Consider the following 143,340-nt stretch of genomic DNA (forward strand, 5'->3'; position numbering starts at 1 on the left):
TGTCCCATGTTTGATGTTTTGAGGATGTAAATAACTAATTCGATGACCTAACTTCTTTCCTATTTTTTTTTAGTGGAGAAGGTTGTGTAAGGGAGGTTAGTAGAAGGATACTTTTGTATGTTTTTCTTCCCGTAGAAACAAAAGTCTTTTAATGGAAGAGATCACATCTGTGCAAGAGTCCGCTAAAATAAGTATGTAAGCTGGACATTTTTAGTTTACACGCTGATTGACTCCAGACACTGAAATAATTTTAGCTTAAATTAGTCAGATCCCACATCAATTTCACAACATGTATTTAGTAACCAGGAATGATAAAATAAGGCCTCCTACAGGGTGCTGTGCAGGAAGTAATTGATAACAGGAATGATTAACTTCTCCAACATCCTCGGTAGAAATTGTCACTACTGGGGAATGACCACCAGAGGGCAACAGAGATCCCGGCATGGACTCACGTAGAGGCCTTCAGGAAGGTCCACCCAGGCATCAATCAGGAACACAGTAGCTTTCCTTTGAGCTTTTATAACAAGCCCTGTTCCAGACACTGGCTGACTTCTACATCATTCTCATATTAAAATTTGCAATGCCATAACATGAGAATTATAGTCCTTTTATGAATGACTAACTCCTGTTTTCAATTGGTTGGAGTTTTTCTCTTGAGGTGAAACGTGTTTTACTGTCTCAAAATTGCCATGGAAATCAATTCAGCCTATTAGAAGGAATTTTGAAAACTACTTATAAAAAATTAAGAACAACACCATCTCTTTGATGAACAATGTTTAATTTATATCTATCTTATACACATGCAGACTAGGTATGATGACACAAGCTTATAATCTGAGTACTTGGGAGGCAGAGTTAGTAGGATTTTTGTGAGTTCAAGGCCAACATGGTCTACATACATAATGAAACCCTGTCTCAAAACAAAGCAAACAAACCAACAAATAGAACACACACACATATGTATACATAATGCATGTATATATTTGTATACACACACACACACACACACACACACACACACACACTCCAACACACACAGGAAAGTAGGAGGACTATTTGGGAAGTGGAAAGGGATCATTACACTTAGTTCCGCTTTGCAGAACAAGTAGTAGGTGGCACTCAGAGAACTTTAAGACCAAAAAGAACTGTGGAAAGCAGTGGGGGTGTCCCAGACTGGGAGATGACCAAGAAAACACTATGGATAGTGCCCAGAAATGGTGACATCTGCATGGAATTGCAGGTACTCAGGAAGCTGAGGCAGGAGGATGACTTGAGCTCAGGGAAATGATGAAAAGTTTTAGATAAGTATGTCTACCTTGTGTCACATGGCATTCCATAAACAGACAATTGTATGAATCAATAAAATAAGGAAAACAGAATATGTAGATGGATTGGCATAAGTTACATGAGATATTATGTCATTTTATAGAAGGGATCTGAGCACCTGCATTTTGGTATTCTCGAAGGTAGAGTGTCAGAGGTGTGATGTGGTGTGTGGGTCCTGGAATCAATTCTCCAAAGACTAGTATATACAAATGCCAGGACTACCAATTCCATTCACATTCTAGGGAACTTGGTAACTTTTGTTGTTGTTGAGGATTTGGGCTCACTAAACTGGGGATGTAGCTTTACTGTGCAGCACTTGCCTAGCTGCTGACCTGGGTTCAGTCCTTAGCACTGTGAAATGAAACAACTGTCTCCTCCAAATCCCCACTCCAATCCACCAAACCATCTTACATGACCAGGAACAAGACATCGTGCAAGGACCAACGTAGCTCAGCTGTAGAGTACTTGCTTGGCATATACAAGGCCCCAAGTTCAGTTCCTAACATCACACAAGACACTAAATAAAGATTTACCTATAGAAAAAAAGATACAGGGAAAAGTGGCACATGCCTTTAATCCCAATACTCAGAGGCAGAGGCAGGTGGATCTCTGAGTTCAAGGCCAGCTTGGTTTACAAGGTGAGTTCCAAGACAGCCAGGACTACATAGAGAAACCCTATCTCAAAACACCAAAAAAAAAAAAAAAAAAAAAAAAAGAGAGAGAGAGAGAGAGAGAGAGAGAGAGAGAGAGAGAGAGAGAAAGGAAGATACCATACAGACTGATTTCTGAAGTCCTTTTCTTCCTCGTCCCCCTTGTTTTGGACAGGGTTTCTCTGTTTAGTCCTGGTTGTCCTGGAACTCGCTCTGTAGACCAGGCTGTCCTGTAACTCAGAGATCCACCTGCCTCTGCTGGAATTAGAGGCGTGTGCCACTATGCCTAGGCCTTCCCATTTTCATGCCATATCCTGAGATTTTCATTTTAGGGTACCCGCAGAGTGGGTGGCTAGTCTTTTCCTCCATCCTGTAGACTCCATGTGTTCCACCCCCTCAACCCCTCCAACTCCTCCCCCCCCCGCCCCTACAAAACAACTCATATCTATTCATTCCATTCATCGGATATTATCTATGGGCTGGCTGTTGTTTTGGAGGTCCTTGGGGATACATCAGAGGAGCTGATCTTCCAGGAGGGTTGACAGACCCTACCAATTAACACAAAAGCAAAGTATATATACTTTAAACAAATTTGTATAGTAACGATAATATAGAGATGCCCGCTGTTATCAGGTGCCTTCCACGACTAACTCATGACACCAGAGATGGAAGTATTATCATCCCCTTCTACAGAACAGCAGACTGGAGTGCACCTTGGGTGGACATCAGGTTTCTTTCCAGAAACGTAACGTAGATGTAGGCTGGAATTGGTTATCTAGGGATCAAAGCCAGATCGCCAAGGCCTCTCTCTAGCACTTCCTAGTCCAGTCTGACCACCTCTCTGCAGAGCTGCGGAGGCAGAGGGCTGCTCTGAGTGCCACCCTGCGGAGGGCGGCGGAGGCACAGGCCGCGGCTCAGAGGGCGGGCGGGACCGGAGGCGGGAGGAGGGCTGGGCCGGGGCGGGGTCTGAGAGGTGATGGGCGTGGCCTTCCCCGGCGCGAGTCGTCCCTAGTTAGTTTGTTCCAAGTCGCAGCCCGTACGGACTCCTGTGGCCGCCTCCCTTCCCCAAATGGTGGAGAATCTGTCACGTGACAGCCAGGAGGCCGGAACTAGGCGGCTTGCGTGAATTGCAGGAGTTTGACAGAAACAGACGGCGACGTCTCGGAGGCAGAGTGTATGGCCGAGGCCGTGAAGCCCCGCCGGGCCAAGGCCAAGGCCAGCCGGACCAAAGGCAAGGTGAGGATGCTGTCGCCCGCACGCGAGCCCTCTGCTCCCCGCGCGGAGCCACGGGGCCGGGCGGCTGTCAGGGCCACTTGGCCGCCTCCCCGTCCTGACCTCACTGGGCTTTTATCTTCTGCTCATTTTCTTGACTTCCCACACCAAAGCCGTTTCCTCCTAAGCCCCGTCTTTGACTTCCTACCGTATCCTTTGTGACATGGGAGCATTCCCAGCCCCTGGAAATGCATGGAGAAGGGACTTACTTCGCTTGGGAGGAATGGTTTGTGGATAGCAGTGATGGGTCAGTCCTTCGTTTTCAGAATTCAGGGCGACGGTGTTATTTCCTGATGAACCTGGTTGTTTACAGCGTGGCACAAATATCCAGGAATTATCTCAGGGCAGAGCCTACCCAGTAGGGATGAGTTTGAGTTTTCTGTTTTGTGGATTGTTGCATGTCATTAGTGTGGTTTTAATTTGACTTGTTTTTAGGTACATTTTGGATTTTTAACTTTGCTCCTATATACTTGTTGCAGTGAGCAAATTAAATTTTATAGATAGGTGGTCAGACCTGTTTATATCTATATATTTAAACAGTGTTTTTTAACCTGCTTCTGCCTTTGGATTGCTGGGGTTAAAGACATGCCACCACCCCTGGCCACTAAATCTAGATAACTTTGCCTTATACTAAGCCCAAAGTATAACTATTTGTGTGTGCGCCAACAAGTTTTAATAGTGATTTATGGGAACTTTATTTAATAGAGTGTAAGTGAAGTGTGTGGATCCCTTTCTGTAAGGTAGTATGGAATTAGGCACATCAGTCAGAAATTTCTTTTATCTTTAGAGACAAGAATTTGTGTATGTACATATATACATATCTCCCAAGCTGACCTCACTATGTAGCCCCAAGCTGGGCTTGAACCTGTGCCTCTTACCTCAGCCTAGAAACATAACTTTCTGACACACCTTTTATGGGTACTATGACCATTTCAAAAATAGAGAAACTCTGTGTGTATGGCGAGGGAGCATGAGTGCAGATTTGGGTGGACATTGTAACGGTGCATGTGTGTGGCCCTGAGGTCGGTCATTCTTGGGCAGTGCTCTTCAGGAGGAGCTGGTCTCTTGCTTTTTGAGACAGAGTCTCTGGCTGGGACCTGGGGACTGCTGTTTAGCTTAGGCTTGTTGCGCATCATGTCCTAGGCTCTGCTTGTGGGCTGTGGGGATGGAACCCAGTCCTCATGTTTCCATGGCAAACACTTTACTGAGTGTACCACCTTCCTACTCCCTGTCAGAAACATTTTAAGAAAAATAAGTTTGCAGTATCTTGGTTTGATAAAGAACTATCATAAACAAACAAACAAACAAACAAACAAACAAACAAACAGTTAACCAGCCATACATAACCCTTTGAGCCTGGAATATAGTAGTTTATAACATGAGTTATCTATAGAGAACAGAATCTTAAATCCTAATAATCTACTGGTTTTTTTTTTTCTCTAGTAAGTGATGAAACTAAAGCCTTGACAGGTTAAATGATTGTCTTAATCATGCAGTTAGCATGGTTTATCTCAGGGGAAGCCAGAAATCATGGCTTTCAGTCCAGTAGCTTAACCATTATTTTACATATGTGTCTGTCTGTCAAAGATAGCATATTACAGACACCTAAAACACAGTCAGTCAAGAGGAGTCTCTCTTTATTTTGTTTCATAATTTCTAAATTAAAAATTAAATCTTAAGCTTTTAAGTCTTATGAAAAATGAATTGTCTATTTTATCAACGTATTTCAGGCAGTTTTCCTACATACACATACAGTACTCTGTTTTCTCAACTGTTAAAGCTCATTTCCAAGACATTTGCTTCAGTTAGATATCTCATGCACACTTTGCCCTGTCCTCCAAATTTAATTGTTCACTGAGAGTTGAATTTTCTGCATGATCTGGTTCTTCCCATTACTCTCCCTCATCAATGTCACAACTCCTGAGAGGAAGGTTTTTGAACTGCCCTCAAATTCACATTGCTTTCTACTGCTGTTCTCTGAACTGAAGCTAGGTTGACATATGTATGTACACACGTACATATATATGTATATATATGTATATATATATATATATATATACACACACACACACACACACACACACACATATATATTGACTAGAGAGAGTGCGCTGGCCTCACAGAGATCCACTGCTTTTGTTTGAGTACTGGTATCAAAGTTATAAACCACCATGCCTGTTGAATTATCATTATTATTATTTTTGGTTTTTTGAGACAGGGTTTCTCTGTGTAGTTTTGGTGCCTGTCTTGGCTCACTCTCTGTAGACCAGGCTGGCCTTGAACTCACAGAGATCCACCTGGCTCTGCCTCCTGAGTGTAGGATTAAAGGCGTGCACCAACACCCCTGGTGAATTGCTAATTTTTAAAAACCTTCCAAAAGCCGGGCATGGGAGGCAGAGATAAGCAGATCTCTGTGAGATCAAGGCCAGCCTGGTCTACATAGTTCCAGGATAGCTAGGGATACATAGCAAGACCCTGTCTCAAAACACAGAACAAAGAAAAAAAAAGTTGCAGAGCTTTCCCATTTCGCAGAGGCTAGATTGGAAGCACTAATTTAAGGACTCTAACCTGGGCTTCCTCTTCAGCGTCTGTCACACCCGTATTAATCTGTGTACTTTCCTGCCTTAGAGCCTCTGCCTTCCACCCTTCCAGGCTCTTTCCTCTGCCTGTTACTGCTTGTTGTCAGTGTCTGAGTTTAAGCTGCGCTTACCCAGCACTTTCCCTATCACCCTTGTGTAGCTCCCTCTGGCAGGAACGCTGTGCACCCATTTTAAGTCCCTCTTCTCGATTGTAACAACTTTATCAGCCACTGTCTTCTCTCTGAGACAGTGAACTCACAGAGTGAGGGATCACTCTTGTTCCCAGTGCATTTCACAACGCCTGTAGTCACCTGATAAAGTTGATTGAATTAAAAAAAACAAGAGCCAGCATTGAAGCACATTCCCAAGCTTTGCCACTGAGGAATTTAATAATTTTTTTTTTTCACAACTAGTACAAGAAAACAAATAGAAAATGTCCATGATACCAGTAGGACCCTAATGCTTGCCAGTCTAAGGAAATTAATTTGCTTTAGGGTAAGCAGAGGCATTTGTTAATGCTGACTATTGTTTGGCCATGGTTATGAAGTCCTATATCATTGACACTTTACAGTGATGTGTTTTAGCATCTATTTATGGAGCCGTGAACAGATTCCAAGGCTTAGTTGGAAGTTCAGGAAGTGGAGTGTCATGTGCTGTTGTGTTTAGATTGCTGTGGCTTCTGGATTTGTCGCAGTACCTGGCCTACATTCCTCAGGGGTAAATATCTGGTAGGTGACTTCAGGATGACAGGTTGTGGTTAGGTATCTGGTATTTACTATTGGATACTTTAGATATAGCCCTAATAATGTTTTTATTCTATTAGTGTGATTCTTTGTAAAAACTTTCCCCCAACTCTGAGGATCTGGACTTCATACATCTTAGAAAACTTAGGTTAAGAAGGACAGAATCTTAGATCTGGATTTACTCTGCAGACTTAATAGATTTTATAGTAAGGCAGAGTGATGATACATGCCTGTGATCCCAGCACCTAGCAGACCGAAGGAGGAGGATTGTGAGTTTCAGGCCAGCTAGGCTACATAGTGACTTCTAGGTTAGTTTGGTGTTATGTAACAAGACCCTGTCTCAAAAAACTGTATTAAGTTCTAAATTCCAACAACCAATAAGAGCATCTCGTAATTGATAGGCTGGATTAAGATGTTTCCTGCGTAACCCTTCCTGCCCATCCTTGTGGTCCTCCCTCTTGCTCTATTGCTTAGGTAATTCCTTTGTTGCTTCTAGGCATGAATTGTTACTGGAATAAAGTTGGGCAATGCTATATACTATTATTTAGCCTCTGTTTGCCTCTTAAGATCCAGTCATTATTGAATACATAATGCCCACTTATTGTTTCCCCCCAAAACGATTCTAGGCATTTGGGATATAAAGAAAATCCTCAGGCCTCAATGGTGCTTATAGTCTGGAGTAGAAACTTCCCAGGTGTGTTTCAGAACAAATATAACTACACGATTATCTTCAGATTGCTAAAAGAAGTATGTATGTGTTCGTGTGCACATGCATAGACAGAAATGGACATCCCAGAGCCGTCTCCAGGAGAGAACTGTTGGTGACAGCTTGTGGTGTGTCCTTCTAACTTAGCTTTGCCCTCCTCTGCCTTACTACAGCACTTCAGAGCATTTGACTGTGACAAGCCCAAGGTTCAGGAGTAAGTAAAAGTATTTCTAAGACCAGAAATGATGTCAAAGTTTTAAGAAACAATATAAATTGTAGACAGAAACATAGGCAAGTTCTCAGAAAGAGACAGTTGTCCCCCTCAGAGAGCACAGGGTGCAGCAGTTGAGAGAATCTACCTGGGGGCTGGAGAGATGGCTCAGTGGCAGAAGCCATGCTGTAGCCTCTGGGAACAGTGCATAAATGGAGCTCCTTGTGGCAAGGTCCTTTGGAGAATCCTGCCCACCTGGCAAAGACCTGTGAAGGTGATGCTGCAGACCATAGGGAGCTGACCACAGGGAGCTCATGAGCTTCATCAGGCCTTTCTGACTCTCAATATGCTTATTCCTATGGTAATTCTTAGTTCACTCAGTTGTGATTGTGGCTGAGTTTACTGGGACAAAAGCTGATAATTTTAATAAAGTTTCTACAAGGAAATTAAACATCTTTGCAGTTGATCACACAAACTGGTCCCTTCGGTTGCCCCGACTGCCTTTGCATCCATCCTAAGTAAGCAGGAGGAACTCACTAAGGTTAATGATTCTTGCTTACTTAACTGTTCTAAAAAAGAGATAACTATATTCTAAGAACTTAAGAACTTGGGAGGCAGTTTCCTAAAAGATGACATTAAAAACTTATAGAGGCCGGGCGATGGTGGTGCACGCCTTTATCCCAGTACTTGGGAGGCAAAGGCAGGCAGATCTCTGTGAGTTCGAGGCTACTAGCCTGGTCTACAAAGCGAGTTCCAGGAAAGGCTCAAAGCTACACAGAGAAACCCTGTCTCAAAAAACCAAAACAAAACAAAAACAAACAAAAACTTATAGAGACATGTAAGAAAAAGATAAAGGACATGAAAAGTCTGACATCTTTCTGGTGCCAGGGAATGAATGGTTAGACATTTTTTTTTTCAATGCCAAAATATCAATAAAGGAATCTAAAACTCCTAGTTCCCTTGGAAGTAAAAGTACAAGTAGAAACTGCTAGAAAGAATAAAAGCTTGGTCCCAACAGGTCAGAGTTGGGTATTAATCATTACCATTTTGAGAATGTGTGAAGAATAGGATTGCAGCTATTGTTCACATAAAAGTGATATGCAGATCATTAGAAATTGACTTACACCTGAAAAATAATATTCTAAGTATGGTATCATACTCAGAGCTGACTACAGAAATATAAGAGCATCATATTGCTAAGGACTAATCACAGGGCTTGAATGTCTCTCATTATTGTAACCACATGTTTGCTGCCAGCCTGGGCACAGTATGAATAAGATGTGCCTAGCCAGATACAATCAATCGGCTTGCAATATAAAATTAATGCTTAGATACAGAGTAAAAGTCAGTTAGTGGCAACAAGGAAGTGGGGAAGAGGGAAAGAAACTGAAATGGGTAAATGGTAATGATTCTGGGAAAATGATTGAAAAAATGAGTTGAAACTGCTCATGCTTGAACATACTGGAACGTGTATAAATAAAGACAGCTCGAGCTATTTGGGACCATCTGTTTGAAAGACTCTTCATTTTTCGCCAATCTCACACCTCCATCTTGTGGCTCAGAACTCTGCTGGAGCTGGACTCTGGCAGCTCAGCAGCTAATAGCACTAGCTGTTCTTGCAGAGGACCCAAGTTTGATTCCCAGCACCCACATGGCAGCTCACAACAGTCTGTAACTCCAGCCCCAGGGGATCAGACACCCTCTGCAGCATCAGGCACATACATAGTACATAGACAAAACACCCATACACATAAAAGTAAATCAGTCTTATTAAAATTAAAATAATAAAAGAACTTACCTGTACTTGTCTCGTGGGTACTTGTGTGGTTCTGTGTTTGAGTAGGTAATAGGTGAGCTGCCCACTATCTTGTTGCTTGCCCTTCCTGAGAATGGTCACGGGTCATAGGCACTGGGCTCTCATTGTGTGCCCTGAGGATGGTCACGGGTCATAGGCGCTAGGCTCTCATCATTTGTGTGCCCTTCCTGAGCATGGTCACGGGTCATAGGCACTAGGCTGTCATCATTTGTGTGCCCTGAGGATGGTCATGGATCATAGGCACTGGGCTCTCATCGTTTGTGTGCCCTTCCTGAGGATGGTCATGTGTCATAGGCGCTAGGCTCTCATTGTTTGTGTGCCCTTCCTGAGGATGGTCACGGGTCATAGGCTCTGGGCTCTCATCGTTGGTAAGTCATCACAGACCCCCTGGGTCAGCCCCAAGTAGTTTGGGTTTGACTACTGAGAATAGAGTGGAGTTTGCTGTTCATTTGCACATTCATTTTTGGCCTTTTTGTTTCTAGTTAAGTGTGTTCTTCTATATTCATTATTGACTTACATTTCTGTAACACTTCCAGATTTTTTTTTTGGAATGATTTTATTTTAGTTTTTATCTTTTGATTGTTCTGGGGATTGAACCCAAGTCTTTTCTTGAATATGGGTACTTTGCCACTGAGCTATATTCCCAGCCCTGGATGATTTAAAAAAATTTTTTATGTGTATGCAACTTGTGTGGAGGTAAAAAAATGAATAAATACAGATTTTTTTTTTTAAATCTGCTTGGCTGTTTTTATATATAAGACACGTTTTCTGGAGAGCTGACCCAGTGGTTAAGAGCCCTTGCTGCTCTTGCAGAGGACATGGGTCTTGTTCACAGCACCCATATTGGGGGGCTCACAATCTCTTGTAACTCTAGTTCCAGGAATCTGGTACCCCCTTCAGGCCTCCATTGGGCACTGCATGCATGTGGTGCACATCCAGTCAGATACACATACATATACATAAATTAAAAAGAAACAAGAAAATTTCTTAAAATTACCAGAGACATGAATTTTTATGCAAGTAGCTTGATAACACTTTTAGTTGTTTAAATTTTATTTCCCTATCTGTGATGATAGTTGTATTCACAATATGTCTTCTAGTACTTTTTTTTCTACCCCTCTAAAGTAGGCAAAGTAATTGGAAGCTGACTGTCTTTAACCAAAATGGAGTTGCAGTAGATTCCCTCCTTGGCATGAAAGTTCACTTCTGAATTTATTAGGAAGCTTACACAGAGTCATATGGGGAGGAGGAGGAGGAGGCACCTTTGGGAGGATACATTCCTGAAAATGCATTTCATTTTAAAATTTCTGAGTATGTTCTGTTAGGGTCATAGTTCAAGAAGAAAGTATGGCAGAAAGGGACTCCCCCATCTATATTGGGTGATGCTGTAAAGGTGGTGGGGAGGTTGGTTCCCTGGGTGCATGTGAGCCCACATCACAAATGCTCAGCAGACTTGGGAACTTGCTGGCCGTTTTTGGTTCACATTATCAGTTGCTGACAGCGGTGGTGCCTGGGATTAGCACTTGAGTCTTCAGAGGAGCTTCCTGGGGCCCATCAGGGTTGTCACACGCTACTGAGGAAACTGAGGTTCCCTTATTAATAGAAGAATTTAGAACTGGACTCAAGGACGCTCAAGGACAGTTTATTAGAGTTTAAGAGAAACTGAAGGACAGGTTAGGTGACAGTCCTGCCAGGAGAGACAGAGAACAGGTGATGCCTGTTAAGTTGGGCCTGAATGGAATCAGAGAGCTTATTAAGAAGGGAAAAAGTACTCCTTAGAATGGAAGTGGGTTAGCGAGCCGAGGAAAGAGCCCCCTGTGTCAAAATGTAGGTATTTATGTATAGTTTAAACATTCTTCATCCGAAACAATCAACTATTGTTATATTTCATACCGTGCTTTTAGGAAAAGAAGAAACATGAAGCACCTCAGACTTCTGATGAAGTTTCCCTTCTAGAGACTTCTAGAGAGCAGGAAATCCTGTCTGTAGCTTGTGAACTCAAAGGAGATGATCTGAAGGTGTCAGCTGATTCCCAGCTCCACAAAGATGTCAGTGGATGGAATGAAAGTGAAATGTTTGATATACCACTCACCTCCTTGACTATAGGTGATGAAGGGTCCCTGATACGTGACACAGAGGACCTGAAAGAAAGGGGAGAGATCAGAGCCCTTGATGGAGATGATGAAGTCAAGATGAAGGTCAACCCTGGAGACAACGTTAGAACTACAGTTGAACCTTCCAAGAACTTTACAGAGGGAGAGGAAAGCACACTAATACGGCAGGGATCTTCAGAAAGTACACCACAGTTTGATTTTCCCTGTACTCAGCAGGAAATGGGAAGTTTACAAGTCAGAGAAACTCAGACTAGGAAAGATGAAGAAGCCCTTGGTTGTTCAAAGGTGCTTCAGAATGCTAGCTTGCACAGTTCTTATGAAGCCAAAGAAGTTTCTCAGCCACCTAGAGTGAAGAAATTGTATCCTGAGTTGCCAGCTGAAATTGTGGAAGTACCATCTTTGGTGGTGGTGAAGCCCTTGCTCTGTAGTGAGCGACTCTACCCAGAACTCCCTTCTCAACCAGAGCTAGTACCATTTACTAAAGAACAACTAAAACTCTTGGAGCCTGGTTCATGGCTGGAAAATGTTGAGTCATATGTAGAAGAATTTGACAGCATTGCTCATCAGGATAGGCATGAGTTTTATGAGTTACTCTTGAACTACTCACGATGCAGGAAGCAATTGCTGTTGGCTGAAGCTGAGCTCCTTACTCTGATGTCAGATTGCCAAAATGCCAAAAGTCGACTGTGGAACTTTAAGGATGAACAAATGGCTGTACAGGTATTTTGACTGTGCGTGTGTCAAGCTTCAGGGCTTGGGAATTGGTAGTTGAGCTGCCTGTCCTGTAGTGCTGTCTGGAATTCAGTCTGTGTGTTAAACCTACACTGGTACTGGCTCCATCAATCCAGGAATCACAAGATCAGATGGCCACAGGGGCAGGCATATAATGTATAGGCAAGGGGTGAGTAGGATAGTGGTCAGCAGAGAAACACATGCCAAGTCTAGAGGGGACAGCAGCTCTTGACATCTAGCTGACAGTTGTATGATTGTGATGTGCTGCATCTTAGGATTTTTCAAGAGAGACAGGAATCTGGATTTTTGCATGAAGAATCCTAACAGGCAGTGTTAACAGCTAACTAAATACAAATATATGCAGACATATATTCTACACCGAGTCTAAGCTAGCAAACCATGTCTTAATGTAAAATTCAACCCATAGACTATTAGGGTTAGATTTTGGTGTAATGCCACAAATGTGCAGTGAGGAAAGAGTGTCCCGATTGAGAAATGATAAGAAAATAGGAAAGTCCACTAGCTGTGACGCCCTCCTGGAGGCCAGGACCATCATTACTAAGGGCCTGGAGGGATGGCAAGGAGGAGAAGGCCGTTTTGGACAGTTTGGCACTGAAGGGAAGCTGGAAGAGTAGTGGTGACACGTGTGATTTGCTGCCCTACCGTTTATTTGTGCAGAGCCTTGTATATCTTTTCGTAGATTCTGTGGAAAGAGACACATCTGGAAATACTGAAAAGAAAGGGAGGGTGGAGAAAAAGCTCAGCGGAGAAATAAGAGCACTTGTTGCTCTTGCAGAGGTCCCTGGTTTGATTCCCAGCATGCATATAGAATCTCGTAACCTAGTAACTCCAGTTCCAGAGGATCCATAGCCCTCTTCTGACCTCCATGGGCAACCAGACATGCATTTGGTACACATCCATGCATTATGCATACACATAAAATAAAATGTAAAACAAGAAAAGGAAATGAAAGGATAGACTCAAGAGTATGGTGGGAGGAATTACTATAATGGAGGATTCCTTTTGAACAGAGCCGTTAAGAGTGAGGTAGATCTAGAGGTGTTTTGGGCTACTGTGAAGTTGAGGCATAGCAGCACATTGGCCTTGGTATTCTTAGTATAGGAAGTAAATACCAGTTGTGAGAGTTTGAGGGACACACGTTACTGTTTCCCTGCTGACCTCATAGGGTTACCCTTTACAGAACTTTTGCTAGTGTGGTTTTGTATGTGTAGTGTTGGCCCCTCATGCGATTGTAAGTTTTTGAAAATGGTGCTGAAGCCTGTGTCTTACACCTGCTGCCTGACTGCATCAAATTCGACTGGTTTCATATTTTATCCTGTATCTACTGGTAGGGTATCTGTGCAGATCAAGTGAAAGTTTATGGCCATCACCACTACCAGAGAGTAGAGATGAATGAAAGTGTCCTGGGAGAACTGAAGAAGCTATTTGATGCCAAATCTGAGCACCTCCACCAGACCCTGGCCCTGCATTCTTACACTTCTGTGCTCTCGAGGTTGCAAGTGGAGTCGTACATCTACACGTTGCTCAATAGCTCAGCTGTTCTGAGATCTTTAGCAGTTTATCAGCAAGACCAAGGTAGGTAAATAGTGAAAGCTTTCCTCTTATACTTAAATGTGGAACAGAATGGAGGGTACAACTGATGTGAGTTGACTGGATACTAATTCACAAGGCATCATTGTGTATTTTCTTTCCTTGCCCCCTCAACACAATATTTACTGATGTTTCTTGAGTAGTGCGAGGCCTCCCTTCCCCATGGCTGTTGTTTCTCCTCCTTTAGGAAGGCAAAAATTGGCCTCTCTGTGCCTTTGCTAAGTAGTGTCCCAGTGGCGTTTGATCCCAAAACTAACCATCTGGATACCTTTTCTTTTTTTAAAATGTATTATCATTATTTTATTATTAGACTTATCTATTTTATTATATGTGTTTGAGTGTTCTGTCTACATATATGTCTGTACACCACATGCCTGGTACCTGCAGAGGTAAGGAGATGGAGTTGGATCCTTGGGGACTGGAGTTATGGATGGTTTTAAGCTGCCTTGCGGGTGCTGGGAATCAAAACCCGGTGGGTCCTCTGCAAGAACAAGTGCTTTACACACTGAGCAAGCTCTCCAGCCCCCAGAATACCTTTGTGTTTTCCTGTTTCTCTCTTGCATTTTATTATTTTTGTTTTCTCACTTCCTTGCTTCTTGAATTTGTAACTGATGTTCTATAATGTTCTGAAGTAGAAAGTCTAATTCCTTTCTTTTTTCATGGTAGTTGTCTGCCCTGCTCTTCCCCTGCACCATATCCTCAGACCTCTCATTCATGCTATGTAAAACACTCTTCTTGTAGAGTTCGTTTTCAGGATGTAGAACCTTAAGGCCAGCCCCCAGTGGCCCACTTCTTCTAATGAGGATCCACTTCCTACAGGTTCCACAACCTTCCAAAAGTCACCATCAGATGGGCACCAAGTATTGAAGTAAATTAGGGAACATTTCACATTCAAACCACGATGTTTTGCTCTTAACCTTGGCCTTCACAATTCAATTTGCACTCAGTTAACTTCAGAAGTCCCCACAGTCTTTAACAGTCTCAGCATTGTTCATATGCCCCAAATCAGAGCCTTGAAACCTATTAAATATAACAAAAGAATAGCAGTGGTTGGTCTGGAAGAAAGCTGACATGTAATTCCCTTTGTAAGAATTCAGTTCATAAGGAGAAAGGGCCTGGAGGCCATTGTTGGCCTCTATATGGGAGGAAGAGTGTTAGACAAACAACATAATGTATGGAGATCTAAACAAGATCAGGCCTTAATGGAAAGGAGAGGCATCCCTGTAAAGCTTAGAGAGGAGCGTCATTAAGAGAATAAAGCCAAGCATGCTTTTAATCCCAGCACCCAGAAGGCAGAGGCAGAGGCAGAGGCAGGTGCAGATGGATCTTTGTGAGTTCTAGTCCAGCCTGGTCTACATAGTGAGTTCTAGGACAGCCAGAGCTACATAGTGAAACCCTGTCTAAAAAACAAAAAAAAACCCCAAAAAAAACCAACCCCCAAAAAACCAAACCAAACAAACAAACAAAAACCCCCCAAACCAAACCACAACAGAAGAGTGAGAGTAAGAGAGAGATGGGAGAAATGTGTGTGTGTGTGTGTGTGTGTGTGTGCATGCGCGCGTGCGCGCGCCCACGTACACATGTGAGTGAGAGTAAGAGAGAGATAGGAGAAATGAGAGAGAGAGAGAGAGAGAGAGAGAGAGAGAGAGAGAGAGAGAGAGAGAGAGTATGTATGTGTGAGCCAGGAGAGAGAGAGAGAGAGAGAGAGAGAGAGAGAGAGAGAGAGAGAGAGAGAGAGAACGCACAAGAGCGTCGCCATGCCACAGTGAAAGGGATGATAGAACCTTCAGATCATTTCTCTGTGCAAAATCTCCAAAAGTCTTTAGAACAATCCCAAGAACAAAAGAAAAATGTGATGTTTTGTAACACTTTAGACTGGTGGGAAGTTTCACATCATGTGATTTAGTTCAGTATAGTATGACAAAGAGTAGGGAGGAGCCAGGTATCATAAATTGAAAGCTGTCAGATGGCTTCTTAAATCTCTGTCTCAGACAGAGCTGCAGGGAGGCATGGCCTAATTCAGGCTGTAGAATCTAGCCTGAGGGTACAGGCCCTTGTTTTAACAAAACCAGCAGTATAAGCATCAATCCTGTTGCTCCATGCCTGGGCATCTGGGGCTTGAGAGAGCCATCTGCACCCCAGAAACCCTGGGTAGCCCTCCTTATCTAACTCTACTACCTACAGCACTCGTAGTCTCTGGTTTGGGCTGGCTCCATCTACTCTATGCCTGGCGCTGTCCTTGGTGGATGTCCCTTGGTCCTGGCATCTTCAGTATCCTGAGGTCTTCCTTGTAACTTAGACTTTATGTTTGTAGCTTTATTTGATGGCCTTGAAGTACCTCCCTGCAGGCAGGAAATTTGACTTTGCCCCATATTGTTTAGCCTTACTCTGTAGCTTTCAGAACCTTGGAGCAAGACACCAACCCCGCCCCCCCCAATACTGTTCCACATTTCATTCTTGCAGAACCAGGACTGTGTAGATGTGGTGATATACTATATACCCCAGTAAAACTTATCTGGGGATCAGAGGACAAAGCCAGACACTAAATTAGACATAGAAGTCAGGCAGTGGTGGCACACACCCTTAATCCTATCATTTGGGAGACAGAGATTGATCTCTGTGAATTTAAGGCCACCCTGGGCTACATGACATTGATCCAGTCTAGGAGAGAAATAGAGCCAGGCAGTGGTGGCACACACCTTTAACCTCAGTATTTGGGAAGCACACACACCATTAATCTAGGAAGACTGAGATAGGAAGTGAAATGGCTGGGTAGAGAAGGGCATATAAGGCGGGAGGACTCAGGAACATTCAGTCTGAGGATTCTTAGAGACAGGATCTCGCCTCCCTTTCGGCCTGATGATTCGGTAGAGGTGAGAAGTGGCTGTGGCTTGTTTCCTCTGATCTTTTAGCATTTACCCAATATCTGGCTCCAGGTTTTTATTATAAGACCATTTAGGATTCGTGTAATGTTTTAGTTTCTTTGCTTTAAGTAGAGAAGCTAAAAGTCCCCAGTACCATCAGGAGGACTCATCTAATCCTCTCTTTTTATAGTTTCTAAACTGACAGAAAGCATCCCCTCTGACGTGTGTCAGCTGAAGGAGTGTATCAGTGTCTTGTTCATGTTCACCAGGAGAGTGAGTGAAGATGCCCAGTTCCATGAGGACATCCTTCTCTGGCTGCAGAAACTAGTAAGGGAACCGATACAGACATAGAAGTCTTTCTTTGCTTGGGTAATTGAAGAAGAATTTCTTATTTTGTATTTCATAGTTGTTTCTTCTATAGCTTCTCCAGCCAATTCATTTAATGAGTTAGTGACTTTTCTTTGATGATGACACATGGTTACAAGTTATTTGTCTTCTTATTCTTTGTCTCTAATGAACTCTGGCTTTCAGGTCAGAGTTGAACTCAGGAGGAAATGCAGAGGGAAGTGAAGACCAACTGCTGACTCACCACGTGTCTGATCATGTTTGATGATAAACTTAGTTGTACTTACCATGAGAGGAGAGATGTCAGGATTTGGAAAATTTAGGTGTATTACAGAGGGGATTTATGTCTGGGCACTGTAGAAAGGTTGCATGCACCCCAGCTTACTGTGTCCGTGAGTTTATGAAATCAGGGAAACCACGAGTCCTTTGTTGTTTAGGTGTCGGTGTTACAAAGAGTTGGCTGTCCTGGAGATCACTTCTTCCTTCTCAACCACATTCTTCGCTGCCCAGCTGGCGTCAGTAAGTGGGCCGTTCCTTTCATACAGGTATGATGGTGATCTGACTCTGGGGGTGGGCAGGGGTTTATTAGTTTTCCTTAAGAAATGTCTAAAACAACCATCCCCCAAAGACCTAATTGAGTACTATTTAAATAAAAATGTTACTTGTATGCTTTATGTGTCTGCATGGACTCATGTGCACCGTGTGCATGTAGGTGTCTGCAGGGGCTAGAAGGCGTTGATCTCCTGGAACTGGAGTTAAAGGTGGTTGTGAGCTTCCTGTCTGGGTGCAGGGAACCAGACCCTCCCCTCGATCTCTTGGGGAGCAGTGAGTGCTCTTAAGCACTGAGCCCTCTGTCTGGCTCCCTAAGTGAAACCTTTAAAGCAGGAGTACATGTATATAGGAGTTAGTGCCAGCGCTTTCTGGGTCATCATAGGTGAAGAAATTAGGACAGCTGCGGAAGTTCAGAAGTAACCCAGCTTGGTAGGCTCACGAGTTTTTGATTTGGTAAGAGGACGGCTTACCAGGACTGTTTTTCCTTTCTGTAGTAATTGCCACAACTCTCTAAATTAACCTCACAGTGCAGTTGGTACTGTGAGATAGAATCTGCCAGCATAGCAGGGAGGTCTTAGGCCTGCTAGCAGCTTGCATATACTTACCATAGTTTCTCCTTTGCCGAGCACCTTTTGGCTGTTTTTATTATTCATAGCAGCCACTCAGCTAGTAGGAACCAAAATGTATGTCAAGTTCAACTCAGCTCCTTCATATTTTCCTTAGTATTTCTCGTGACATGGAGCCGAAATCATTTCGAAGAGAAGAGGATGTTTTGTTTTGCTTGTTTAAAGCAGCAGTGCTGTGTTCCATCACAGCTGCTGCAGATGTTTGCCTTCAGCCGCTCATCTTCGGCTCTTAGGTAGTGTGTAGGTCGCTACTCCAGCTGTGCCTTGTGCTTCGGAGTCAGCTTGGGTAAATCAGCTTAGCTCTGTCCTCTGACTAGCATCTTGTTTGTTAGATACGTGTAAACCAGCTTGAGCTGGTTTTCTACAGTATGCTTTTTTCATTTTCTGATTTCAGATCAAAGTGTTGAATAACCCTTCAGGGGTCTTTCATTTTATGCAGTCCCTTGCCCTGCTGATGTCTCCTGTCAAGTAAGTGTGGAAGAGCTTTGTGAAACAGAAATTGAAATACTTCTACCAAAGGGTTGGTTTTCTTAACTGCCCACATCCAAAGAGAACTGCTAAGGGAATGTTGGCATTCTAGAATGTAACATTGCAGATTTTCTTTGGGTTTGATACCCCTATCCCAAAGTGATATGTCTAGCTGCTTAGTAACCTTTTGTGTGGCCCTTTTTTAGTGGGTTTGTCTCTCATTGTGAATGTCATTGTGAAAGGTGCCATAGTCTAAGAGATAGTGTGTTCCTTAGACCAGAGGGGGACCTGATGTCATTGTTAACTGTGGAGCTGCGTACTACAGTAGGAGTGTGGCCAGTCAAGGGCTGAGTGGTCAGAGACGGTTCCACAGTGGGTGAGTCAGCTTTGGAGAGGGGAGGATTTCATTAGGCGAGGGGCTGAGGAGACTAGTGTGAGCAAAGGTCCTAATCCAGGGTGTGCAGAGGACTGGGGTGTAGGTAGCTGAAAGCATTGGTAATCAGGTGAGTAACTGCGGTGGGGGCTGGAGGGTAGAGGCCTTGAAATTAAAGCTGAAGAATCTACACTTGATAGGGCTTGGCTTGTGAACAAGGGAAAGCTTTTAGAACAGGGAGCAAAAATTGTCCTTCAGGAAGATTAGGCCAGGTGTGATGGGACACACCTGTTATCACAGCACTCAGGGCTTGTAAGACTGTGTTTGGAGGATCTTCAGTTCAAGGTCAACTTAGGTTACATCAAGACCTTATTAAAAAAAAAGTGGGGGTTTGTTTTGGGCAGACGGTGGACTGGAGGCAGAAGAGTATGCACTTTTTCATTGCTTCCTTGATGGCTACAGACATATATGCCTCTCCTGGCTCAGGATCCCAACCAACTGCACAGCAAAAGAGCAGGCATGTTTTTGACCCAGGGAGAATGCAGGGCCTGTTTGTTGATGACCCTGAACACAGTTATTAGCAGCTAACCGGCCTCTGGGCCTGTTGACTAGGGTCATGATAGTAGATGGAGTGTGGGAATCTAGACACCTTCTTCCTGGGAAATGATTTAGTAGCTGATTAAAGAATGCAGAGAAGGAATGTGTCACTCCTAACTCTACCTGTGTGAGCCTGAGAGACTAGGAGGGCATCGATAGCACTAGCAGAAGTACAGAAAGAGGGCTGTTTTCTACAGAAGAACAGCATACAAATGACATATACCGATGGACACCTGGAGCTCAGGACTGGGGTTTTCCCTGTTGAAAGGGAGATATTTGAACTCCAGAGCTGGAGTGTGTAGGTGGATTCTGGATAAGAGAGGAGTGGGTAGGTAATTTTTCAGAGAGGATTGCAAGCTAGGTCATGGTCCAAGAGGAAACTGTTCTGGTTACATTGCTCATCAGATGGAACAACTGCTTGGAAAATCCTGTTGCTGTTCTTTTTCTGTCCTCCATCCTATACTGCCTGCATGCAGAGGCTGCTCCTGAACAGGGATGTGTTTTGACTGGATGTGTTTACCTTTATGTATACCTTTTGGCCCCAAACAAGCCTCTCTACCAACTGCATACCTTTTTGTTTGTTTGTTTTTGTTAAGATACATTTTTTAAAAAAGATTTATTTTTATTTTTAATCATGGATACATGTATATGTCTCTGTGGGGATGTGTATATGTGAGAGTGGGTGCCCACCAAGGCCAAGAGGGCTCTGGATCCATGGAGCTGGAGTCACAGGTAGTTGTGAGCTGTCTGACCTGAGTGCTGGGAACTGAACTTGGGTCATGTGCAAGAACAGCAAGTGCTCTTAACCACTAAGCCATTCCTTGAGCCTTTACTTAAATTTTTTTTTTTTTTTGAAACAAGGTCTCATTATGTAGACCAGACCTAGAACTTGTTATCTTCTATCCCAGGCTGGCATGCAACCAGTTATCTAGTTATCTAGCCTAGGCTGACCTTGAGCTGAGAGAGATCTGCCTGCCTCTGCCTTCTGAGTGTTGGGATTTGAAGCTAAGCACTATTGTTCCTGGCCTTAGTTCTTACTTCTTTTTTGATAGTTCAAACCATTTGACAGCTGGGCTGATTCCTGACTCTTCTTTAGGATAGATGATACACACATGTGCTCATGTCAGGCTTTCTATGTTCATATGATCAGATTCATGTCTGTTGTCTTTTAGAAATCGAGCAGAGTTTATGTGCCACATGAAGCCCAGTGAGCGGAAGCCATCGTCTTCAGGGCCTGCATCTGGGAACTGGACACTCGTAGATGAGGGAGGAGAAGAGGTAACCTGGGTCTGCATTGTCCCCTTTAACCAATTCTGAGCTCTCTTTACATGCAAAGCATTGTTCTGAGCACTTGCTCATAAATCTCGATCCAGTAACCCTCTGAGGTAAGTATTGTTGGGACCCTCGTTTTACAGACAGGGACAACTGATGTGTACAGGGGAGGTGACTTGTCTCAGGTCATGTGGTCATTAAATGCAGAACCTCTGGAGCAGGTTCCCGAGCCAGGCGCCCATCCTGCCATCCTTGGTAGATGTGTTCAGACGGCAATGCTTTGTGGAGTTTATATACTAAGGTTTCATTGTGCACAGTAACAGGCTCCTGGGACTCGGGTCTCATACACAACCTGTTCTGAATAATTTTGATGAAAATTTAATGAATAAAATCCAGCTTCTCAAGACAGTTTTTAAAAAGTTTTAAGATAATTCTTGTTAACTTTTCTTTCCTCCACAAGTAGTAAGTAGTGTGTTTGTAGGGAATTTTTCTTTTGCTCATTAGCAGTTCCTGAGCCTGTTTCTGGCTGAGCTCCTTCCTCATGTGGCCAGCACAGTGGCTCAGCAGGTCAAGGCCTTTGCCACCAGGGGTGTGTGTGTGTGTGTGTGTGTGTGTGTGTGTGTGTGTGTGTGTGTATACATATAGCTTGAACTCTGCCTCAACCCCCGATTTGATGTTCTGAGATGCTCCTTGACCTGATTCACTAAAGCCCCTGTGTCAGAAGTCTCAGTGACGCCCACGCTGCTGTGGGGTCATGTTGATACATTGCACCAGGGCCCGTTCGGGACCAGTGCTCCCATTCACTGTCGCTTTGTTCTTTATCACGTCTAGTGGCTTGCAGCAGGAGGGCAGGTGGTGGGGACTGGTGTGGGCATGCAAACACTTGTCGGGAGACTGAGTTTCTCAGCAGCTGATATAAATTATCTTGGAACGATTGTAACAAAACAGTGGTTTTTTTTGTTTGTTTATTCTTTGCTTTTTTTTTTTTTTTAAATGGGTTCCCTGAAGTTAACCCCAGACATAGAGCCTCCATGGTACTTGCTTCTTGGTTAGCACTCAGTAAAACGTTGAGTGACTGCAAGAACTTAGGGAGTTAGGCATCATGGTGCTTGCCTGTAATTCCAGCACTTAGTGGGGAGAGGTAGGAGGATTCTGAGATGTAGGACGGACTAAGCTAGACAGCAAGACACCTACCACCCCACCACCCCCAACAAAAAATGAGGCCAAAAGACCAACAGCAGAAAAAATAAAAGCTGCGTCCCTAACAAAACAAGTAAAAACCCAACAAAACTAGCAGTAAGCGAGGAAAACTAAAGCAAAAGCAACCCAGAAGAACTTTGTGCCTGAGACTATTATGAGCTTAGTTGGATCAGAAAAGTCTGTGGGGAGGAAGGCCTGGTTCATCTACATCATGTTTCTCAACACTAGCTCCACGTAAAGGTCACTGGGCCAATTTATAAAGCTTGTTAGGCCCACATATAGATCTAAGTTTCCTAGAGCCTACCAGGTGATCTGCTGTTCAGCCAGAGTCAAGAACTATTGCTCTTAAGTATAGTTTCTGAGGCTCTTGTTAGCCACCATATACACGGTGTTATTCTATTTTGTATTACTTGATATACTTGAAGCAAATCAGCTTTATTAAAACAGAGGTTTAATGAGGTGACAGTTTTAGAGGCTGAGAGCCCCAGTAGCATGGCACAGGTTCTGGTGGGGTCTCCATAATAGATGGCAGAGTACAGAGAATCTCCTCTCAGAACAGGAAGTCTGGGAGCTAGATAGGTCCTGACTCGGTCCTTTCATAGCACCCTGAAGGAAAGTACTAGGATTCATCTCTTAAAGGTCGCACACTAACTTCCAGTACTACTAGACTTGGGACTAAGCTCCTGATACATGAATCATGGGACAAAAATATAACTAAACTGTAGTGGAAATAGTAGATAAAGAAGAATATGCTCAGGATATTATGAATGAATTGCTGAAATGATTGATTGGTCCCTTGTTGAAATTGCTGTAATACATTCAGATTCTTTGTTTTTAATGTAATGCATATAGGGACACATGCTAACTTGATTTCTAAGGTGACTTTAAGGCTCTGCATCAAAAAGACCCAGAAGTGCCCCCTGGATGATCCTTGATCACAGTTAGTTTTGTCTTGCCCACAGCAGAACCTGAGGCATCTGTAGCAAATACTAGCGGCTTCCTCAAAAGTCTGTTGAAAATGGTAGTAGACTTTGAGTTTTAGTAGAAGAGAACTGTAGCTACAGATATCTTGGCCTATAGTAGAATATGGTTGTTTAATTAATTGTTAATCTGTTGTCTGAGCAGTGGGCCTCATAGTAAGGTCCTCACTCTAGAAGAGGGTTTTTTTGTTTTGTTTTGGTTTTAGTTTTTTGAAACAGGGTTTCTCTGTATAGCCTTGGCTTTCCTGGAACTTTCTCTGAAGACCAGATCAGGCTGGCCTTGAACTCAGAGATCCACCTGCCTCTGCCTTCCCAGTGCTGGGATTAAAGGAGTGTGCCACCACCTCTTGGCTCTAGAAGAGTTTTTATTCTTATCTTCTTCATGATAGAAATTTAATGACCCAGATACATATAAATTATACTTGCTTTTCAGAGGACTTCCAGGATGTCTGTGGATCTAAGGCTATTTATTTAGTTTGCTGCCCTTGAGGAGGTGTCTATAAGGACCACATTATGACTTGGATGATTTAGTTCCTGTAACTCCAGACTGATTAGCTGATGTGACGTGGCATCTTCCCTTTAGGATGAAGACCCTGAGACCAGTTGGATTCTACTTAATGAAGATGACTTGGTCATCCTTTTGTCCCAGTTTCCCTTTCATGAACTCTTTCAACATCTTCTTGGGTTCAAAGCAAAAGGTAGATAATTTTTCTCGTCATAACTGAAGGGTGGTACTGGTACAAGCTCCACATAGGAAGCATCAAGTCTTGTATTTGGGTGGGCTGCTGATGGGGGGCGGTTTCCTGTGCCCACCTATGCAAAACCTCTTTTCTCTTGTGTTTACTTTTTTTTTTTACTTCATGCTTAAATGAAGAAGGCTGACTAGTGTACATGTTACCTAGGTTAACTATGTTGATCTTAATGTACTTTCCTTCAAGTTCCCTATTTAACTTTGATAGTGGAACCGGAGAGATGGGATTACTTCCTTCCCCTCCTGGCTTTCTCACTGAATTATACACCTGAGTTCTGTAGTGTTTTGTCATAGTAATTATATTTTTTTTCTATCTGTTTCACTTCTAGGTGATTATTTACCTGAAACAACGAGGCCTCAAGAGATGATGAAGATTTTTGCGTTTGCCAACTCATTAGTGGAACTCCTGGCTGTGGGGTTAGAAACCTTTAACAGAGCCCGCTACAGGCAGTTTGTGAAGCGCATTGGCTACCTGATAAGGTGATGCTGCTGTTGGCTCATCATGCTGCTGTCTCCTTGCTTAGACACAGACACTGCAGAGGGATGATGGACGCTTATACTTAGGTCTTCTCATAAAAGTGAGATAGTCCTTCCATCAGCTAGATGAGGATTTCTTAAATGTTCCCAGTGAAATTATTTGATTAATTATCTCAGATCCAGTTGACTTTTTTTTTTATATATAATTATTGGAGTTCTGATTTTCAAAGCTGCTGCTGGAGAGAAGGGTCAAGGAAGATGCAGGCTGTCTTAGGGTTTCTGTTGCTGTGAAGAGACACCATGACTATGGCAACTTTTTTTTGTTTGTTTTTTTATTTTTGTTTGTTTGTTTTCTTTGTTTTTTGAGACAGGGTTTCTCTATGTAGTTTTGGTGCCTGTCCTGGCTGTAGCCAGGCTGGCCTCAAACTCACAGAGATCTGCCTGGCTTTGCCAGGGCTGGGATTAAAGGTGTGCACCACCACCGCCCAGCCTTGGCAACTCTTATAAAGGAAAACATTTAATTGGGTGGCTTACAGTTCAGAGGTTCAGTCCATTATCATCATGGTGGGACAAGGTGGCATGCAGGCAGATGTGGTGCTGGAGAAGGAGCTGAGAGTTCTGCATCTTGCAGGCAACAGGAAGTGAACTGAGATACTGAGTGTGGCTTGAGCATAGATGAAACCTCAAAGCCCACCTCCACAGTGACACACTTCCTCTGACAAGGCCATACCTAATAGTGCCACTCCCTTTGGGGGCCCTTTTCTTTCATACCACCACACTCACATAAAGTCTCTTCTGAGATTTATACAATCTCTTAACTGTAATCTCCTGTAAAATCAAAATCCAAAAGTAGGTCATATACTTCCAACATGTAATGGCACAGGGTATATATACTTTACCACTCCAAAACATAGGGAAGGGGGCATAGTGTTCCCTCTCTCCGTCCACAGCCTGCTTTTCCTTGGAATTGCTACTGACTAAACTATGACGAATTGGTGGTAATCCTTTACTGCCATTATTTCCCTGGCATTCCTCTTCTATTTCTTACTGTAGTTTAAAATATTTAGAAAAGTTTCAAAGACAGAAATAAATCATGCTTTATTTGAACTGGGAGAACTTACGTATTTAAATGAAAGTTGGGTTTATGGTTTCATTAGCAAGTGTTTGAAAATTTTTTGAGTTTATATATTGCTTTTCTCTAAATCAACTTCATACCCTTTTCTACATTTTCAGTTTTTTTCTGGATTATTCCCTATAGCATATACATAGGCTATTCTTTTTTTCCAACTTCTTCTCTCAAAAAGAAGTTCATAAAAATGCAAAATCTCTCTTTCTCTACTTTTTTTCTCCAAACTGAATTGGTTTACATTCATTTATTTTAGATTTCAGTCAGTGTTATGAAGATCACAGGATGCCCTCAAAGGCTGGGGTTCTTAGAAGGTTGAGATCCTAGCATGTGTCTCTGTCCTGTGCCCTGCAGCCCACATGGAGCTGAGGAGAGCTGGGAATGCAGCCTGACATGAAATGTCAGTATCAACTGTGTGATGGATTTTACTTACTGTGGTTGTTCTTATGCCTCCTGCTAAGTACATCACCACGAGGGTTGGTTTTCATTGTTCCTATTAGATTGCCTTCAGAACTGAGCAGATAGTAGGTGCTTAGTTAATATTAGTCCTTCACATCTAATGTCAGGTGATACTGAGTGAGTGACTGAAAAGTGCTGTGTTGTTTTCCTCGTTCTCAGGATGACCCTTGGCTATGTCAGTGACCACTGGGCGCAGTATGTGAGCCATAGCACAGGCATGGGATTAACACTACAGCCCTACTCTGTGGAGAAACTGCAGATTGAATTTGATGAGCTGTTTCTCAGAGCTGTTCTACATGTCCTGAAAGCCAAAAGGTAAGAGGTAAGGGATTCCTGCCTAGGAATGTAGAAGTGTGTCTTAGTGAGGGTTTCTAGTGCTGTGAAGAGACGTTATGACAATGGGAGCTCTTAGAAAGAAAGACATTTACCTGGGGCGGGCTTACAGTTTCAGAGATTTAGTCCATTATCTTCATGATGGGAAGCATGATGGCATATAGGCAGACATGGTGCTGTAGAAGGATCTGAGAGTTCTACATCTCCATCTGCAGGCAGCGAAAGGAGACTGTGTGCTACACTGGGTGTAGCTTGAGCATAGGAGACCTCAAAGCCCATCTCCACTGTGACCCACTTCCCCCAAGTAGGCCACACCTACTTCAACAAGGCCACACTTCTTAATAGTGCCACTCCCTATGGGCCAAGCATTCAAACACATGAGTCTGACAGGGGCATTCCTATTTAAACCACCACAAAGTGTAAGCCAAATAAACCCTTCCCAACCTGCTTTGGTCATGGTGTTTTATCATAGCAATAGTAACCCTAACTAAGACAGCCTCTCTCTTACTGGGGTCTCTGGTTCAAAACGGAGCACTTTTTTTTTTTCACATATCTGAGAGGTCTCGTGTAAATTTGTGATAATAATATCGCCTTTGTTTTTGTAAGGATGGAATGAGTTGATGATGTATGCAGATTGAGCATCCCCCAGCACAGAAATTATTAGAAACTTCTAGTACAAATATTATGTCATAAGTGGAAAATTCCACATTTGACTTCATGTGCTGTGCCAAAATAAACATATGCACAGTAAAAATATTGTATAAAATTATCATTAGAGCTAGGTGTACAAAGTGCACACAAACGTCCATCTCCAATCATTGCATCTTGCTCATATTTGCCCCATCTACCTCTTTGTCTGTCTTCCTCCCTCTGACTGGTCTGCTTGCTCTCTCCAAATAACCCTTCTGCTAAATAAAAATTTTTTAATTTATTTTTTTATTTATTAAGAAATTTTTTATTCACTTTACATACCAACCACAGATCCCTCTCTCTTCCCTCTTCCTGTTCCCTCCCAGCCTTCACCCTCCAACTCACCTCCCATTCCCTCCTCTGAAAAGGTAAGGCCTCCCATGGGGGGGTCAGCAAAGCCTGGTACATTCATTTGAGGCAGAATCAAGCCCCTCCCCCTGCATCAAGGCTGGGCAAGGTGTCCCACCATAGGCTCCAAAGAGCTAGCTCATGCACCCGGGATAGATCTTGATCCTACTGCTTGGGGGCCCCTTAAGCAGACCAAGCTACACAACTGTCTCACTTACGCAGCGGGCCTAGTCCAGTCCCATGGAGGCTCCATAGCTGTTGGTCTAAAGTCTATGAGTTCCCACTCGGCTGAATAAAATTATATTGTATATATGTACACGTGTTTTTTTGTCCATTCATCTATTAATGGATGTTTAGTTCCATATCTTGGCTGTTGTGAATCATGTAGCAGGCTTTCATGTTTAGACTTCAGTTTCCTCCATGGTACGTGTTATTATATATGTGCAAATATTCCAAAAAAATTCCAAAAATTCAAATACTTTTGGTACAAAGCATTTATGATACCTCTGTGTGTGTGTGTGTGTGTGTGTGTGTGTGTGTGTGTGTGTGTTGGAAAAGTTGTGGTAGTGTGAGAGCTGAAGTCTTGTTTCCACTTCCTTAGTGTGGTGAAGCTTAATAATATGTAAAATTTTCCCTGTTGCTGTTTCAAATGTGCAGACTTGGCATTTGGCTGTTTATGTCTGAGATGCCCTTTGGCACGCTCTCGGTCCCGATGCTCTGGAAGCTCTTCTACCTCATGCACCAGGCGGAGAGTGGGAGCCTGCAGCACCTCTGTGCCTCCCTGCAGCCGGCCGAGTGCAAGAGGCAACTCCAAGGTACTTGCCTGGGGCAGCCTTCTCTCCCTCTGTGTGCTGTGCTCTCGCAGTGTTAGTCTCTGCTTTTAGGAGTACTGTGGCATGATTTGGACATTCAGGAGACTGCTTCATTGTGGATGTGGTTGATAGCATATCTCAAATGCAAATTCAGTTAGGTCCAAATTCTGTGCAGTAAGTACAATGGCCTAATATTGATGAATCATTTCTTTCCATGTCTAAAATTCTAGTCTGATCAACAAGTGATGTTAATTGGCTTGAAATTTGTTAAGGTTTGTGCCCAGTTGTTCCACTAATTTTTTTCTGTTATATTTTTCTTAGTTGTCTTGATTTTATGAAGTAGGTAGGAGGTAGACAACAATTCTTCAAAAACTTAATTTTGTATAGCACAGTGGTATTCTGTATGTACTTTGTATGTATAATGTTCCAGGTTCAATCCTCAGCAACAAAATAAATCCCTGAAATCAAAACAACAAATATTAATTTTACTGAAAACTTGATTATGTTTTAATGCATACTAACATTGAACTGCCAGCAATTTGTGTTACATGTTAAAAAACGTTCTTGCAGAGGACCAGTTTGATTTCCAGAACCTACAGGGCCAGTTCCAGGGGATTCAACACCCTCTTCTGGCCTCCTCTGGAACTGTATATATGTATTACACCAATATACATGTAGGCAAAACTACCCACACATGTAAAATAAAAATAAATGAATCTTTTTCAAAAAGAGTTTGAGCCAGGTGTGGTAGTTCATGCCTTCAATTCTGCACTTGGGAGGCAGGGAGGCGGACATCTGATTCAAGGCCAGTCTGGTCTGCATAGTGAGGACAACTAGGGCTATGTAGAGAGACCCTGTCTCACAAAAACAAACAAACAAAAAAACCAACCAAACAAAAAAGAATAAAAATCAGACAATCTAGTTAGATATAAAAATATTTATCCATTACACTTAATATTAAAGAAAACATAACAGAATACAAACAGACTTAAAAACTTACCAAAATCTCTTGTAAATTTCTAGACTTCTGTATTGCTTAAAAGAAAGCATGTCTTTATTCCCAGCACTTAGGAGGCAGAGGCAGGCAGATCTCTGTGAGTTCAAAGCCAGCCTGATTAAGTGAGTTCCAGGACAGCCAGTGCTATGTAGAGAGACCCTGTCTCAAAAAAGAAAAAGAAAGAAAGAAAAAATAAAGAAAAGAAGAAGGAAAGAAAGAAAACCACACTTTATAAAACTAAAAAAACAAACAAACATTATTTGTGATTTTTTGCAGACATTCATTTTTTTTCTTCATTTTTCTCTGTTTTCATTCTCTCTCTGTGTATGTTCTACACAAATCTGTTTTTGTTTGTCTTCTGTTTTGAGTTTTGTTTTTGTTTTATTTCTCTGCTTCATAAACTGCTTCAGCACTGTCCTGGGGAAGTGCTTGCATTACTGTTTCCGTAGCTGAGTGTGAGCTGCCAGCTCTGAGTGTGTTTCACAGCCTGTTCCCTGGCTGCCAGTTCTGTGGGTGAAGTCCTAGACACAGATGAGGGACAGTCCTTTGCAGGGGCCTGGGGTGATTAGCAGGATGTCTGATGCAGGTAGTCCTGTAGGTTTCCTTTGTAAAGCTGTCTTCCATTCCAAGGACTTCCTGTCCTCAGTCTGGAATATAGTTCATAAATTTTTTTTTTGCCTATATATTTTCATAAAATTTTTGCATTCAGCATTTGGTTCCTACATGTATTACAGAGTTATCAAAACTGTCTATAGTGACAAAGTGTAATATTGCTTACACAGTGTCCTCTGAGAATGGGGCAGGACGGATTATATACTGTTTGTTATAGCCGGTTTCTTGTCCTTAATCTTTGTTTGTGAGCTAATCTCTTTCGTTTGGAGTGCCATGCTTGTGCTGAGTGATTACTGGCCATGACAGCGTGCATTCATAGTATCTGCATTCCTGTGGCTGAAAATGAGCACAGTCGATTCACAGGTGCCGGTGAGGTTGACAGTTGAGTGACAGTGACACCTGGTGACAGTAGTCGTGCTTTGTAGTGATATGTAATTTCATCTTTCGGGTTAGTGTCCAGAGTAGTGATTTGTACCACGCTCTCTGCCTCATTCAATCCTTTAAAGTCCCTTTTTAGAGATGAGGCATAGTTTACTGTTAACCTTTTGCTCCGAGTCTACATTATATTTGTGTTTTTTCAACTCTTGGAGGTCAACTGATTGAGCTTTCTTTCTGAACCTGTAGGAATCCATTTTGGAAAGGGGAAGATCCTTTTTATCTTTAAATATTTGTAGATTTTTAATTTTTATGTTGTCTTTCTTTCTGGTAGTGTAACTAAATATATGAACCTATTTCTCCACTTTAATTTTTTTGATATGAACTTGCAGACCCAGAACATTTTGCGAACTTGGAGAAGTATCTTTCTTCCATGAACAGCTCAGAAGAGATTTGCCTTCTGACGACCTTTGCTCAGATGGCTCAGGCCAGAAGAACCAATGTAGATGAGGACTTCATAAAAATTATTGTTCTGGAGATATATGAGGTTAGAATGTAAAGTTTTGTGAATGCTTTCTTCTGGCTGTCCATTCATTCTTGGGTATTGCTTTAAAAAATGTGACTTTCTGAGTTCTTGCCTGGAGAATCAAAGGAACATCTTTTGCCTCAGGGAATTTTGAAACCCTGTATTTTATTATTTTATTTCCCACTACTATCTCTTGACATTCGATGCAAACTTTGGGTAAGGAGCGGACAGTCTGGCCCAGCCTGGCGTCACAGCTTCATTACTGTAGCCTCACACCAAATGTCATTCCTTTCCTCCTGCCAGTAACACGGAGAATGACTTCCAAGTCACTTGAAATGAGATCGTAGAGCAAACATTGAACTTGGAAGAGAAGCTTTGGGTTTAGCTCTGTTATTAGTTGTCCATCGTAAACAGAAAAGGTAACTTGCCAGTCTGCTTTCATTTTTCCTCACTACACATCACAGGCTGGGGTAAGATCCTTATAGTTCTTAGTTTTTATCTGCTTCTTTTCTAATGGAGGAGAAATGTAAGGATTGCAAGGATCTTCTTGAGATCCCAGACCCTGGCGTCATGAGCAGTTAGGGCAAAACTGCATAGAAATGGCTGGATTCTCAGGTGAGGGTCCAATAAATCTCTCTCCCCTCTCCTCCTCTGACGGAATGGCAGTTGAACCAATACGCCCAGCTGTGATGATCACGTGTAAGCAGGAGCAGTGACCTCCTGAAGATGGTGGTGGTTTGTCTGGGAGGATAGTCCTGGACACACTGAGGGTTTAGGGACCTTACTTAGGGTTTCATTTTGTAGGACAGATTGTCTATTTCTATGAAATATTTTTTCAAAAAAATAGTGTAGGCTGGGCATGGTGGTGCATACTTTAATCCCAGCACTTGGGAGGCAGAGACAGGTGAATCTCTGTGAGTACAAGGCCAGCCTGGTCTACAGAGTGTATCAGGACAGACAGAGATACACAGAGAAACCCTGTCTTAAAAACCAAAAAAAAAAAAAAAAAAATTTCAATGTGAATGAGAAACTTTCTTTTTGAGGTGAAATCTTTCTACGTTGCCTAAAGGCCTCCATTTCCTGGACTCAAACGATCTTGGTTCAGGCTTCCAAGTGTCTGTGGCTTCAGGCTCATGCCCACTGTGCATTGCAGCGATACACTCTTTGAACCCAGTACTTGAACTCATCGCTATAAATAATTGCCATTTTTTCCTGTTCTCTCCCTACCACCTTCCGGTCTCAAGGTGGATAGTTTGCTAGCTCAAGTTCTGACATAGTTTTGAGTGTGGTGTGAGCTGATGCTCAGTGTGAGATTATGTTTTGTGGGAAAAAACTATGAAAATATGTTCTGATTGGTAATTACATTAAAAGTACCATTTCTTCCCCCACCTCTCATTTAGGTATCTTATGTCACCCTGTCCACCAGAGAGACTTTTTCAAAGGTTGGTCGAGAACTTTTGGGGGCCATCACAGCTGTTCACCCTGAGATTATTTCTGTCCTTTTGGATAGAGTGCTAGAAACCATTGACCAAGTTGGAATGGTAAGAATGCTGACTATTTGTTATTTTGAAAGAATCCTGAAGTAGCCAGGAATGGTGCCACATGCCTTTAATCCCAGCACTCGGATGCAAATGTAGGTGAGGGCAGCCTGGTCTATAAAGTGAGTTACAGAACAGCCAGGGGCTGTTCCACCGAGAAACCCTGTCCTGAAAAACCAAAATAAGTGAGTAAGTAAATAAAAGATTTCTGAATTAACAGGAACAGGAACACTGTTGGAAATGACTCATAAATAAAACCCTAACTGTTTCTGAAATGTCAGTGTGTGAACAGTACTGCCTCCACCTTCTGTTGTAGTCAGGCCCTTTTGCAATCCTTCCATAGTTTTAAAGAAGGCTTTAGTGAATGTAATTCATTGCCATAACATGTACCTGTTGAAGGTGTGCATGCCAGTGATCTTAGTATAACCACAGATAGGTACAGCCGCTAATGCAGCTGCTTTTGAGCATTTTTGTCATCTTACAAAGAAACCTTCTTCCCAAGATTTCCCAAACCCTTAGCTGTTACTCCTTATTCCTCCTCCTCCTTGGCCCCAAGCAGCTGCTAATTTGCTTTCCGTCTCCATAAAGCTGCCTGTTTCCGACATTTTATGTAAGTGTTGCCATAGTGCGTGGTCTCTTGTGTCTGGCTTATTTCTCTTTGCAAAATGTATTATAGTAGTCCTTTAGAATTTCCTTCCTTTTAAGTATTGGGTAATATTTCATTGAATCTCTATATCACATTTTGTTTTTATCTATATGCATTTGTCAGCTTATAGGCATTTGGCTTGCTTACACCTTTTGGTATTATGAGTGTTGCTGTTATGAATGTAATTGCCAATGAATATATTTTTGAGAGACTGTGGTTTCAGTTCTTACTAAATTTTCGTTTAATTTATTATTTAGTGCATGTATGTGTATGGGTGCACATGTACTTTGAATTTGTCATGCATGTGTGTGGAGATCAAAGGGCAACTTGTGAGGGTTTATTTTCTCTTTCCACCTTGTGGATTCTAGGAATCAAACTCAGGTTGTTAGGCTTGGTGGCCAGTGCCCTTACCCACTAAGCACAGAACCCAGAAGTGTGTTTGATGACAATCTTCAAATTGGTACCAGATTTTATACATACACACACACACACACACACACACACACACACACACACACACACACACGCCCCACACATTTGCCAGTTTGCAGTTTCATAGATTGGCTCATTTTCAGAATGCATATTTTACTTTTGTTTATGAAATCCATATATCATTCCTGCAACCTCTTACAGTAAAGTTAGTGTTTTGGGATTTTTTTTTGGTCTTACAGTAAAAGCATCAATATATTTTAAATATTTGTAAAAAAAAATGTTCAAAGAATACTTACTAGAAGAACAGAGTCTTGGAGTCTTGTTAGCCTAGGCTGGCCTCGAAGCTCACAGTAGTCTCTCAGCCTCCTGAGTACTGGAATTACAGGTGTTAGTAATGATGCTGGGCATTGAATTCAGGGTGTTATGCACTCTAGGCAAGTGCTCTAACACTGCCATATCAGCCATATCCAGCTCTATTTACTAGAATTTTCGACTGGCTCTTCCTATGTAGTCATTAATGCCTTGCATTTCTTTTAATTGCTTTGTGGTATTGACTAGAACCTTCATTACAAAAGGGAGCGGACACTCTTGTCTCATTTCTGCAACAGGGGATAGTTCAGAAGTTCACTGATGCCTAGCACCATTAGTTTATCATTTCTGTCAGATACTTACAGGCTCAGGTAGGACTTTTTCTGTTTTTAAAGTTACTGTTTTACAGCTCTGGCAGACTGTGCAGCTTTTAACTCCAGGATATGGGCTGTTGAGATAGGAGGATTATGAATTGGGAAGCCATTGTCAGCTAGATAGCACCAACTTGTCACAAATAATAAACAGACACATATTAAACAGATTTGTCGAGGGGGGTTGGGGGGGTCGCTCAAAAGCAGCAGCTTTCAACCTATGGGTTGCCATCCCACAGGGTCACATATCAAATACCCTGTATATCAGATATTTATATTACAATTCATAACAGTAGCAAAATTACAGTTATGAAGTAGCAATGAAATAATTTTATGGTTGGGGGTCACTACAACATGAGGAACTATATTGAAGGGTTGCAGCATTAGGAAGGTTGAGAACCACTGCGCTAAGGGAACAAAACTGATAGAATAACTCTATGTGGATATAAAGGGGACTGAGATTGAGTTTGAGGCTGGCCTCAAACTCACAGAGATCCTCCTGCTTCTGCCTCCGGAGTGCTGGGATTAAAGGTGAGCGCCACCACTGCCTGGCTGTTCCTGAGTCTTACATTCAATTATTGTTTTCATTTTCTTTTTTTTTAAAGGTTTCTTTATACTTGTTTAAAGAATTGCCATTGTATCTCTGGCAACCTTCTGCCTCTGAGGTAGCTGTGATTCGGGATTGGTTATTGAATTACAGCCTGACAGCAGTGAAGAACAAGTTGGCCTGTGTGATCTTAGAAGGACTGAATTGGGGATTTGCTCAACAGGTATGCCATCCTGGGAAACAGGAGGTTTTACATGCATCAGATTCAGGAAAGCATTTTCTTAAAGCATTAGCGTCTCTTTGGGCTACTTGCTGGGAGTGCAGATTCTTTCAGCTGTGTTAGAGTTCCAGCTCTCCTTGTCTTTCCTCTCTTCCTCTGGGGATTGAACCTAGGACTTTGAGCTGTATCCCCCAAAGTATCCTTCCTTCAGTTCTGTTTTGTGTCATGAACATCCTCTAATGAAGGTATTCTACATTATAAAAGTATTCCGTTGGGCTGGGACTTGGCTCATTGGTAAAGTGCTTGCTGCCCCAGCGTGAGATCCCAAGTTCCATCTCTAGAAACCACGGAAAAGCTGGGTGCAGTGGCGGGGGAGCTGTAATCTCAGCATTGGACAGGTGGACACAGACGAAGTGGAGCTTGCTAGCCAGTGGCCTTCCCATGTGCACCCAAAGAAAAAGAAAAAAATCTTCCCTTTCTCTTTAGGCCATTGACTGTGCTGTTTTATCTCTGGCTAGTACTTCAGTTCCTCCTCCCAACTTGTATCTGCTGCCTGGGGTCTCTCTCTTCCTCCTGCGGTTTGTCCTATATATTGTTGCCAGAGTTGTTTCCAATGTGCCTGAATTACGAGTTTGACTTTGCTCTGATCCAGCTCTGTGACCTGACATTGTGACTCTGAACAAGCTTCCTGAACTCTAGGTATCAATTGCCCATCTGTAGACATTGTTATTAATAGGCCTTCCCCATAGAGTTATTACACAGAGCTAGAGAAACTGTTGAGGCAGTTCCTCCACATGTTAATTCCTCAGTTTAGATTTTTTTGGTTTTTCGAGACAGGGTTTCTCTGTGTAGCTTTGCGCCTCTCCTGGAACTCACTTGGTAGCCCAGGCTGGCCTCAAACTCACAGAGATCCGCCTGGCTCTGCCTCCCAAGTGCTGGGATTAAAGGTGTGCGCCACACCGCCCGGCTTAGAATTTTTAATAGTTATTATTAAGGGTTAGTATATGTTAAGTCTCCTAAGAAACATGCTGGTGATTTCCTGCCTCTACCTGGTTCTTATTAATTAGCTTATTCATCAGAATATGAAAGTTTGGGAGGGACAAGGGGGAGAAGTTAGCTCTACAGCTATCTGGCATCTTTTGTTTTGAGCAAGTCCCTTAATGCTTGCAGTTGTCTTGTATGTTTGCACTCGTGGTATGGTGTACAGATGGGGAGACTGATGCCAGGGAGCCTTTCTCGTGCCGGTTCTGCTACCTGGGATTCTGGGTCTTCTCTCACTGAAGGAGATCACCCCTGTGGCTGGTGGGTGAGAGCCACAGGGGTGATCTCCAATTTGACATTCTCCAGCCTGCAAATGGAACACCTTAGCCTCCCCTTTCCATGATGTCTTCATCTAGATCCCCGAGTGTCTCCTCCCTCCTTTGTTTGAGCCTCTGTGGAAGAGCTAGGGAATGGAGTTTTTGAAAACTACAAAGAAGACTATTTGGAATACTATAGGTAACATCAGGCTTGTAAGGCAGTATTTACCCATGCTTCTGAGTGTAGTATTTTCACCAATGATGAAACAACAAACAGGAATGTAGACTTGATGTATTAAATATTTTCCTGTGTGATTGATAATAAGCATTTCTGTGATAGATGGCAATGTTCTTAACCTATAATCCAGGATGGGCACAGGGTCTTGGGGGTGACTGAGTTTCAGGCATATCCTGGTACAGTGTACTTGTTCTTTAGAGTTGAGGGTCCTTCCTCTGTTGTCAATTATAATGTCACGTTAGAGAGATACGGTTTTGAAACATTTACCTTCTGAATCTAATGTCCTGTTTTATTGTTCTGCCTTTGTTGTTGTTTCTAAAGGACTGTTTATTAAATATGGGATGGTGTGTTTGTAAATTTTGTTTGTTTGTTTTTAAAAGGCTACCCTTCATTTGGATCAGGCATTGCACACTGAAGTAGCCTTGCTGGTTCTCGAGGCTTATCAGAAGCACCTCTCACAGAAGCCCTATGCTGGTCTTATTTCTGAAAGTATGAAACAGGTACTGATTCTTCTTATGTACTGAAGACATAAGTCTCCATTTAAAAATTGCCTGGGAAGATGAAATTATAGTTTTGATTTTTATGTTTTCTAAGAACTCTTTCTGCTAATTCAAGATACTAAATTTAATTTTTATAGTTTTTAAAGATTTTTTTCTTAAAAAGCTTGTCCTTTATTTTTGAGATAGAGTCTCACTATGTAGCCCCTGATGTCCTGAAACTCACTATGTAGACCAGGCTGGTCTCAAACTCAGAGTGATCTGCCTGGCTCTGCCTCCCGAGTGCTGGGATTGAAGACCTGCCCATTCACACATGCAAAAGTAATCCTTTTGTGACCTTTAGTCTTTGAGGATTTGGGTTGAGCTAAGGGTGTGTTGGAACTCACATGACAACTCAGGAGAACTGAGTGACATTTTTTAAACCTTTGCAGGTTGGTAGTTAAATTATTAATGGCTTGATGTTACTTTTTATACTACTGAATTGGTAAATGCTATCAGTGAGGCCGCGAACTCTGACTGGTTCACAGTGTTTACTAGCACCGTGATCTTGAGTGTCAGCCTTCACATGCGTCTGCTTGAGCTGGGGTCAGGTTCACAAGGCCAGTCAGTGGAGTGGGGAGCTGCGAGTGGGACGTTGCTTTAGCACAGCGCAGCGCACACCAGTGAAAGGAAATAGCGTGCCTTCTCTTCTCAGAGCACTGTTGATCACAAACAGAGGTGGGGAGGTGAAGTTACTGTTTAATTTGCATAGGACTGACACTGTTTAAAATGAATGATTGTTGTAGGTTTCATACCTGGCCAGTATTGTTCGATATGGAGAGACTCCTGAGACCTCATTTAACCAGTGGGCCTGGAATTTGATCTTGAGGTTAAAATTACACAAAAATGATTTTGGAGCACAGCAGAATTGTCCAGTTGTTCCCTTCTCCAGCACAGTACCTGACATGACAGAATCACCCGTGTTTCATCCTCTCTTGAAGGCTGTGAAATCAGGCATGCCCATTGGCTGCTATCTTGCCTTAGCTGTGACAGCTATTGGCCACAGGTACTGTATGTTGAACCTCCAGGGTACCTTGAAGGTAGGAGTTCTAGAATCTCATATTTTCACATCCCAATTGTGAGGCCTTCATTAAACCATAGGGAGTTAATTAGGGTCAAATAATGAGCCTTGTTATAAAGGGAGAAATCATGCCCAAATTCATTTCTGTTCATTTGCCACAACACATATGTAGTTTTAACACATCTAAAGCTTCCTTTAACACATCTAAAGACTTTTCTCATTCCTTTGTGTGTGTATAGAACTTGTACTCAGTAGACATTCAATAAATGCTGGTAGAGTGGATGAGTGTGGGAAGGCGCACCTACCTGATGGGGAGGAGGTGAGATAAGGAAAATGGGGAAATACTCTTAACTGAAGCTGAAGGTTCCTGTTGAACAGAGATGGATGTGAGTAGGCATTGGGAAGTAGGTGAGAGGGTGCTCCATCTAGAATTGTTCTGGAGAAGGAGGGGTGGTTATTTAGGCCCCCGGGTTGCACTCATACATTGTTCCAGGAGCTCTAGAGCCACAGTAGTCTCTTGAACCCCAGGTTCCTCACCTCTGAAATGGAAATGACTGTGTTGACTGGTTTTATGAAGGTGAGTTAGACAAAACACTCATTGCATACTCACAATAGTGTCTGGCTTGTTGATTCTTTGACTGTAGTTCTCTAAACTTGTTTCATGGTTTCCCCGGATGCTGTATCCATTCTGGGACTGTAGTTCTTGCTCATTGCTGGGTTCTTTCTGTACTACATACTGATTACTGATGGGAGTGAAAGAGAGAATAAGTGTTTCTGTTTGGAACTAGTTCCATAGCTACAATCTGTGAATAGAAGAGATGTAACTTAAAGCAGTCTCATGGGCTGGGGCTCGGGGGTGGAGCACACAGAAACTTAGATGTAGACAAGTGTAACGTTATGGGGAGTACAGGGAATAATAGTCACAAAGTCACCCAGGATCGTGGTCATGCTAAAATGCTGCTTTTAAAATACATTTCTTAAGATTTATATTAATTAAAAAAATAATATGCATATGTATGTGTATGCCATAATGTGTGTGGGTACCTGTGTAGGCCAGAATCTGTGGATCCCCTGAAGCTGGATACAGGCCTGAAGTGGCTGTTGGGAATTGTCCTGGAAGAGAAATGCATGAATACATGCTCTTAACCACTCCAATCCTTTATTCTGTTCAATACTTTTTCTTTTTCTTTCTTTTTAGAGGTATATTTATATAAGCTCTAAAATACGTACATACATATACACATATATACATATACATTATATATAATTTTGTATTTTTGTTGTTATTATTTATGTACTTCCTATATGGTAGCCCTTGCAGTATTAACTTCATTTTCTGGAGTTTTTTTCCTCTAAGAATTAAAGCAGTATAGGCAAAGTACAGGTTGAAGAAAGTGGGAAAACCACTTGCTTCTTCTGTTCCTGTATTCTGAGCATTCTGATGTGAGGATCTCTGTGTTTTTCTCTTTATCTAACTTATTGTTTTCTACTAGATATAATCAGGGGAATGTAATGTTACGTTTTTCACCCAGCTTTTTAGAATGTTGTTTTTCATGTTGCTCTTGACTTTGTGTTTATTATTATTATTATTATTATTATTATTATTATTATTTTTGAGACAGGGTTTCTCTGTGTAGTTTTGGTGCCTGTCTGGGTCTCGCTCTGTAGACCAGGCTGGCCTCGAACTCACAGAGATCTGCCTGACTCTGACTCCCGAGTGCTGGGATTAAAGGTGTGTGCCACCACTGCCCAGCCATTGTGTTTATTATTATTATTTTAATTTTGGTTTTTTTTTAAGAGTAAATGCAAACAAATTTACTTTTCAAAGTTCAAGTCTCTACTACTCAACATTAATAATAATCATAAGACAAAAGCATTAGTTATTAATGACAATAATAAAGTATCTATTTTGAAATGTCAAAAACATATCCATGAAATTTTTCTTTTGATATGCATTGATTGTAATTAACCAACATGACTCAATTAAAATATACCACTATGGTCAATAATAAATGTAAATTTATGATCCTAAATAATCACTTTACTTATTAGTGTTTCATTTCAAAACACTAAAAAAAACCATACATGATAGGATATATGTACATGAAAATCACACATTTTCTCAAAAATGAACAATAAAGTGGACATGGTAATTCTGTGTGTTGGTTAGTCATAAAATTTTTAGGAAACTGAGATAATCCGGGTATTGTAAGCCTGTATTTCATTGGAGGAATACAATTTTATGAATGAGCTACTGAGTACTTACATTCTCCTTTCTTTGTAGCATTGAGAAGTTCTGTGCGGAAGGTATCCCACTGTTGGGAATTCTGGTCCAATCAAGGCATTTGAGAGCAGTGGTCCATGTCCTAGATAAGATTCTACCCATGTTCTACCCTTGCCAGTATTACCTTCTGAAGAATGAGCAGTGAGTATACTCTGCTGACAGAAACACCCAGCAAGCAGAAATGACGTTTTCTGCTTTCTAGGGTGAATTAAAAGGGAGTGGTATTTTCTTTCACTGGTTGGCTGGCTGGTCAGTCATTTTTTTACTGTTGTTTTGTTTTTCTCGGTTTGTAGAAGCACATGCATTATTTTCCAGTACATTTGAACTATAGTTTGTATTTTCTCATTTTACTGCTTTTTTCAGTTTAACTGACTGTCTGCCACTTTTTTCTTTTTACCATTTATTTTTATTGTTAATTTCATGTACTTTGGAAGTCTGTGTGGCAGTATGGGCACGTGCTTGCAGAGGCCAGAAGAGGGTGTCAGAGATCCCTTGGAGCTGGTTGTAAGTCACCTGATGTGGCTCCTTTGCAAGAGTAGTCCATGCTCTTAACTGCTGAGCATCTTCCCAGCCCCCAAGGATGGTTTTTTGTTTGATTGTTTTTCATTTTTTTTTTAAAGAGACAGAAAAAAAACTTGTTTAGAATGTGGTTAATGGACATTGTTTAGATTAATGATTCTAGTTTTATTGTTATAAAAGATATTTCCTATCTCACTTAATTTAGAATTGCTTAGAAAGCCTATTAGTATTTAAAAGAACAGTTGTTTCCGTAGGCTCTTGGAATAGTGTTCCTTACTTGTAGTAGCAATTGTAACGATACCAAAACATATTGTTTTATGTAGTTCATGAGTTGTGAGCAGGTAAATGAATGGGAAAGTGGGAAGAGATGACCTGTCCAGAAGGCAGGGAGTTGATCATCTCGGATTCATGAAGAGCAATGAAAAGGGGAGGTGAAACCCAGTAATGCTAGGGCAAGTAGTCCGTGCAAAGGAATAAGGGTCGTATCAACTTTTTGATTCAGTATGTCTCAGATTTGAGGCAACGAATTAACTATGGATTCCCAGATGCCTGGAGATTTGACCTTAGGAGAAGGGTCAGGGTTGGGATACTTTTAAATAATTTTTAAATAATTTAAATTAGCATCCTGCACACTCAGGGAAGTTTGGGAACTAAATAACTTGGAAAAATCTCTGCTTAGAGGTCTGAGAGATGGAGAGATAATGGTATTTTGAAGTATTTAATTCTGGCTCCCTTTAACTTGTGTGTGTGTGTATATATATATCTATATATCTATATATATATTTTTTTTTTGGTTTTTCGAGACAGGGTTTCTCTGTGTAGCTTTGCGCCTTTCCTGGATCTTGTTCTGTAGACCAGGCTGGCCTCGAACTCACAAAGATCCACCTGGCTCTGCCTCCTGAGTGCTGGGATTAAAGGCGTGTGCCACTACCGCCCCGGCGTCTGTATTTATATTACTTGGGTGTGTTCATTACAGTGTTATAGAGAGATATTATTCCTTTTAACCCACATTAAATATGAAGACTTTATTCTTCTGAAATCTTTGAAGATTTATCAGAATCCCTGTATAGCACTGTGGAAAATGGAACCAATTTAACTTTTTTCTGTTACCTCATTGGTAATGAAAAGAGCTTTGGGCATATAACCTAGTGGGAGAGCACTTGCCTAGCATGCTTGCAGCCCTCGGACCATCCCTAGACACCAACTACCCATTGCCCAAAGTCTGCTATGGTGGTACATGTCTATAATCCCAGCATTTCAGGAGGTCTGTTCCAAGGGCAGTTTCAGCAACATAACAGGTCAGAGGCTAGCTGGGCTCCATGAGACCCTGTCTCAAAATAGCAAGAGAAAAACAAACAAACAGAACCCCACACAGAACTGCTTGAAATTCTGCTTGATTGGAAGGTAAAGGGTGTGATCCTTTGCACTCCACAGGTTTATGTCAAACCTCCTCCTCTTCCTACACTTGGACAGTGGTGTTCCTCAGGGTGTCACGCAGCAGGTTACCCACAAGGTGGCGCAGCATCTGACAGGAACGAGCCACGGGGACAACGTGAAGCTTCTTAATAGCATGATCCAGGTCAGGGCTTTTACAGATCCTTAATATGCTCTTCCTCCTCTTCCCACAGAACTCTCATGATATGGGCATTCCAATCTCTTGGTAGAGGAAGGCTGTTAGAGTTGGACTTTCATGGAAGTAGATAGCATTTCGTGTGTTTTAGCAGTAGGAGGGAGGGAGGTTGTTAACCTTCCACATCACCTGAGCTTCTTCTTCCTCACAGGCACACATAGGTGTGAGCACGCAGCCTAATGAAGTAGGTCCTGTGGCTGTGTTGGAGTTCTGGGTCCAGGCTCTCATCAGCCAGCATCTCTGGTACCGAGAACAGCCTATTCTCTTCCTCATGGACCACTTGTGTAAAGCGGCTTTTCAGTTGATGCAGGAAGACTGTGTGCAGAAATTGCTCTACCAACAGCACAAGGTAACTGAGAAACTATGTTTCAGCCATTGGCTAGATACTAGCTGCTAAAAGGATCTCTTAATTATACAGTTCCTGGTAATAATCTGTGGCAGCTCATTTTTTAAACTATAGATTATGCCTTAATGTTGTCTCATCTCAGTAGCCATAGTCCACTGGCACAGATCCCAGAGAATGCATAGAGGAGTATACCGGGGTGGGGGGGGTTGTAATGCTCATTACATGTTTCTGTGGTGCACCCTGGTTTTACTGCAGTGGACAGTCCCATTCTGGAAATCTTTTTTTTCAATTAATATTGTATACATTGTCATGGCATTCAGGATAATATTTTCATACATGTACATCATGTACTTTGTTCATGACTGGGTCATTGCTCAACTCTCCCAGCCTTTTAAAGAACTAACTGCAATGCCCTCCAGACTGTTCTTCAAATTAAAAAGCTGTGTTACTCTGATACTAAAAATGGTTAAGGAGATGATGAAGAAAGAAAACCATAGGCAAACTTCTCTGATGAACATAGAGCCAAATTCTGAATGAAACACTTGAAACTGAATTCAGCGACACCATGACACCTCTGTCCTGTTAGAATCTTCCCATGTGGAGGCAACTGCTAATACCCGAGTCCACGAGAGGGTTTTCTAACACTCTGTTGCTCCTCTTCCCCCCGTGTAGAACGCTTTGGGTTACCACTGTGACCGAAGTCTGCTCTCTTCCTTGGTGAGCTGGATTGTGGCAGGCAACATCACGCCTTCCTTTGTGGAGGGCTTGTCCATGTCCACGCAGGTATGAAGCCTACTGAGGACCATTTGTTACTGTCCTTACTGAGGTTGGGTTGGGGCTGGAGAGAGATCAAGCATGGCTGTTAGGGGTATGTGGCCCAGGTTTCAGAGTGATTCTGCCGTTGGCTAGTTCTGTGCCTGGGCTGTTTGCTTATGTCTCTGTCTTCAGTTCCCTCACTCTCAGATGAGACTGTAATGGAACCTGTATGTAAAGACTCAGACCGTCGTCAGTGCTCACCGTGTGTTAGTGCTCATCGTTACAGCCGGTCTCAGACTGTATACGGTCATATCTGTTTCATCCCTTAAGCCAGTAGTAACATCCTTCAGTCTGTTAGCCTGGTCTTCCTGGGATTGAGCTGACACCAGTTCCTCACTGCTACAAAGACTGATGCCTGCCTCTCCACCTCTGATTTTCTGCCTCACTGAGACTCTGAAGGGCCATCTTTCCTGCCTAGCTCTAGAACATTCTCTGGGATAGCACTCTACCCCCAAATGCAATCCTCATCATTTCCCCCCAGAAGAATTTAATACTTTTCAGTTACTTGTTTCGTCTAATTGTATACCTATGACAAGAACATAGACACATAAGAAGTACATGGGAAGTTTAGAAGCTCAATATTTGTTGCCTGACATCTGCATGTGTGTGTTTTGCAGTGCTATTTTGATCAAATCCAGGGACTTACATGCACAAGCTAGACAAATGCTGTACACTGAGCCATACCTCCAGCCCTAAAAAAGATTTAAACTTGTGAGCAGGGTATGTTCATCACCTGGAGTTAGTGGCTTCTTTCCTTCCCCTTTGCTTGGTGTTATAGGTTTGGTTTGCATGGACTGTGCTGAACATGGAATCAATCTTTGAAGAGGACTCTCAGCTCCGAAGAGTTGTCGAAGGGGAATTGGTTATAAATGCTTTTACCCCTGACCAAGCTCTAAAGGTACAGTCGTGGTTCTGCATTTGAGTTACAGGGGTGCTTACACTCCTGCCTGAGCCATTCACTGCAGCCTGTTAACTCCTCCATTCAGCATCTAAAATCCTGTGGAACCGAAGGCTGTGTTGGCTTCTCAGAGTCCCCACCTGTCATGGAGGAGGGTCTTTCTAGTCTGAATGTAGGGGATTGCTTTTGCTGTGAAGTGGCTGTCCTTATGTCCCAAGTATATCCCAAATCCCTTGTTAAAACTTGTTAAAAATCAGATTTCTGGTGCTTGCTTCAGAGATTTTGAATCTCTGAACCTGGGTAGGAAAGAGGAATTTCTTTTAAAAACTTGTGATGACCAGTGTGTGAAATAGGCTGGGCTAAGGCTTCAGATTATAGATCTACTATAGGACCATAGTGGAGGCTTTGCTTTCAGGTTACAGAGCCTGTCAAGTAATTCTTCAGTTCCTGAAAGCCCTATTAAAATCTAGATTTTCAGCGGGGAGGTGGCAGCCTACTCCTTTAACCCCAGCATGTGGGAGTCAAAGGCAGGCATATTTCTGTGACTTTGAGGCCAGGCTGGTCCACAGAATGAGTTCCAGGGCAGCCAGAGCTGTTATACAGAGTTACCCTTGAAAAAAAAATCTAGATTTTCAGGATTGATAAAATTTGACAGATTCATTTTCGGTTTCTCTATCATTCGACTGCTTTGCTCTATGAAGTTAAAATTTTATTTAAGTTTTTGCTAGCATGTACTAGTGATCATAATGGATGTCTCATATGTACCTATACTGTATTTTGGTAATATTCTTTCCATTACTTTCATCCTCCTTCTATCCTACTGATCCCTTCTGCTTACCAGCTGGTTCCTTTCCATTTTACCATCCTTTTTTCTCCCCATGATCTCATAAATTTAATTAGGTTTGCTTACAGGAGCTTACAGGAGTTCAACTGAAGAACACCCCCCCACACACACACACACACACAAACAGGTTTCTTTCTCTCTCTCCCTTCATCCACAGGGAAGGATGGGCCTTCTGAGCCTCTCCTCCCTCCATGATAGGGTGTTTTTGGACCCAATGTTATACAAATTGTATGCAATATGCTGATGTAGGTTCTAGAATGCCAGAGCCATGTCATGACTGGAAGATAGTATTGTAAGGAGACTTTTCTTTCCCACCTGCCAGCTCCCAAATAACCAACATGGAGACTTAATATGAATTACAAGTGGTTGGCCAATAGCTCAGGCTTATTACTAACTAGCTCTTACAACTTAAATTAACCCATTTCTGTTAATCTATGTATTACCATGTGGCTTGTGGCTTTACCTGTCTTGCTCCTTCTGTTTCTCCTGGCAACTCCTGTGATTCTGCCCTTCTTCCTCCCAGCATTCTCTCTGCCCCCAAAATCCTAGCTATCGGCCAATCAGCTTTATTAACAATGGAGAGCAACACATTTTCACAGTGTACAGAAGGATTATTCCACAGCATTTCCGCCTTTTTGTCTAAATAAAAGGGAAGGTTTTTAAGTTTAACATAGCTAAATTATATATAACAAAACAGTTTTCAAGTAAGAATTACAGTTACAATATCCAGTCCATTTGTATTTGGCAAATTTAGAGAAAATATTCCATTATCTATCCTATCTTGGTGAGCCAAAGTATTGTACCTAATCCACTTTCTATCCTAACTTGCATTACCAACCCAAAACTATCTTTTTATGTCTCTCAACCTTATACACTTTACACCTCTTTTGTGAGTTTCTTTTCTGAATTTGTTAACAAGGAAAACTATAACTGTCTAGTTTTCAACTCCACCAGAGACTTGAGAAAGATATAATATTATCTGAGTAAGCAGGAAGTATAGAGCAAACAACTTCCAAAACTAAGAAATGACAAAAACAACTGGCTGCCTAGACAGTCACCCTAGGTTCTTCTTTAATGTTGAGGCATCCATCTTTGGCCTACAGGCCTAGAATATCTGACAAGACTTTTCTGTGAAGCAGGAATTTTGAAGGACTGTCCTGCCTTCCCTTGGCAAAGTTTGGAAGTCATTTTCTTTTGTGTTCTGCTTGTCCAATTTGGACAGGATACTGTCAGCAGTTGAGGCAAAGGCAGTTTTTTGACTGGTGGCTAATTTTTGCCATAAAGAAAGCAAAATCCATACAAAGGTTCTTCAATACTCATCATCTTCTTTTGAAGTAAATTGGTGCTGTATGACTGTTATGAAAAGCCTTAGGTTATTAAACATATTAAATGCCATATTCTATAGGTCTTTGAAGTGTTTGAAGACCAGCTAGCTATCTAAATATATCTATCTGTTTATGACCTTGAAAACATACCCAACATGACTAGTTTGACTATTATAGATGACTGTTAATCTGTATTTTTAAATTATACATTTCATTTTTAAATGAGTTGCATAAACACAATACCCTAGACAAGAGTAGAAGCATACATATAGTATAGCAAAAATAATTTTAAAATTGTATCAATAAACCAAAATCCATACTAATGTAAAATATTTTGAGATTAATAGTTGTTTTTGGTTAAAGTAGATTCAATAATCTACCCTTTTATCTCATAATTTCTCTATTATATCCCCCTTTTTTCCTTTAGAAAGAGATCTTTGAATTTAACTACTTTGTCTAGCTTTTTTTTTTTAACTGTGACCAACTATAAGTTGTAATCAACCTCCCTTAAATGATAACAAACATCCATAAACCAATATTTTGGGAATGCAGACATCATTCTCTAGACATCTTCCTATTGTTTGGGGGCATTGACATCTTTAGGGGAACCTTGAGAAAATTGGGATAATAATGAAGTCCTGCTAGAGTAGCATGAGGTTGGACTATCTCAGCCAGCAGCCTTGAAGCTGTTTTGGATGCAGAATTTTGAGGAGAGTGTAACAGAGTCTTGAGCAGATTGCAACAGCATTTTAAAATGCTGGATCACCTGGGCCATCTGTTTTTATTGGTGTCTGGTCCCCTTGTTCTGAAAATAGATAAACTTTTAAAGGTAACATATATTACAAGTATGCAATATGTGGTGTGCACAAGTCAGTTAAAGATGATTTTTTGTTTTATGTTTGAGCAAATATACGTTACATGTCTTGTAGTTCTTCTAGGTTTATTATTATTATTTTTTTTATGTTTGTAGCCAGGATCAGGGTGTCTTCTCTAATCACATCTGATCATCTTTAACCTGGAATGAATCTACAGCTTCTCATTTCCTGTGGCAATAAAAGCATAACCTCTCCCCCAAAGCAACACACCTTTGACTTAAATTTTGAAGTCAAGATATTTTTAAAATATATAGGTTGGTTTAGTCTAGCAGCTTTTATAATGTGGTATCTCTTAGCTGCCAAAAAATTCAAAGACAACAGAATAACATATAGGATCCAGACTCTCTGTGTATTTCCCATCTTTATGTGACTTTTTTTTCTTTTCTATTTACTCCCTTTTTAAGGACTCTATTATTTTAAAACTATGCTTTCTTTTTTTATGACTGTATATATCTTTTTTCTTTTCTCCCCCAAGCCTTTGTACATTTTTAAACACACTGTAACCCATTTAGGGGTCCATCCCCCCATCTGAATCTTTCTTTACTGCATATCTGTAATCTTTTCTGTCTACATGAGCAGAACCTCAAACCTGCCATGAAGTGAGCTGGTGGAGCTCATGCTGGCAGCTCAAGCCCTCAGGCAGCAGCTGGAAGATGCCTCTCTGTACCATGGCCCATGTGAGAAACTGTGGGAACCTGCCATGTGGCTTAGCTCATGGCATGCTGGCAGCTGCCAGGAGACACATCTCTGTACTGCAGCCTGCATGAGAGACATGAGACTAGGAAGCCACATTTGGCTCCATTTTTGTGTGTTTAGAACCTTCTTAAAGCATTCTTAGTTCTTATGTGTATTTAGGTGCTGGACGTTTGGGTGCCATTTAGGTGGACTTTTCTTTCCTGCCCGCCATTTTCCAAATAACCAACACAGATACTTAATATTAATTATAAATGCTCTGCTGATAGTTGAGGCTTATTACTAACTAGCTCTTACAACTTAAATTAACCCGTATTTTCTATCTAAGTTCTACCATGTGGCTCATGGCTTGTTACCTCATTTTGTACAATCCTGCTTCCTCTGTGTCTGGCTGGCAACTCCTCTGACTCCACCCTTCTTCTTCTCAGCATTCTTTCTGCCCTGAAAATCCTGCCTAGCTATTGGCCAATCAGCTTTTTATTAACAATGAGAACAACACATTTTTACAATGTACAGAAGGATTATTCCACAGCATTGTGTAATATTTTATATACAAAGGAATTTCAGACATTGACATGAGGCTAGTTTTAGAATTTTTTTTTTTTTTTTTTTTCGAGACAGGGTTTCTCTGTGTAGCTTTGCGCCTTTCCTGGGACTCACTTGGTAGTCCAGGCTGGCCTTGAACTCACAGAGATCCGCCTGGCTCTGCCTCCCGAGTGCTGGGATTAAAGGCGTGCGCCACCACCGCCTGGCCTAGTTTTAGAATTTTTTGTTTGTTTGTTTGAGACAGGGTCTTAGGTATTCCCAGGCTGTTCTCCAATTTACAATGCAATTGAAAATGATATTGAAGTTCTGATCCTCCTTCTCCTATGGCTTAGTTCACTACAGTACTGGGATTGAATGCAGTCTCCAGCATGCTAAGCAAATGCTCTTAACTGAGCTCTATCCATGTGCTTTAGATGACTCCTCAGGTAGATTTTGATTCTGGGGTCTTTGACATATCTTCACAGTAGAAAACTGGGCCCCAGGTCTTGTTGCCAAAGAGGTTAAAATGCCAGCTAGAGGGCTTGGGAAACTATTTTGATACCTTTTTTTTTTTTTTTAACTGTAGTGAAAGCAAAATGTTTAACTTTAGACAAAGTGTTTTGATTGTGTTTGTTTGGGGGTTGCTAAAGTTCTGTTCTCTTGTAGAAAGCCCAGCTCCAGCTGAAGCTGCCCATCGCCCCATCCCTGCAGAGAATGATGATTTATCGCTGGGCCCACCAGGCTCTGGCCACACCTTCTGATCATCCTCTTCTGCCACTCATTTGGCAGAAGTTCTTCCTCCTATATCTTCACCGCCCAGGACCACAATATGGGTATGGTACCCAGTACTGTAGTAAGTTTCTGTTAGCTCACTTCTGAGTCAGTATGCTGTGGAGTATGAGTTAGAGTCATTCTCTTCTGACAGAGCTAGAATTCTGTGTTCAATACTTATTAGACTTGATCTTAACAGAGTTTGGAGTATCCATGGCAACTTCTCTTTACCCTCCTCTGTTCCTAACGTGTCAAGGACAACACCTGGGAACTGGGAAAGGTTCAGCAGAGAACCTCTGGAGGTGCACAGAGAGAGAAGATGCTCCAAACTGAGGCTACATCTGTGACCTCCCTGAGGCCTGCAAGGGGACCTTGCACAGAGTAGTGATATAGGAATGCAGCCCTTGGCTATGCATGAGGATGTTGCATGGTTCTGTTGAATAGCAAGGTAATCTGGCCTGTCCAAGCTGTGCACTGGTACCAAGCACTGCTCTTCAACTCCTAGTTCATTCCCAGATCCACAACCTTCCTTTACTCCTTTGAAACATAAAGAAAGAGGAGGACTTTTGGATTTTGAGTTCTTCATGAACGAGACTGATGCCCTGACTTTGTAGCGTTTCATTATTTTTAAGGCCACTTTCCGGCAGCAGTTGTCCCTTATCTCTAGGATGCCCTGTAGATGTTTGAAGACTCAGTTGGTACCAAACTCTACATACTCTCCATACATACCTATGATAAAGTTTAGTTGATAAAATTAGGCATAGTAAGAGATAAACAGCGTAACTAGTAATGTGATAAACAGTTACAACAGTATACTAGTTTAGTATATGTGCTGCCAAAGAAAGCTCAGTATAGCAGTATTCTGTGATAAAAGTTGATTAAAACATACATTGGTAGGGCTGGCAAGATGGCTCAGTGAGTAGCGGTGTCTGCTGTGCAAGCCTGATAACTTGAGTTTGACCCCAGAAACTCGGAGTGGAAGGAGAAAGGCCAATTCTTAAAAGGTGCCCTCTGGCTTTTACACTAATGACATGGCATGTGTGCACTTGTACTTAGGCGCATGCACGCACACACATACACTAAATGGAATAAAAAGTAAAACCAAGTATGTTTGCTTATTTCTGGAGTTTTCTGTTTGTACCATGGTTGACTATGGGTAATTAGAACCATAGAAATGGACTCAGCTGAGTGGAACTCTTTATTTACTATCTCTTTGGATTCTCAAAATAGCTTTGAGGTATAACAAGGTAACTTGCTAATTGACTGCTGTGTTATACCACTTAGAACATTTTCTGCTCGAAGGTTATAGGCTCTCTTTATACTTTTTAAGGTTACCCGTAGACGGTTGTATTGGAAGAAGGTTTTTTCAAAGTCCCTCGCATATCAATTTGTTGAAAGACATGAAGAGACGCCTGACTGAGGTGGCTGACTTCCACTATGCTGCAAGCAAGGCCCTCCGTGTTCCAGCAGAGGGCAGTGAAGGGACAGCAGAGCAGCAGGCTGGTACCCCTGGTTACCTGACTTCTCCAGAGCTGCACAGGGAGCTAGTGAGGTAAGGTGGCACAGACACAATGCTGGAGTGGTTAGCTTTGATACAGAGCTCAGATGTTACTCTTAAATTGTTGGATTGTATTTGGGATGTAGCTTTGACACTGATTCATACCTGGAAATGTTTTTCATGAGAAGTAAGTCAGCAGTTTGGATGTAGCTTTGTTGAGTGTGAGTAATAACCCAGAAGGCTGGTGGTACCCTTCTCTTTCTTATGTGAAAATAGAAGTAAGCCAAAACAGATTGATTGTAACAGGCATACAACTTCCAGAGCCTTTTAAACAGCTGTTAAAAGAAAGAAATGACCAAGGCAGGGTTCTTTAGTGCTGATCCTTGACAGGTTCTAGGGGCTTATCAGTGCAGGCACAGATTGGCCTGGCCCTAAGTGTTTGGAACTTCAGAGTGAGCCAGGATTGGTTAGTGTGGTTTCTGCCTGTAAATTTAACTTAGTCCAATAGTTGTCTTCAAGCAAGATCTCATAAACACGGCTGTTAAGCATTGTCCTCAATTACAGAACACCTTAGTGAGTGAGGAAACCCAGGTCTCAGGCTTGCTTTGACCCTGGGGCCCCTGAGCTTATCTTGAGTGGTTAAAGGACTCTCATCCCCCATTTTATTTTGAACCACTTTTACTAGAAGGTTTTCTCTTGGAACATTTTAGGTCTTTGATACTCCCTCTCCCTCTTTCAAACTCCCTCTATGGGTGTTTAGAAAGTACCTGTATTCCCGAGTCAGGAGCTGGAAGAGAAATCTGTGCATACACCAGCCTTGTTTGTAGCTCTCTTCCTCGACACACTGTACTGCTGGTAAAGGAGGTAATTTTCCATTTTGTTGACCAGAGCTACCCCAGGCTGCCTTTTGGTCATCTGTGTCTGCCAACCAGTTCTCCATGCTGTTACTCAAACAATGCCTTGGATACCAGTGGTCTTAGCTAATAGATGGCTCTGTTCTCTGAAAAAGCAAAACAGAAACAAACTGTTAAAATATATTTAAAATTAAAGGCATACTTTGTAAGCCTGGCTTTAAAAAATATTCCTGTTTAATGAGAACAAGGTGCACATATCCACGGTTTTATTTATGGTTTCCTTGAGACAGGAGTGGCCGTTGCTGTTAAGCTGGCAAGTGCTTGCAGTTGGATAGAAACTAGTTTTTGGTATTTTCCAAGCACTAAGGCTGGCTGTGTCTGACTCAACCAGGATAGCAAAGCTCTGAGTTCAGATCCTAGGGCTGTGGTATAAGCACTCCTCCAGGTATGTCTCTGCATTTCCCAGAGCCCCCTTTCAGACCTTTTACATAAGCTGGATGCTGTTTTAATGGCATGTGAGGTCTCTCATTGCGAGTTTCTTAGGAGAATCAGTGGCTGCTAGACACATTTCTTCATGGAAGCCTTTCTTTACTCTCACATAGTGGTGCCAGAGTTCTTAGTAATATAAGAAACGACATTTGATTGCACATCTTTTTACTTCTATGTAATTGTGTTTTTATCTTTTAGGCTCTTCAATGTATATATATTATGGCTAGAAGATGAAAATTTTCAAAAAGGAGATACCTATATTCCTTCTTTACCAAAGCATTATGATATTCACAGGCTAGCAAAAGTGATGCAGAATCAGCAGGTAAAACTATGACAATACCTTTTTTTTTTTTTTCATTTCTAAATGTAAATTGAACTACATAGTCATCACCCAATAGTAAAACTGCTTACTGATACAGAATGGTGATCATACACAGTCATTTTGATGGGTTTTGTCAGTGTGTGTGTGTGTGTGTGTGTGTGTGTGTGTGTGTGTGTATGAATCTTTTGACAGGATATTCCCTCTTAAATCTCCAGCTCTGTAATGCCCTCACTTGAAGGCCTGAAGCTTGTTCTAGGGCTTTTTGTAACCTGAGTTCGAAGAAACACAGCCTTTGTTTGACTGTTATTTGAAGTGTGACCAGCTGAACACTTCAGCAGCCATCTCTAACGTCAGAAGCACAGGAATGAATTTTAAATTTATGTATGACATAGGTCAGCCCGGGGAGGTGATGGAGAGGCTTTCTGGTCAGGGTCTAGTTCTGACTGTCTTTCTAGAGCCACTTGATTCTACTTGCTGTGTGTCCTGATAGGTCTTCTTTCTGGCACACACCGACGCCTTTGACTCTTTCAGCCCTAACTTGTAGTCCCAGTTTCCTTCAAGTGTCTGTAGCTAGCCTGGAGGAGGCATGAAAGCAGGAAAGAAGTCCTCTCTCGGGGATATTTTATCTAGGGGCTGAATTCTGGCGGTTGTTGACCCTACACTGGATATGGTTTAGTAGCTTCTAAGACATGGGGATTTTCATTTGGTTCCTGAAACCTGTCTATTTCCACACTGTACATAGAATTTCATCTCCAGTAGACATATTTGTCTTTCTTTCCTCCCTTTATTCTTCTCTTTCTTACACCAGTGTTTATTGAGTGCCAGGTAACTAATGCCAAAGATGGTAAAAGAAATCTGATGCAGTCCCTGCCTGTCCGGTGGGAGAGCTAACGTGCAATGATCCCATCTGTGAGCCAGACTGGGAGTAAAATGCCAGTGGTGTTCTGTGAACCCATTGAGACCCAGCCTGAAGTGGTAACTTGTGAGCCAAGCTCTGAACGACAATGGGAGCTTGGTGAGGTTTGGAGGAAACACATGGTGATTGAGAGTGACAGAGAAGGTGTCAAGTGATAAAAGACCAATCCATGCCAAACCACAACATGCCCACAGTGGTGTGGCGAGGATGTAGCAGCCGAGCAGACAGGTAGAAAGAACTACAGATGCCAACTAGGGTGAAATCGTTACGGCCATGAATAGCTTTGTAAAGAACTTGGGTTTTATTTTGAAGCCTTTAGAGAACTATGGCAATGGTTAAGTAGATGGAGTAGCCTTTTAAAAATGATTTATTATTTATATGTATGTGTGCCTGAGTGAGTTTAAGAGTGCCATGTGTGGGCAGGTACCACCGTTGGAGGTTACAGGGTATCAGATCCCCTGGAACTGGAGTTATAGGCAATTGTGAGCTACCTGATGTAGGTGCTGGAAACTGTAAAAGCAGTTAGTGCTCTTACCCACTGAGCAATCTCACTTGAACCCCAGAGGAAGGATTTTGAATTGATTACATGTATAAGAATGTCTAGTCCTCCCAACACCAACTTGGGTTATCTGGAAGAGCCATTTACCAAGGAAAGGAATGTGAGAAGAGGAAATGCCTGTAGCCTTCAATTGAGAGCTCTGTCAGGGAGGCAACCTGGAGGGAGATAAGAGATGGAGAATTCAGGAATGGGCCAGGTAGAGAAAGTGGGCTTAATGGTAGGAGAATGTTAAGTTAGGAAACAGACTAAAGGTGTAACAACCCGGAGAGAGGATGTGTAAGCCTCAGAGATAAGGCTGGCAGTAAAAGGCAGGGGAGCAGGAGAAGTGAGTTTGGTGGCCTGAGTCCGGAGTGCTGCCCTCACTCATTTCTTCTAGTGCTCTGCATTTTAAATCTTCACCCAAGCCTTACAAAGGGTAGACACACGGGTGCTTTAAAGACAGTAACCTTGTGGGCTACAGAAATAGCTCACTGGTTAGGAGCCCAAACTGTTCTTGCAGAGAACCTGAATTCAATTCCTAGCCCCATGTCAGGTGACTCATAACTACCTGTGACTCTAGCTCTGGGGGATCCTGAACTCATGTGCACATACCCACCAGACAGATACACATTAATTATGAAATAAAGTATTTAAAAAATGCCGTAACTTTCTTGGTTCCTCAGCCTCCAGACAAGTGATGGTTTCTGCTGCCTCCTTTCCTCTTTAAGATACTGTGGCTAGAACCCAGAACTTTGGGCAAGGCAAGGACTTTCCCAGTGAGCTGCACTAGCAGCCTCACCCTTCTCTCCTGAAATCAGTCTTTGCTTACCGTTTGACACACGACTCCTTTTTTGTCTAAGTTCAAGCTCTGGGCTGTTTTGTGTCTTAGTTACTTGCCTCTGTCAGGTGTTCTCAGCATGGGTGCAGACAGGGTGACAGAGCCACTCCATTTAAGGGAGGTGGGTCTACACAGTAACAGGGTCTGCCACAGTTGGGTGCAGCAGGACTGCTGTGAGCAGGACCTCAGTGGAACTATAGCATCTTGTCTTGCAGTCTGCTTGGAATTAGTGATTTGGGACTTGGTAGCAATGCCTGATTGAGAAGCTTGAGCATAGAGACATCCTTAGCACATTTGAAGTTCAGAAAGAGCAAGTAAGTCATGAGCCACATAACCACATTGTTAGTATATTTTATTTCTGGCTTCTTGTTTCTGGAAGAGTGCCTGTTCTAATGTGAGCAACCCCTGGGGATCTGTGGAGTACAGAACTTGGAAGAACAGCCCACTCACTATTGCACCTTTTTATTTTTAGTTTTTTTTTTTTTAAATTTTTGAGATAGGATTTCCTTTGTGTAGCCCAGGCTAGCCTCAAACTTGGGGCAATCCTCTTATCTCAGCCTCTTGGTTGGTGAGATTATAGGTGTGTGCCACCATGCCCAGCCTATTTTCCCTTTTTAATGACTATATTTTATCATATGGAAAAATAGAATGCTTCAATGAATGTACCTGTCCATCCCCTCACATTCCTATGCACCCATAGACACAGACACACACACATACACACAGACACCTAATTAAGTATAAAATTAAATAAAAATAATTAAAAATAACAAAATTAAATCTTAAGAATATTTTTTAAAAATAAAGACAGATGTAAATGTTGAGTTATGGTATCCCTTATCTTTTAAAATCTTTATATATCAGATGTTCTCCAGATTTAGTCTACAGATAACTTCTGGTAGAGAAGCAGATAAGCTATAGAGGAAACCAGACTTAGAGCCTGTTAAATTTCAGTTGTCTCATAAATGTCATTAAGGTTTATCTATCTATCTATCTATCTATCTATCTATCTATCTATCTATCTATCTATTTATTTATATTTTCTGGTTATGAGTCTTTTGCCTGTGTATTAGTCTGTGTGCCCACAGAGGCCAGAAGAGGGTGATGGATCCCTTGGAACTGGAGTTGCAGACAATTGTGATCCACCACGTGGTACACTTAGGTTCTGTGTACCAAACCTAAGTCCTCTGCAAGTGTGCTTAGTGGATAATCCATCTTTCTAGCTCTGTAGGTTTTGTTTTTATTTATTTTGCAGTTTGAATCAGGACCCACATTTTGAGAGTGGTTGATAGGTCTGTTTAATCTATAGGTTTTCTTACTCTTTCTTTGTTTCCCTTTACAGTTTATCTGTTGAAGAGACTGGCTTGTTCTGTCCATTGAGTTTGCACATTCTAATTTTTGCTGATTTTACCTTCATGGTGTAGTTTAACATACTCTTCTCTCTCCTGTATTTCTTGTAAATTTGCATTAATTTCATCTGGTTTAATCTAACCCAGATTAATTTATCATTCATTTAAATCATTCACTGTCTTGCTCTATAGCTCAGGTGGACTGTCGCTTACTATGTAGACCACAGGCCTTGAATTTGCAGGAATCCTCTTGCCTTAGCCTCCTGAGAGCTGAGATTACAGGCCTGAGCTGTTGTGCCTAGCTTCAGTGTCTTTATTTTCTTTTAAACATTTTAAAGATTTAATTTTATTATTTTTAATTATTTTAAATTTAAATTCATTTTTTTTGTGTGTGTCCCTCTCTGTGTATGTCTGTGTGTCTGTGGGAGGGTATGTGCCCATGTATGCAGCTGCCCACTGAGGCCAGAGGTTTTAGCTTCCCCAGAGCTGGATTGAGAGGTGCTTGTGAGCTGTGTAACATGGGTCCTGGGAACTGAGCTCAGGTTCTCTGCATGAGCAGTATGCATTCTTAACTGCTGCAATCTAGCTCCTATATTTATTTTAAAATCTTACTTTAAAAATGTTCTGTTTTCTTTATATGCTCATAATGCACATAATTTAGTAGCTTAGTAGTGTGTGTATGTTTACAATTAATATGCACGTAGTCTTTTTCTGATTATGGTGTATATATATAAGCTATGAAGATTGTTGGTGGTCATTTACAGTGCTGCTCATGCTAATGTTGGAAGCCTAGTGGATCACGTCATTGAAACTGAGAGGCTCACTGAGGTGAATTCATAGTAGTATGAGTGACCACGCTTTGGCTCTACTCTAGGACCTGTGGATGGAGTATTTGAATATGGAGCGCATACATCATGAGTTCCAGGAGACAGTTGGTCAGTGGACACAGGCCAAGCTCGAATCGCCTTCTCTGTCCTGCAGCTCTTCAGCACAGCTGGATTTCACTGATCCTTTGCTGGGTGAGTCCTGTGGCATCAGCGCCTTTGAAAGAAAGAAAGTTTGAGTCAGAGCCTTCGAGGGTTAAGATTTCCACACTTATCTCTCCAATGAGAATTGTCCGTTAAGGGTTCTTGGTTTGAAAAAAATCAATAAAAATAAAGAACAAGCAAATACATTTTAAGTTGCTGGGGAAAAAGTTCCATGTTTACTTGTCTGCCACTGAGGGGTAGAACCCACACCCTGAATGGCATACACAAGAGTGGTAATGAGTTATCTCTCAGGAAGGAAGTTTGGAGGCAGGTGACTCAGAGCAGTAGGACGGCCGAATGACTCATGAACCTTTCAAGCACGTCCGTTCCCTTATCTTGCTGCCTCAGTGTTCTGAAGTGGCATCTACCTCCAAATCAAGGTGGCCACTTACGTTGTCCTCTTGCTCATACATTGCGTACCCTGGAAGGGGAAGTCTCCCTCCATAAAAGAATTGTTCCATAAAGGTGCTCATAGACTCTAGTTACTCTGCCTGCAGCTGAAAATCAGGCTCATGGTTCACTTCTTTCGCAATGCTCTAAAAATGTACTTTAACTACAAAACTATTTTTAAAGTGCAACTTCAAATGTAGTTACTTTGGGTTTGCAATTTGAACATTCAGAAGTTGTTTTTTTTTTTTTTTTCTTTCATAATTCTTTCTCTGTATCTGAAATCCTTACCATGGAATGCAAATGTTTTAGATTAATTTTTTCTTTTTCTTTTTTTTTTGAGACCTGGTCTCACTCTGTAGCTCTGGCTGGCCTGGAGCTTCTATGTAGATCAGGAGATCCTCCTTCCTCTGTCCCCCAGTGCTGGGATTACAGACATGCTTCTGTAAAGGCTGCTTGTTTCTTGCAGCTCATTTTCCTAGAAAGACAATGCATTTAAATTATCAGTTAGCGCTCCAGGCCAGGCCAAAAAGGCCATTTAAGCTACAGAGTTGCTGGCTATGCCCAATTTTAAAACATGGAAAGTTGTATCTGAGCTTATGTTTAACATTAATTATGGAATATATTTTTAGAATGTAAGATGTATAATAAAATTATAAATTGTTGCTAACATTGCAATTACAGTGTACTAAAATGGAGAGGCAGAAATATTCTTTTATTTCAACTTTGCCCCAATCAACTTGTTAAGAGAAAAAAAAGACCCTCGCTAGGTTTCAGTTCACTCATTTGCTGAACAGTTTTGTTTAAGGCACCAACATTTTCTGAAATTCCAATAGTTCTTTCCTTGTTTGTCCTCCAGAAGCATTGTGTGATTGTAAAACTTATGTGTGTACATCAGAAAGCACTGTGGGAAGGTACAGAGGAAGATAGGAAGCTGCCCTCAGCTTGGCCATACAGATAGTGAGTCGTCTATTGCTGGGTGTTTGCTGAACGAGGAGCGCAAGGGCCGGCGCCGCAAGGGCCGGCAGCGCTCCTGTTCACGCTGCCTGAAAAGTACTCCGTCTGTGTGAACTCAGTCCTCACTGCAACCCAGTGCAGGCCCTCTCCATGGAGCAGTGAGGGAGCCTGGGCGGGGTGGTGGGTGACTGTCCGTGTGGCTCACAGAGCTGGGAAGTGGCACTGTCTGGCTGTAGAGATGTCGCTCACGGTCAGTGCCCTATTTCTTGGTTCTAAGTAATCATTACAGTTTGAAATTCCAAAAAAATGCTTGGGTTTATAGATAAATTGAAGTTTTTTCTCATATAAGATTATGGTTGCATAATCAAATGTGATTTATCAAATGATTAAACATATATTTGAAATTGTAGGAAAGATTTTTACCAGTGTTTTTGTGACACCAGGATCTTTTTCTCAAATTTGTTTTGTAGACTTCAGTATTTCCACCAGTTTTGATCGAGAGTGGTGATTATAGTTAAATATACCCTGAATTTATTTTTTTTCTCTTTTGTTCAAAAAATTCACTTGGCTAGGTGTGGAGGTTTTAGCCTTTAGCCCCAGCATCTGGGAGGCAGAGACAGATGGGTCTGTGTGAGTTTGAGACCAGCCTGGTCTATATAGAGTTGCAGGCCAACCAGGACTACAACAGAGTGAGAGCCTGTCTCTAAACCAACAGGAGATAATAATAAGTGAGAGGATGATATGTGAGTATATGTTATCCTTGATTTTTCTTTTATGATAAGTTACAGTGGATTAGAAAGAGCCCCTAGTTTTTCTCTTAACGTCATACCCTATGATGTCACAAATCTTATCAAATGGTAACTCTCCAACTTTACCAAACCTGTGCAAGCAGTGGTAGTTTTAGTGGACCAATACAAGCTATACACTCAGTGCTGCTCTTGACCTTTTTGGAATGCTAATTCCATCTGTTTGGGGTGCACGCAATACAAATGTTATTATGCAAATCATGGCTGTTAACTTTAGTTTTACTTTTCAACAAGAATAGAAAACTCACTGTTATATTTGGAACAAAACTGTAAATTCACAGCAGTCCCTTAAGGTTTTGTTGACGACTTACTGAGTTGAAGTTCCCTTGACCTTTCCCTTTCTTTTCTGTCGCAGTGAAAGGGATTGGGAGGTGACAGCATCGGTCTTCATGTTCTTCAGTTCCCCACTTACTGCTGGTGGTTTGTGTGTAGTGTGGTGAAGAGAGGGAAGTGGGAATTTGTATGAGCTTTCTATTAGGAATGGAAGCATTTCGGTTTGATGAGTCAGTCTGAGACGGTGCGATCACTGCAGAGTTGTACGGTTCCAACACCTTTAGTTTTCTTTCAGAGCACTAGACTGCTGCTTATTTGGACTCTATAAGTCGTTTTATGAGTAAGTCGTGCTCACTGTCTGACTGTGTAAGTATAGGCTATACAGGACTTTATGAACATTTCATTCCTCACACTTTCCACTCTCCTGTTTAAAATTTGATGGAGTCTCAGATTTTTCTTCTGCTCTGTTCTGTAATGCCCAGTCCTTTCTCACTTATTTCTCAGGATAGTGGTATTAAACTACGTACCTCTGAACTGACCCCATTCGTTACCCAGAGGCTAGCTGCTTACATTTGCTCAGTAGATCACCACATGCTAACATGAAGTTCAAGCTAACATGTCATGCAAGACTGTCTAGAGTAGTTGTTTAAGATCGTGAGCCTTTGCTCTTTAACCAGTAGATGATAAATTCTGTATGTGTTGGGGAGGGGGCAAGAGTGTGCATGTGTGTGTTAGTGCTCATGCACACATGTAGAAGCAGAGGTCCATCTTGAATGTGAGTCTTTGAACCTTGCTTTTTGAGACAAGTCTCCTGTTGGCCTGGAGCTCACTGAATAGGCCAGCCTGGCTGGCTAGCAAGTGCCAGGGATCTAGCTGTTTTCTGCCTTGCCATCCCTGGGGTTACAGATGGAAGCCACTGGGCCCAGTCCTGTGTTTTTTGATGTAGGTTCTCTGTGTTGGACTCAGGTCGTCCTTCCAGTCATGCTCCTGATACCTAGCTCCTCGTAGCCTATTATTGGGCTTGTGGGGACTTATTCAAAACTCGAAAGAAACCCAAATTTAACCATCCATTTAGGCTCCCTTTGCCTAAGGAACTATTCTGAAAATCTCTACCAGTCTTTATCAGAGTAATATACCAGGGCTTTGTATCTATTTAGTGCATTACCACCCCTTGGTACCCATTTCTGAGTAAATACGGCTTTTCTTTCAGCTAAAGAAAGGGTTCTAAGTAACTTACGGAAGCACGAGGCCCCCCATCCTCCTCTTGTCCTGCACCCCGTGAGGCCTCCTGTGCCTCTCATTCCCTCCGCCGTGCTGTTGAGTCAGAAGGACACTACCCAGCTCATGTGCACAGACCTGAACCTGTTGCAGCAGCATGCCAGGTAAGAGCACGAGGCCTTGCGGATCAGACTTCCTGCTTGTTGCGTTGTCAGCTGTGATGATTTAGTGTTTGGGTGAATGAGCATGAGCACAAGCATGCACAAAGGCCAGAAATGTTGATCCCCTACAGCTGGAGTTACAGGCAGTGTGAGCCATAGGAAATGGGTGCTAGGAACCAAACTTGGGTGCTGTGGAAACACAGTACATGCTCTTACTGAGCCATCTCTCCAGTCCCTGTGACAGGTTTTTTAATTTCATGCTATGTGGTACTCATGCTATCAATCTCACATATTTCCTGTGGGGTTGTTTCTGAGGTCAGTAGTTCTGGCTGAGACATTTTATGATTTCTCTCAGAAATCATCTGATACTGGAAAGATGGTGTTCGAAGAGGTCAACATGAAGTTTACATTCTTGTATCATTGCTTTGCTCTCTGCCTCAGTTTTTAGTAAATTCACATAGGTATTTGGTCAAGGGGTAGGGAAATCATTTGGAGTTCACATGGTACATACAGAATAATCAACTGTTTAGAGTTTGGTTCTTAATTGTACTCTTGAAGAGTATATGTGGGCAAGACTGTTTTATTAACAACAAACAAGCTTAGTTTTTACAAATCCCTTGTGAATCATTTCTTTTATTGACAGTTTTCTTTGGATATATTTGATTCAGGCATTTGATGCTTATATATTATATGCATACATGAGTAATTGCCTGCCAATATGTTATTGACATGCTATGTATATTACCTGTCAATATATTATTGACATGATATGACCCTCTCTCCTTGGTAATGGAGTATTGAACCAGAAGTTGCAGAAGGTTGTGAGCTGCCGTGAGGATGCTGGGTATTGATGCTGAGTATTGTGCCTAGGTCCTCTGGAAGACCAGCTAGTACTCTTGAGTGCTGAGCCATCTCTCCAGTCCCAACCCCTTGATCACTTCTTATATAACCTTCCTTGACTTTGTTTTCTCACATGGGTTGCTTTTCAGAACTGCCGCTCTCCGAGAGTCTCAGCAGGTTGCCCTGGACGGCGAGCTGTTGGAGACCATGCCCAAACAGTACGTTAACCGAGAAGAGCAGACCACCCTGCATTTGGAGTGCAGAGGCAGTGCTGGGAAGAAGTGCCAAGGAGCAGCAGTCGTGACAGTCCAGGTGAGAGTGTTAATTTTTTCATAATCTAGAGAACTTTAATGGAGTCCCTTATATTGGCATTTTGCTGAGAAAGATCCAAAGGAGAAGAACATGTGTCCTGTGTCCCAAAACAGTTTTAGAGTTTTAGGGAGAGTGAAAATACTCAGAGAGCAAAATAAGTTGTCCTCAATTTCCCACAGCTAACAAAAGGACTTATTTTTGTGCAAATGTAGCTCCAGAACACATTCTGTGACAGGTGTGGCCTGCAAGAAGGTACTCAATGAGGAATTCCAAAAAGGAAAATCATTTGGAAGGTTCCCAGGATGCTTAAATGGTTCCTCCTAAGATTTGATGATAGTGTTTTGGGTATAGTTAGAAGAAATAATAGGATGGCCTTCTGTGCTGCTGTGGAGGCCCAGTTAGAGCAGGCAGTGTCAGCTGCTCTGGGGACTAAAGTGGCCAGGGTCCCATGGGGAAGGCTGAACCTGCTGGTAGGGGCAGCAGGCAGCTACTGAGGACGAGTCTGGGAAGCAGAGCTTGCCAGGAGGTAAATGAGATATGTTGCAATCTGTCTAAAAAATCCAACTGCCTGTCGTCTCGTTATATAGACAGAAGTTGTTTCTGACATATCTTTAGAGCAGAATGGAAACTGAGCCTAAGCTAGCCTATGCAGCACTTACTTCAAACCTGACTCTGTCTAAACATTTTATGTAGCTTATTTGATTATCTTGATTTTCCCATATAGTGGGGTACCTCTCCCCTCAGCAGTATTTTCTGAGCTGGAGGAGGGACATTTGGAGATAGGCCTGCCTGCTGCCTGACCCCATTTGCACAATAGCACTTTCTGTTAGTTGTGAGCAATTGAGTCATTTATTTGCTCATCCTTGATTATCTCTTAGAAATCCCACCCCTAACTAGTTTATTCTATATTGCTTTCTGTGGAACACTGCTTCCTCTAAAATACCTTTTCTAAAATAACCTGTTAGATTTCTGTTTTTTTCAATCCTTTGAAGTTTATTTCAGATTTTTGTTTATATTATATGCATCTAATGGTAAAGGATTGACTTGTAAGTCAAGACAACTTCAGCTGATGTTCTCACCTTGTACTGAGGCAGGTCAGACTCCAAAAAGTCTTCCAAAGGTTAGTTTTCCTTCAGTGAGTTTCCCCTCAATTATCAATGCTGACTGACTGGGTAGAGGTATTTAAAAGAAAGGTCATTCACTGAAGTTGTGAAGCTGGGAGAAAAGCCATTAGCTTAGGGTGGAGTTAGACAGGATAGGAAGAAGTTGAGATGTAGCTGGTCAAATAAAAGGGAGATGTTTTATTACTAAGCTCGGGGTTTTGTTTGTTTTTCATTTATTTGTTTTTATTTTTTGAGACAGGGTCTCACTTTGTAGCCATGGCTGTCCTGGAATCCGTTCTGTAGACCAGGCTGGCCTTAGACTCACAGAGATCCACCTGCCTCTGCTCCTGAGTGCTGGGATGAAAAGCCTAGGTCTCTTGCCCTGGCCTGTGAACTCCAGAGTCTGGCAGTGGGTAATAGCACCAGGAGGAGCAGGGCTTAGCCGTGATCATAGTCTTTTATATCTGAACCCCTGAATTGAAATTTCTTTTGTAAATTGGTGTTTTGTTAATTTTGAGATGAAAAGGAATCCCTTCTAAAAATACCTTCAAAGTAACTTTCCACTGGAGTGAAGTTATTATGCACATGTGTGCCTTCTTTTCTCAGAAGAATGGCAGTTGCTAGTATTTTAATAAAAGAAGGCAGAGGGTTCCCTAGAATAAAGCAAGGTTGGGGATGAAGCGGGGGGGGGGGGGGTGTTCAGAGGAAGCCAGGTGCAGTGGCACATGTCTATAATCCCAGCTCTTGAGAGGCTGAGGCCGGAGCACTGAGCGTTTGAAGCCAACCTGAGCTGTGGAAGAGGAACTTGCTTCAAGAGAGAAGAGAAGAGGGGAGGTTGTAGGAAAGCGCACACAAGGAAGGAGAAGGGCGAAGGCGTTTGTGTTAAGACTTGGGAAAGTTGCTGTCTGTGGCCATAACCTCATGAGAAATACTCTAGTTCTCTTAAAGCAAGTTTTAGTTTTCTGCTGGTTGCACACTAGTGGCCTGACTGTAGTTCAGTTTGGGAAAACCCAGAAGTGGAGACTTAACCTTCAGGGCTCCTGTGACAACTTATTGTCTACAGTGGCAAATTTGCTTGATAATGCAGATGTGCCAGGGAATTAAAGCATGCAGATAGCAAACAACTTTGTAGTCTGAGACTTGAAAATAATTTATTTTTGATAGTTATATAACCATTCCTAATTGTCTCTGCATAATACTTGCTGGCTGATATTTTTAGGAATTGAAGATAAAATTATTTTTCTTGTGTACTCATTAACAGCTAAGAGCAAGGTTCTAGAATAAAATGGAAACCCACAGTCATGAAGTTTGGGCATACTGATGAGCCTGGTCAAGGATTCTCTTCCAGTTCCACATCGAGATGTCTACCTGCCCACTTCTAGATAACCTCACAGGTCCCACACTAATCTAATTCTACCCTCCAAACCTGTTCTACCTGCAGTCCTCCTACCTGGTCTCCAAGAGGAAAGTCTGGCCATGTTGTCGTCCCTTCCCCATACTCCACCCCACACCACACTTCCTGTGCCACATTTCCTGTCTTGTTCCTTTCCAAACATATTGGTTTGGCCTGTGGAACTGATTTAAAGTGATTTCCTTCTCTTTGTTTTTATTACTGCTGCCTTCCAGTAGCCCACCACAGGCCTGCTGAGCTACCATGCTAGGCCTTCTGCCTACAGCCCTCTCTCTACTGTCCATTCTTTTACCATTCATCTCTCTAGTCTCAGTTCTGACTTCATTTCCAGACTTTAAACCCACAGTGGCCCTCCAGTGTCCAACAGCCCTCCGTAGCCTGCTTTTGGTCTTTTTATAGGTGAGGAATCGCCTTTGAAAACTCTAGACCTCTTCTCAAGCAGTCTGTTTTTTAGCCACTTAGACTTTATCCGTTCTCTGATGTACATGTGGTCACACTGTTCCCCTGACTCTGCTGCATCTGTCCTCCATGTTCCTGTCCTAGCCTCCACACTTGTGGTGGAGCTGCATTTGAGAAGTCTTTTCCGGTCAGACTGACAAACCCTTCCTCTCAAAGCAGCTTGTACTCAGTGTGTTGTCTACACTTTTTTTCCCTGCCAGACAGAGTTCTGTGGGAATAGCTTTTTTACTCATGCATATGTCATCTATCTAGATCGTCTAGGGCACCTTCCAGTGCATGGTAGATACCTGGAGTAAATCAGCGAAAGCCACTGGCTTACGACTTGTCAGGGTTCTGTTAATGATGCTGCGTGTTGTTGTTGTTGTTAATTCTATAGCTGTTGGTAGGTTTTGAGTCACAGGAGATCAGGGACAGTGTCTTATTTGTGTTTGTATTGTCAGTGCTTCATGGTCAGGGATGAGTTCGTAGGAAGCTGTAGATTATAAACTTCGTGGTGCATTCTTCAGTGTTTCAGGAACTCTGTGGATAGTGTTTGACTATGAATGATATGGACATTGAAACTTTTTCCTAGTAAGTTGTAGTCATTCTTTCCTTATGGTTACTTTTTGGTCCGTTTAAGCATCTTAATGTTTAGCGTACAAACCTCAACTGACCTTTGCACTTGAATACAGGTTTTTCCCTAGTGCTCATTCTTGAAGAGCAGAAGGGATGTTGCGTTGTATGATACCACTGCCTTTTCCAACCTGTGAGAGTCCTTCATGTCCCTTATACACTGGAATTCTCTGAGGCGCTTTGCTTACAGTATCTCACTTAACTTTTACAGAATGAAGATGAGTTAGAGAAACAGGTTCACATTTACTAACAGACATTCCAGGTCTCACAGCTGCATTGTTAGAAGTCAGGCAGCCATCAAAGGTCAGTTTTGTTATGTTGCTGAGGATTGAACCCAGAACCTTATACATAGGCAGGTGCTTTATCACCAAGCTGTGTCTCCAGGCCTCGTACCCACCTCATTCAGGACCTGTGCTTTGCACATTCAGTATTGCCAGGCCCCCATTTCGTTTTAACTGCTTCAGCTCTCCTTTTTCAAGACGAGCAGTGTGTTCTGAGGGCGTTGGTAATGACAGGAAGGCTCACTTTAAACAAGCACAGATACTGCTTTCTCTCTGAGTCGTAGTCACTATAGAACCCATGATCTTGACTGAACATTTTGTTGGGGATCAGTTTCTAAATGTTAGTTTCATGGGAAAATCATTCTACAGTGAATTTTACAATATAATTTTTAATGGTTCATTTATAAAGATTTCATATTACCTCATTTTCTTACTTAAAAATTTTCTGGATTTTCTAGCTGTCTGCAAGTCTTTGAACTTGTATAACTTATTTGGAGTATTCAAAAGTGGAATGTGTTTTATGAGAAGTGAGACGTGTTTCTTCTGTGGTCTCTAGTCCCAGCAGCAGCCTTTCATCGTTCAGGGATATTCCCTGAGGAAATGGAGTGATTTATGAACGATTCTTTTTGTTGTAGTTGGTATTGTAGGGCATGTTTGCTAGACCCAGGATTGATTTATTTTCAAGTGAACAATTTTCCATTCCTAGAAATAAAAGGTGGAAAAGACCCACTGAGGGCCTCCCATTTTGTAAAACCTTGTGAAAGGACATGCTTTGTCCAGCTTTTTCTTTGTCTCATTAAAATGACTCAAATGGAGGGGCTCCACATGCTGCTTTGATCTATTTTCTCCAGTTTCTTGGTGTTAGGAGCTGGAGTCTTCCAGTCTTTCTCATACCTATTCTTAGTAAGAAAAGAGTCTTTCAGCAGTGGTGGGAAAGTGTGAAGACTTTTATGCCACACTGGTGAGTACGATATAACAAAGTTATTGTGATAGTAAAAAAAATATGTATACTCAGAGATGCACTGTGTGAAACAGGCAGGACCATTGCCCTTCAAGACTTTAAATGTAGCATTTATGAGGGCCTCATTCAAATAAGTTGATAGGTTATATTTACATTATTCACATAGGGTATATAATCATTGCCATGGTAGCTGAAGGCTTCTTCTGGGTCCTGCATACACAGAGGAGGTTTAGATGAATGAGGACACAGAGCGAATGAAGGACTGAAACTCCACCTTCCAGATGTTCTGCTCCTTTCAGCATTCTTAACTGTGCGTACAGGATAAGTTCAACCTTAACAGGGACCTTCCATTAGGGTCCTTCCAGGTCGTTGCCCCTTGCTCCCTGTTCTTACTGTACTGCACTCTTCTGTCGCAGCTCCTGATAGTTGTCTAAAAACCTTTCCCTTCTGGTCATCTGTCCTTCAACCCCAGCAGCTGTCATAACGTGTGTGTGTATGTGTGTGTGTGTGTGTGTGTGTGTGTGTGTGTGTGTGTGTTTGTTTCTGACTTTCTTTTTTAAACTTCTTTCCTCCCCATCTTACTTAGTTCAAATTTAATAGAAAAATGGGCTTCCCACTGTAGCATGGCACTCCAGTGGCTAGGTGCTGACTGTTCACGTTTTGGACGTCAGGCTGGATGGAAGCATGCGCAGCTGTCAGCCAGCTAAGTGCATGTTCCCTGTTTGTCAGTGACCTGAACGGTGTCGGATTCTCTTGCACATAGTTGCCCACAGAAGTTCTGTTCACAGTGATCTTTTTCATTAGTGATGAAGAAGCTTTTGAAGATGAGCCTTTCAAACTGTGATCTTGAGCAATACTGTGCTCAAGGATGTTTTCATCCGTGCTCTGTGACAGATATGAAAATCGACAGAGGCACCACTCACTTCACAGTTGAGTACTTAAAATTTTCTTCTCTGCCACTGAAGTAATGATCTGTGTGGGGCACACAGATGTGAAGTCTAGAATAAAAGACTCCATCAGCAAATGCTTTACCTCCTGGGAAGATGGCTCAGTGGGTAAAGCATTTGCTGTGCACTCATGTGGACCAGAGTTCAGATCCCTGGCTCCCATGTCAATGCAAGGCAGATGTGGCAGCCTGCCCTTATTCTCAGTGCTTGGGAGGCAGCCCCAGGGCAAGCTGGGTAGCAAGTTTTGGGTTCAAGTGGGAGACCTTGTCTCAGTGTATGAAGTGGAGCATGATATAGGGCAACACCTGACATCAGAAGCTGGTCTTTATGTGCATGTGCACTGTATCTGTGTGACTCATACACTGTGTGAACATACATATGTACGTGCATACCATATACGTACACACACATACCAAACAAAGCAATAACATTAAAAAAAGAACACAGGATATTCTTTGTGGTTAGATAGGCTTGCCTCTGCAGTGACCATCTGGTCTAACAGTTGTGGCCTTGAAGTTGGGCCAGGATGCCCAGTTTGGAGCGTTTCCTGAAGACATTTTGCTATCGGTACTTGTGATACAGAATTTTTCTAGTTAGAAGCCACTGACACCAACGAGAAAGCGACCTCATATTTATCTTTGTGGTGTATCCTGGGCCTAGGATATCCTATGCATCTATTCATATCCTAAAAAGAGTACCAAAAGTGCACAGACAAAACCATTGTCAGTTAGAAAGGCTATGTTAGCAGCTACCTCAGGTAGGGAAGACATAATGTTTGAAGGGTAGACTTTTGATAGACTTTTCAAAAAGCTCCATTAATTCTTATTTTTCACATCTTTACTAAGAGTCAGACCAGCTTACCAGGAACTAATCAGTTGGCCAGTTGTTTTTATTTGACATGCAGTTGATTGAGTTCACCCTCCCACACCATATTGTTTTGGGGAAGTTGCAAAAATATATTAAAGAGATATCATCTTCTTTCCAAAATAGCCTCCTTTCCCAGTGCCCACTGCCCACCACCCACCAAGAGGTTAAAAGAAAAAGATGCCAGGACAGAGAAGTGGGAACCTCCTGACTGTGGCCCAGGGTTGTGGGGGTCTCCAGCCTGGGAGTGGAGGGCAGCCAGCAGTCACCAGTCTCAGTGCCACTGTCCTGAGTGGGCTTCTGGGAAGCCAGAGGTGCAGTAGGGTTGGGCAGGATGTAGCAGATGGTCAAGTCTTGCCACAGGGACAGAAAACACAGAAGAAATGAACAGTGCAGAGAGGCAAAGAGATGTTCCCAAGCGAGGGACGCAGAGGAGTGAGGGCAGTTTTGGGGTGGCAGGGGAATGGAGCCCCGCAGTGGGCCCTCTGTGTGGTGTGGGTACGTCAGAGGATATAAGACAGCAGAGCTACAGAGAGGGGAAGGTTCCCTGGCACCAGGTAGAGGTAGGTGGGACAATCCGTGAAGGCCACAGGTGGAAATCTGAGAACAGAGGGCAGGAGAGGAGAGTCTTCAAGGCCAGTCTTCAAGGAACAACTCAGAAAGGAAAAATGCCCAGTCCCCAAGTTCTTGGAACCAGTGTGACTCGAGGGAGACAAGCAGAATGTCACTTGGAGCTGGTGTGCCCACTCCTGAAGAAGGCTGGAGGGGCTGGGCAGCCTGCTCTACTGTGCTTTGCCCCATTCTGCGTGGGGGCTAGAAGGTCCTGTGGTCCATCAGTTGTAGCTCAGGGGATCTGCATGGCCTGTCTGGCTCCAAGGCCTTTGCTGGAGCTGGCCCCTCTGCCCGAGAGAGGCAGCTGAGGATGCACTTCTGGTGTTGATACCTCTACCTGTGACTCTGGCTGCTTGTCCAGTTTAGTGGGAGAGGAAAGTGCCAGGTGCCTCAGCATTCAGGGGGAGATCTGGTAGTGGTTGCTGAGCTTAGGCCTTGCTTAGACAACCTGCTGGCCAGAAACTGGCCTTGTCTAGTCCCTGTCTGCTTCTTTCGGACCTCAGCTGAAAGACAAAGCTGCTGCAGGCATTGCCATTGTCCCAAGTCAAACCCTTATCTATCACTGGGACGGCATGCGTTTGAAAACTCTTCTGGGCTTATTTTTGTTGTGTCTGCCTTGGTCTCAGAGACAGTCAAACGTGGGTGTCTTGTGTAGGCTTTTGCCTGCTGCTGCTGCTGCTGCTCTAGGATTTTGGGAATGCAGAGGTGATACCCTGGGGCATATGGGTGATGTACTTCTTTCTCTGGGCAATAACCTTGCATTGCTTGGTGTGACCAGCTCAATCCTCCTACTCTGCATGAAGAAGTGGCATCCTTGGCATTCTTTGCTACCATCTTATTCTTACTACACAGTGGTAGACTTTGTAGATGTTGGTGTCTGGTTGCCTGTGAGCAGTATGGTGTTTGAAAGTCATGGTTCAGGTTGTTGCTGATTATTTGGGAAGTGGCACTAGAGGCATCATAGGCAAGGTTGCCTGGGAGGGAGCTGTGTTTACAGGGTGCTGACAGAGGCACCTTTGCACAGGTCCCAGCAACGCACCACTTGTACTGGAGGATGGTGATGATATTGCCGACCATAGTTCCACCCAGCTCACTCTTGGTATCCTTGTTGAGATCTATAACGCTTGTCTTGCAGTATGAGGTTCTGAATTCAAACCCCAGCATGGTGGTATGCTTGGTGCTAAACTTGTTATATAGTCAAGGATGACCTTGAACTGATCCTGGGATTACAGGTGTGCACCACTATGTCCAGTTTATACAGTGCTAGAGGTCCAACCCAGGACTTTATGTGTTCTAGGCAAACAATGGTGCTACATCATGGAGAGAATGGCCTGAGTGAGTGCAGCTTCTGAGGAGTTGTGTGTAATTCTCATTTCCTGGCACAAAGTGAAACACTTAAAGGGCCTGCCTGAGGATGTTAGAGTCAGTCAGAACTTGTTTTTGAAGTGTAGGGAGAAGAATCGTGGCCAGGGAGATGATGGCATCAGAAACTGGTCACTTCTGAATAGATCTAGTTCTTTTTTTTTGTATGTGCATGTGTACGAGGACAACCTCAAGTGTTGTCTGCCTTCCTCCTCTGAGACAGGATCTCTCACTGGCGAGGCTTACTACGCAGGCTGGGTTAGCTGACTGGGAGGGACCCCGGGGATCTGTCTGCACACACCACCGTGCTACGCTTGGGTCCTAGGGTTTGCTCTCAGGTCCTCATGCTGTGTGACAAGCGTCTGATCGACTAAGCCATCTATCTCCCCAGACCTCCAGTGGATCTAATTCTTTAAAGAGGCTGGCATTCCTCTGGAACTTGCTATTAATTGCAGTATGATGCCTCTGGTTAATTGGATCCTGGAGAGCATGTTGAATCCTGAACTGTATGAGACTCTGTCCCTGTCTCATCCTTCTGCCCTGTCTCCCTCCAAAAAAAGACAAAGAGAAAGGAAGAGCCTCATCAGAACAATTGAAATATAAAAGGAAGAGAATGTTTTGTCAAATATTTTTAATCATTTATAAGTTAGTTCATCATCATATCAGTTTATAGGTTAATATATAGCTACAACTTTTGGTATTTTTATAAGAAATTGCCTTTAAGCCAGGTGTAGTGCACATGTATGAAGTCCAAACACTTGGGAGGTGGAGGCAAGAGAATTAGGAAGTCAAGTCCTCCTTGGCTAAATAGTGAGTTTTAAGCCAGCCTGAACTGTGTAGGACTTTAATCTCAAAAAAACAAACACATGCACAAAAGAAGAAAAATTCTATTTGATTTAAATTTGATTCTTCATTAAATAAATAAAACTCAACCAAACAAACCCTGAGTCCTTTCATAGCTGCCCCTACTCTACGGATGGGGATTGAATAATCTAGAGCCTTGTGCACACTAGGCAAGTACTCTGACCACTGTGAGCTACCCCCTCACCTTACTTTTTTTTGTTTTCGTTTTTGTTTTTGTAAGAGTCATGGTCTCAAGCTGGGCGGCAGTGGTGCACGCCTTTAATCCCAGCACTTGGGAGGCAGGGGCAGAGGCAGGCGGATCTTTGTAGGTTTGAGGTCAGCCTGAGCTACAGAGTGAGTTCCAGGAAGGGCTCCAAGGCTACACAGTTATTTTTGACTGTCTCAAAAAAAACCAAAAACCAAAAAAAAAAAAAAAAAAAAAGAGTCAGGGTCTCTGTGTGGCACAGGCTGGCCCTGAACTCATGATCCTTTGCTTCTGGATTGAGTGCTAGAATAATTCATGAGTAGTTTTGTTTTGTTTTTAACATAGTTTCCCATTCATTTTACATTCAATCAAGTTTTTAATTAAATTGTATTATTAACTATAATAATAATCTCTTTATCATATGCCAGTGTGCTTATAATAAAATACTTGTTCTAGAAGTATTAGGGGAAAACAAGACTGTTGAGGGCTAGATGTGGTAGATCGTACCTCTAGTCCTAGCACTTGGGAGGCTGAGGCAGGAGGATTGCCATGAGTTTAAGGCCACAAAGTAAGACCATCTCAAAACAAAACAACAAAAAACCAAAAAACAAACAATAACAACAACTTAAAACGCCTGCTGACTCCTTGAATTCTTATTAGTTTGAAGGGATGTATAAGAATGAAGCAGTAAGCCAGCAGATTCACGTTCTGCAAAAAGAAGTAAGGCAGTTCCAAGCAGAAGCTGCTCAGCCTCCTGCACTTAACGTTGTGGAAGCTGCTGTGCATGCAGAAAACCTGATCACGTAAGTCCTGGTGACATCCCATTTCATATCAGCTTTGTTGGGAGTAGTCATCCATAGTACTTCACCTCTTCCCCCCGACAGTCAGTTAGTATGCAAACAGCAAACTGGGTCCTTTGGGTCCGATCTGAGTAGCTCTGTTTTTACAAATAGTCTGACTGGAGCATAGCCATTTCTGTGGCTCACAGTGGCTGTGACTTACAAGCTTCAACAACAGAATAGACTGTTCATGATGCTGCCTTTGGGCCCACAAACAAGGTATTTCCTATCTGGCTGGCCTTTTTGGAACAAGTTTGCAGACCCTTGAACGATGATACGGGCATGGGAACTCAGTAGTGGGGGATTTACTGCTTCCGTTTTACACTCCAGTCGTCCTCACCTGGGAAGCTAACGTCAACTCAGATTCTAAAATGAAGTTCACCCAGTCACTTCCAGTGATGAGGACTTCCGAGGGTACTTAGTTAACTTCATATGACCTTGTGGTTTTCTCTGAGAGCTCCTGGCATATATTCACCTTTCCTAAAGCTGGCTGGACAAGCTTGGGAGAGGAAGTTAGCTTAAGATGACTCCACCTCACAGCCAGCCACTGATCCCTTCAGCAGATTGGGAAGGATCAGGTTAGCTGCAGGCTGATGTTTTCATCCCTGGGAAGGCACTACAAGTGAGCGTTAGAAGAAAGTCTTAGGAAAGCAGTTGCAACTTGTTTGTTTTCTGTGTATTAGAGTTTTTCCTGCACATGGGTACTTGTGCCACTTGTGTGCCTGGTGCCCATCTCACCCTCAGGTATATTTTGAATTTTAAAATGTAAAGAGGTCACATTCTTGTGTTTAAAAATGTAAGGAATACAAAAGTCAAGTAACTATGAATTATATACAGTATATGAAAAACTTTAATAAGTGCCAGAATGCTAATTGGCCCTTATAATAACACCTGACTTTTATTTTCCAGAGGGACATGTGAAATCATTACTATGTATCAAAAGTGAATTTTTGGGTAATTGACAGATACACATTTATCACTTGTAGTATTTTTAAAGTGTTATTTACAGAGGGCTCTGAAGACTCTTACAAATATTGCCTGAGGAGTGAGAAAAACAGAGACAGTTGAGGCTATGGATTATTTACTATAAACAAATATTGTGTTCATATTTCCCCACAGGGCCTTAGTGAATGCTTATAAGTTACAGCCTACACCTGGGGTTCAGAAGATTGGCATCAGCCTCTTCTTTACTGTTGTGGACTATGTCAGCGAAGAGACCCAGCGCCATCCTCCTATGAGGCAGTTTTTCACGTCCTGCATTGAGATCTTGGGACAGGTAAGATCATTCCCAGCGTCAGCCACATGCTCGCACAGTAAATCCTCAGGGGTACTGACTAATACAGTCAGAAGCTTCTGGAGAAGTGTTGGCTTCCTGTGACGCTGGTAGAATTTTTGGTATAGAATGTTGCTTCTTCTACAAGAAAGATTAAATGATTCATATCTGAAAAGCTAGGGGGACTTCAGATTTTGGCATAGGTTGTTAGTATCACCAGCAATAACATTGCTCAAGTTCCTTTATCATTTGCAAAATAGCTTCTAATTAATTTTTAAAGTTTGTCCTCATGCTGACTCTGTATAGTTGATACCATTCCTGTCTTGAAAATGATCAAGCAGAGTGGATTCGAGTGGCATAGCCTGTAATCTCAGTTACTTAGGACCCAAGTTCAAGGCCTGCCTAGGCTACAGAATGAGTTCAAGGCCAACCTGGGCAACTTAGTAGGACCTTGTCTCAAAAACTTAAACAAACAAACAAAAAAAGTAGGGACCATAGCGTGCATGAGAGACCTTAAGTTCAATCCCCAGTATTGTTGTAAAAAATTAAAAAAAAAAAAAAACAGAAGCAACTGGCCTTTGAAAGATGAAGCAACTCCCCTGAAGTATGCACCTGTGAGTGTTGGGGCGGAGAAATGAGCCAGGGCTTCTGACAGGGTTCAGTGCTGTTCTCTCTGACTGCTGCTGCCTCCCAGGTGCTGTGTCTGCCACCATTTATTTATCTGTTTTAACAGGGCAAAGGCAAAGTATCCCTGCAGATTTATGGATGTTATAAAGGAAATCCACTTGTTTGAAGAATATCAACCCTGGCCACATATTTGCATCCAAATTTAGTTGATCACTTGGGTCCCCATAAGTGGGGATGCCAACCAGATAGAGCTGCTTGTTGCTGTTGTTTCTGTTTTCCTGGGGTTTTAACTCAGGGCCCTGCCTGTGCTAGGCAGGCACTCCACCACTGAGCTGTGTCACCAGCCGATGATCTGTTTTCTCCTAAGAACTTCTCTTCTCACCATAAGGTTAATAAGTGCTTTTTGTGAACCATACAGTGTAGAAAACAAAAAACAAGCAAATGTTCTCGAGATTCAAAACACCTGGGGGGAGTAGAAATATGGCTGTAATTTGAGTTATAAACATGCTCTGTTATTTTATCTCCACATGGGTACTTACATAGACACTTCAGACAGGCATGTGCTAACTTATCTCCTGTGCACTTAAGCATATCTTTTAATTTCTCTCGCTAGTAAGTACAGGTCTGCCTCTGTCAAATGTCTGTTCCATGATAAAGACATGTTGTAAGGTATTATGCTCACACTTTCTGGGTAGTTAGTTTGGTAGGTCTCTTTCTCTCTTTTTTCTACAATAAGACTGAAATAATTATTCTTACAGTATTTTCTTTAGTATTCTTTTATGAAAGTGTGATTGCTGTATCAAAGGAATTTGATGTAAATGTGTATTTATATTTTATAGCATTGAGTGCATTTGCTCACTACCCTGCTGGAAGGTTTGCACATGGTTACACTATCATAACTAACATTAGGAATTATTCTTATTAAAGTTCATGGTACTGGGGATTGATCCTTAAAATTTGGCTAATCTAATAAGGGAAGTAGAACGCCATCACTTTCAAAATTTATATTGCTTTCGTGTGTGTGTGTGTGTGTGTGTGTGTGTGTGTGTGTGTGTGTGTTGGTGATTATTTTATTTTCCTTTGTACATTTTTTGGGTTTTGATTTGATTGGAAGAGTTGTTTTGGATGGTTATTAATATAGTATTTGGAGAGCAATATATTTTTCTAATTCATTTTTTATACTTTATGATTCTTTGTAGCTCACTGAAGTTGAAATTTTAATATAGTCATACCCATGAGCCCTGCCTATTATTTTTGTTACGAACATCTTAGAAAAGCCTTCCTGACCCTGAGATTGCTTAGAGAATCACTGAGATTTTAGTACGTCTTAGCCTTTGAACCACATTAATTCATTTATTATTATTTGAGACAGGAGCGCACTTTGTAGCTCTGGCTGTCCTGGAACTCACTATGTTGACCAGGCTGTTTCCTTTTTTTTTTTTTTTTTTTTTTTTTTGAGGCAGGGTTTCTCAGTGTAGTTTTGGTGCTTGTCCTGGATCTTGCTCTGTCTTGCTGGCCTCAAACTCACAGAGATCTGCTTGCCTCTGCCTCCCTAGTTCTAGGATTAAAAGTGCATGATTTTAGATATCTTCTGATTTTATATTTTCATTTACAGAAATTGTTTGACCTTATTTAGTACCTTTGAAGATTGCCTGCTTAAGAAAAGCAGAGGGGAAATTGAGTGACAGTTCCCCTTTTATGTCGCTAGGTGTTCATCAGCGGCACTAAATCGGAATGCAGGAAGGTACTACAGACCATCCTGAAGAACAGGCGTCTCTGCTCTCTGCTCTCCCCTTTCTTCACTCCCAATGCTGCGCCAGCTGAGTTCATCCAGCTGTATGAGAAAGTGGTGAAGTTTCTAAGTGAGGACAACAGTGATATGATTTTCATGCTGCTCACCAAGGTACTAATGATTCCTCCTGGGAAAAATCAGAAATGACTGTTGCTTCCCATGCCAAGAGGCCCTTTCCACATTGCATGATCTTTGAATAGCCGACCTTACAGCCTCCCCTTTGTGGGCAGGGCACTGGCTGTACTGTATAGACAGTCTTACTCAACAGAGTGTGACTTTCCAAAGCACATCTTCCCGAGCTTTATTTTTGTTTTGTTTTGTTTTTTGAGACAGGGTTTCTCTGTGTAGCCCTGGTTGTCCTGGAACTCACTCTGTAGACCAGGCTGGCCTCAAACTCAGAGAGATCCTGAGTTTGCCTCTGCCTCCCGAGTGCTGGGATTAAAGGCATGTGTCACCACTCCTGGCCCAAGCTTTCTTTAAAAACTTTGTATAGTCATGAAATATTCCTAAGAGGAGTTTAATAATCCTTTTAAATGTATCTTGAATTTGCTCCTATGTTGTTTGATCTGTGAGTTATTGTATGTCAGACTCATATTTTGGATAAGCCTGCTCTAAATAAGCTTCCCTTATCCTTATCTGAATAGAAGACTGTCAGAGCAAGGCAGTGACTTAACCAGTCGAGAATGTCAGCACCTTCAGTTACGCTTCTGTGACATTTATGAAGCAATGGGACCCTGGCATTTTTTAGGGCAAAGAGACTGAGCCCAGTCTATAACAGAGGTGAATATATTTTTATGGTATGGAACACTGGAAGATTCTATCAGTCTGACTTTTATAAATTTAGGTAGGTAACTAATGCCACTGAAAAAATGGCTGTTAAATAAGGTCCATAAAGTGGCCACTTGGTTCTGACCCTAACAAATGAAGGACAGCTCTGAAACTCTGATGAGGTCTCAGAGAGGACACTTGTAAAAAGACAGAAATGTATGGAATTTTCAGAAATAGAATGGAATTGTAAACCATAGTGAATGGTTAGTCAATGGGTGGTTTTTTGTTTTGGTTTTGTATTTTTGCAATGCGAGGTGTCAAACCTAGGGCTGTGAACATTCAAGGTGAGTGCTCTGCTTCTGACCATGTCCTTACCCAATCCCAAGGTTGTTGAGCCGAGGACATGACCTCAGCTCAGAGAATCGATAGAGATGGTGGCATCATGGTTCCCATCAGTTACATTCAGTCATGTACTTGTGTGTGCATTTGAGTTTCTGTGTTTGTAGACAGGTAACTGCAAGACTGTCTTTGATTTTTAAATTTGCACAGACCTCTCTGCTTCATCTAATTTTCTAATGTAAATAAAACTGCTTCTTGTTTCTGTTTCTTTTTTAGTTCGATGTTAAGCAATGGTTAAACACCACTAAACCTCCTCTGTCTGATCGTACCAGGCTTCTGGAGTCCATTCACTTGGCACTTACTGCCTGGGGCCTTGAACCAGAGGAAGATATCTTGATGCCATTTAATCTTTTCTGTAAGCACTGGACTCACCTTCTACTCTACCAGTTCCCTGACCAGTACAGTGACGTTCTCAGGCTGCTGGTGCAAAGTGAGTGTCTTCATTTGTTATGACTGATAAGATCTCAGTGAGTATCTGATAGCACATTTACCACTCTGGAGATGCCATCTAAAAATGTTAAGATGAGGCTAGAGAAATGGTTCAGTAGGCAAAGTCCTTGCCACCCAAGCCTCATGACCAGAGTTAGGTTCCTAGAAACCATGGTGAGGAGGGAACCGGCTCCCCAAGATTGTCCTCTAGTCTCCGTATAGGGTGCTGTGTCATGTGTGCATCTGCCTCACACTCATCACACACACACACACACACACACACACACACACACACACACACACACACTATTACCATTTCTCAATCACAGTAGGAGGGTGAGGTCACCTCTCCCCAGCCCTCCAGCCCCAGTGTCTTCTGTGGCGCTCACTCCCAGTTATGTCACTTTTCTTGTCTCTTCACTTTGGTCCCTTTGACCACGTAGCCCTACAAAGTTGGTTAGATCATCATCATTGATTTGTAAAGTACACATGTTTTTTGATTCAGGTTGAAAAATTGGTTTGGGAAGAACACAGACCTGATGTCTCTGTCCCTTCTCTAGGCTCTGCAGAGCAGTTGCTGAGTCCTGAGTGCTGGAAAGCCACTTTGAGAGCCCTGGGCTGCTCTGCCCCAAGCAGCCAGCAGGGGGCAGCTTCTGCAGAGAGCTCTGTGCTTCACAGTGCCTCAGATGTTCTCTTGTCAGACAAGCAGGTGTGTAGCTTCGGTCTCTGACAGCTCTGTGTGTGTGTGTGTGTGTGTGTGTGTGTGTGTGTGTGTGTGTGTGTGTGTAAGAGCTCCATGTCTTTGACCTTTGCTTCCTCTGCTTCCTTTGCCTGGACGGCTTTTCTCCTATGCTCCTGAATGAAGCTCCATCCCTATCTGAGCAGAATGAAAGCCAGCATCCCCCTGTACAAACCTTCCCGCCCACCTAAGCACATCTGATTACCTGCAGTTGTAGCATCCAGGAGACCCAAGCTAAAGTACTTTGAGTTTGAGACCAGTTTGGCCTATATGAGACCTTATCACCACAAACAAGCAAACAAAAAGCAACCTCAAAAATAAGGAAAAAGGGAGACTATACCCGAAATAAAGATTCCATTGCCTTTAGAGTTTAAAAACCTACTAATTTTTCTGTCTCTTTGTAGTTCTGTCAAAAACCCATGTTTCCATCACAAACTGTCATAGCACTGTGTATAAAGGACTTGACAGCATGGCAAGTGCTGAAGTGCTTTCCTAGTGTGTTGCATCTCTAGCAACGTAAAGAAGACAGGGGCTGGGGACGATGCTGCACCACAGCAGACGTTTAGTGAGCAGTGTTTGGTTGGTCATCTCTTCTAGGTAACGGAGACCATCCAGTGGCTTTCTGACTTCTTTTATAAGCTTCGGTTATCCAAGCTGGACTTTAAAAGCTTTGGATTATTCTCGAAATGGACCCCTTATATGGCTGATGTGAAGACATTTTTGGGATACCTTGTGAAAAGGCTGATTGACTTAGAAATCACCTCCTTGGCCCAAGACCCAACTGCCAGCAGCAGAGAAGGTATTGTGCTTCCAGTGTGGTGGGAGCTAAGTGCTGTGCCTTCCATTAGAGGAAATTCAAGTAGACATGTTAAGAGATCCTTCTCAAATGTCATGGTGACGGAAGAGAAAAACGTGGTATAGGTGTGAGCTTGTATACTCATCATACCTGTATGATTTCACAGCGAATACAGGATGCTTGCTGTGGCTTGTCTGTGCCCCTCCTTAGTGGGGTATGGTACAAAGAGGTGTATTTCTCTAACCTAGGTTAGGACAATGTTCAGAATATGAAGCATATATCTTGGGACATTATAAAATTAGCTATGACATTGTGTTATAATAAAAATTAAATTCAGTTCATTGTAGCAAATGAAAAGAGAATCCTGCATAGTTGTGCTAAGCATACCATTTTGTACCAGCAAAGGCTTATGCAGAGTGAGGAGCAGTAGATTTTGATACATCTAGTATGAAATGTAGCCAATGGCCAGAGTGAGACCCTTTCTTGTGTCTAACAATTGTGCTGTTTCAGTGCTGAGATCCCTGCACTCCCAGATCATCCAGCTGTTTAAGCCTTGGATCCTGGCTTTAGAAGACAGTGAAAGGTAAATAGTTTTTCACATACTCAGATTTCTTTAGAATTTATTTCAAGTTCTAATGATATTTAGTACAGGTCATGATGATTTCACAGATTTAATTTTTAATATAGTGACATTTAAATTGATAAAATACAAAAGTCGAGCCATTTTTTGTTTGTATAATTATTCATCTGGGTGATCAGTGATGTTATCTTGATATTAACCACTAATTTCTAATTTTCCATGATAAGGAAGTTGAATTTGTTTGCATACTTAATTTTTTTTAATTAAGTAGGTCTACAAATATGGGTCTCAGCATTTTCTATTAACTCAGCTATTTTCAGAATTAAGTTGTGCATCAAATTATTGGGTTGAGAATGCCCCCTTAATCATGTAACTCTAAAGTTAAATTAAAAAACACTGTTTCATGAGCAAATAAGCCTGAGAACCTAGTACTGGCCTAAGGAGAAGAGGGGAGTCAGTGTTAATGGTTGATGTACATGTTGTCATTGGCTTTCAGAGCCCCCTGAAGACAAAGAAGCTTGGAAGTGCAGAGTGTACTTCAGGCCCGTTCTAGCCTTGTAACTCTGTCATGTACGCTTCCTCTCTAAGCCTGTGTTTCTTTCCTGTGAAGCAGCCAGCAGCGACATTACCCCTGGCTGGAGAGTGATGCTGTGGTGGCCTCCGGCATCGTGCAGCTCTTCACGGACTGCGTTGGCTCACTGCATGGGAGTTTTAAAGGTAGGGAGGTGTCATGGGATGCCTGGTTGAGCCTTCCCTTCAGCCTCTCCATCCCTCTTTCCTTGTGCTTTCGTCTTCATGTCAACTGGAAGACAAAGAAGCTGACAGGAGACCGGCCTCTGCCACGGTTCCTGTCCTGTAAGGATGCTCTGAGTTGCGTAGTACGGCCCACTGAGCATTGCCTACTCTCAGCTTCACAGGAGCTTTCCATAATGGCAGAGCTAACTTATACCCCAACTCCAGTAAGATATAGGAGTCTTTTTTCCTTGCATTCTTCCACTTATCTTCTGTTTTGTGTTCTTGTTGTGTGTGCCCACCTGCTCACACCTTCGTGAGAGCTGTGTTGAGCTAGCTGCCTCTGTCATGCTCCCCCTTACTTTGTGTTTTGTGACAGGGTCTCTCACTGAACCCCTCTGTTTGGTTTGACTGGCTGGCCAGCGAGCTCCCCAGACCTGCCTGGCCTACTCTCCAGTACTGGGGTTGCAGGCACACACTGCCCACACCCCCCTTCTATGTGGGTGCTGTGTGCCTCAACTCAGGGCCTCATGCTGGCCCAGCAGCACTTCATCCACCGAGCCATCTTCTCAGCTCTCCCATCTTTTCAGTAAGAGGAATCCTAGGGGCTAGAGAGACGGCGCAGCAGTTAACACTGGTGGCTTTTCTAGAGGACCTGGGTTCAATTCCCAGCACTCCCATGATGGCTCACAACCATCTGTTGAGTCCAGTTCCAAGGGAACAACTCTCTTCTGACCTTTGTGGCTACTACATGCTTGTGGTGCACAGACACATGCTGGCAAAGCACCCATCCACATAGAATAAAATAAGTTAAAAAGCCAGTGTGAAGTGATACTTCACTGTGATTTAATTTTTTCTTTACATTGTGTGTGTGTGTGTGTGTGTGTGTGATTTACGTGGAGGTTTGTTGTCCTTTTTAATGGTTACCCCCTTTTTAAGCTATAGCTATCCGAATCATCAACTGCAACTCTGCAGCTACCAGCATTGGTTAGGCCGCAAATGCTGTAGCCCGAGGGAATTCTGTTCCCTCCGGCTCCAGCTCTCGCAAAGCTACAAAGGGAACTTAGCTAAACCTTTGTCCCTCTAAAGAACTCAAGATTCAAAGGTTAAGGTGGAATTCCGCTCTTCAGAGGCTGAATAGCAAGTAGCTCACCTCCTCTCCTTGCTCCCATCCTCCAAAAGCCCTCCTGCTTCTCCTCACCCTCCTCATAAACCCTTTCCACCTGGCTCCTCCATACCACTTCCTGTCGGCTGCTTGCTGCCGCAGCCTCCTGACCACAGGTGAATTTTATTTAATCAAACACATCTTTGCATCATTAAACAAACATCCCAGAGCATAAATGAAAGTAACACACCTTGGAATAATATTCTGCAGCAGAGGTTGGAGGACAACTTGTGGAAATGGGTTCTCTGCTTCCTCCCTGTGGGTGTCAGGCTTGGCAGCAGCTCCTTTGCCTGTTCAGCTGTCTTCCTGCCCTCATCTGGTGTGTTTTTGCATTCCAGTGATATTTAGTAATGCTGAGTGGTTTTTGTGTGCTTAGTGATTCTTTATTGTTTTGAGAACTGTTGGAATATTTTCTTTTGAGGAATTCTTTCAAAATGCTAACTGAAGAAAGAAGCGCTAATGGGGTGGGACTGGAGGCAGAAGAGGCAGCAAGCTGTAGATGTGTATCTGGGTTAAAAAGCCACTTGGAAGTCGTGAAGAAAAAAAGCTAACCACTTTGCAAAGACGTTTAAGTTCAAGTTTCTGTTTTATGTAAGCATTTCTTTTTCTTTCCTGTCCTTTTTTTAAAGACACCAATGACTTGAACTGTATTTTCTTTTCACATTTTAGACAAGCTATTGCCAGGTGACGAAGGAGCCCTGCGGTTGCACCTGCTGCATTACTGTGAAGCATGCACAGCACCCAAGATGCCAGAGTTCATTCTCTACACTTTTCATAATGCATATCAGAATCTCGAGTGGAAGGACCTGCACCCTGACCAGAGGCTCATGGAGGCCTTCTTTAAGGTTGGTGATTCCCCACCAGTGTGTGGGCATTCCTTTTCACTCTCTGGTGCATACTGTAGAGAGCAGCAGCTTGTGGAAGTCATGTCTTAATGGGGGATTTGAACACATCTATTAGGCCAGTTTAAAAACACAGAGAAAGACTGCCTCTAACGTGGTGGTCATCCTCTAGTTTTAGGAATAAAGTTGTGAGATTCCCTAGTTTACTGAGTCTTGCTCAGTCCTGGCTATTGTTTATTTTTATAAACATTGTTATAATATTGGCTAATATTGTTAGAACTCCTTGTGAGTGTTGTGTGAAAGCAAATGTGAATTAGTACTCAACTCCAAGTTGATTTCAGCAGTTATGCAACTGAATAGTTCGATTGTAAGAGCAAAAATCATTGTAACAACCAGTGACACATTGTGATCATAGAAGGACTTGGAATAATCTTAAGGAAGGGCCACGAAATGTGCATGCGAACCTTTGGAACAGAAGCCATAGTTCCAGGAGCCCCAGGGCGACTTTGGCAGCAGCCAGGTTGATGTATGTTTTTCTGCTGTCAGAACCTCCTCGATGACTTTGGCTTGGCTTTTTATAATTGTTCCAGTTCATTAGTCATCATTCATTTGTGTTTTCTCCTAACTTAATGTCATACTTATTACAGTTGAGTCATTTAAGTGCTTTAATTGATACAGATCTATGGTTATTTATGATGATTACTAAGACACAAATATTATTTACAGTGATTAGTAAAATGTACTGGGGCCTTCTGGTGTTTTGTTGTGAAGCCCTACCCAGTACTGTGCTTGGAAGCCACTCTTCTGCAGTGGAGCTCCAAGGAGGCTGGTCCTGCTTAGCAGTTGAGGCACAGGTCCCAAGCAGACACTTAGTCACCATTGTGAACATGTGAGAGAATGCTAGCTTAATGATCTGTGAGGCAGCATTCCCAGGGAGAGGGGTGCCATCTAGGACTAGTGGACTGTGGAATAGTCTGTAAAGGAATGATATGGATTCTGTCTCTAGGAGTTTTAAGGATTAGATAGCCTTGGCCTGCCCAGAAGCTGAGAACATTTTAAATTGCAAGCCTGATGGAAAGACTAGAGAACAGATTATAAAAGGGTGAAGAATTATCTTCCAAGAGAGAGCAGATGTGAGTCACCACCAGATTCCAGTCTCATCATTATTTTATAAGTAGTGTAGAGCTTTTAATATTAATCTTTAAAAGAATGATTCATAGCACCTAAATTTTTTAAGGTAAACAAATTAGAAAAATTGAAATAGGCTATAAAATAAAACTTTCAGATTGATATGTACTTTATAGTGCACCCACAAGAAAACTTCTGAATAGAATTTAAGCATTAGATTTTAAAGACCAGTCATGTGGAGACATTTATAATACAACATTACATTGGAAGTTCATATTAATATTATACATCCTAGTGTGGTAGTTCTCCAAGTGTGGTCTCAGGAACATTATGAACATCAAAGGGAATTTGCACATCCCTGCTCACAATGCATCCATGGGAAGCCAGCAGCTCTTGGGTGTGCCAGCAGCTGTTCTGATAGACACTGAGGTTTGAAAACTACTGATCAGTAGAGCTTCCTTCCTGCTCCAGCTCACCCAAGGTCCCGACACTGCTGCAGCTCCAGGGTCTCAGTGACAGGGTGTTTCCATCTGCTTGGGATCAGGGAAGGTCACTCTTCTCTTTAGAATTATTAACGTAGACAGTGAAGTACAAGTAGGCAAGCTCAAGAATGCACACATGTGATGTACCTGAGAGAAAGTTATGTAAGGTGAGATTATCAAGGAATATTTATGGTCTGGGGAAAAGTGATCTCTTAAAAACATATATAGGATATATAACATGTATAGGATATATATGCTGTTTTTTGTTCACTTCAGGTGGAACGTGGAAGCCCCAAGAGCTGTTTCTTGTTTTTGGGGTCTGTACTCTGCAGAGTCAACTGGGTTAGTGTGCTGTCTGATGCCTGGAATCCCAGTCCCCTTCCTGAAACCCAGAGCATGGTTGTCTGTCTCCTTTTCATGATGATTTTACTGGGGAAGGAAGCTCAGCTGGTCGATCAGACAGTAAGTCTGGGGAGTCTGTAATCGCTTTGGCTTCTTAGTACATTGTTTGCTCCTGATGATGTTGCCCTCACATAGATCAGGATGAGTAGATGGTCAGTGTGTGTGCATTCGGCTACATGCTTACTTTCCTGGACAATCCGTAGTCTAGTTCTAAATAATCCAAAGAACCCTATTGAATTAGAAAAATTTATCTTGTTAATTCTTAGTTCAGTGTGCTTCTTGAAGTCCATGCTGTTGTGTACACCCAAGTCCCTCTGAATTCTTGTACATCTTAAGGTACTTTTGCCATGACTTCACTTGATGCTAACTTGGGTGTGTACCTCCTTGGTTCCTTAACTTTTCTGTTCCTACCATAAGCTGTTTGCCCACAGATAACTAGTGTAGATGAATTTCTAAATGGTCTTATTAAATATAAAAGCATGGAGCCAGACATAGGGGTGAAAACCTGAGAGATCGGGGAAATAGGGAAAGCCACAGCTAACCTCACCTCTCCAACTTCACAGCTTCCAAATGCGAGATATTTTCTGTCTACCCACGCCTATATGCCTTGCTGTTCTGCCATCTGATTTGTTCTCTCTGTCCAGCTACATCACTTCCTCTTCCTGCCCAGCTCTGTCACTTCCTGTCTGTTTGTACAGACCTCCAGACCTCCATGGATAACTAGTGTTGGAATTTAAGGGGTGTGCCACCACAGCTGGCTCTGTTTCCAATGTGGCCTTCAACTCACAGAGATCCAAGTGATAGGATTAAAGGCATGTGCTACCATTGCCTGACTTCTTTGTTTACTTATAATGGGTGGCTTCTTCCTCTGATCTCCAGGCAAGCTTTATTTATTAAAGCACAAAATAAAATATCACCACAAACTAGAGACATATATTGCTGGGGAGATGAATATAAAGCAACCTGTCTTTTTTTTTAGGATTCACCTTTACTAAGTCTTCTTGGACAGACCAGCTCACTCTCGTGGCATCTTGTGGACCTCGTGTCCTACCAGAGTGTGCTGGGTTATTTCAACAGTCATTACCCACCATCCGTCATCCTGGCCAAAGACTGTTCTGCTGAATGCATCGTGAAGCTCTTGAAAGTGTCTGCGGGACTCTCTGTTCCTGCTGATGGCCAGAAGCATCGCGTAAGTTGGGAGAGTGGTTTAAAAGTTAGTGTGTTGTTTAGGACCAGAAGTCAAGCATGTGCTAGTAAGGCTAGCCCTGAATCTCCTGACTTCCACCACAGAGAAAGCTAGGGTGTGTGCCACCGTGTGCGCATGGCCTCCTGGGTCCTTTGGTTTGACTTTTCTCATTTATTTGCACTGACTCAGGTTGACTGGAGGTCAGAGGGGTTGAAGATAATCTGAATGTCTTAGTCTGCAGAGTGGCAGGGAGGGTGATGAGTGTAAGCTGGAGGTTTGAGTTAGAGGGAATGTGAATGTTTTGGGGAAGTTTTTGACAAGTAAATCACTGTTTGGTTAATGGCATAGTTGATGCAGTTTTGTGGCATCCGGGCATTCTAGTCTCTATGCCATCACGGCTTTGAATAGCTGCAGACACATCTCCTGGGCCATCTAGATGAGGTCTTCTGTGGCTTCCCAGTCCATCCTCTTCACTTTGCCCAAGTGTTCAGTGCTGTGCTATGCTCCCCAGGAGGATTCAGCTGACATTTCTTGCTCAGTTCATTTGACTGACGGGTCTCTCTCTCTCTCTCTCTCTCTCTCTCTCTCTCTCTCTCTCTCTCTCTCTCTCTCTCTCTCTCACATCAGGACATAGTTCCAAAGTGCCAAGCTTTCACTCGTCAGATGGTTCAGTTTCTCAGTGCCCTGGAGCAGTCTGGAAAAGTCACCTTCCCAGTCCTGGAGCAGGAAATATCTAAGCTCTTAGATGATATCATTGTCTTTAACCCACCCGGTAAGTGACCAGTGGAAGCCACATACTCGTGCGGGCAGTGAATCCGTCTGTGTGTTAGACTTTGTGAGCTGAGGGAGATGGTCAAGACCATGATTCCTGATCCGACAGTCAGTGCTTTGGACAGCAGGACAGCCCTGGGGGCAGGCAGCAATTTTACTGTCTGAGGAGAGGTTGACCCTGGCAGGTGTGGCTGTGAAGTGACTTGGGCTGAGGTTCAAGCCGGATTAAGTGATGAGGTGACAGGAGGTCTGGAGGAAGCGGCGTTTGTAGAAGTTCCGAGTCACCTGCTGGCTTGTCAGGACTATATGGAGAGGTTTGTTGCCAGCAGGTCAATAGACAGACATCCTGCCTTAAATTAAAAAAGGAAAACACTGTGGTTGGTGACTCCCGTGACATCTGTGTCTCTTGCACCCGTGTACCTTGCAGGCGGGTCACTGTGGTAGGCCTCAGCGTTGGAGCTGGGCTGGTGGTCACTTTTCTCCTCTGGTAGCTCACAGAGTACTCTCCGGCACCATGAACACTAGTCAGTAGGGGTGAAGTTCCTAGTCAGGCACCAGCTTGACTTCTCTGTGTTCAGTGATGTAAGTTAAGTGTTGTCCTCAGTAGTCGGATGGAGCTTTCCTTCCATCAGGTGTGGAGAACAGCAGCAGCCTTGGCAGTAGCCTGTGATGTTTGGGGTGTCCACGGGGCTCCTTGGCCTTGGCAATAGCCTGTGATGTTTGGGGTTTCCACGGGGCTCCTTGGCCTTGGCAATAGCCTGTGATGTTGAGAGTGTCCATGGGGCTCCTTGGCCTTGGCAGTAGCCTGTGATGTTTGGGGTGTCCATGGGGCTCCTTGGCCTTGGCAGTAGCCTGTGATGTTTGGGGTTTCCACAGGGCTCCTTGGCCAACAACTGAGGATGGAACTCATCCCTGGCACTGAAGGTTTACTTGGTAGCATGACTAGCATTGCCTTTCCTATCATTTGGTGACTCCAGTTAGACTCCTTCATGTATGTGTGTATCTTAGGACGCTTCTATATTAGTAGACTTCCGTATGGTTTTCCTAAGGCCTTTAGTGTTAGTTGTCTCTCTCCACATTCCTTCTTTTACTCTACTCTCACATTCCTCTTCTTATTTAATCTTCCTAGTCTAGTTCCCCCTTTATCTCTCCATAACATTATATTCTATTTTCCCTTCCCTAGGAAATGCCATCCTTCCTCCTGGTCTCTTACTGGGTACCTAACCTCTGTGGTTATTCAGATTATAGAACACTTACTGAAAGTTTAAACGCTACATCCACATATTAGAGGAAACAGGCAATATTTGCCTTTTGGAGTGTGGGTTACCTCGCTCAGGATGATTATTTCTAGCTTAGTCCTGCAAATTTCATTATTTTATTGACTATATACCCTTGTGTAAATGTACCACATTTTCATTATCCATTCATCAGTTTATAAAAACCTAGGCTATTTCTAATTTCTGGCTATTGTGGATAGAGCAGCAATGAACATGGGCAAGTAACTCTTTAATAAGATATTTAATCCTTTGGGTATATGCCCAAATATAGTATGGCTGGATCTTGAGGTCAATAGTTCCCAGCTTCCCGAGGAACCTCCACACTGATTTCTGTAGTGGCTGTACCACTTTGCACTCCCACCAGCAATGAATACGTGTTCCCTTTCTCTAGTCATTATGAGCTGTCCTTTGTTTTATTGATCTTGGTCATTCGGACTGGGCTAAGATGAAGTCTGAGTAGTTTAATTGCATCTTGCTGATGGCTGAGGATGTTGAACATTAAATGTTTCTCAGTCATTTGTGTTTTATCTTTTGAGAACTCTGTTTAGTTCTGTTCCCCATTTTTAAATTTGGTTGTTTTTTTTGATGTTCAGTTTTTTTAGTTCTTACATTATAACCCTCTATCAAATGTGTAGAACATCTCTGGCTTCAGAGTTCCCATTGAAAAATCCGATGGGTACTAATATTTCTTCCTTTATATATGATTTGGTCATTTTTCCCTTGTAGCTTTAAATATGCTTTCTTTATTCTGTAATTTAGTGTTTTGGTTATGATGAGTCATGGGAATTTCTTTTCTGGTTCTACTTGGTGTTCTGTATGCTTCTTGTACCTTGTTAGGTAATCTCTTTAGTCTGGGGAGATTTGGTTCTATAATTCTATAATTCTGATAACAATATTTTCTGTGCCTTTGACCTGAGTTTCTTCTCCTTCCTCTATACCTATTATTCATAGGTTTGGTATTTTCATAGTATCTCAGATTTCCTGGATTTTTTTAGATTTAACATTTTCTTTGACTGAGATATCCATTTTTTCAACCTTGTCTACTGGTGAAATTATTTAGGCTACTCCACATAGTTAAAAGGGAGGTTTATTTTGTGGGGTAACTTACAAATGAAGGGATAGGTAGGTTGCAGGGTCTGGGAAAGGCGTAGCTCAGTCCAGCGGTGTTCTCTGGAGAACTCTGCTCAGTCTACCTCCAGCGTCCAGGGTCCAAGAACCAAGAGAGCTGGCACATCTGGATCTCAGCTCTTCAGGGTCCCCTCTTGGCCCCGCCTTGTAGGCGTGACAGTTACCGAAGCCTCAATGGGGGTTGGAACTTCCAGATCAAAGCTGGAATGGCTAGCCACTACACTTGTCTTCAAGACCTGAAATTCCCTCTTCCATGTCTTTTAACTTGTTGGTAGACTTACTGTCAAGCTTTTTTCTTTGACACTCTGAGTTTTGATTTCTAGTTTTATTGTAGTTTGGGTTTTCTTTAGTTATTCAGTTTCTTTGTGAAATTCTGCTTTCATGTCTTGAATTGTTTTCATTATTTCTTTCAACTGTTTCTGTTTTCAGTTTTTATTAAGGTATTTATTCATATCCTCTTTAAGGTTTTTGAACATATATAATGGCAATTTTGAAGTTCTTGTCTTATGCTTCACCTAAATTGCTTTTCTCAGGACCTATTGCAATAGGGTTTGGCTTCTGGAGGATGAATATTATCTTGGCTGTCCATGTTTGTGTTTTTGTGCTGGGATCTAGGCATTTGAAGTTCAGATGCTTGAAGTGTTTATTGGTGTGGATATCTGGTCTGCTCTGTGTTGGGTGGGTGTTCTATTGTTTGGTTACTATTGCCCACTCTGGGGTCTAGCCAAGTGCGGTGACTGTGGGGTTCCTGGTAGAGAGTGTTTCTGTGGGTTGGTGGGCATCACAAAAGAATGGAGATGGGTCAGAAGAGAAGGCTGAGAGGGAAGCAGGAAACAGCTGGAGGGACCAGGGTCTGCACCAAGAGGTAGAATCCCCAGGAAATGGAGGTGAGGTGGGAGGAGGGGGCTCCTACTGACAGGCTCAGCAGGACTAGGAGTAAGTCTGGAGAGACAGAAGGACAATAAAGATAGCTTACCTGAGTCCCAACCCAGTGTAACCACTGGGTCCCGTGTAGTGAGAGTAACTCTGTGGGCTTGCAGGTGTCACAAAGGAATGGAGACCGGCTGGAAGGAAAGGCTGAGAGGGGCTTGGGAAATAAGGTGTTGCTCTCTCACATACTTTATCCAGGGAACTTGCAGGAAGGAGTTCCTGATTTCCTGTCCATAAAATCCAGTCCTCATCAAACCATTTCTGCTAGTCCCTGAGTCACACTAGGAGTGTGAAGACCCTGGAGAGCAGCTGAGATACCAACAGATATCCCAGTGGTATGAGTGTGTGTCAATCTTTGCCTTTAGACATGGACAGCCAGGCCCGCCACATGGCCCTCAGCAGCCTCTTTACGGAAGTCCTAATGATGATGAACAATGCAACTATCCCAACAGCAGAATTCCTTGCTGGCAGTATTCGGACCTGGATTGGCCAAAAAGTACATGGGTTGGTAGTGCTGCCCCTTTTAACAGCAGCCTGCCAAAGCCTGGCATCAGTCCGCCACATGGCAGAAACCACAGAAGCCTGCATCGCTGCCTACTTCAAGGAAGGTAAGAGGACCCTGTCTTCTTTTCTCATTGCAGTGGCCTTTTCCAGGAAGGGGAAAGCCTGCCATCAGGGAGCTTTCTACTCTTGTGGGAGTCCAGCTCCTACCTTTTGAAGGGATCTTAGGAGGAGGAGGAGAGAGGGATAAGAAAATATCAGATAGAAAGAGAGACCTAGCCAACAAGAAGAAAGACAGAAACACAGGATGGCTTCGGGAGGGCCTGGATCAATACCCAACAACCTCTTTGTTTATTTAAAAGGGCCTTTTATAATATGCCAAGTGGAGAGGCAAATGACCTCCTCCTTGCAAGATCAAAGCACATTGTACAGCCAAGTCTAGACCTTCAAACACCTGGTAACCATGCTCATGGTCAAATCATCCCATTATGCAGCCCTGCTGGGTAAAACAAGCTCAGATTCTCAGACCTTGAGTAAGTTCTCACTAGGAAGCCTCAGTGGGTCTTTACACACTCTTCCCAAAGTGGCATTATACTGCTTTCTGCCAGGAATTTCTCATTTCATCTCATCTCATCTCATCTCTCATCTCATCTCATCTCATCTCATCTCATCTCATCTCATCTCATCTCTCATCTCATTTCATATCTCTCTCTCTCTCTCTCTCTCTCTCTCTCTCTCTCTCTCTCTCCCCTCTCCCTCTCTTCCCTCCCTCCCTCTCTCCCTCCCCACCCTCCTCTCTCTCTCTCACACACACTATATATATGATAGAAATAGGCTTTTTCCCCCCTAGAGAGCTAGTCAACATCAGACCATGTGGCCCATGTCTTTTGTGTTCAATCATATGTTTCATGAGAGAAAAAACTCTAATTTGTTTTTCACATTGCTTTAGAGTGTCCGACCAACCATGTTATGATAGCAAAGTCAGTTTTCAAAACAAATGCTGTAAAGCAGAACTTATATAATAATGATGATTTCTTCTTTCTTACCACTTTTGGTGAAAGAAGTTTTCATAGAGATCTTTTTATTTCTTCTTGCCATGCTTTTTATTAAGATTTACTTATTTTTATTTTCTGTGTATGAGTGTTTTTCCTGTATGTCTTTATGTATAACACATCTGTGCTTGGTGCCACATAGGCCAGAAGAAGGTGTTGGATCATTTGGAGCTGGGATTACAGATAATTGTGAGCTGCCATGTGTGTGCTGGGAATTGAACCCAGGTCCTCTAGAAGGGTAGTCAGTGCTCTTAACTGCTGAGCCATCTCTCCAGCCCTCTTGTCCTACTTTTAAAACTATTCTATAAGGATCACTTTTTTCTGTTCCTCATCCTTTCATTGTTCTTACTTCCTCCCAGCAAACTCTGGAGACAGTAATTAAGAATTGCTCAGAATAGCCCTTCTCAACTCTGATATTCAGGTATGAAATATTACTACAGATAGCAAGAAAGGAAGAATACCAGAGTGAGGATGTAGAATGTGCCCATAGCCTGCCATCTGCCCTGCCTACTGTGGAGGTACTTTGTACATCACCATGCACCTACCTTAACTTCTCTCCCAAAGGGTTGAGAGCCTTCAGGATAACATTCATGATTCAGATTTGTTTGTGTTACTAAAATCAAATGGTTTCCACTAGCATACGAGCTATACTAGTAAGTAAAAACGCTTATGAGAGACTGGATTTATTTTCTTAGAAAAGCCTGTGTTGATTAAAGTTAAAACTCTTTGGTATCCTGTAGATTCTAATGATCATCATAGAAAGGTGATTTAGAGATACATAGTCCTGAGTTCCAAATTTTTGTGACCCCTTTCTAGTCAAGTAGCATCTGGTGGAGGCTCTCTAGTCTAAGCTTCAGGGCATCTCTCACTTTTCCGGCCTCTAGGCGTGCTCTAAGAGTGATGTCTTGTGTGAGGCTAAAGTAAAAACAGTCATTAGAATTCTTTCTTTCTTTTTTCATAATATTTTCATTGACTATTTGGGACAGTCACATCATGCGCCCCAGTAACACATACTTCTCAGTCCTCCTAGGCCCCCCCCCACTCTTGTGATGTCCCTTCTAAAAAAAAAAAGAAGAAGAAGAATTAAAACCCCACAAGTCCAGTTTGTGTTGCCACGTCCTCACTGGAGCGTGGTCAGTCTCCCCGTGGCCAGCCTCATAAAGAACACTGAGTCCCTCCGCACCCACACTCCCACCAGAAGCTATCAGTCATGGAGAGCTACACTTCAGCATCCTTATCACAGCTGTTGAGAGTTCTCTTCCATGGGTTTCTGTCTAGGCTGTTCTTTTTGGGGGGTGGGGTGAGGTGGGGGTAGGGGTTGTCACAGAAGCCTTCTCTGTCTCTTTTTTTCAACTGTAAGTCTGCAGTCATTGATGCCATTCAAAAATAGCTTCCTTCCCCTTTATGGTCAGCGGGAGCATCATGGATCGTGGATTTCTACATGGTTTCTGGTGAAAGCATGGACCACGGACATCCACATGGCCTCTGGCATCAGCATGTACTACCAACCTCAGCATGGTCTCTGGTGGCTGTACAGACCATGGACGTCAACACAGTCCATGATTATGGACACGAGTATATATTGATATTTCCTCTTGGTGTTCTTTTCTTAGGTTCCCTCAATCAAAATTTAGGATGGGGCCCCATTCTGGTGTCCCTTCAAGTTCCTGAGCTCACCATCCAAGAGTTTCTGCAGGAATGTTTAGCCCTGGGCAGTTGCTTGACTCTCTATGTCTACCTGCTTCAGTGTCTAAACAGTGAACAGACTCTGAGGAACGAGATGAAGGTGCTTCTCATCCTAAACAAGTGGCTGGAACAGGTGTACCCAAGGTATGCTTGCCGGCTGGCTGCTCCCAAACTTGTATGTGCTTCACTTGGAATTCCCAGTTTACGTAAGTCATTCAAGAGCCCAGAACCCAGAGATGCGTAAAAGTCAAACAGGCCTTCAGGGACAGTGGCACGTGCTTGGGGAGACTCTTAGTTGCTGAGCTCATTTTCTGAGCAGACCTTTTTTTAAAAACATCTCCTCACACAAGTATTTGAGCTTGTTGTGTAAGTAGAATATTAAGTGACAGAGGACATGTAGTCCAGCGTCTGGCATGCAAATGGTAGCTATTACAACCCCATTGCTTTATTAGCATTTGCTAACACATTAGCTTTGGTTTTATTTTCTTTAGTTTTAATTTCTTAAATTTTGTTTTTATTTGCTTAATTGTGTGTGTGTGTGTGTGTGTGTGTGTACTTGTGGGTTCCTGGGGATCAAACTCAGGGCGTAGGCAAACACCTCCGCCCACTGAGCCATCTTGCTAGCCCTGGCATATGATTTTAGAGTAATACATTTCTCCCTCCTTTGAAACTCACCTGTGAGTTTCTGAATGTGAGTGGGAAAGTCCTTGCATTTCTTTTGCTCTGGCTCTCCCCCAGCTCCGCGCAGGAAGAAGCAAAGCTGTTTCTGTGGTGGCATCAAGTCCTGCAGCTGTCACTGGTTCAGGTGGAGCAGAACGACTCGGTCCTGACAGAGTCCATCATCCGGATCCTGCTCATGCTGCAGAGCAGGCAGAGCCTTATGGCCGAGGAGAGGCTCAGCTCTGGGATCCTGGGGGCTATTGGCTTGGGCCGGAAATCGCCCTTGTCCAACAGGTGAGGAGGCACCTGCTCTGCTCTTCTTGGTGGGCCTCAGACAGCCGCTCCTGAGAGAGGTGTGATGTTGGAATAGGCTTTTGCCTTAGGGTGAGTAGGTTTTCTGGAAAGATGAAGGCAAATGATCAGACTCTGTTTACATCTTTATATTCTAAAATGCATATTTATTTTTTCTTGATTTAACACAACTTTGTTTCAAAGGTCAAATCATACCTTTTGTTCATGCTGTTTTCATTTTGGTTTTGAGCCAGTGATAATGAATTAAGCTATCTCAGTCCTTTGTTTCATTGTGGTCACTTGGTCCCCATCCTGTGAGTTTGGGAATGAGAACCTGTGGGGGACTCAGTATACAACTGTTACATCATCATGGTGGTCTTAGTTCAGTGATTAAGAAGTGATGAGAGACAAATTCATTTTTGCTTAAAGTCCCAAGGCAGGGAAGGGTTTGCCAGTGGTCCTCCCTTCTGAGTGAAGGTGCTTTCTTACTACGGTTTCTTTCCCTCTCTCCTTCCCTTTCTCCCCCCCCACCGCCTCCTTCCCTCTCTCCTCCCTCTCGCTCATGCTCAACACTCTAATCTGCACCCCAGTTACATCATGGCTTTCTTTTCAAATCCTTGTGATTATTGAAAAGAGGTCTCATGCTGTGCTGACATGCACTGTGTGGTAAACTTGGGGACCTCTCATTCCAGACCAGATGACCCCACGTTTGTTTGTGATAGAATGTGACAGACACAATTTTAGTTTTACTTGTATCTTTTGTTTGAATCAAGTGCTCTTCTTTTTTAATTATGGTAATATATTTTCTGTAGTAACCACCTTACTACGTATAATTCAGTGACATTTACAATGTTGTAGCCATCACTAGCTCTAGAATATTTTCATCACCCCACAAGTAAGCCCTGTAGTCTCCAAACAGTCATTTCCAGTTCCTTCTTCCCCTCGTCACTGACAACTGTTAATTAACTTTATATTTAAATCCTCCTTAGGACATTTATAAAAATGGAGCTGTATACTATGTGGCCTTCAGTGTCTGGAAATGCTTTCCAGAGTTCCTCTGTGTTGTAGCATGTGGCAGCAGTTCTTGCTTATTTTTTTTTTTATGTTTTTGTGGTACTGAGGATTGTACTCATGCATGCTTTACAGGTATCCCACAACTGAGCCACATGCCTTTATTCCACATTTCAGTTGTCCATTAAGAAGCTGATGGACATTTGGGTTCTTCAGTCTGTTGCTGTTGTAACTAGTCCTGCTATGAACATTCATGCATACATTTTTGCTCATATCTGTCCCTGGTTCTCTTGGGTACATACCCAGGAGTGGGGTCGCTAGATGACTTGGCAACTCTGTTTTCCTTATTCAGGCAGTGCACATTGTTTTCTGTAGCATCCCCACGGTTTACAATGTCTATGTCCAGCTGTTCTATGTCTTTACCAACACTTTCCTTCCTTGAATCTGAATGGGCACACACTCTTTGGGTAACTACGGAAGGAAAAATTAAGTAGGGTTTTCCTGAAGAGGTTAACTACAGGAAGGATCTGGAAATGGAGTTATGTTGTTTTCGTTTAAGACAGGGTTTGTATTTTAAAATGTCCACTTTAGCCGTCACCCACTTCTGACCTATTGCTAACACCCCAGGTTCCGTGTGGTTGCCCGAGGCATGGCCGCCTTCCTGTCAGTTCAGGTGCCTGCAGAAGACCAGATTCGTCTGAAGCCTAGCTCCGAATTACATCTGACTCCAAAAGCTCAGCAGGTCAGTGAGAGCAACCGTAAGGTTGGAGGTCTCCTGTGCACCTGTCAGAAGGGAGGTGGCAGTTCTAGCGGGTACCGTCCAGGCCTGAGGCTCCCTTGGTGGCCTTGTCTCAGATCTTGAACTGATTTTTCTAGGGACCAGACTGGAGCAGTGAGGAGGCAGGGCCAAGGTAAGCTGGTCTAGGGCTGAGGTTGGAGAGTGTGCTAAGTGTGCTTCCTGCTACCAGGGCTGGCACTGCACAGAAAATGGCTCCCTCGACGGGAGTGACAGTTGGCTGAGCTTTCCCTTGGGACCAAAGCAGTGGTTCCTGTTCCATGAGGCTTAAGGGTGACCAGCGTGCAGCTGGTGCCTGAATAACCAGCAGAGTAGTAGCTGCCAGAAGTCACGGTATATACTGAACACGTGGATGGCTACACGTCCGTGGTCTGGTTCCTGTAACTGTTTTCACCTTGCCATCTGGCTGACTGGGTGTAGAGCCATCCTTGAAATAGTGAAGTAGTGGTTGCCGTCCTTGAGCGCTTGCTCATGCCGGGCTCTTTTCATGTCAGTGAGTTGACATTTTGTTCATTTCATCCTCATAACAGCCCTGGAGCAGAGAGTGGTGACTATTCTGATCTTGTGGATGAGGGAGTATGAGAGAGGGAAGCTAGATAGTCCGTCCCAGTTCACACGGTAGTAGGTACTGGGCCTAGGGTTCACATGGCTGACCTGTCTCTAGGCTGCTCCCCATTTTCCACTCTGCAGGATGTCTGTTTGTGACAAGTGCTCAGGGAATGTGAGGATCAGAAGCCAGGTGCAGTGGTATGCACTGTTCTTTAATCCCAGCACTGGGAGGCAGAGGCAAGCAGATCTCTGTAAGTTTGAGGCCAGCCTGGTCTCCATAGTGAGTTCCAGGACAGCCAGGGTTACACAGAGAGACCCTGTCTCAAACAACAGCCAAACAGAGCAAGGATCAGTTAGTGTAACTGGTAGATTTTTCATGGGGATCAGGATCTCAGGATACTTATATCCTGGCACTAGTCACCCATTGCTGGAGTCCCTAATGTCTTCATGAAGTCTCACAGATGGGCAGGTGAGCCCTGTGTGGGCAGACTGAGAGTCAGTGAGGTTTATTTTATGATGTATTTGGGGAGTTCTCAACTCTCCTGTGGCCCTAGGACCTGGAGCATCAGGATTCTGCTGTAGTTGTGGCCACAGGTCACGTGGGCCCCTCGTCTGTTAGACTTGAAATACTGCTTCCTGGCATGTCCTTGCATACTTGTTATCAGGGTTTTCAGATTTCAAATGACTAACCTTGAGTTAGTAGATCTTACAGTAGATTTTTTAAGGGGCTAAATTATAAAAAACAGAAATGGGAGGAAAATGTCCTATTAAAATTCAGCCCTAAGTTCTGCTTATGGCTGACTTAGTAATTTATCTCTAAGCTTCTCGCTTCTTCACTGTACTAAAGAAACTCTCCCTCCTTGTATTCTGAATCAAGCAAATCCATCTTTAATATATATATATATATTTTAATACCAAGGGTTCCCAAAACCAGAGAGGAGAGGAGGTAGGGCACCCCATATGTGGTGGGTGTTCCAGGGTTAGGGGGGCGTGTCTTCAGAATTCCCGAGGTGACTGAAGTTTGGACACTTGGAAAGCACAGCTATCCACCTCCCAGGATCACTGTTTGGAATTTTTGTTTTCTCCATGTACTGTCTCTCTTTCCTCTCCTCCAGTGAAGGAAGCAAAAAAAAAAAAAAAAAAAGTTACAGAGCTAGAGAGTGTTTTAATTTTTCTGTGGAAGAGGGGTGTGGAGACGTGTTTCCCGCTGTCTTATGGAGGAACTTGACCTGGGCACGTTGTCAGCTGAGCTGCCACCCTATCCTGTGCTCCCAGCAGCACTTACAGCTGCTGTGTGAGGATCTCACTCGCTCTTTCCTGTGGTGCTCTGTAACCTAAGAACCAACCCAACATGCAGTTGCTCTTCCACCACATGAGATGCCCCTGTGTCTGTGGGTGTCTTTGGGCTCTAAGGGGGAGTGGCATCTGGTGGCACCAGGGAGACTGGGGACCAGGCAGGGCAGGGAGATGGCTGTGGCAGGTGAGGAAGGGCAGCAACACTAGGCTGGCCGCTGCAGTCTCTTGGCAAGGAGAGGCTGGGAGGCAGTAGCACTCGAGAAGTTCATGCAGCCTCCTCTAGCCTTCTCTACTTGTTCCTCCAAGCCTGCCTTCCGGACTGCTGCCTTCCCTCCGGGCTCCGGTGGAACTAGATCATGCTGGCAGTCAGGTGGTGTGCAGTCACAGAATAAATCCTCTTCGTTCATGTCTTTTAGGTGCTGACTACTCTTGAATCCATGACACTCAGTAAGCAGTATGTGGAATACCAGGATCAGATACTGCAAGCTATACAGTTTATAAAGCATCCTGGCCATTGCCTTCAGAATGGGAAAAGCTTCCTGGCTCTTCTTGTCAACTGTCTCTATCCAGAAGTGCATTATTTAGATAACATACGGTAGTGATGCCGAAGCCCTCCGAGACCCTGCTGCTCTGGGTGTCCATCACCTTCGCTGTTGCACATGTACCTTTGTTCAGTTTCACCGCAGAGCTCAGTTCTGCCAGGAACTTGATCAAGGTGCATGTTGGGAGGCGTTAGATAGTTCTGGCTGTATGTTTATCTCTTGTTGTCCAGAGACTTGTTAGATTTTGTGTTCTTCCACAGTGAACCTAAGTTCCGCTGAGTACAGAGCCACTCACATTTGGGAAATGTGCCAGTCAACTCCCTAAGAACTATAGATAGAGTTTTTGATATGTCTGCACTTCTGTCTCCCTGCTTTGTAGAAATGTCAAGACTCCTATGCCAGATCTGACTACTTTGGGAGTCATGAAGAGCCCTCTTTTGAACTCCGTTTGTATTCTTCCAATGTAAAAAAAAAATCAACTTGGAAAATGTCTGCATTTCTTAAATGTGGGGAAATACACCAGCTTAAAAGTATTATGTTATTTCTCGTAGAGTAGAGATAATACACTGAATTAAGTCAGGAGTGCACACCTGTAATCAGCACTCGGGGGCTGAAGGAAGAGGATCATAAGGGTGAGGCAGTGTGGGGTGCGATCGAGTATCTCAACAAGCAAAACAAAACAGTCATACAGAAGACATGTCACTTAGCCCTGGCCACAGTGGACAGCAGAGACGGTGACACATCCGTTTTCAGCTGCATGTCCTCCGGAAGTGTGCCTTTCTGATTGATGTGGTAGCCGGTGCATGACATCTGCTGTGTACAGGTGTGTCTTGTTTGGCCCATGTGGTGGGAGTGCAAACAGCACTGATGCTGCCGCGGCTACCAGAGCGCTGTGTTCCCTTGAGACTCCTCATCACATCGTTTTATTGGCTCTGTCTGCGGAAGTTCCCAACTCCTGACGTATGTCAGCGCTCTCTGCAGGCCCTACTGTCAAGGGACACTGGGTCTTTGTCCTTCTTCCCTTGGTTAAGTTTAGGTGAAACTCACAGACATGCTGGATGCATGCCCAGGGAGAAGGGCCGGGTCGGGGGATCTGAGAAATCTGGCTGTGGTGAGCAGCCCCATGCTTCTGTCACTGCTGACAGTCCGTCCGCATTGCCGAAGCCTGTCTGGCACGCTGCCGGGTTCCCTCGACATCTCTTGCTCATGTCACTTCCTGCAGGAGTTAGAAATTAGACTTCTATCAATATATTTATAATTCTCAAAGTGGCCCCAAACCAATTTTGCTTGTTCAGCTTAAAATATGCCTTTGTTTTTATGGGTCATGGCTCAGAAATACTTGTGTAAAATCTCTGCATGGCCACCAAGCGCCTTGAGTAGAAATGGGGTTTACCGTTAGTGGGGTGCTGCCCCTTCATTGGAAGCTTGCAGGAATTCTTCTTACTGAGAACAACTCTGCCTGGTTGACATGCCTTGGAACACTGATGAAGAACGTCCCTGTTCAGTGGCACAAAGTGTCATTGGACAGGGATATGTCTCAGCCTTCTTTGCTTCTCTCTGTTTCCCAAATCAGTCATCTTCCCTCGGAGGAGAAGAAAACTTGAGACGTGGTAGACAGTTGAGCAAGCAGCAGTGATTCTGTGACCAGGAAGTACTGTTTGTGTGTGGTTTCTCTGAGGAGAGTCAAGTTCCCAATACCCTAGAATGTGAAATGTTTGAGTGATAGTGTATACATTTTAGAGAATCAATTAATTTTGCAAGTTTGTAATATCTGTAAATTTTGTCTGTAAAAAGTATAAACAATAAAATCAACTTTTGATTATAACTGATGAATCTGAATTGAAGGCTAATGTAGATTTTTTTATGCCTGATATTAAGTTTATTTGGCTTTGTAACTAGTCAGTAAAAGTGCTGCTTTTTCATCCTTGCTTAATATCTGAGAGTCCTCAGATCCTATGAGAAGCACTAGGCTGAGTGCTCTAAAAATGTGAAACAATGCAGAAAAAAGAAAGCTGCCCGCAGACAGGCTGGCTTGCTGCTTGAAGGATGGACCAGGCTTTGCTAGGACAGTGGTTCACTCTCAGAGTGCAAAGCCATGGTATCAGAGACAGTGACGAGCACTTGACGTCCTTTTCAACAAGGCCAAGGTCTGAGCAGTGTGGAAGGTGGACCATTGAAGGCTCAGAGGCTCCTGCACCACGGCATCAAGTCCTTCCAGGAACAGAAGGGGAGTTTTGATCTCAGCGGAAGTGCCTCTGCCTCTCCAGTCATCACTCACCACCCCAGGGTGCACACATGGGGCAGAGACATTGCTTTGGCCTTCCATCTCCTTGCTATACAACCTCACTAGACAGGAGAAGGCAGAGGCTGTTTCTTTTGGCAGAGAGGTCCTGTGGCTGTCAGTACAGTGCGATAATGGCTGTGATACATATACTTGTGTCTTTATACATTTCTAAAGCTCTTGCACACTTGACCTTGCCTCTAGACATGACTAGTATCTTGCTGGTTAAGTGTTCCACCTCTCCTGTATTGTGCCCAAGTCATTTGGTTCTTTGGTGTCAGAAGATGTGAAGTGTTGACGCTACGCCTAAATTAGCCAGCAGTCTTGCTCCACCAAGGCCAACCAATCTAAGCCCTGGTATGTCCAAGCTCTTCATCTGAATCAAGGTGCTGATACTGGTTTTCAAAGATGTGTATTTGAAAAATTACTCCTGAAGTGGGAAGCCAATGTCTAGAATCATGGACAGAGTCAGCACATTAAATACCTCAATCTCCTCAGTGGGGACCCTCAACTTCTCTACCTGGCCGGTGTCTTGGAGTCCACTGCTGGCCCAGCCTCACCTATGCTTGGGCTCTCTGGTTCTGCTTATCTTGAGCCAGAACAGTTCCTGGTGACCTTGCCTATTGGTTGTGGATCTGCCTGGAACAGCTGGGCACAGCCTGTTCGCTTTCTCTTAGTATACCTGGAGACATTTCCCCTTGCCACATCTCTGACCTCTTCTACCCTTACCCCTTAGTCCTCTCCAGGTTCCATGCTCAGAATTCTTAGTACTCTTCAAACATGATATCCAATAAAACTGCTTTGTGGGGGCAAAGTGCCCAAATCACTCCACACTGCTGTGCCAAGGATTAGTAGTGCCTGAACTATGATAAGACAGAGCACCTGGGAACACGTTTCACTTGGCACTCACAGGTGCAGGGAAAGAACACATCTCTGTCTTTCTTATTTGTGGTGCTTTTGCTGCCTTTTTCTAGTCCCTGCCCCAGAATTGTCGTACTCCTGTAGGCCAGGCAGTGCAAATCCCTCTAATACACACTGGGGCAGCATCTGCTCCCATTGTGTTCTGTAGTTGGCACATTAACCTAGCATTGAGTTAAACTGTAGACCCTTTAATAACAGTCACTGCCCAAGACCAGGTTTGTGGAGCATCTACTTGGTGGGCGCCAATGATCAGGCTCTTTGAACCTCATCCTTGCTCACTTCTCAGCTTACTTTGAGGTAATAGCTGATCACGGTAGGTGAGGCTCTTGACTTAGAGCCGGGCCCTAAACAGATTCTTCTGCTCCACCAGGGCGCTCCTGTTTTTGAGCATGCAAGGGATCATGTGGCCAGAAGCAGGTCACGTGCTTAGTGAGTTTCCTTCATTCTACACAGGTTCCTCATTCCTCTTGAGAATAACTTGAAAAAAAAATCTATGCTACACCGATTTTAGTAATAAGAGTGCTAAGGAATGTTGGTTATACCTTGTTTTCAATGCATTGTGTAATACCACTGAGCACTGAGGGAATTTTTCTTTCAGTGGTTTAAGATGACCTATTGGCGATCAGTACTGACAGTCTTCTTGGCTTGTCTGGTGTGACCTTTAAAACCACAGTTCTATTTTGGTCATTAACTGTGCAATATTTACTTCTGATTCATTGTTTAATATTTTCCGTGCTTGTATGAAGGACACATTTTTGTCTAATGGTGAGAAATGGAAGATGTGAGACTTAGTGAAGTGAAAATCTGCAAATAAAGAACATTGTGATTTACCCATGCTGAGCCTGTCCCATTGTTCTCAGCAAGTAGGCTGGCAGGCCTTTTCCGGTATAAATCACATTAAGAGAACTTTTAAGTTAGTTGATTTGTGATAGCTAAGAATCTTTTTTTAAAGTTCATCACAATGGTAAGCCCTCTAGTTTCAAAGAGAAATTTTCTAACGCATGTGTGTGTGAGTGTGTGTGTGTGTGTGTGTGTGTGTGTGTGTGTGTGTCTGTGTGTCTGTGTGTGTTTGGGGTGGTGGTTAAGAGTTGATATGTATGGGAGGCCATGAGATAGAAGAGCCCTTGATAGCTGAAACAGCTGTAAGGTGCCCTTGACCTCTGTAGGAGGACCTTGACTCCTGCAGTAGGAGGGCCTTGAAAGCTGGGCAAAGGCTCACAAGGTGTGTGTTGAACAGAAATGTTCGGGGTGCTGAGGGGCAAGAGTGTCGTCTGGCAAAGCCCACCCTGAGTTTGCTCAGGGTCTGCTATGGAAATTTGCCTTTGGTGTTAGTGTGCCGCATTTCCTGCTTAGCGCTGAGGTTCGTGGACACTAAAGATACATCTGGAATGCCCCAAGCTGTGGATGGATGTTGTGGAATATTAGTTTAAGATGTATTACATTTGTTTATGCTGTGGAATATTTAATGATGCAAAGATGTGTTGCATTTTTGTTGCATTTGCTTAACTCTGTAAAGCTGTGTTACTTTGACTGCCTAAAACACCTGATTGGTCTAATAAAGAGCTGAACGGCCAATAGCGAGGCAGGAAAGGGATAGGTGGGGCTGCTAGGCAGAGAGAATAAAGAGGAGGAGAAATCTGGGAAGGGAGTGAGGGGCAAGAAAAGGAGGAGAGGAGGACATCAGGGGCCAGTCACCCAGCCACACAGCCAGCCATGGAGTAAGTAGGAAAGAAAGATGTATGAATAAAGAAAGGTAAAAAGCCCAGAGGCAAAATGTAGTTAAAAGAGAAATAGGATAATTTAAGTTAGAAAACCTGGCTAGAAGCAAGCCAAGCTATGACCAGGCATTCATAAGTAAGAATAAGTCTCTATGCATTTATTTGGGAGCTGGGTGGCAGTCCCCCAAAGAGTAAAAAACAAAAAACAAACAAACAAACAAACAAAAACTACAGATGGGGGATCTGCAGATTCATGTAGGAGTAACAGTAATTGATGATTCTCCAAGAACAGTTTTCTGGGTGTAAGGTGTTCACAAGGATGTGAACCCATCTTTGTGTGGGTTCAGCCTCCTTTTCCAGAGAGAACCACAGGGTTTAGGGTTTGAAGAACCAGTATGTTCTAGCCTTGCCACCTGCACCACATTGGGAAGTGCAGTCTTGGAAGCACTGTCTTTGGGGTCCTCTCCGTGACTCCTGGCCTACCAGAGGGGAGTCCCAGATGTGACAGCTTTTGACTATGGCTTGTGTCTCTGGTCCTTGCTTGCCAGTGACAACCTGAGCCTGCTCAGAGGTTAGATATGGGAGGACAGGCATCTCGTCACATCTAGATCTTGGGTACAGAGGGGGTGGTCACAGGCTGTTCCGTCACCGTATTCCCCACTGCCCCTTGACCAGTCTTTCTGAAAGCCAGTCAGGAGGCTGCCCTGTGCAGCATGGCAGACTATTAAAGGAGATGGCAGTTCCCCTTGGGCGCCCTGTTGCCCGTCATGGAAACCACCATCATGGGCTGTTCCCCTGAGGGATGCTGATGTGACGAGATGCCTGTCCTCCCATATCTAATGCTGTTGCCTTCACTCTCGAGAAGGCTACTGCACACAGTGTGGGTACCTCAGCAAGGACCACCGGGTCGGTCACCAGCACTGTGATGGAAGTCAGGCATATCAGAGAGTAAACCTCAGACTTCAGTTGCCTCGGAATCTGGTTACAGACAGACAGACCTTTTGAGGGCAATTGGGGAAATGTGAATATGGGCTGTAGGTAGAGCCACTAAATGCAACACAGAGGAGACAGTGCACACGTTCTTCAAGGTGTTTAGGTTTCTGGATAACTGGGAATCTGCTGCTTACCTGCAAATGGTTTATTCAGATCTGCAGTAAGGAAAAAGCAACTTGTGAGTGATGTTGATGGAGGTGCTGGGTGCATGAGTGCTTTTCTCCAGCTGTTTGTGTGTGTGTGGGGGGAGGGCAGAAGTTGAAAAAGATTAAAACAACAAAACCTTGGGGGCAAATTCTCCTGAAGATACTGTTTAAAGTTCTAGTCCCTTCCCTTCCGTGTGGGTCAGTAGGGCCAGGTGATACCAGCACAGGTATGTATTTAAACAGTGTCCCAGGTATTCCTGACACAGGTAACCCTTAGATCTCACGGGAGATGATGGATGAAAGCAGGAAGACCTGTTCAGCAGTACCAGGAGACTAACACCATAGCAAGTCCTTGAGTGCCAACTCCTGTTACCCTCACCCCAGGTAGGGGTGAAACAGACCTTAGCACAACTGACCCCATGATGAAAGTACCATTCAGACCATAAAACTCAGCACAGCACCACCTGCTAGAACAAAAACACCTAATCCACCCAAGTCCATAGTTCTGGGAAGTCTCTGAATGCACCTAACCTTGCTTTTTAGCTTCTGTAGTTCTACTTTTGGCCAACTGTTCTTTTTAACTGAAGTATGTCAACCCAGGATTTGGTTTTTGTGCTTAAAAGCTCACCCTGAGAATGTCTTCATGCTACACTAGGATCCTAAACACCCAGTGTAGTCACTGGCTAGCTAAAAAAGACTTCTATTAGCTTAAACCCATGTCCGAGCAGTCTTCTCTGGTGGGTACCCAATCCAGCAGTGTTCTGCCCACTTTGTCTACATCCTGCCTCTTCCTTTGTGCTCCAGAAACAAATAACTGCATCCATAGCATGCCATCTTTGCTTGGGTTGTTCCTGTGCTTCAAATGCCCCCCTTTCTTAACCTTCTTTCTAATCTCTATGCTTCCGCATTGTCTCCCCCATCAGCACAGCCAATGCATACCATCTTCATATATGTTCTTCCAGGAAACCTTCCTAAAACAGTCAGTTAGCCCTTTCATGGGCATGGTTTTGGACTCACTGTGTGGCTAACAAGCTTGAGAGTTTCTGGAAGGGATTACTGTGGTATCTATTAACCATTGCTATTCTCCGTTCTCACAAATTTTCTTAGTGTTCCTCACATATCGTTTAGGGGTATACTGCTTGTTCTCTTGAGTGAACAGGCACCGTCAGCAGTAGGATGACTTGTAGAGGATTCTGTTTACCTCCAGTCTAGCAGTTCACAACATCAGAGATGGATTCCTGTGATCTGGGTTCCCAATTAACAATGAACCTCCTGCCAGTCTTCAATGGGAATGCGGTGAGTGTGGGGCAGCTATGCTTGGTTGTCTACTTGACTGTATATGTAATCAAAACCCAAGTGGCTGGATGCACCTGTGAGGGTGTTTCTTAATTAAATCTTTGAAGTGGGAAGACTCACTTTTAATCCTGGTCTTTTGAGGTGGGGAAATCCACCTTTAATCTGGGACACACCTTCTGTTAACAGCCTATATAAAGGACATAGATGAAGGAAGCATTCTTTGCCTGCTTGCTTTTGCTGGCAAGTCCATTCCTACACTGGCATTAGAGTCTACTTCTTCAGGATTCTGGCATATACTGAAGACCAGCCAAGACATTCAGCCTGGTGGACTGAATAACTCCTGGATTCTTGGACTTTCCTTTGGTAGACAGCTATTATTGACCTAGCTGGAGCACAGCCTATCAGCCATTCTAATAAATCCCTCCTCCTTTCTCCCTCTCTGATATATATTCATTCTATAAATTCTGTTCCTCTAAAGAACCCTGACTAATACAGTGTGAAACAAATACCATTTTCAGCCACTGTGATTTTAGGGCTTGTTGCTGCAGCGCAACCTAGCTTATTCTGACTGATAATGATGTCTTCTTCAGTCTCAGATACCAATTCCTAACACAACAAAGTATGCACGCAGTAATTCATATAATTCGCTTGGATATGAAAACAGCTTCAAAGACCAATGATGTGCTACTCCACACCATATCCATGTCCCTATCTTTCCTTGGTGATGCAAGGCCCTTGCTGGAGACACTCTAATGCTCCCCTCTTCAGGGAGGTCCAGATGTCAACTCCTATGATCTCTTAACAGCTAGATCCTGAGATAACTATGAGCTGTCATCAACCATTTGCCTTGGCTGAGATTCTGGTGCTGAGGAAAGCCTGGAAGCCTACTGCCCTCAACCTATAACATTGGTCCCTGGAAAAACATGGTCTCTTTAGCCTCCTGTCTTGTGGCTTACTTGGTCCCAAGTACACCTCTTCTTCCACAGGATCAACAAATGCACACTGAAATATAAATAAGGAAAATACTACTCTTGAAGTGAACCTGGCTGGGCTCAGACAAGTGGGGAGAAATTGCCAGCGCTCTTGGATTTGGTGCATCCCATGAGGGTGTACGCTGCACAGAGAGGTCAGAGCTACAGCTGCCATATTCTCTAGAACCCAGTGCCCCTTCAGGTCTCCCAGTTCTTGACATACGGCTTTCAGATGCTTTGAGATAACGGGTCTTCCGTTTCCTTCTCCTGGTAGGTCCCAGCTCAAAGCAGTGTGGATCAGCCGATATGACCTCAGTTGAGCAGAGGGCTGAGACAGTCCCTGTGGAGCTCTCTGAAGGCTCCAGGCCTCTTCTTGCTATCAAGTTTCCAGGGTTGGCAGTTCCTCTGAGCAGTGTGCACAGCTCCAGCCCCAGGCTTGTTCTCTGGAGTGCTTCGGTCTCCAAAGGCTGAGTGGTGCCACACCTGTCTCAATTCTCCATGTCCAAAGGCCCACGGTTGAGACAGATTTGTAGTTTAACTGCTCCTTCACATCTACTCTTTCCTCAGTTCTAGACAAACTGGCCAGTCATGGAGAATCTGAGGCCCAGAGATGTGAAGAAAGTGTCCTGGTCTATACCGCAAGTTGGTGCCAGAGCAGGCTGGAGCCTGGACCTCTAGACCTTATGGCTAGTTTCCCATCTGCTTTACTATATAGTTCTAAGTAAGAAAAATACAAAGTAGTTTTTCCAGAAGTTTCGTGCTGAGGCTCATGTGGGCATACATATACATTTACATCCAGATTGTTGGCTCCATGGCATAATACCGCAGGGCTCTGAGCCTCTGTGAGCAGCGTCCTGGGTCCCTTTGGAAGTTACCTGGCCCACAGTTGCCAAGAAACCTGGGAATTAGGAGGAGCTGTGCAGGTCTAGCCTAGTACTGTCTTTCATTTCTCATGGTGCACGACTGGTTGATGATGCCCAAGGAGTTCCTCACGGCAAACACGTGGCAGCTGGTGGCCTGGGGGATTCATCTGGTTCAAATTTTCATAATTGGACTCCTGAGCCTGAGACCTGCAGGCAGGAGAAAATTGACTTACCATCCAATGTTTGGCGAGGTCCTTGACTTCCCGAGCTATGTCCCAGTAACAGGTCAAGGAAGACACCGTATGGGAGGCAATGGAGCCAGAACCAGCAAGGTTGATTAATATAGGATAGAGAGATGCTGCAGGTGACAGCATCCCCAACCATGCTCACCATCTCCTACAAAGTGACATTCTCAGGGGCTTCAAAAACCAGCTCCATGCCCCCAACGTCCCCAGGTCTGACTGCTTTCCAGACACCCACACCTCCAACCTCCCATCACCTGTTCTAAGCATAGCACACACCCTTCCCTTACCCCCCTCTTCCCTGCTCATCTCTGTGACCAGGGCTTGGCTCCAACCTTAGTGTCCTGTTTCCCTCCCTTACACTCAATGCCTTCCTTTGGATGTTGTCAGAACAGGAGAAACAGCAGCCTCCTTCTGGGTCTCCCTCGAGGACCCCTCTGTTCCAATGCGGCCTCTCACACAGGACCCCAAAGCATTCTGACTTCCACCTCATTTAGAATTACCCCCAACCTTGCCAGCCCACCCCTCATTTCCATGCCCCACCCCATGCTTCCCTCCCTCCCACATCCCACCTGACCTTTCTACTTGCAATTTCTACTCCTGGGATATATATCCCTACCACCTTGGCCTCCCTAGGCTCCAACCTCTAGTGTGATCTCTTTAGATCTTCAGAGAAAATAGCCTGATCTAAAGGAGTCATAGCCAACTGGCCACATACTGGGACTCTGCTTGATCACCGGGTCCAATTCCTGTTACAACTCAACAATCTCAGATGGTCTTGCTATGTGCTTGTGAAAAACTATACACCTTGGAGTGCAAGTCTGGATTTTTTTTCCTGTCTCTTTAGCATCCAAATTATTGCCTACCATATAGTAGGTATTCAGTAAGTATTTGTTAGGTGAGTGTGAACTACAGGTAGTGTTATGACTTTGGTCTTGTGCTCCAATAAAGGAAACACATGTATGACAGGTTGTGAGACTTGAGCAGGGAAGAGTTGAGTCACTCAGCCGGCACCAGGCAGAGAGCTCTAGCATCGAATTCTTTCTCCTTCAACATGGGCCTTTACTGGGGTAGACACCGAAGAGGAAAGAATGGAAGCCTGGTTGATGTCTTTCTAGAGCCCTCATCTAAACCAGGTTCTTAGTGATCTTGTTTGGGAAGCACAGATAAACCTGGGAAAATAAGTCTTCCTATGATGGCATTCTTAAAGGGCTCTTTTCTAGAATGCTGGGAGGAACAAGAGGAAACAGCTTGGTGGTATTAACTTTTAGGTTCACAGACACCAAGCTCCTTGTGTGTTGAGTCGGGGTGACAAGCCAGCCTGGCCTACTCAGTCCCGAGAATGGTATGCTGGATGGAGGGGCAGGGTACATTGGGTATGATGCTGGCTCTGGTCCAGCCTACTAACCTTGCCCTAGGCCTCTTCTTTCTTCTCATACTACCAATTCTGAGAAACTGAGATCCCTGGACCAATGAAACTAGGCAGGGGTGGGGTGGGAAGGGCAGTAAGTAAACTTACCGTGGAGGGGTGTCCTGGGTGACCAGGTGATCTGTGTGAGGGAGACAAAGAGCAGGTGTGATTTTACACTGTAGCCTCCAACCTACATGCCCGCTGCACACCTTACTGTGGGAAGTGGTCCCCACCCCACTGTGAGAGGGCGTCCCCAGGAATTGTGTGACAGGCATTGGATGGATAGCTAGCCGGAGTGACTCTGAAGCCTTCATCTGATAGATGAATAGGAGTTAACTTGTGGGAGTTAAGGGAGATGTGGTCCCACAGAGCAAAACTGCCTTTCTGAGGGAGGACCCTAAAACCCAACGTGCTTGTTTGAGAAACCAGGAAGAATGGCAGGGTCACAGCAAAGTTAGCAGCTGGGGCCCTGTGACCAGTTCTGCGTGTCATCCCTGTAGAATTTGAGGGTAACGTCATTAGTCTGGGAGCACTGAAAGGCTCTGAGAAGGCCCCTCCCTCTCCGGGGTGCTCATCAAGCAGATGCCCCACCAACGTCAGGGACAGCAGCGTGGAGAGGCTTTCTAAAAGTGAATGGGTTCCCCAGCCAGGTGTCCCATTCATCTTTTCCAAGCTCACATGTCCTTACATTTTTTAAGCTTAGTTCTCACCTCACTTATTAAGGCCTCAGAATAGCAGGATGTCCTCTGCTTTCTACAGTTTCTGGAGTCTGTGGGAGCCCTTCTCCGGGGGTGGGGTACTGCAAAGCTCTGCAAACTCAGCCTCTCATGGGCTGGTAGAGAATCACATCCTGGCATCTTGGTGTCCTCAGCATCATGGCGCAGGACCTCGGGGCCTCAAGATGCTAGTTACAATGTAAGGGGAAGCCGGAGGCCTGGCTTTTATGGGACACTGGTTTGTAGCGTGGTGATTAAAAATAACCTGTTCTACGGCTGACAGGACTGGGTCACCATCTGTGTGACTCTGCAAAGAGCAAGGTACTTTGCAGAGCTCAGCTTCCTTGCTGCATAGAGCCTCCAGCAGGTCCCACCTCCGGAGCTGCAGGCAGAGAAGGAACTGAGCTGGTGCAGGTGGAGAAAGGACGTTCTGATGTGCCATGCCAGGTGGTCCGCCAGAAAGAGGAGGGGGCACCTGTCCTCCCCCTCGCACCCACCCAAATCTGGGGTGCACCCACCTAGTCGTCGGCGGGTGGCGCGCGCGCCTAGAACGCCAAGCAGCAGCAGCGCCTTGAGGCCCAGCGCGCTGAGCAGGAGCGCCAGAGTCGAGGCTCCTCCGGGGGCGCCATGGAAACGGAACAGGTAGACGCTGGCCTCCGCGTGGCCCAGGCTATTGGCTGCAGTGCACGTGTAGCGACCATCCCGGGTCAGTGTAGGTAGCTCGGCCGTCACCTGGTAACCGTGACCCTGGTCCCGCACGGCAGCCGCAGCCGAGCTGTTGCCAAAGGCGGGGCCAGACCAGGAGAGCACAGGCGGGGGCTCTCCCTCGGCGGTGCAGAGCGCGCGGAAGGCGTGCCAGGGGCCTGGTAGCACCGAGATGTTGACGATCCGGGGTGCAGCTGCCGGGGGAAGAAGGAGGGCGCGGGTCACCGGACAGAAGACAGTGCCCCGGGAGCATGAGAGAGGCGACGATTTGGTAAGGCAAGGGGGTAGCGATTTGCAAGCTGGAAGAGCGGGACTCCTGGGCGCCAGGCTGCTGCGTCCTTTTGCAGCTGTGCGTGGTCTTAGCAACCTATTTCTCTTCTTTGCCTCAGTTTCTCCGCGTGTACACTGGTAATCACAATTGCCTTTATTTTAAGGGGTCACTGAGATTTGGCAAACTAATACTTGTGTGTTGCCCAGACTATTGGGCTTGCAGCTGGTGCTCACCAAAGGGTCATGACACAGGGAGGGGGCCAGCTGCAGCATAGTGCTCTAGGGACAAGGGAGGTGCAGGGGTGTGGGTGGGGTGAGAAATTCTTCAGTGCAGGTGGCGCATCTCCTGCCTCACCCCTTGCCGCCTTTGGGATTGTTGGTTGTTTTTCTCTCCTTCCTTATGAGCTACTAGTGTTTACAGGTATCAGGACACCACCTATCAGTCCTAGCCCACCCTTTCCTGGAATCTGAAGTCTGCATTTCTACCAAGTTCTCAGAGGCCTCCCTGGCACCCAGTTCGCTCTCGGGACAGGGATGCAGGGAAGTTGGGTCCATGCCCCTCGGCAGCCAGCCCGCCTCACCGGTCACGCGCAGCCGGACCCCGTGGCGGCTCTCATAGCGGTCGTGGGCGTCGCCGGCGAACTCCACTCGGCAGAAGTAGCGGCCACCGTCCGCCAGGGCGAGGCGCTCGACGCGCAGTGACAGGTCGTTGCGGCGCGGGTTGCCCAGCAGGCGGAAGCGGCCGTGCAGGCTCAGCGCCATCTGGCATAGCTCGCTGCCGCGCGCCGCGGTGCACCGGAACACCTGCGGGCCCGCGTACGGCTCGCCCGCGCGCCAGATGACCGTCAGCGGCCCGTCGTAGTGGCGGTGCGGGTGCGTGAAGGTGCAGGGCAGCATCGCCGCGTCGCCCGCCTCCGCGCTCACCTCGGCGGGCACCTGCATGGACCAGCGCTGCTCCGGCGCGCCTGCCGGCCAGGGACACATCAGACCTAGCCTGGGGAGACTCGGTCCCCGCCCTCTGGCGGCATCTCGTACCCCCACCCTCCACCCTCAAGGGGAGCTGCAAACACTAGGACTCAGGCAGCACTCAGTCCGTTTTGGCTGGAACCCTCCCTAGACCTACACCAGGGCTAAAGGCAAGGGGATGGGATGGAGACTTCTCCAGACCCTTCCTTAGGACGGTTTGCCTCATTCATGGTGTATGACCTAGTGACCCACACAACTCTTTAGTATTATTCCCCATCAGAAACCTGTGCAGTTGCTGAAACACCGTGTTATTCCATAATTACAAGATCCTTAAGATGATAAAATCACTTACTGTGCGCCTCTGTGTTGAGCAAATCCCCTAGAGCATCCCTTCTAGTTTTCACAAGTGATCCTAGAGATAAGCATAGATACCCTGTTACATGTTAATAAACCGAGGCAGAAAAGAAGTTAATAATTGAGGTCACAGCTAGGTCGAGGCAAAGCCAGTGTTCACATCAGACCTGCCTGGATCCATAGCCTCCATATAGTGCTCTAAAGGCTTGAAGCTGTGGATTCATCTGAAGGTGCTAACAGTCTGATTTGTAGAGGAGAAACCCAGGCCTTGGGAGGGGACAGTACTTTTAAACAGGCTGAGTTGGTAGGAACAATTCCTTTAGAATCAGAATCAGCCCAAGAGGACTGTGTTCTGGGTTGGCTTCTTACATGGCTAGTGTCCAGGCAGGGAAAGGTGAGACCAGAGTGATGGATGCTGTATTGCCTCTTTGCTCTGCAGAGAGGGGCTGGGGTCTAGACTCACTTGTCCTATCTTCTACCCGGTGAACATTCTTCATAATGTAGAGGTAAGGGTCAGAAGCTGAACCCTGCCTCCAGTTCACCCACCCAGTGCTGGCAAACCTCAGGGTTGCTGTGGTTTTGAGGGTGCAGGTGCTCAGTCTCAGTGGCTTATGGCAGGGGTGGTACCTCCCCAAGAGAAGGCAGGTGGTTGAGCCTGCCTAGCCAGTGCCCCGGGGCACAGTGCACAAAAGGGACCTTTACAGGGAATAATTAGAATTGTATTATCCACAGTTCCTTTATATGCACCACGCCATCCGCCCTGAGAGCATCCAAGAGGCAAAAGACAAGACCGGGATTGTTAGAGATGCATAAATGGAGGCCAATGTCAGGCAAGTAGGAAAGAGAAAAAGCCAGTTTTCCCCCGATGCTGAGCCCAGTGCTGTTTGTGGTCAGCTAGCCTCATTGACTTCTTGGGGAGGAATATCCTCAGGCCTCCACTGGTAGCCCAGCTCCCATGGAGCCCGTACACCTGTGAATGGACAAGGTACTCTTCCTGCACAGAAGCACTCCAGACCTGCTGTTGCTGCAGGGACATGTACCCGTCCAAGCTGGCGCTTGTAGGAGCTCATTGTGGCTACCCTTGGACTCACTACCTTTTCCTGATGGGAGAGGCTGGCTCCTTCACCTACCCCTCCCCCCTCTTCCTTTCAGTTCAAACCCAGGCCCAGGTGGCCCTAGTGTGTGGCTCCTGTAGAGTGTTGTGAGCTCTTGGGCTGAGGTGCTGCACCTCCAATTGCGTCCTGCTGTGGGCACACAGCCAGAAGATCATCAAATTTAACCACAGTTCTTTTTTCATACCACCTGGGTTGTTGTTTTTTTTTCTTAATCTCTTTTGCTCTGGACAAGTTGAATTACGTGTTTGAATTCAAGTGGAGGGCTTAACATTTATCCTTAGTAAGAACTTGTTTGTTCAGTTGTTCATTATCAAAGGGCTACTTTTCAAATTTGAGAAAACTGAAGATTGTGCCGATCCAATCAGTACTTCTAGCTGAAGAAAGTCTTCTCAGGTCTGTCTGCTTGTCGCCTGTCTTTCTGACAAGGTAGCTCAAGCTGACCTGGAATTCACCGAATATTCCAATCTGACTTAGACTTAGTCACTCTTTGGCTGTACTCTCTTGAATGCTGGACTACAGGCATTCACACCATGCTCACTTGATTTTGTTGTTGTTGTTGAGACGGGGCCCTACTATGTAGTCCAAACAGGCCTTGAACTTGAAGTCTTCCTGCCTCATCTTCCTAGAAGCTGGGATTATGGATGTGCAGCCTCAGCCACTACCTCAGTTTCCCTGTGCTTCCTACACTCTGTGACCTTAGCCTGTTTTGACCTTTGCATCTTGCTGGCTCAGGGGGTCAGGCAGGGATCGCCTACGCATTGTCTGCTAGTGTGCATTCATCAACTCAGCAGACGTTTATTGGATACTTCCGCACTCCATGCCAGGTGCTGGGGTATGAGCTGTGGAGGCAGAGATGAACAGGATACCCTATCAGCCTGCTGGAGCTAGGTGCAGAAAGATCAATGAACATGTAATTATGCTGCACGCTGCCAAGTGCTCCACTGAAGGATACAAACAATATTGCCTTTGTCTGAACATGGTTCCCAGCCCACTTTCACTCACCGGCTCCCTCCTATTCAACCCCTGTTCTCTACGGAATCACCCCTGCCAGAATATTCTTCTCTGAGCCCCGAACCTGGCTCTGGCATCTCTCTCCTGCACCCTGGGATGAAAGGGGGTCAGGCTGTCAGAAGGATGGGGGCTGATATAGAGAATACACGGGGATTGTGTGCAGCAGGCAGGGATTGTAGAGCCCATCAGAGAAGAGGCACATGCGTGCAGAGCCCAGAGAATGTAGGGAATTCCACTAAGACCCGGGGCAACAGTCTGTGCACAAGGAAGAGGGGAACCAAGCCATAAGGCATGGCACCTGGAAGACATGGCGGTGTGTGCCTATACCCCCAGCCCTTGGGGTGAAGAGTACTGGGAGTTCAGGACACTCTTAGCTACACGGGGAGTTCCAGATACAGGGAATCCTGTCTCAAAAAACTAGAAAAAGGAAGCGTGAGGCATGGACATCACTGGGGCAGAGAAGACCCGATGGGGTGTGGAGGCCAAACTACTGAAGATGGGGTTTGTTGGGTGTCATTCCTCATCTCATTTACAACATAGAACTCCATGAGATGTCGTCATTGGCCCGTTTGTGAGGAGGGGAACGGGGCTTGTAGAGCTCAAAGTGACCTGCAAGGTCTGTTGGTGGCTGACCAGCAGCAGAGCCGTGGCGTTCCTCTGGATGGTTTGGCTTCCATTATTTATATTCCTACCTTAACCTCCATGCTCAGTCGCTTAAGAACAGTTGTAAAGTAGTCTCTTTCGTTCCCCCACGGAAAAGTCTTCTGTTTGTTTGACTAAACAAAACTAAAATAAGCTGCATAGGAACGGTTTTAAATTCCAAAGAGAAGCAGATTGTTTTAAAGGTGGCAGTATTATTTTAATGCAGTATTTTAAAAGGCAGTAAAACACAGCATTTCCTTGCGGCTTCCCCAGCCTTCACATCCACTGCGCGATACCTTCAGATGCCTTTTAGCTCGCACAGGAGGTTTGCAACGCTTCTCCACTGGCTCTTCACCTGCTCGTTGCCCGTCATGCCTGAGGCCAGCGAAAGCAACATTTAAGGTTTTAAAGGTAAAAATCCCCAAAGAGGGAGGGGCTTGCAAGAAAAAAATACACCTTTGCCTTGAAGTTTGGGAAAAATCCCCCCAGCTACCGACTGCCATGGTGAACTTGGAAATACCACAGCAGCGTCATACGTGGGCAGAGGCAGCCAGAATCCCAGATAGGCTTGTAGTGAGGGTTCTGCTGCCAGGGGAGGTGTGCTGGTGATGTGTTGTTTCCATCGGCTTTGGCGTAAGGAAATGGTAAGAGAGGCTTAACTTAGTCGCTCTAATGTCAGGCAACACGCCTCTGTGAATTCCACGCAGGTCTGTACCCTGCTGTGAAATATTCTAAAATGTGATCTAAACAGCAGGCCCAGGTGGAGTTTCCTCTAACATAGAGACCCTTTCACACCAGAGGCGCCATCCTGGCTCCCATTAGCAGAGAGGTGCTTCTCCGCTTCTGAGTGGGCTCAAAGGAGCAAATGGATGCTTGGATTCTCTTAGGCAGAGGCCTTTGGATGGGCCCACGCAGAGGACTCAAGGTGAAGGTGAGCAGTCTTTAGCAGGTATTGTCCAGAGAACAAAGACATCTGCTTTGGCAGAGATCCTAGCTCCTGGCCTCCGGGGACATTTACCACTGCCTCTGGCAGCTCTCCACTGCCTGCTGAGAAGTGACGCTTTCTGCAGAGTCTCTCTGTCTGCCATGTGTCCGGCAGCTTCCAGGGGTCAATGGGAAGTCCACATTCTTCTTGTTGCCCCAAGTGTCTGCCTCCAGTGATGGGCCACCAGGGATGGTAGGTGCATGTCAGCTTTGGCGTACATAGCTGAACCTAGGTGACCATTCCAACTCTGGTAAGAAAATATAACTGAAAAGCTAGAAAGTAGTTTCTGTAAGGCCATTTAAGGCAGCAAGGATTGACACCTGACATTCACTAAGGCTGGAAGGAGTCCGTGGAAACTGTGAAATCACAGAGCAGCAATGATACAGTAAAACCATTGTTTACAGGAGGAAAGCCATAGAGCCGTGACTCACCGTGACCTCGTATCAGGCCAAAGTGACCAACCTACAGTGCCATTCGGAAGAAGAATAAATCTAGAGGGTTCTGACTCATCATGGCCCTGCAGCAGGCTGTGTAACAGGTGCACAAGGATGAAAGTTCATTGTCCTCAATGTTGTCTTGTTGGATGGAGAGGCAGGGGCTCCAGCCCTGACTCCAAAGTTGGTGGTGGGACCTTACATGAGGCTCTATGCTTGTTGGCTTGCTAGCTCCTCCATGAAATACTATTTCTGGATGTTTACTCAAGTGACTGAGTCTAAAATTCTGGCTAGCTGGGCATGCCAGTTCTCACTGCTATAATGCCATCCCCCCGCCCCCCCCCCCACACACACAGTCAGCCCATGGTGATGACTGTGCATGTGGAATTATCTTTCCCCAGCTTTTAAAATTTATGGTCCTAGTCCTTAGGAGGCTGAAGCAGGTAGATCTTAAATTTAAGGCCAGCCTAGGCCGCATAGTAAGTCTCAGGTCAACCTGGATTATATGATAAGACTTTCAAACCACTAAAAAAAAAAAAAAAAAAAAAAATCAAGAAAAAAAATCACCTAAACCTTAAAGCCAAATTTGGGGTAAAACTGACAGTACATAAAATATTTTAGAAATATGTCTAGTTAAAAACTTTTAGGTACTTAAAAGAAAGCCACTAGCTAACCAGTAAACAGTTACTAGAAAAGATGTGTTCACACCTTACAGCTCCTTTGCTGTTGGGTACCACGTGGTCCAGTGACGCTCCCATAGGCCCCTCAAAGTGGCCACATCCTCATCATTGGGGTGCAGCTGGGGTAATTTGATGCACTATCCCAAAGGCTCCCTGAAGTAGGAAGGAGAAGGAACCCGGACGCAAAAGGTGGGAGGGAGAATCCAAACTGGATTAGAACCAGAAACCTTTGCTTTGGACACAGCTGGCCGAAGATTTGCAGCAGTCCCACGGTGAGAAAGGAGGTAGGAATCTGCAAGGAGTCTGTGTTGACCGTCTATGAGGTGCTGGACATAGTCACACTTACTGCTTATCAGTGTGTGGTGGAGTAGGGACGGGCACTATTCAAGCATTAAAGGTCTCCTGGGATGGTCCAGACAGGAAAGTGAACCTCCTGGTGGGCAAGGGACTGTTTTGTAGGCAGAGTTTCCTGTCCAGACTGCCTGGTCCCAAATAAACACACAGGGGCTTATATTAATTACACACGCTTAGCCAATAGCTCAGGCTTGTTATTAACTAGCTCTTACGTTTAAATTGTCCCCTTTCTACTAATCTATGTATTGTCATGTGGCTCGTGGCTTTACCTGTCCTCTAGGATGTCTTGTTTCCTGGGCGGCTGGCTCGGCCCTTCTTCCCCCAGGCATTTTTGGTTTGGCTTTCCTGCCTAGCCTTATTCTGCCTTGCGATAGGCCAATCAGCTTTTTTTTTTTTTTTATTAACCAGTGAGCATAATACATATTCACAGCATACAGAAGGATTATTCCACGGCACTGTTTCCCTCAAAACCGCCTGGGCGTGCTAGCAGGCGTGTTCTCAAGAGCGGCTCCAGTGGTGGTCTCTTGGGCATTGTGGCACCCAGAGGGACAGGTTTGGGGGCAAAAAGCTATGTTCAGCCTAGTCATTAAACTTCACCAACGGGTGGAGCTCTAGCTGGGGTATGCTGCTGTTCACCGACCTTGTCCTACCTGGCTCTCCTACCCTTGAGCTCCCTCTAGCCATTATCTCTTTGACCTTGTAGGTGGCAGAACAGCTTGTCAGTGGAGAAGAGTCGAGGAAAGGGAAGATGTGGACAGCAGAAATTCTATCCTTTAAGGACAGACCTAGAAGGTTCCAGAATGGGCGAGTCTGAGGGGTGTGAGTAGAAGGCCTGGTTAGTCTCCATCTCTCTTCAGGGATCTCCTTTTTAGCCCTGTTTCTCCAGCCATGTGGGTGTGATGTGGCTGTGCACATGACCCGGTCAGTCACCTGAGCTGATGGAGAGGCTGAGCCATAGGCTGGCCCTGGCCTGCAACCAGTGCCCACCATAGGGTGTTGTTCATATTTGGCCCCCGTCCTGGTCTTCAGGGTAGTTCTGGTTCTGCTCTGCTTCTGTCCTTCTCTTAAGTAGGGTTTCCTCAGTTGAGCAGACTTTCCCACAATGCTTGCTGGGAACAGGAAAGACCTTCTCATTTAACCGTCCCATTTCCTCCTGGCCTCAGTGATCTCGGTGACAGGGACCAGTTCTTTCGGGCTTATGAGAGTTAGATAACTGGCCTTCTCATAGCTTGTGAATACCAGGACTGGTACCTGAAGTTTGCACCTGATATCAATTTCTCTGTCCTTAGCCATTCACAGATCTGCCAGTCCAGGTTGGGGCATGATTAACCCCTTAGATCTTGCCCTCAGAGTAACATTTCTGAGTTAGATCTCCTGAAGGAAAAACAGCCCTGACTGATCACCATCTCTACCACTGTGGGATGGCAGGACATGAGTTGGAGGAAAGAGGGCTGAAGCCAGACACACCAAGGTTCATCTATCAGCTCTATCCGGGCCCCACATGGGGAAAGTTGACTGATAACTCAGAATGCCATCATGCCAGCATGTGGTATACGTGGCATCACTCAGAATGCCATCATGCCAGCATGTGGTACACGTGGCATCGATGGCATAGACAATGTTTAGGAGCGGTTATGAGGGGGATGTCCCCGGCTGGGGTGAGGGAGGATGGCTGGGGTGGGGAAAGGGCTTCTGAGATTTGACTTTGCCATCCGTCCTCACCACTCTCAATCATCCTGGGCATTGGCCTCTCCGGGAAAGGTGGCTGGCAATGTTGGGCCCTGGGTCTTGCTGCCTGATATTCTGATTCTGCAGATCATGGATGGGGCCCAAGAATTTGCATTTTAACTAATGTGCTCCCCTGATTCTGAAGCAGGTAGACTCGGCCGCATCCTTTGAAAAATCCCTGTTCCCAGGGAAGACTTTCCTGTTAGCAGGTTAGTGCAGCCTCTGTCCTTGGTCTGATTCCTCACACAGAACCATCCTCACCCTTGTCCCAGCACACCACAAGCTTGTGGTGTCCTTGTCCCTGGGGCAGTCGGATGACAGCGACACTCAACCTCTGTCCAGAGCCAGCACCTTCTTCCCCATTCTAGGGATTTACTCCCCTCACAGCAAACGATAGGGATGTGGCCTCTGTATAGTGGTGAACACTGAGGCACACGAAATCAGGGCACTGTCCAAAGTCACTTAGAAGCCCAAGACAAGGCCACGATTCGGCTCTCTGCCCTCGGTCCCCACAGCCCTCTAATACACATAGCTTTCCTCCTGCACAGACCTGGAGGCTCTGGGCAAATGCAGCTGCTGAGTTTTGAGGGCAGGAGACCACAGCTAAGGCTTTCTCTACTCTGCGTCAGAGTAAGTAGGGGAACTCACCCATCTGGAGGACACATGCCAAGCAAGCCAGGAGCTGGATGGACCCTTCCATGCTTGAACGTCTGTACACCCAGCAGCCCTCTAGCCTGCCAGGCCACCACAGAGAACCCTCCTTGGTGTGGGTGTGACAAAGGCAGGTGGGCGTGCTGTGTGCCCAATCTGCAGGCCCACCGGACTCTAAGGACGCTGGAGGAACTGGGGAGAGGCAGCCAAGTGGGCAGCGGTGTGATGAGGCAGGACCCGTGCACTTTAGTCATGGGAAAAGCCAACAGGAAGCCCTGGCGTGAGTCTCCCAGGAAGGAACCAGGGAAGCAGAGGGGAAGAAGCAGGGCCCTCGCTCTTCCCCCTTTCCCTCTTCTTTTCCTCTCATTTCTCCATCTCCCGTCCTAAAATTTTAGTGTACTAGGCGGTTTTGTCTCCCCGCCCCTTTCCCTTTTCCTTTTGGAAAAATATCATTTCCTGCAGAGGCTTTGTCAAAGTGCTGAGGGGCCTGTCATGGTGGTGACACAGAGGTGTGAGGCCCTGGGAAGGTGTCAGGATTTGCTAGAAGAGACTAGCACAGGCCGGCAGACGGCTCTGTTTGTGACCAGAACCCTCTCCAGAGGTTCTGCCTCCTAGAACAGCACTTCTGATGGTTAGTGCTTGTGAAGACTACTCCTGAAAGAAATCTCATAAAATGTAGATCCAGGTGATCCAGTGAGGCAAACCATTCATACCTAACAGGTCCCAGGTCATGAACATTCCTTGCCTCACCATCCTTCTACTTGTTTCAGGGTAAGTGCAGCAAAGTCCGGGCTGACCACCGCTTGAAGGTCAATATTTGGGAAAGAAATCGGTGGGAAGGAATAAGGTTTATCCAAGGGCTGCTCTGAAGGAGATGGACAGGCTTGCATCCCTGCCAAAGCTTCATCTTGTGGGATTTAGGCGTGCACAGGGATTCTGTAGAGAGGAAGAAGCAGGGCAGGACCCTGAGTGGCATCTTCACTACTCAGAGCATATCTCTTGTTTCTTCTTCTTCTCAGTGCATCATAATGATCCTGCACCTCCTGAAACCAGCTCCTGTAATTCTTTTTGGACCAGCATATCATGTTTCTGCAGGTTAAATCTTACCTCGTTTGACATGCTTTCTGTTAGTGGATGACCAGAACTGAAGATGGAGGAAATGGGTTACAAGGGTCACAGAAAGCTTCAGGTTCTGTAAAGCTGATGAAAGTTTATATGTCAGTTAACATCTTAGCCATTTGGGTGACCTTATCTCTAGGATTTAGAATGCTGGGCAAAAGCGAAAGAGTGACGTAAAAGGCTTAGGGAAGGGCAAGAGCCTTAGGGGGAGGGAAGAGCTGGTAAAATGCCCAGGACAACTCCCCAAAGGAGTGGCTTTGCGACACCAGGACTTCTCTTATCACAATAGGCCAGGTTTACGACAAGAGTTCTTAAGGAACAGTAAATAGGGTAGAAGTTTACCTGGCTAGGGAAGCAGGTGAACCCGAGTCTGATGTTTCTAAATCTGGGTCTGGGTTTCCAGCGCCCAGTCATGGATGTGTGTGGAAAGCATGGGCATACATATAGACACGTGTATATAGTATATATACACATGGTAACTGCTTAGTTGAAGGGTATTTATATTTGTGTTACTGGACAATAAGCGGATGCTGCCTGCTCTCAGTCTCTCTGTGTTACTGGGTTAGGATCCACGAGGCTTGTTTCTTGAAGGACAGTGTTCAGGAGACAAGAATTAGCAGGAGGAGGCAAGTTTAGTCTGACCCTGAAGTGATGGAAGGTCATAAGCCACCCTTACAGCTCTATTCTGGGGAGCTTGGAGGTACACAGGACTTCTCTAGGGAGGGAAAAGAGATGCACAGCAAGATGGCCGTCTGTCCAGCAGGCCTTTGTCACCCACAGTATGTCTCCTTTGTTCTTCTTTGGAACACTTCCATGGCCCTCCACCCCTTGCTGTTAGCTACTACAGCTCTTTTTCTCTTATTTGGTTTTTTGACAGGTTGTAGTATTTATTGGAGAGCATGATGAAGCGGGGGCTGTGATGTGAAAGCATCCACAAGGCCAGGGCTCACAACCTGTCCAGGGATCACAACTGGAGATTTATTTGACCCCAAAGCCACTGGAGATGAGCGGCTCCTCAACTACCATGTCTTCAGACCTTTCCACATTCATGTTGGTGAAGATGTTGATATGTTGCCAGGGAACTTGAATTTGATCCTGCCTTGGGCCTAAGTCACATGGTAGATTGCCATGATGACTTGGCTAGTGTGAACTCTGGCTACCTGGCTCTGGGGTTTCCCAAAGGTACCCCCTGTACTTCTCTTTAGCCTAGAGTGGGGACAGTACAAGTTTGAGACACAAACACTTTGTGGAAAACAGAGTCCTCAGGGTCCCTTTGGGCACCATAAGCAATGTTATATGCACTGCCAAGGAGGTGACCCATGTGGCCACTGAGTACTTTGTGGCTAGACATATACTTCTCTGCAAGTTGAACCTCACATGGGTTTGTATGCTGAATGTTGTCAGGTCCATAGAACGGAAGACCGAAGACAGCCCTATACAAAGGTCACCAGATGCTCTGGCTTCTGTAAACGGAAAGAATTATTTAGCAGTTAACATCTTAGACATTTAGGTGGGGCTTCCCTCTAGAATTTAGAGTGTCTCGAAAAAGGATTAGGGAAGGGTGGAAGGGCAAAGGAGGGGAACACAAGCAGCTCTGCAAGGACAACTCCCCAAAGGAGTGGCCCTGGGCACCTGGGCAGGCGCTTTGTGCTTTACAGTTGGCGGATGGTATAATGCACTGTCTGGGACAAATGTTGGGTTGTCAGGACACCTGTTCAATAGACACAAACCAAGACTGTTCTGGAAAACTAGCCTGTTTTTGTCTTTTTCTAGAAACTTCATGTACGAATGTGCTTCCTGCAGAGTGCCTTAAAGGTTTTCTGGCTCTACACACAAATTCTTGGGGTAGGCATGGAGAAGAGCAGAAGGACTAAGGTGAAGCGAATCCACGGTAGTAGGACTGTCTTGTTCGGGAGGGCTCCATGTACGATTTTATGACTTAGAGGTGACATGAAAGACATAAGCACTCAGTAGAAACTGTACTTCAGATTTTTAATTTTAATCTTCTTTTCAGCCAGCACTTCGTGGTGTGACTGTGGGAGCCCGTTCTCGGGTTCCTCGTGGTTTTACCCAGCAGGTCCACATAGAGAGGATGATTAGGACCACGGGCTTGAGTGCAGGTGTCTGGGATGGTGTGCACTTGGCTGTGCTGGGAGAGGAGGTCTTTTGCTCCACCCCTTGGCATCTCTATAAAAACCCTGGGGCAGAGACAGTCGGGGCCCGTTGGAATAGGTTCCAGGCCCTCTCGAGGCTATCCTTTATTTTCTATCTGTTTATCTCCGCAATATTCTCCGCAATAAATCCTTCTATCTAATATTTCCTGCTGCTCGCACTCAAGAAAACTCTGGGGAACTGTGGGGGTGGTTGGGTAAACGCCCCACATGTGACCACCTTTCAAGACACTGGACAGAGGGAGGCTGTGAGACCATTGTCTTATCACAAGTCAATGTCACAAGGTGTGCTACCCCAGGTGTGACATCTCACTACATTGTAGCTCAGTAGGTCAGAGTACTGAATGAGTTTTCAACTTCTCATGGGCTTGTCAGACTGTCACCCCATCATAACGGAGGAACATCGTTATTTCCCAGTTACTGAAAGCATGCCTTTTCTCTTTCTATCTGTGTTCTTTTGCCTCAGTTTCCCCCGTAGTCACTTTGGGGGGGGGGGATTGAGATGTGCGTGGTAGGGTCTTGGAGGGGAGCTACAGATGAATGTTGGCATCTCATGGTTCAGGGAACAGGTAAGAGAGAATGTGTGCCTTGGAGGCCATGGTGATTTACATGCCCTGTAAAGTTGTGCAGGACACGTCCTGCTGAAGGAGAGTGGGTATGCCTGTGTGAATGTCCAGGCGAAGGGAAGGAAAAGTTGGAACATGAAAGAAAGGATTGGTTCTGGGGTGCTTGGGCTGTTCTCAGCCAGGTACTCTGAAGCAGGCCAAACCTGGAGAAGGTGAAGCTCCAGCCGACCTAGGCCAGAGAGACTGAAGGAAGTCCAGGAGCAGCAGGCAGACTGTAGGGACAAAGAAGATGGCAGAGGAGCTGGCTGAGTCTTGAGGTACTGGGTTCGGGCCTTCAGGCCAGCGTGATCTTATTCCTCAGGACTGGCTGGTTCTAGTCTTACCCCAACTAGACAGTACTTTCATGCAGGTACTCAGGGATAGACCAGACTCCAGTGGCTAGAAAGTCAGGTTTCTGCCTGGGTAAAGGCTTCAGCAAGCCGGACTTTCTATGGCATCAACATAGGGACTTGAGTGCAGGCCAGGGGGCCGAGCTCTTGGCACACTTAGGCTGGGAGCAGGGACAGAAATCTGGGAGTTTCTAAGTCAGGGTACGTGAGGCCTGAGCCTCTAGCTAGCCTCTGAGGATGTTCCATTCACGTCTCATCAACATTTCCCCTTCTGTGGAAATGCTATTTTCAGCTTTCTGTGTCATTTTCCCCCTGCACATTACTGGTCATAGAAGAAGGGTTATGGTGCTTCCCAGGAGCACACAGCCCCACCCCAGACAGTGGAGAAACCAGCTTTGTAGCAGTCACAGAGATACTGTGGGAAACATCTTACTCTATGTAGAAAGATACAGTCTTTCATTTTGAGTTTTATCTTGTGTGGAATACACACCACACTCAGATCTTTTGACTCTCTCTCTCTCTCTCTCTCTCTCTCTCTCTCTCTCTCTCTCTCTCTCTCTGTGTGTGTGTGTGTGTGTGTATGTGTATGTAGGCCTGATTTTATATCAGGCATCTTCCTTAATCACCCTTCACTTTGGATATTGAATAAGGGTCTCTCACTGAGCACGGTGCTTGCCCATTTAGCTAGTCTGGTTATCTAGCTTACCCTGGGGATTTCCTGTCTCCTTCTCCTACACACTAGGAGTACAGATGGGCTTCCACACCCACCCAACATTTATGTGGGTGCTAGAGATCCAGGCTCCAGTTCTCGTATTTGCACAGCAAATGCTTTCTCCAGTAAACTCTCTCCCAAGTATGAGATTCAAATTTCACTGAAGAAACAACATGGGTTCAAGAGCTGAGACAGGAAGGCTGGGGATGCAGTTCAGACAGTAGAGTGCCTGAATAGGATGCACCAAGTGCCAGGTTTGATCTAAAGTAGCGTATAAAACTGGGTGTGGCCAGGGAAACGTGGTCCATGGAACCACCTAAGCAGGGCTCATGTGGGCTCACAGGGACTGACGTGGCAGGCATGGGGTCTGCATTTATTCATTTCATTTTATGTGTGAGTGATTTGCCTGCACGTATGTCTGTGTGCCACATGTGTGCTTGGTGCCCACAAAGGCCAGAAGAGGGCATTGGATCCCCTGGGACTACAGTTATAGACAGTTGTGAACCACCATGTGGATGCTGGGAACTGAACCTGGGTCCTCTGCAAAAGAAACATGTGCTCTTAACTACTGAGCCATATCTTCAGCCCCTTGAGTTTTTATTTTTTAATTAAGATTTTTAGACATAGTCTCATGTATCACAGGCTTGCTTCCAGCTCACTATATGGCCAATGGTAACCTTGAACTTCTGATCCCTTTCCTCTGCCTCCAAAGTGTTAAGTTTACAGGCATACACCAACCACACTTCATTATGTGCAACACTGGGGATTGAACCCAGGGCCTTTTGCACACTAAGCAAGCACTCTACCAACTGAGCTACATCTTCAGTTCCTTTTAGTTTTGAGAAACAACACAATTGCTTAAAAACACTATCAAATAGACTCTAGATGACTTTGATCTGATTAAATGCTTTTAGCAATGTGGCAAGATTCAAAAATCTGAGTATAAAAAACAGTAGCTTTTCTATTATACCAATAACCAACTCACTGAGAAGGAAGTCACATGCCATTTGTAAAGCATGAAATGGCCTTAGTTCAAGCAACATGACAAGAGAAAGAAAGAAAAGATACACAAACAGAGAAGGGAGAGGTTAACTGTCCCTGTTTGCAGATGACGTGACCTTGTACTTAAAAGACCTAAAAGATAGAGGAAACCTCTCCTGGAGCTTGTCACCGGGGAGGCTCCAAGAGACTCCCAAAATGGTATAGGTGACTGCCATTTCCCTTGGCTGCCGCCTCTCAGAACTTGATAAATCTTTGCTGCTGAAGTTATTCACACTTTGGACACAGAATTTGAAGAAATTGAGCTGGAACTGCCCCGGAAGCCTCCTCCCTGAGGACTGTCTCTCATAGTATCAGAAGGAGCTATGCTGGCCACCAAGGAAGAAAAGCAATCAATAGTCCTACCCAGCCATAAAGCCTCCAAACCACAACAATGACTAACTCAGCAGGATGTGGCGCAGTAGTGGCACGTTTACCTGGGGATAACCAACAGCTGTCTCATTGGACCTAAGGCCCCACTCAATGGGAGGGAATTCACACCTAGGACTGGAAATTTAATCAACCAGCTCCTAGAAAGAGCAAAGATCTTCGAGAAGAACCAGCTACTACTGTGTTCCTGACGCAATACAGTTCCTAACTGTATTAAAATACTACTCTTTATCCCAACAGAACAGGAAGTTCAGCAAGGGAAGAAAAGGAGCCATTGGACCTGGGAGAGCCTTAGGGAAAGGGACTGAGTGGAAACAAATGTTGGGACACGTATGCATGAAGATGCCAGAATAAAACCCAGCACTTGGTATGTTAACCCAAAAGCTACCAGTAAAAAATCTCTACTTTCCAACCTAGACTGCTGGCGCATTCCTGTAGTCCAAGCACCAAGGAAGCTGAGGCTGGAGGATTACCATTTTGAGGATAGTCTGTGCTAAGGCCAGCCTGGGGTTGATAGCAAGACCTTATCTTGAAATAAGAAAAAACAAGGGGACAAAAAAGGAAGGCAGTGCTGGCGCACGCCTTTAACCCCAGCACTTGGGAGGCAGAGTCAGGTGGATCTCTGAGTTCAAGGCCAGCCTAGTCTACAGAGTGAGTTCTAGGACAGCCAAGACTACATAGAGAAACCCCTTCTCAAAAACAAAACAAAACAAAACAAAACAAAACAAAACAAAACAACAACAACAAAAAACAAAGACTAGTTTCTCTTGTTTTGCACATAAATAAGAAATAAGGTATTTCATGGAAAAGAAAGAGGAATGCTAGGTGTGGTGACCACATGCCTGTAACCCCAGAGCTCCTGAGACTGAGGTAGAAGGATCATGAGTTTGAGGCCAGCCTGGGCTACATAATGAATTTCTGTTTCAACCAACCAAATGCAAAACTGCAGATTAATATTTCGAGGCAACTTAAGATTTAAAAATTGTTCAACAAAACACCACATTTTACCTTGTAGAGTAGCAAGTACTTGATGGAAACCTTAAAAGAAGACTTGAGATGGGAAACGGACTGTGGGCAGCAGAGGCAGATGTAGCCGCATCACCTATACAGGAGGCATTGACCTCTTTAGTCATGATTGCGATGTGTGTGTCCGTATCCTCGCCTAGTAGCTCTACTTCGAGGGATTAATTCTCTAGATGTTCTTATGTAAGTGGCAAAACATTGGTCTTAGAATCTTCTCCCTAACATTGTTTTACTGAGGGACGGGTTCTGAAATCTCAACGCTACAGCGGTCTTCGGGGTAGAACTGCGTGTTTCTTCCTTAGTCCCAGCTCCTCTTAGTTCTCCTTTCCAGACTCCTCCCCCATCTTGCAGCATTGTATTTGCTCCAGATCCTGTGTCTTGGCTCGTTAGGCCAGAAAGCCTGGGGGTTTACTGTCAGGTTAAGCTGCTATTTAGGGCACTAACTATAGCTTTACTTCTGGCAGAAAGTCCTTAAAAAATGGGAGACTCGCCTCATACTACTCCCTTCTTCCAAATGTCCACTGCCCTTAAGCATTTGCCTGCTTTCAAATGCACTCCAGGGCCCATGCCCCCTTCCGCTCCTGTCCCAGTGTGCAGTTACTGTGTCCAGGAAGTTGATACACTCAGAGTGTGCTCAGCTGCACTCAGATGCAGCTCAGTTCAGACACTGGTTTCATTTTATTTTACTTTTTGAGAGAGGTCAAGCCTTGCAGATCAGGCTGGCCTTGAACTCACAATCTTCCCTTTCCAACTTCTTGAGCACTGGGATTACAGATGTGCATTGCATTTGGCTCAGGTCCTGATTTTTTTTTTTTTAAGAATTATTCAATTCCCCCTGCTCCCCCCTCCCCCGTGTGTGTGTGTGTGTGTGTGTGTGTGTGTGTGTGTGTGTGTGTGTGTAGGTTAGAAGAAAACTTTTTTTTGGGAGGGAATTGGCTTTCTCTTTACACTTTGTAACATGAATTGGTAAATGGTCTTTTTATGAAAAACCCAGAGCCTGATAATGGGGTGAATGCTGAAAGATCAGAGAGACAAAGGAACAAGCCACCTCTTAACTCTAGAACTCTTTAGCCTGAAAAGTTTTCCTCAGCCGAAAGACTTTAGTTCCTGTCTCCTCATGCCTTATATACCTTTCTCCACCCACCATATCACTTCCTGTCTCAATCTTCCTAATTCTGGGATTAAAGGTGTGTGACTTCCAAATATTGGGATTAAAGGTGTGTGCCACCACTGCCTGGCTCTGTTTCTCTCCTAGACTGAGTCAATCTCATGTAGTCCAGGGTGGCTTTGAACTCACAGAGATCCAGACAAATCTCTGCCTCCAGAGTGCTAAGATTAAAGGTGTTTTCCACCACTGTCTGGCTTCTATGTTTAATCTAGTGGTTTGTTCTGTTCTCCGATCTTCAGGTCAAGTTTATTAGGGTACACAATACATCACCACATTTCCCCTTTCTTGTCTAAAATAGTAAAAGAAGGTTATAACTAATATGAGAAAAACTATACACAATAAGTACAATAAGTATATACAATATATACAGTCAAGAATTACAAGCTGGGCGGTGGTGGCGCACGCCTTTAATCCCAGCACTCAGGAAGCAAAGCTAGGCAGATCTCTGTGAGTTGAAGGCCAGCCTAGTCTACAGAGTGAGATCTAGGACAGGCACCAAAACTACACAGAGAAACCCTGTCTTGAAAAACAAACAAACAAACAAACAAATGAACAAACAGACAGACAGAAATACATTAACAATGTCCAATCCATTAACATTTGACAGATTCAGAGAATATACTCCACTATCTATCCTATTTTGGTGAGTCAAAATGTTGTACCTAATTCACTTTTTCTCCTAACTTGTATTACCAACCCAAAACTATCTTTTGTTGTCTTTCAAACTTATACACTTTACACCTCTTTAGTGAATTTCTCCTTTGAATTTGTTAATAAGGAAAACTATGACTATCTAGTCTTCAACTCCCTCAGAGACCCAAGAAGGAAATAATACAGGAAATGCAAGCAAGTGACTTCCAAGAAATGTGAGAAATGACAGAAACAGCTGGCTGCCTGGACAGTCACCCAAGGTTCCTCTGCAACTTTGGGGCATCCATCTTCTGCCTACATGCCTAGCATATCTGACAGATTCATCTGTGGAGCAGAATTTTCTGAAGGTCTTTCCTACCTTGTCTTGGCAAAGTTCAGCAGTCCTTTCTTTTGTGTCCTGCTTGTCCATTTGAACAGTATACTGTCAGCAATCAAAGCAAGGGCACTTTCTAGCCCAGTGGCTAGATTGCCACAAAGAAAGTAAACACTATATGGAGTTTCTTTGATATCCATCATCTTCTCTTAAATAGATTGGTGCTGTCAGGAGCAGACATATTTCATAGTCATAAAAAAGGAATCTATGTTTTAAAAATATCTTAAATGAGCCGGGCGGTGGTGGCGCACGCCTTTAATCCCAGCACTCGGGAGGCAGAGCCAGGCGGATCTCTGTGAGTTCGAGGCCAGCCTGGACTACCAAGTGAGTCCCAGGAAAGGCGCAAAGCTACACAGAGAAACCCTGTCTCGAAAAACCAAAAAAAAAAAAAAAATCTTAAATGCCATATTCTATAGACCTCTGAAGTGTTTGAAGATGACCTGTCTATCTAAAATATATTTCTGCTTGACCTTAAAAACATACCTAATCTGACTACAAGTTTGATTGTAATGACTAACTACTCATTTCTTTATATCCTAAGTAGTTGGTAATAATAACTTTCAAGGACTAGTAATTTGCTTTATATTGTTAAATGAGCTGTATAGGAACAATACCTTGAACAAGATTAGAAGTGTATGTACAGTATTTTCTAACAAAATTAATCTCAACTTTGTATCATTATACAAAATTTACATATAATAAATAAAAATTTAATCCAATATAAAATATTTAAAACTAGTAGTTGCTTTTTAAAAGTATATTCAATAATCTACCTTTTTTATCATATCCATGTTCTCCTTTTTTCTTTTCAGAGTAGATTCAATACTCTACCCTTTTATCCTATCATTTCTATATCTCTTTTTTTGGGAGTAGATTCAATAATATACCTTTTTATCCTATCATTTCTATATAATGCATTTCTATATCATACTCCCTTTCTTCTTTTAGAAAGAGATTGACTATGACCAATAACAATTTTTAACCAACCCCTAAACAAAGACACACATCCATAATCCATTTTTTGGGAATGTAGACATAGTTTTCTAGGATACTTCCTACTGATTGGGAGCACTGGTAGTCTTAATGGGAACACAAAGAAAATTTAGGATTATGGTCAAGTCTTGATTGGAACAGTCTATGAGGCTGTATCATCTCAGCTAGCTATCTTGATGTTGTCCTGAACAGTTTGTGGTCCAAAGCCAATCTTTGGGTGGTGTTTGTCAACTTGATGGTGTTATCATAGTCCATGTGGAGTTGTCATTGTGGGATTGCATCATCCTTTCAAAGGCTTCAAAGGTTGCTATTAGGCATGGTCATGGTTCACTGCAGAAAATCTTTTTTGAGGGACATTTTTTTTTCTGGATGATTTATCCTTTTTCTCCAGATATCTCATTTGTTCAGTGTTCTTCAGATTCCTTAGCCTTCATTCTCCTGAAAGACAAAAACAAAACCCTCCCCCAACCCTACCTTTGTGGAGGTTCCAAATCTAATCTTTATCAGTTTTGATTTATGGTTTCTCCTTAAATTTTTGTTTTACTTTTTAAAAGTGTTCTATCATCCAGAGCAGTATGGTTTCTTACAATAGGCATTAGGTTCTTTAATTGCTCTGGGAAGGAGTTTCTTCCACAATTATAGGAAAGGACTGAACAGAATTTGACATGGAGGCCTGTGAGAGGCACCTCAGGGAGTTTCCCAATGGCAAAGGCAAGGGATTACCTTGTCTGTCCCTTGTTTATCTACACTCATTAGTCCAATGTCTACCTTTGCCACACCTTCTGCATAATCCAGAAGGGAGGGGTGTTTTGTTGGGATTATTTTTAGCAAAAACTTTGTTTCTAGGATTGCCCTGTTTATAGTCCCCTTTTAGGTGACCTTGTTTACTGCAATAGAAACATTTAATGTTTCTATTGGTTGTAGTATTAAGGCAACTCCATATAGTTAAAAGGGAGGTTTATTTTGTGGGGTAACTTACAAGTAAAGGGATAGGTTACAGGGTCCGGGAAAGATGTAGCAAAGTTCAGTGGTGTTCTCTGGAGAACTCTGTTCAATCTATCTCCAGCGTCCAGGATCCAGGAACCAAGAGAGCGGCACATCTGGATCTCAGGTCTTAAGGGCTTCTGTCTTGGCCCCACCTTGTAGGTGTGACAGTTACTGAAGCCTCAATGGGGGTAGTACTTCCAGGTCAAAGCTGGAACAACTACCCACTACATGTTTCAACTTTTCTTCAAACCTCTGGAAATCACTTCTCCTATCCCAGCATCATCATGATAATGAGACTCAATATTTATTGTATCTTAGATTCATTCCTGCAAGGGTGCTGATCTTGCCTTTGATGGCCTAATTAATCTTTTGCATTATGCATTCAAAAGCCCCAGTTTCAATTATTATCTGTCTAGCTTTTGAATTTGGTATCAAATTTTTACTTTATTTACTGCTGAAGTCAATTTTGTAAGAAATTAGTGAAAGCTTCTTTTGGTCCTGTATAACTTTTGTAAATGACTCAATTTTCTTTCTTACTTCTTCAATTCTGTCCCAAGCATTCAAGGCTGCCATGTGGCGTAAAGTTAGGGTGTGGTCATCATATAAAGATTGCCTTTGTATATCAGCATAATTGTCTTCTCCAAAAAGTTGATCTTGGCAAAATTCCACACCTCTAGCTCTACTTTGTTGTTCAATGGTCTTAGCCTCATCCTTCCACTAGGTCCTCCATTGCAATTGGGGACCAGCCTCTAAGACAGCTGTAACCAAATCTCTCCAGTTTTGAGGGATAATTCTATTACAAGTTGACCATGAGTTTAACATCTGCTTCATGAAAGATTACTGGATGCCATATGAGACTATTGCTTCTTTAAATCTCCTCAAATTGAACATTTGCACAGGAATCCAGTCAGTTCTTACACAGCCTTGAGGATATCTATGACTGAATAGTTCCTGTAAGGTTACTGGATAGATTAAGGCTGGCTGTTTGAAAGCCTTAGGCTGTTTCTCTGTAACCATATAATGCAATGCTGAGGTAGGTTTACCTTTAAATTCTTCTGTCTGGGTCTGAATATTTCTATCATCTGTTTTTAATAAGTTTCTCTGAAATTTTTACCTTGCACTCATATTTACCAACTTTTTTAATGTTAAAACAGAAATGATCAAACAAATAATATTTACAATTGACATTACATAAATCCCATGAACATTAATCATCCTTCCATTTAATTGTTCCATTTTCAGACCGTTTAATGTATAGTCAAACAGAGACCAAATGCCTTCCATTGTAAAAATGTTTCCCATTTTTTAAAGTGGGGAAAAAACTTTCTTTTTAACTAATTCCTCTCTTTAAGAAATCACAACTGACTCACCAAATCTGCTGATAATGATGATTCAGATGATTGTGTGGCAGCAGCCTAAGGAGGGGGCCCAGAGAAAGCCAGAACCCACCAGGAGAGGAAGGAAGTAAAAGATCCAGCTGTCTGCATGGGAGAAGTGTGTGAAAGTGGCTAACTCCTGTGGTTTTTGGAGTCCAAAGACCTATGGAGTTTGCTGCAGAGAGGGTGCAACAAAAACTTAGCCAGTGGGTTAAGGAGTCTGGCCCAGGTGCTGTGGAGATTCTGGCTGCATGTAGCTTGGACCTGAGCCAGGGACTGCAAGGCCACAGGCAAGTGGCTTTTTCATGAATTCATGCCTCACGAGTTGGATGCCAGATGTTGCTCGAATTTTAAATTGGTCTTATAATAAAAACCCAGAGCCAGAATTGGGGCAAATACTGAAAGATCAGAGAGACAAAGGAACTAGCCATCTCTTACCTCTAGGACTCCTCAGCCTGAAAAGCTTTCCTCAGATGAAAGATTTAGTTCCTATCTCATCATGCCTTATATACCTTTCCTATGATATAGAAATGTATTATATAAAAATGATAAGATAAAAAGGTAGATTATTGACTCTATTCTGAAAAGAAAAAAGGAGAATATGGATATGATTAAAAGGTAAATTATTGAATCTACTTTTAAAAAGCAACTACTAGTATTAAATATTTTACACTGGATTGGATTTTCATATATTGTATACAAACTTTGTATATTGATACAAATTTGAGTTTATTTTTGTTAGAATGTACTGTACATACATTTCTAATCTTGTTCAAGGTATTGTACCTATACAGCTCATTTAACAATATAAAGCAAATTACTAGTCCTTGAAAGTTATTATTACCAACTACTTAGGATATAAAGAAATGAAAGTTAGTAGTTAGTCATTATAATCAAACTTGTAGTCAGATTAGGTATGTTTTCAAGGTCAAGCAGAAATATATTTTAGATAAACAGGTAATCTTCAAACACTTCAGAGATCTACAGAATATAGTATTTAAAATACTTTAATAACATAGATTCCTTTTTTATGACTATGAGATATGTCTGCTCCTGACAGCACCAATCTATTTAAGAGAAGATGATGGATATCAAAGAAACTCCATATAGTGTTTACTTTCTTTGTGGCAATCTAGCCACTGGGCTAGAAAGTGCCCTTGCTTTGATTGCTGACAGTATACTGTTCAAATGGACAAGCAGGACACAAAAGAAAGGACTGCTGAACTTTGCCAAGACAAGGTAGGAAAGACCTTCAGAAAATTCTGCTCCACAGATGAATCTGTCAGATATGCTAGGCATGTAGGCAGAAGATGGATGCCCCAAAGTTGCAGAGGAACCTTGGGTGACTGTCTAGGCAGCCAGCTGTTTCTGTCATTTCTCACATTTCTTGGAAGTCACTTGCTTGCACTTCCTGCTTACTTAGGTAATATTTCCTTCTTGGGTCTCTGAGGGAGTTGAAGACTAGATAGTTATAGTTTCCTTATTAACAAATTCAGAAGAGAAACTCACTAAAGAGGTGTAAAGTGTATGAATCTGAAAGACATCAAAAGATAGTTTCGGGTTGGTAATACAAGTTAGGAGAGAAAATTAATTAGGTACAACATTTTTGACTCACTAAAATAGGATAGAAATGGAGTATTTTCTCTGAATTTGTCAAATCTTTATGGACTTGACATTGTTCATATAATTCTTGACTGTATATATTGTATATACTTATTGTATATAGTTATTCTTATATTAGTCATAACCTTCTTTTATTATTTTAGACAAAAAAGAGGAAATGTAGTGATGTATTGTGTACCCTAATAAACTCTGCCTGAACATCAGAGGACAGAACAAGCCACTAGATTAAACATAGAAGCCAGACAGTGGCGGCACACATCTTTAATCCTATCACTCAGGAGGTAGAGATCTGTCTGGATCTCTGTGAGTTCAAAGCCACCCTTGACTCCATGAGATTGACTCAGTCTAGGAGAGAAACAGAGCCAGGCAGTGGTGGTACACATCTTTAATCCCAATATTTGTGAGTCACATGCCTTTAATCCCAGAACTAAAAAGGAAATAATATGGTGGGCAGAGAAAGGTATATAAGGTGTGGGGAGATAGGAACTAAAGTTTTTGGCTAAGGAAAGCTTTTCAGGCTGAGAAGTCCTAGAGGTTAAGAGGTGGCTTGTTCCTTTGTCTCTCTGAGCTCTCAGTATTTACCCTAATTTCTGGCTCTGGGTTTTTATTATAAGACTGATTTAACATTTGAGCAACAACACCTTGTTTCTGAGGTTAGATCATCTTATTTCTGCCACCAGGTTTCAATTCTCCTGTCTCCATCTTCTATCTCTCTGGGATTACAGAAGCAAGCCACCTAACCCTGCCTGTGTGTTTGGAGGATCAAACCCAGCTTGTCAGGATTGCATTGCAAGCCCTTTAACCCACCAGGTTCTGATAACCACCCAGATGTATTAACACCACTTAGTGAAATGGTGTTCTGGCTTCATCCAATATTCAGTCACCACACTGAACAATGCTCCAATTGGTGGCTTTTCAGATACCATGTATGGCTGGTGGGATCTTTAGAGAAGGGAGATTTTTTTATCATTGCTGTCCAAATCACAACATTATTTCCATCTCTAGATAAGAGAAAATAATGACTGTGTATGCAAACATAGGACTCATGACTCATGGTAAACAAAGCCAGCCCCCGTGGAGTGACTCACAGTGACTTAAGAGATGGGAGGAAGTTGACCAAGGGATCAGGCTACCCACTCATGTTTGACTGTGAGTTGGCTAGATTTATAACAAATGGACTCTGATTTGGGAAAGGTATGAATTTGACTTACCAGGTCATTGGGAGTCATCTTCTGTTCACTTGTATTTACCGTCAGGAGAGCACAAGATCGTAGGATATGGTTAAAAGTCAGTAAACAAGTACAATTTGAGTTACATCACTCAGGCACGCAAAGTGAGGCTGGGGATGGACAGAGAAAGGAAGTTCTAGGACCATGTTAGAAGTACTGAATACAATTGGGCCTTACTATGTTTACATCTCTCCTTCCATCTCTTGTTAATGTGGTAGGGACTGACTACTTGTGGAGGGACCCAAGTTCAAAGCTGTGTGCCAGCATTTAAAAACTTGGAGGCAGTTGAGAGGACTGCATTGAAATAACACCCCTTTCTTCTGCATGAACTCTGGCCATAGCTTATGCTCTTGAAGGAACATTCTTATTCCATAAGTCTTTAGGGGTGAGCCAGTCCACCTTCTCAGCCCTAATTACAGGAGGTGTCAGGTGGACCAGGAGTCAGGAATAGGGAAGTCAGAGACAGGAAGGAATGGATTTTGGAGAGTGAGACCCCTCACTGCTCTCAACTAATCCTCTACCATTGAGCTAAGTGTTGGGTGGACAAGACCAAAAAAGAATTCCTGTAGAGTGGGGGCACTTGGAGGCCAAGGGTGCTTACATTTTCCCCTGGAGTCCTGGAAGCTGGCCTTCCTTCCCTGGCCCAAGCCCTGCCTCAGCTGCCATCATGGACCTCAGAGGGAAGCATGCTGTCCCACGTCCACTTATCTCATGGATGAGTGACTTAAGGGGGTTAGAACAGTCCAAGGGCAGGAACAAGGTGCTTAGAGGATGAGAAAAGAATCAGGCAAAGTAGCACAGGACTATAATCCTAACACACAGGAAGCTTGAGAGCAGATTGTGAATTCAAGACCTGCCTTGAGACTTTGTCTCAAACCAAACCAAACCAAAACAAACCAAACCAACCAACCAACTAACCAACCAATCAAAGAACTTCCCCACTCTACTCCCAAAAGGACCAAAGGAGGGGAATGAAACAAAAGCAGTGTAGGAGAGGGTGTGATCCAAACATCATAGACATGGGATTACTACGCTGGTGTGGTACCACACCTCTGTAATCCCAGCATCCAGGAGCTAGAAGCAAGAGGATCAAGAGTTCAAGGCCAGTCTGGGCTGTAAGAGATCCATGAGCTTTGGGAGGAGGTGTGATATAGATATCCCATTTAGGGCTGAGCACTCCACGGGCTCTTATTCTTTTTGCATGAATCTGTTATGGTTCTCTGTGTTAATCACCATCCACTGCAAAATGAAACTTCTCTGATGAGACTTGAGAGAAGCATTAATCTATGAGTATAGTTTTAAGTCATTAGGAGTTGGCTTAATACTATGCCCATTTAGCAAAGTAATAATAGTAGGTTCCCCTCTAGGGCCTAGGACCTATTTAGTTATAGGTTCATTTTTGTCCCTGATAATGGTACCACGTATGGGTTTTATCTTGTGAGTGGTAATTAAATCCAATCTGAAAGTGATTGGTTACTCCCATGATGTTAATGCCACTATTGTGTGGCAGTGGGCATACTTTGCCAGGCCAGTCATTATTGAAGCTTGTAGGGTTCATAGCTGGATAAGACTGATGATTACTTTTCTCTACTGGTAGCATGCATACACACACTTTTTAGTACTAGGAAAGTTAGCCAACAGGGATGAGGTTTCCAGGTGAGTACCAGCTGGATTTCTCCATGTTCCATGTCTTAAGTATGTGGTGTCTGCAACAATAGGATCCTACTGACAAGTTATACAAAATAGTCAGGAACATTGGCGATATCCTGTAATACCTGAGTGTCTGATACCTCACTTGGCCAAAACTCCAAAACACGTAACTCATTCCTGGCAGTGGGTGCTGTGGGATGATCTGTATGTCAAATTGCTCTGATTGGTCAATAAATAAAACACTGATTGGCCAGTGGCCAGGCAGGAAGTGTAGGCGGGACTAACAGAGAGGAGAATTGAGAGAACAGGAAGGCGGAGAGAGTCACTGCCAGTCGCTGCCATGACAAGCAGCATGTGAAGATGCCAGTAAGCCATGAGCCACGTGGCAAGGTATAGATTTATAGAAATGGATTAATTTAAGATACAAGAACAGTTAGCAAGAAGCCTGCCACGGCCATACAGTCTGTAAGCAATATAAGTCTCTGTGTTTACTTGGTTGGGTCTGAGCGGCTGTGGGACTGGCGGGTGACAGAGATTTGTCCTGACTGTGGGCCAGGCAGGAAAACTCTAGCTACAAGTGGGCTTTTTATTTATTAGCCTGTGGTAGTAGAAGGGGCATTGTTGGTTTATGATACGGTAACTTCATTTTAACACATTTTCTCTTTGCATATAATAATATGCAGGTTTCCATATGAATTTTTGAAAGATCTTTGGTGTTATATATCTCTCCCTGAACTCCCTCCTCTATCTTCCCATTCCCTCACCCTAATTTAGTCCTTCCTGCTCCGTTATTCTCCTTTAATCCTTTATACCACTGTGTTCTGTCTCTTGTCCCTTGAAAACCCAGTCTCCATTAATAATAATAAAAATACCTTAATAATTTCTTGACCTCAATAGGTATTCCAAATGAAACACACATATATTAAGATTCAAAGTATGCAACATTTGTCTCTCAGGGTCTGGGTTACCTCACCCAGACTTACTGTTTCCAACTCCATTTATTTGCCTACAGGTTTCATGATTTTATTTTATTTATTTTTCTTTTCAAAAAGTTAAGTCCCATTTTATTTTTCCAAGGTGTTTTTTCTTTTGTCTTTATGAAGCCATCTCTTTACATGGGCTTTGGTGGAGGTCGTGGTGCAGCACCAGCAGGTCTAAATCGTGGTGGGGGTGTCCGGTCCTTGCGGGCTTCACGGGATCGATTCCTGACTACCTTGCTATGAATAGCACAGCTCACGCAGTAATGCAGCTTGACATAGAACTTGGGAAGCACATAGGCGTCGAAGACACTAGCTTCGGAGATGTCCCTGACAGCGGCGGCCTCGACGATGTTCCGAATGACGAACTTCTTTATGGCCTTGTCTTTGGGCACGCACCGGGCGCAGTTCGTGCAGCGGATGGGCTGCACATGGCCGCGGCCCTTTTTGGCCCGACCGTTGTTTCTTCTTTTCTTGGTCATCTTGGAGCCAAGACCCGAAAGAGCGATTTTATTTTTCTTAATGGCTGATAAAACTAATTTAATTCCTTTTTTGGTAAACAGCATGACCCAAAGCAGCTTGGGGAGAGGAAAGGATTTATTTGGATTATACTTGAATGTCATAGCCATCACTCAGGAAAGCCAATGGAGGAACTCAAGGTGGGAACCTGGAGGCAGAAACTGAAGTAGAAGCCATGGAGGAACTTACTGGCTTGTCTTCCTGCTTCTGTTCATCTTCCTTATACACCCAGAACTACTTACCCAGGGATGGTACTGCCCACAGTGAGCTAGACCCTCCTCCATCAATTTGCAATCAAGAAAATGCCCCACAGACATGCTCACAGGTCATTCTGATGTAGGCAACATCATTGAACATTGAACATTGAACATTGAAGTTCCCTCTTCCCTTGTGTCTCCCAGGAGTAGCCACCATATACAATGGAGTTTTACTTGACCGTACAGAAGGATGAAATTCTGTTATTTTCAGTAAATGGAGATCATACTGAGTGAAATGAGTCAGACCCAGAAAGGCAAACACCATGTTTTATCTCTATGTGGAGCCTAGATTTTATAGACATAAAATCATGTATACGTATGACATGAGACTGGAAGACTTGAGGAAGGGAAGGGAGTATAGAGGGTAAATAAGTTCAAAGTACATGATATATTTGAATGAAAATGTGTTTATTAAACTTATACACAATGGGTGTGTGCCAGGACCTTAGCTTTAATACTATACTAATAAGGTTTTCCCCAGGAGGGAAAAATGTAACTATCATTTTATTTCTTTATTTTTAATAAAAAATAGCTTTGAGGCAGTATTCTATGACCCAGGTCAGCTTCAAACTTATTGTGTAGCCAAGACTGGTCTTGAAACACTAATACTTCTGCCTCCACCTCCCAAGTGCTGGAGATACAGGTGACACATTAGGCTCAGTTGTCAGTGTCTTTGTAAATGACATCCCGTCCAAGGTATGTGCCTATTTGTGTGCGTATTCTGCAATGTAAGTTGTTCTCAGTTGGAAGTTACTCAGTGGTTCTCAACCTTCTTAATGCTGCAGCCCTTTAATACAGTTCCTCATGTTGTGGTGACCTCGGACCATAAAATTATTCTCGTTGCTACTTCACAACTGTAGTTTTGCTACAGTTATGAATCATAATGTAAATATCTGTGCTTTCCCATGGTCTTTTGGGGATCGCGACCCACAGGTTGAGAATAACTACAGTACATGAATCTGAAATATTCATGCTGTGCATGTGATCTTCAGAGCAAACAGCGAGAGCAGGTTTCCATAGGACTTACTGTCTGTCCCTGTCTCCATTCTTTCTGTCCATCATAAACCCCGTCCTTACTTTTAAGTTAGCTTGTCTCACGCATCATTATTTCCTTCTATTTGATCCAGTTGGCATTTCCATCAACACTAGGTGGAAATTTGGGTTATTTTAAGAGGTTTTCTGCAGTCTGGAAAGTCCCTTTTGTTGCTCTGATCACAAGGAAAGTCATACATCCCCTTGACCCCCCCACCTCCCCAATCAGGACTAGTCTTGAATCTGTTTCCAAAATAATGGCACCATTAACTGTCTTAGGAGCATCCACAAATCTGTTACAGCTTTTGATCTCAGTGCTTTATGTGTGTTATATGACTCTGGGGGGCAGAGACAATGGCTCGGGAGGGATAAGGAACTCACTTAAAGGCACACAGGTGATGGGAGGCAGAGGCATGTGAAAGCCATGCTGTGTGGCTCCTCAGTCTTGTATTCATGCCATGAACAGCAGAACTTCAAAGATGAGCAAGAACTGAAAGCCGAATGCTGAGATTTTGCTTTCAGGAGGCTCAAAAGTCCCTTGAGAATGGGAGGTCGAGAGGCATGGTGGGCTGGCCCGATGGAGGTTTTGGCCTTACCATCTGGGTGTCCTGCCACTGAGCTCGAGGGCATCAGGCAGTTAGTTACTCCAGGCTTTGTCTCTAAAGGGCGAGTTTTGCCATAGTTCTGATTCAGGAGCAAGTTCTGCAACAGTGCCACTTCTGTCCTAACCTGGAGGACCCCAGGGACACTGCAGCCAAGCAGAAAATTCCCACAGGTGTCACTTTGTCCCAGTTATGCCATCTGGGCTACAGGACCCTGGGGACATGATTTCCCTAAGCTGAGACAGTGCAGTTCTACTGCCCTGAGAAAACAAGATACCTGTTCCTCTTGGCACTGGGCTTGAACCTAGGGCCTCATGCATTCTAGACAAGGATCCTACCACTGAGCTGCATCCCAAGCCCACAAAATTTAAAATCCTTGAACAGCTGACCTAGCACAAACACAGACTGAGTAGCTGCAAAAGTGTGGTTGCGCAATGCTCATCTGTATGCAGTTTCTTTCTTCCTTTTTCCTTCTTTCTGTTTGTGTTTAATTATCCTACCTTCTTAATTTCACATCACTCTCTGGCCCCCACCCTCCTGTTTATGGTTACTGTCCTCTGGCCATATTTTCCCATGATATGTAATGCCACAATTATGTATATGTGTTTATATAGTATGTGAGTGTGTATACATCTACACACACATTTATAGATCCAGTATTTGGGGGTTATCAATTTACTAAGATTGATTGAGTTATAAACACTTAACAAGGGCTTGGTTCTGCACCCCAGCAAGCTTTCTGAAGATCTTTTTTTTTTTTTTATTTTGCAATACAATTCAGTTTTACATATCAGCCATGGATTCCCTTGTTCTCCCCGCTCCCGCCCCCCTCACCTTCCCCTCAGCCCATCCCCCATTCCCACCTCCTCCAGGGCAAAGCCTCCCCCCCGAGGACTGAGATCAACCTAGTAGACTCAGTCCAGGCAGGTCCAGTCCCCTCCTCCCAGGCCGAGCCAAGTGACCCTGCATAGGCCCCAGGTTTCAAACAGCCAACTCATGCAATGAGCACAGGACCCAGTCCCACTGCCTGGATGCCTCCCAAACAGATCAAGCCAATCAACTGTCTCACCCATTCAGAGGGCCTGATCCAGTTCAGGACCCCTCAGCTATTGGTTCATAGTTCATGTGTTTCCATTCATTTGGCTATTTGTCCCTGTGTTTTATCCATCCTTGGTCTCAACAATTCTCGCTCATATAAACCCTCCTCTTTCTCACTAATTGGACATCAAAATGCCCAACAGTCCAATTAAGAAATGGGCTATAGAACTAAACAGAGAATTCTCAACAGAGGAAACTCAAATGGCTGAAAGACATTTAAGGAATTGCTCAACATCCCTAATCATCAGGGAAATGCAAATCAAAACAACTCTGAGATACCACCTTATGCCTGTCAGAATGGCTAAGATCAAAAACACTGAAGACACCTTGTGCTGGAGAGGATGTGGAGCTAGGGGAACTCTCCTCCACTGCTAGAGGGAATGCAAGCTTGTACAACCACTTTGGAAATCAATATGGCGCTTTCTTAGAAAATTGGGAATCAATCTCCCCCAAGATCCGGCTATACCACTCTTGGGCATATACCCAAGGAATGCTCAATCATACCACAAGAGCACTTGTTCAGCTATGTTCATACCAGCATTGTTTGTAATAGCCAGAACATGGAAACAACCTAGATGCCCTTCAACTGAAGAATGGATAAACAAAATGTGGTACATATACACAATGGAATACTACTCAGCAGAGAAAAACAATGACATCATGAGGTTTGCAGGCAAATGGATGGATCTAGAAAAAAAAATCATCCTGAGTGAGGTAACCCAGACTCAGAAAGACAAACATGGTATGTACTCACTCATAGGAGGATACTAGATGTGGAACAAGGATGACTGGACTGCTTCTCACATCACCAGGGAGGCTACCTGGAAAACAGGACCCCAAGAAAGACACGGGGATCGCCCAATGGCGGAGAAATGGAAGAGATCTACATGAACAGCCTGGACATGAGTGGGGATAATGAACGGCGAGGGTCAAGGGAAAGAGAGCTTGGGGGAGCGGGAGATCCCAGCTGGATCAACAACAGAGAGGGAGAACAAGGAATAGGAGACCATGGTAAATGAAGACCACATGAGAATAGGAAGAAGCAAAGTTCTAGAGAGGCCCACAGAAATCCACAAAGATACCCCCACAACAGACTGCTGGCAATGGTCGAGAGACAGCCCGAACTGACCTACTCTGGTGATGGGATGACCAAACACCCTAATTGTCATGCTAGAAACCCCATCCAATGACTGAGGGATCTGGATGCAGAGATCCATGGCCAGGCCCCGGGTGGAGCTCTGGGAGTCCAATTAGTGAGATCTTCTTAAGACTGATGTTATATGTTGTTTTAGTCTGTTCACTGTTGCTATAGTAAAATACCTGAGCCCAGGGCATTTTTAAAGACAGAGACTCATGTCAAAAGTGTGAGAGTGAGTGAGTACATACAGTAAAGAAGAAACACAGAGAGCTGCCTTGCCTTGAAGCAGTTACCTCTGCTGGTCTTCCGAATGACCTTAAGCATCTCTTAAAAGCCTTACTTCCTATACCACCACAATGACCATCTAATTTCAACCTAAGTCTTGGTGCAAATCATATAATTATATATCTACCTCATTCTTTTGAATAATGGTAAATATCCCATGACATGGTTACACCAAATTTTC

The 143,340-nt window shown here is 43.8% G+C and overlaps 3 protein-coding genes across 4 annotated transcripts; 1 reads left to right on the forward strand and 2 right to left on the reverse strand.

Moving 5' to 3' along the window:
* Positions 1 to 3,014: 3,014 nt before the first annotated feature.
* Positions 3,015 to 98,919, forward strand: Epg5 (ectopic P-granules 5 autophagy tethering factor). 2 transcript variants are annotated; one of them, XM_059245890.1, is made up of 44 exons: positions 3,015 to 3,212; positions 11,208 to 12,137; positions 13,502 to 13,745; positions 16,815 to 16,951; positions 17,407 to 17,514; positions 18,542 to 18,615; positions 20,758 to 20,863; positions 23,621 to 23,735; positions 24,118 to 24,268; positions 26,010 to 26,165; positions 27,879 to 28,036; positions 30,410 to 30,564; positions 31,944 to 32,084; positions 34,445 to 34,609; positions 36,523 to 36,642; positions 37,425 to 37,684; positions 39,984 to 40,124; positions 41,937 to 42,081; positions 42,284 to 42,481; positions 43,151 to 43,261; positions 44,073 to 44,192; positions 49,121 to 49,287; positions 50,556 to 50,777; positions 52,265 to 52,388; positions 56,904 to 57,048; positions 60,691 to 60,862; positions 61,849 to 62,011; positions 72,332 to 72,474; positions 73,630 to 73,786; positions 76,119 to 76,313; positions 77,586 to 77,799; positions 78,359 to 78,507; positions 79,135 to 79,336; positions 79,844 to 79,916; positions 80,524 to 80,630; positions 82,480 to 82,655; positions 84,539 to 84,724; positions 85,644 to 85,853; positions 86,478 to 86,622; positions 90,322 to 90,564; positions 93,123 to 93,339; positions 93,934 to 94,149; positions 95,785 to 95,899; positions 98,215 to 98,919. In XM_059245890.1, the coding sequence occupies exons 1-44, from the start codon at positions 3,153 to 3,155 to the stop codon at positions 98,395 to 98,397; spliced, it is 7,719 nt and encodes a 2,572-aa protein (XP_059101873.1). In that variant the 5' UTR covers positions 3,015 to 3,152; the 3' UTR covers positions 98,398 to 98,919. The 2 variants fall into 2 exon arrangements, with proteins under 2 accessions (XP_059101873.1, XP_059101874.1); XM_059245891.1 differs by having other exon boundaries at positions 80,527 to 80,630.
* An 8,690-nt stretch (positions 98,920 to 107,609) lies between these two features.
* On the reverse strand, positions 107,610 to 119,842 carry Siglec15 (sialic acid binding Ig like lectin 15). The gene is made up of 6 exons (XM_059245931.1): positions 119,791 to 119,842; positions 112,192 to 112,251; positions 111,455 to 111,838; positions 110,417 to 110,797; positions 109,291 to 109,321; positions 107,610 to 107,736 (listed from the first exon to the last, which is right to left on the reverse strand). Exons 1-6 carry the CDS (start codon positions 119,840 to 119,842, stop codon positions 107,610 to 107,612), a joined length of 1,035 nt encoding a protein of 344 aa, XP_059101914.1.
* An 18,458-nt stretch (positions 119,843 to 138,300) lies between these two features.
* Positions 138,301 to 138,727, reverse strand: LOC131895858 (small ribosomal subunit protein eS26-like). The gene has a single exon (XM_059246405.1). The coding sequence runs from the start codon at positions 138,708 to 138,710 to the stop codon at positions 138,363 to 138,365; it is 348 nt and encodes a 115-aa protein (XP_059102388.1). The 5' UTR covers positions 138,711 to 138,727; the 3' UTR covers positions 138,301 to 138,362.
* Between the last annotated feature and the right edge of the window lie 4,613 nt (positions 138,728 to 143,340).

Source organism: Peromyscus eremicus, chromosome 19 (assembly GCF_949786415.1).
Source record: "Peromyscus eremicus chromosome 19, PerEre_H2_v1, whole genome shotgun sequence".
In the NCBI taxonomy this organism is placed as follows: Eukaryota; Metazoa; Chordata; class Mammalia; order Rodentia; family Cricetidae; genus Peromyscus; species Peromyscus eremicus.

What these genes read in the sequence shown, in the direction of transcription:
- Epg5 (XM_059245890.1), top strand. Translation starts at nt 3,153, where the DNA reads ATGGCCGAGGCCGTGAAGCCCCGCCGGGCCAAGGCCAAGGCCAGCCGG. An exon ending in CCCCTGACCAAGCTCTAAAG is followed by an intron (nt 44,193 to 49,120) that starts GTACAGTCGTGG and finishes GTTCTCTTGTAG; the next exon opens with AAAGCCCAGCTCCAGCTGAA. An exon ending in TCATGGAGGCCTTCTTTAAG is followed by an intron (nt 82,656 to 84,538) that starts GTTGGTGATTCC and finishes TGTTCACTTCAG; the next exon opens with GTGGAACGTGGAAGCCCCAA.
- Siglec15 (XM_059245931.1), bottom strand. Translation starts at nt 119,842, where the DNA reads ATGGAAGGGTCCATCCAGCTCCTGGCTTGCTTGGCATGTGTCCTCCAG. An exon ending in GCTCAACACAGAGGCGCACA is followed by an intron (nt 111,839 to 112,191) that starts GTAAGTGATTTT and finishes CCTGGCCGGCAG; the next exon opens with GCGCGCCGGAGCAGCGCTGG. An exon ending in GGTCCGGCTGCGCGTGACCG is followed by an intron (nt 110,798 to 111,454) that starts GTGAGGCGGGCT and finishes TTCCCCCGGCAG; the next exon opens with CTGCACCCCGGATCGTCAAC.
- LOC131895858 (XM_059246405.1), bottom strand. Translation starts at nt 138,710, where the DNA reads ATGACCAAGAAAAGAAGAAACAACGGTCGGGCCAAAAAGGGCCGCGGC.